The sequence below is a fragment of the Rhea pennata genome, chromosome 1 (genome assembly GCF_028389875.1).
Source record: "Rhea pennata isolate bPtePen1 chromosome 1, bPtePen1.pri, whole genome shotgun sequence".
NCBI classification, from domain to species: Eukaryota; Metazoa; Chordata; class Aves; order Rheiformes; family Rheidae; genus Rhea; species Rhea pennata.
The window spans coordinates 90,402,775-90,546,551 of NC_084663.1; the positions used below are offsets into that span (position 1 = coordinate 90,402,775).

Sequence of the window (143,777 nt, forward strand, 5' to 3'; positions counted from 1 at the left end):
TCTGCCCAACTCTCCTCCATTTTTCTGTTTTAGTTGTAAAGTGATGGTCTGGAAGGGGCTCTGATATGGTCTCATTGGCTCATCAGTATGGTTGGGCTAGTTTCTGATCTAGAATACATACATACGTTTTCCTCCCATCAGTCTCAATAGCCTCTCCAATTAATTTTCATTGCTACAAACCAGATTAGAAGTGGTGCATTCTGCTGACCACATATGCCTCACTTCCTGCTAGCATTAAATATATCAGCTTTGCTCATCTTTCTCCCTTTCCCTCAGCCATAGATAGCCGCAAAAATGACCAGTGATATCCCAGTTCCAGCAGCAGACTGGTCACAGTCCCTGTGTCTGTATCTCTGGATCATTCATCAGTGACAAACTCTGTGTAAAATACATACACCTTGTATTAGAAAATCTCCCAAAGACTTTTCCTATTCCAGATCAGCAGAAAAAAATCCAACATTGGGTTTTCCATCTTTCAAAATGTACAATTTTCAGAAAATAAATTGTTCTTAACCTCAGTCAAAGTGCTTCTTAGGCCTGAGGCCATGCTGTAATGGAAAGCTACCACTTACGTGCAATACGTGCAGGAAATCTTAGCTGATGGACCTGTGCAGTACTGCAGAGTAAGGTGAGAAACAGAGGTCTGGGGTAATTTGATGGGGGGGGGGGGGGAATTTCTTCTTAGACACAAATCTGAACATCAGTCTAAGCCTGGAAACATGCACATGAGTCTTATAGTTCCTGTACATTTTGACTCAAATAAATAACTTTATCTTGTTATTTGTAAAATTTAGGCTAGTGACCTGACAACAACTCTGGGTATTTTACAGACACTGTAAACATATATCCCCCAACATACTACTTAATACGTAATTCAATAAAGTGTTATAGAAACCTGGAAGCCTCCTCTTTCCCTTTTTCACTCTTGCAGGCAAACGGTATGAGCCTAGGACAATTGAGGAATGAGATTTTTTTTCCCATCAGTCCTTGATAAATCTATTTCAGAATTTCCTTGCATTTATCTGCCAGAGTCTTTGTGCCTATGTTGTATTTTTATCCCTGAATCCATCACAGAGAGGGATTTGTGAAACTCTGGTCCCTCCTCTCCAAACACCTAATAAGAAATTAATCCAAATTGAGCTAAGGAAGCTGGTACGGAGGAACAAGGAACAGGTCAGACAGAATATGAAAGATGAGATCATCAGTACTGGTATCACATTGCTACCTTTTGTGAAATCCTCTCCAGTGTTTTAACTGAACCTTGCATGGGGCATTCCCAGTGTGAAGTACTGGATCACATTGGCGAGAAGCGCAGGGGAGTACAGAGGCTCATGTTCAAAAAGATGCTTCCTTTCTGATTAAATGTTTAATTGCTACAGGGAGTAAAATACGCACATAGAATGACCACTTTCCCCACTGGCTAACACACCAGCAAAGAATAGTGGCATAAAATTCAGACTTAGCACACTGACAGCCAGTAGCACATACAATTTTACATAACTTTACCTCTGTTCCAATTTTCTCTTAACTCTCATTTGTTTTCTGATGTTTCAGGTTACTGCCCTTTTCATCTTCTCCCTTCTGCCATGCTTTGTGTGTTTCCTGCTGTTTCTTAAAAGACCTGAACACCTTTTCTTTCAGTCTCCTTCTGTCCTGTTTCAAGTCCCTTCTCAGTTTCACTGATTTAACTCCTTCCTTTATCATTTATGAAACATCCTCCCTACTCTTTTACTCCAGAGCTTTTACTGCACAGTGTGTAGGACATAAAAGATCTTACCCTGAACAGTCCTGTAAATTTACCTGAAGATACAACAGTTATTTAAATCACAGTTTCAAAGCCTTACCTAACAAAGCAAAGTTGTAACTTCCATCTCATGTAGACATATCCAAACAAGGCTGGGATTCAACTACTTCTATTTTAGATCAGTGATGTCTATATGAATGGGAAACTAACCTGCATGGCCTTAAAATCTACTCCTGCTCAGCAAATAGCAACACTAATAGAAACAGACCAAAATGCCCCACGTTCTGGTTCTGTTTGCTTTGAAATTCCAATTCTTCTATGATGTTGCAAGGAGATAAACTATGTCCAAGATGGTTTCATTGGTAACTTTTTAATAGCATAATAGCCTCCTTTTATAGATTTGTTTTCTGAGGGAAACTGCTTATGCTGTGCTAAAGAAACTGATGAGGTTATCAAGTTTTCTGTCTGATATCAATGCCTCTTTCCAGAGAGAAAAAGATGTCCATTCATCACCTCAACATAATAATATTACTCAACATGTCCTCCTGTATGTCCTCCTCCAGACTGGAGGTGTAGAACTCCACTGAAGTATCTACTACTAATTTAACAGATAATTATGCATTGGATGGCATTATTTCCACAACTAATGCTCTTTGGTCTTTTTCAAATATTTGAAAAATATCATTTTACACTTTGAAAACTTTGAGTCACTGAGACATTTGGAAAAATAGCTTGTACAACATTTAGCAATTTGCATGTGGCATGGTTCCCAGTGATGCATTGCTAATATTGTGGGCAGCTTGAATTCACTCTTTAGTTCTTGTCATATTCTACAAGTGGATTTGTGATCAACAGCTAAAGATCTCATCCAGGACAATCAATTTTTGAGGTAGGAGAAAATAGACAGTTTTATTTAATTAAAGGCCCAGGACTCAGAATGGGCCTGCTCGCAGTTCAGGCTCAGCTCCTTTGAGTTCACCATGAGGGCTGAGTGCACCATGCTTTTGGTAACAAGCATAACATTTAGCCAGAGGAAAGAAATTTGGAAAAATATTGCATTTGCTAAATATAGTGCTTGTGGGGGGGGGGACTTGCAGAGGGGCTTTCATAGAAGCATACTCATTGTTAGTGCTTGAATTTAACATAGTGTTGGGTAAGTGAATAAAGTGAAGAATGAATTCCTGCTGTTCTCTGTGGTTTTGTCTCCCTCTCCCACCCAGTGCCTTCACTGCAACAGCCCATTTCCTACATATTCTTTATATTTCTGTAATAAAATATCCTCATTTCTCCAAGTGCAACCAACAACTGTAGGTCTTCTGCACATCTCCCGATTCACTTCCAGCATCTTCCCACGTACATTTGGCCATCTCTCCTCTCCCTTTTTCTCCTCTCCTATCCTGCAAGACCACCATTATAGTAGTTTCAGGTCTTACCATTCCTATACCTATCTTCGTCCTGTAGAATGGGTAAGAATGTGATTTGCTGGGGGTGCTGGGAATTAGACACATGCTGATTAAATTCGTAGTATTTATGCAGACTGACAAGGTGGATAATGCAAACAGACTCTTGGCCAGGTCAATCAGAATAGCTAAAGTTCTCTGTCCCTCTCCCAGCAGAGAAGTGACTTCAGATCTCCTTGTACCCGGTTCTGATTCTCACAGTACTTAGAGAATCTTACTGTCTTTGAGAAAGATGTCATTTTGACAAATCTGATCATAATCAGCAAGTAGCATCTGAATTTGACAATTACACAGTATTAATCTAATTTAGTTAGAAAGCCAAACTAAAAGTATCAATGAGTGTAAATGACATCATTAGAGCACAGGTCACTCATATAGTTTTTTCTGAGTGCCACTTATCGTCATCTTAAGTGCACAGCCCTGGAAAACTAACTATGTATCTTTTAACATTTTGTGCTATTTACAAGCTGAGGGAATACAGGACCATACTTCATTCTCTTCAGATCTGACAGTTTTGATGCAGGTATTTATTTTTTTCTTGCAAAAATATTTGCACTATTTTGTTTTCTTTAATTTCTTACACTTTTAAACAGAAAAATTTCTCCTCTCTGATTCTTTTCACAGAAGTAATTTCTTACCTCAAAAGAAGGTGCATTTTGCTTTTTTCTTGTTCTTTTTTTTTATGTGCTTGGCAGCAGATTACTGTCGTGTGCTGCAAACCTCAGACCTTTCTGAGATTTGGATGAAATGTCGTCTTGCTCCTGCTGGGCATGTACAGTGTGTATGCAGGCTTGCCCTAAAGCTGAGGACTCAGCAAGGGAGCATGGGTGCCACCCCACAGCGTGGAGGGAAAAAGCAGCCAGCGGGCCTGCTCTGGCACGCTTAAACAGCCAGCCAACCAGCCTGCTGCACCAGTCTGGCTTTTCTTGTCACAGTCAGTGAAACAGCTTTGGGATTTTGAACAAATACTTTAAAGTGCTTGTTTCTTCTTTGGTTTATGATGAAAAGTTGTTGAAGGGAAAACAGTAAACGTTGCACTGTAGCAATACAAACTTTGGTTAACCCAAAGGGTGATTTAATTCATATTCAACATATCTAGCTTGCGATATACTGTAGGCAAAAGTACTTTTGATTTTGGAGCTTTTAATTCTTAAAAACATTAATAAATCTTATCAGTAACAGATGAAGAAATACTCTCAGCCATCTGCAAATATCCATGTAAGCATGCATGTAATAAATTGTAACTATTTGTTCATTGTTTAAAAGGAGGAATAAGCTGGTGGAGGGGGAGGAGGAGGTTTTACAACAACCAGGGTTGAGACATGGTGTCAGACAAATAAATTATGGTAAGCACAAAAGCTTATATGACCCCTTGTGGAACTGGTGTGGTGTCGGGGCCTTAGCTATCTTGCAGGAGTATAAAGAGCTGAAGTAAGCAACAAGTTGCTCAAAGGTCACCAAGAAGGAATTCCTTTGAAAGCAAAAGGATAAAGAAGAAAAGATAAGCAGGCGCCTGTAATCACTCACAGGACAGCATCCCGAAAGGGAGTCAACACAACAGATAAGCAAACACCTGTGATCACTCACAAGGAGACAAGCCAAAATGAAGAGACGGAGGAGGACTATGGCCTTCCTCTCCACGACCACCAGAGCACTACAGACGACCCCCCCCTAGCAACTCACACATGCGCAAAACGCACCAGATTACAACGCGTCCCGGAACTAGAAAAAGGGGATTGTACGTGAAGGAGGCGTGCGCCGTTGGCGGAGCTAAGACTCCCCGGCTGCCCAGTGCTGTTTTGCTTGTGGCTGCTTACTTGATTAAATAAATTACTGACATGATTTAACAAACTCTCCGTATGAATTAACCTTCAAGAGAGTAACTTATGACAATGCACACAAGGGTGTTTCAAGGGGTTTTGTTTGCGCTCTGTCAGGGTTTGGATGCAAAAAGCCCTTTTGTGATTCCACTTAGGATTAAGGAAGGAGAACATGTTTCTCTTTACCAACCAGTTAGGTTTTGGAAGCAGGTATCTTTAAATTCTGATTTCTGAAAGTCCTGCCAAGTCTTATGTAACTTCACTTTATAGAAGTCCTGAACAGGATACATTTTAAGAGAAAGCAAAACTCATCTCTCCACAAATACAAGCAAAACAAGTGCTGTGATGTAAAAATCCCCAAAACTCTCCTGCAACTTCAAAACCAGAAAATTCAGCGAACGGTCCTCACTCATGTTCCCGGAAATCACAGAAGCCAGCACAGTCTCTGGTATGCTGCCATAAATTACCCTGGGCATATTTAAACGCCAGCACACCTGACCTGTGCTGATTAAATTATACCTCCCGAGTTTGCTCTGCACCGCTAAAGCAAACAAGCAGGTAAGGCCTGCAGGCCCACTATTTGGGGGAGGGCGCAACGGCCGCCTCAGCTCACGGCGGGGCCCCTCTACCCGCCGGTGGGGGCGGGGTGGGGTGGTCTCTGTGGCGGGAGACGGCCGCTCTAGGCTCCCTCTCGATGGTTGGTGGGGGAGTCCGGTGGGAGTTGGTGGTGCGGCGGCAGGGAGGGCGGCTGCCAGGTAAGGCCCGGCCGCGGGCTGCGTACCCCGCCGGGCCCTCGCCCGCCCCCTCCTTCCTTTCGACAAGGAGGGACCGATGCCCCTAGGGGCTGCGGTGCCGATGCGCCGTCTCCATTTCCCCCTTACCCTCCCCCCGCCCCCCGCTCTCAACGGCAACAGGGTCGCTCGGGGAGCCGTTAGGAGCGGGCGCCCCGGCGCGCGCGGCCGTGGGGGGAGACGGGGGGGGAGGGGGCGCGCCATTGCTCCGCTGCAGCTGCGCCTGCGCGGGGCGGCTGCGCGGCCCGGCAGGGAGAGCGGGCGGCGCCGCGGCGGGCTGGCAGGGCGGCAGGCAGCTGGCCAGGGCTCCTGCCAGCCAGCTCCTGTTTGCCCGAAAGTTTGTCTCGTGTAAGTACGAATCTCGGTAAAGCCGAGGGACGATAGCAAGGTGCCGCTCAGCCGAGTGTGTCACGACGACACACGCGCCAGCAGCTGCAGTGGGTAGGACGGGGAGGCTGCAGCCGGAAGAACGGAAATGTGAAATGTGGATGAAACTGGTGTAAGTTGGTGATGGAAGGATGAAAAGGTCAGCCCAAGTCTTACAAGCTACCTGGCTTTCAAGGATCACTTCAGGTTTAAGTCGTTAGTAAAACCGTTAAGGACAATTGTTTAATTGTGCCTAGTATTTTTGAATGTTTAGTATGTTGAAAACACTTTGGCCTGCATCATGCAGCTGGTCGGTGTTCAGTTGTCCTCTGAATCCACTGTTCAGAAGTCCTCTGCAAGTAGCCCCTTTGAAGTTATCACTGACAATATCAAAGGAAAGATTTTGGGTTCTGATCCTGAAAATACTTTGGTATGGAACTTTGTTGTAGTGTAGCATTATACTACAGTGTTATCAGGTTGGTAAAACTGAGAATAATCACCTGTCAAAAAATTGTGGATAGGCTTAAGTGCTTACCGTATTGGGTTGAGACATTACAAGTCTGGAGGATGGACTTGGTCGATAGTGATTTCATTTTACTTGTTGCTTTTGAACAGTCTTGCAGTAAGGTCAGTTCAGTACTCTGCTAGGTTTTATTTTCCCCACTGACACAAGGGGAATCTGAAGCACAGGCAGGTCAAACAGTTCAACAGAACATTCTCATTACTGTTGCATAAACTCATTTCTCCAGGTAATATTTTGGAGGTTCTTGAGTAATGATCAGAGGGTTAAGAGAGCACAGGCAGAGGTTTGTGGGAGCTCGCATATAATGAAATGAATGTGTGATTGTAGGCCTTGAGGGAAAGCAGAAGTGGGGATACTAGCAGAAGCATTTGGGAGAGGTTGTTTTGTGAGCTGTAGCACAAGTGGCTTTTTTTGAATTATATCTGCGATAAGATTAGAAACCTAGACTTAAGACTTTCACAGCACCGTGATAGCGATACTCTATCAAAGAGAGTAATAACTTCTTTTATTATATATAATAGGTTTTTGTTTGTTAACACCTAATTGACTCAGATAGCAGTGAAGTTGCCTTTTATGGCTTTAACATTCTTTCTACCCCTTCACTGAAGAGCTAAGGAAGTTCCCATGAGATAGCTGAGTCATTCTAGAAGATCTCAGTTTTCAAGAAAGGGGGTTAGAGAAAAGTAAAATTTTGATGTCGTTGAGATGGCTAACAGTTAAAAACGAAAAAAAAGCTTTAGGATTTAAATTCTTTAAATTGAAAAAGTTTTATTTACTTTTCCTATCAGTAAGATTTGTAGCATTATGCTCTTTCTCTGAAGTATATGTTCTCTGCAACTTAATGATAATTCTGTAAGTCTTCTAACTACAAATATTCTGATCAGGTTTAGGACTGGAAAGCAGGACTTCTGAGTTTTGTTTTATTCTTTGACTCTTTAATTAGTGAGATAAATTTGATGAGTCTTTCTTTAACACAATGAAGTATCATTTTTTCACCCAAGCTACTGAAAAGTGATTATTTTTGATAAACTCCTTTAGTGAGTTTGATAAATGGTATCTGTATGGAAATGTTTGATTTATGTGGGTATTTTTTGTATTTTTTTTTTGTAACAGCTGTCTTTTATTTTCACAAGTTTCTAATTTGCTCCAAGAAATTTATTGCTTAGATTAGAATGTTTGGATCTTTCTTTTTCATATGAGTTGCTGTGTTATTCTCTTTTAAATAGTATGGCTTTTTTTTTTTTTTTTTTTTTTTTACTTTCAAATTGATTTCAATTAATTTATAATTTGGCAAGAAATATGCTTTAGCATTGTTGTAGGGCAGGTTTGTTTTTGGGAGTGTCTGTGTCTTTTTTATGTTCTTTTTTTTTGTTTTGTTTTTCTTTAGTGTAAAGTGGAGTCTGTGACATCTGGCATCCATACTGGCTGATTCCACTCCAGTAAGGAAGCAGCTGCCAGAAAAAGATAGAATATTGTCAATAACCTTACCTTTCCTATGTGTGAGATTCTTGTCTGAGCAGAAATCTGTTTTACCTTTTTCACAGTATTCCACAGAGCATAAGGGGGAAGGTGTTCTTAAACTATTTTGTAGTTTTAAAAGCTGCTTCCATGATGAGCATTTAGGGTGTTAGGGAGTGTGCCAGTTCAGTTTTCTGTTTGTCTTGTTCACTTTCTCTGACTGTGCTCAGTCTGACAGTGCTGTGTCTTTTACAGTGAGGTCAGTGGCTCAGCTGTAGTTGTCTAACAAGGGGAGCCATTCATAAATGTATTTCTTGGCCTGGAGAAGCTGGACTGCATTTTGTAGCATAAAATCAGAGTTCATTACATCTTAGGAGAGTGAAAACTCTACAGTGATATTGAAGCAGAGGACAACTGAGTGGTTGCTATTTGATAATGATGATGGGTCATTTGCAGCAAAGCCTCTGCAAGTGCTTATTAAAAAAAAAAAAAAAAAAAAAAAAAAAGCATAGGTTCTTTGTTAGGCAGTCTCCGAAATCTTAATGTGATGTTCTAGGCACTGAGTATTTGCCAAGAATTAGCCCTTTGTCTGTAAGTGAAACATGACTGTAGAAGAAAATGTCTCTTCTTGCTCAACAAATTGTCTGGGGGTGTTACAAGTAGCCGTATATCCACTCTCTAATATTTGAGGTACAGGGTAGAAAAGACTTTGTGTGAACTGTATGTGCTAGTAGCCAGAAAATTATATACATTCTGAGCAAATACACATGACTGATCATTAAGAAGCCATGCATCTCAAGCAACACGATGGATCTTTTAAAGCACTTTCTTAGGTTAGTATTTCACTGTCTTCTCTAGTTTTGAGCTAGCAGACAAGTTCTTTCAGGCTTTTATTTTGTCACTGTAAAATAAATAGATTATGCATTGCACTGGTCAGGTAAGGAGCAGAAAAGAAAGGGCAATTGTGGCTGGAAAGTCTGTGTGAGGTGACTGACTCTCCTTGTCCACACGCACCTTGCAAACTAGAAGAAAATACACATGCTATATTTGTAATAATATAGCTATCAGTAAAAGTGATTTATAAATCTGTTAGAGAATCCTCTTTGAAGTTTTACTGTGTTGGGTTGAATTCTACTGCTTCATCTGGAAGTCGTCTTAGTTTTATATGCCATAGAAATAACACCTTTCACAATGTGTTATGCAGTCACTCACTCTGAGGCAATTTCAGCTGTTATGACAGGAGCAAAAGTTGTTTTCATATCTTAGTGATCAGGGATTTTTACATTATTAATGGAAATTCTGGTAGTAGGATCAGAATATGGAGAGAAGAAAGTGGGCAAGTAGTAACTGCAGGTGGATTAGCATTGTCAAGAGCTAGTCTGTGCAGTTCTACAGACTATCTATTATTTGTGGTGCTCTTTGTGGTGAGAAGATATTTGAAAATAGGAATTTGTACTGGCTGTACCAAATTCAGGCCACCCTCTTGTTATTAGATGCTGGAATTTGGATTGAATTTTTTAAGTTCTGTGTTTTTTGTTTTTATTTGAACAATTAATTTCAGTTATACAATGTATTTGGACTGTAAAATGAATTTAATGGTCCTGGTTTGGCTCTTGCAACTGAGTGCCTAGGGTATTAAGCTGCTTATTCACTTGTGCATTTTTAACTTCTCTTGGAAAGCTGCTTGTTTGTGCAGCTTTATGTAGAACAGTCAGCAGAAGACTTTTGTAATGTGTCATCTTTTGCAGCATTTTTTATTTTAATTTATTTGGGGGGATGAGGGGGTTGGGGAATGTGAATCTTGTCCCTGTTTGTTTGCCAGATCTCTGCTCTCTGAATTTAAAGACCTGGTAAACATAACACATGGACATAGAGTCCACTTGTGCTGCAGCTGTTTTAATCTTTAGGGAGTGACATAACTGAATCCTAGGGGAAACTTCTGTAATAAATGAAGGTACATGAATATCAGAACTCAAGAACTATAAATTCTTAATGAGTCAAACATTTAGCATTAACTTCAGTAGTTAACTTTTAACATCAGTCTGCATTCAAACATCTTCAATAATGGGAAACTAAACTAGCAAATGTTTCTTGTTGCTTTGTGATCTGAATGCCATTCCAGAATAGAAATGTTTAAGTCTATGAAATGAAATATGGAGAAACCAGAAGATATTAAAATCAATGTTCCCTAATGTGCTTAAAGAAGAAGCTAGATATTCTAGGTAAAACAAAACAAAATGTCTAGGATCTCAGCTGTGTTTGGATACTAGGTTTACAATACTAGCATCCCCTTCAACTGACTGGGCTCTGGGTATAATATTAGGATGAACAGGATTGTAATGAATTACCATTTCCTATATTCTGTTTTATTTTTTGTTTTTTTCCCGTTTTTCTCACTGTGATCATTGTAGTGAGTTTGTTCCTATGCTGGCCAAATTCAGCTAAACTTGACACAGGAGTCAAAGTTCTGTACAGAAATTTCATTTTTTTTTTTTTTTTTTTTTTTTTTTTTTCCCGAAGCAGTTGGCCTCAGAGAGAAGAGCTCCTGAAGGAAAAGCTTACCTCTCTTTAGAAACCTGACAGCCCATGTGAAAGAGAGATCTTTAAAAGTCTTAGCTGTGGAGGAAACTTTAATTGCATCTTAAGTCTTTAGAAATCAAGGAAAATCAGTGAGACAAATTCAAAAGAATTTGTCCAGTGCATTCACTGTTGAGCAAGTTCTTCAGCTCTTAACTAAATAAACTAAAGCATGTTGGAACACAGGAACACCAATCCTCATTTAGGGTAACACTGGGCAGAGAAACAATGACATCCCTATTGAAGCCTCAGTATCTCACCTACCTCTCTGATTTTCTTCTTTGTCCTGCATGTTAGAGTTAAAGCTGTTTGGAGAGTCCTCTTTCAGTACTTTTTTGCTGTGGTTTTCCTCATGTGTAAAATGGCTTTTCTGTGTTTGGCTGCCAAGCCAATCCTCTCTTAAGCGAGCCATAAATACCTTCTTTTGCAGTGCTTACGTACATGGAGACAATAATTCATGTAAACTAAACCTCTTGGTTATTTTCTGGTATGTTAAGTCTTTCTATTTTTTAATTCATATGTTAGGGAGTTGGGGCTGTCATTACTTCAGTTGTTTTACACTCAGCATCAAACAGTTATCAAGTAATAAACAGCATCAAAAGAATATGCAGCCAGCACATCTGCTTATGTTCTAGACACAACTGAAATTTTTTTATTGGCAATGGATTTTATTCTAATCAGGCCCCATAGATGCACTTTGTTTTGTTTCTTTTTAACTCATGCATTCCCTCTGTACAATTGGTTTAAGGCAGTTTGTAGAATGTTCCTAGTTATTGTATTGTTTTATTAGAATCCTCCTAAAATAACTGTCCATATTAAACAGAAAACTGAGCTACTTTTATTTTTTTTCTCCTGTTCCTAGTTTTACCATGTCTTTGACATTATTCAGTAGGAAGAATAGTCAGAGGATCCTAGGTGGTTGTTAGAAATACTGCTTGCTTCCTGATCTGGCTTACTTCACATTTGTGTGTTAATGCCAGTGCAAAGGATATACAGTTTCGGAGTGGGAATGGGGAGAGAAGTGGTACAGTGAAAGTCAAGATGCAGCCTGATTTGAGTGTATGTGGCTGTGGGAACACTGGTTAAAACATACAGTAATTCTAAAGTTTTTTCTTCCCTGCATTACTGAGTGTCTGAAACAAGGAAGTTGTTACCTAAAACTTCTGTGCATTCCTAATAATGGATAAGATCTTTGTGGCATAGGGAAGACCTATTGGTAAAGCTTTGAAATATCTACCTTGAAATATATCTACATCTATAATTGAAATATTTACAGTGTACATTTCAAGTACATACTGCACAAAGAGTTCAAACAACTGTGAATTACCAGAGATTAACATGTGTTATCAGGCTGTACCTATCCTTTCTCTCCCCACCTACAATACAATCCGTTCTAGCATTCTGCTCTGTGTATACTTTGGTTTCATCCTCACTATATTATTTTGCCGTTATCACTGTGTTCACTGGAAGCGTGAGAAAATTCCACCCCTTAATCAGCATTGGTGTGCTCACAGATTCCCCTCATACAGGTGCCACTCTACCAAAAGAAACATTTGACTGTCAGCCTAATGTATGGCCACTAGGGAAGAGGCCACTAGGCTGGCAGGAAGCACCTCCTGGCAGCTGTGTCCCATGTGCATAACTGGGGCTCATCTAGCACCGCTAACATGGTGGCACTGCTGCCCTAGCAGCCTGCAAAGGCACTCGTGGGCCAGGTGGCAAAGAGATACCTCGGTTGCTTTTGCACTGCTGATTCTGCTGGGTGGATAAAAGAGAGTTATGGGGCAAAGTGGTGGAAAAAGCACCAGCAGGAGATAACCTCGCAATAAGAATACCATAATGAGTTACCGTCTGTGAAAATACTGGTGAAAAAAAAAAAAACAGATAGTCTAAAGACCCTTGTATCAAGTATATGCCTGTGTCGCTGATGACACTGTGCTTACCAGATGTGACCAGGTGATACGGAGAGAAGTGTAATGGGAGTGCCAAGACTTCTCCATGGGTATGGATGTGAGGAGGGGCAGCTTGATCTGTATAAGAATGATGTAAGTCTTAACATTAAAAATTCCCAAATAGAACAGGTACCAGAAGGGCTCAGATAGTAACTGAGGTGTGTTTGAGCCTTTGTTTCTGACCTTTCTGACCGTGGTTTGTTGTAATTTGCATTGCAGTGTTGCTTTTGGCACAGTGCTCCATCAAGATATGCCTGAGTGCAGCCTCCCTCCCTCCCGCCCCCGTGCTGGTTCTGTCATGCAGTCGTGCCCTAGGAGGGAGAGGGAGGGAGGCTGCCTGCCTTCCCTCTCTGGGACGTGGACAGAAGGGAGGAGCGTGGGGGACAGTGCTGGGGAGCTTCTCGAGGGCTAGAGAAAACCTGGAGGTAATGACGTTTTCAGTCATCCTGCTAGTTTTGAGCTGACTCTTTCCTGAAGCCCGCTGAAGGTAACAGAGGTCTCTCTATGGTGTGGGGTTTCAGGGCTGAAAAGTATCTGCTGCTTGCATAGGGCTCTCTGTACTTCTCAGTGACTACTGTACAGGAAGGAGGGATGTGGCAGCAGCAACAGTAAGTAATTTAATGTGCTTTATTTTGGCTTGAAATCCTGGGAAGTGAAAAGTGGGGCAAAAGGGTGTTTATCTGAGAATTGTTAATGTGTATTTATTTTTTTACTCCTGATGCATTCACCATTTCTCAGTGCAGTTAGTATTTCTTTAATAGGTGGAGATAATGGGATTATAAAGCTGTTATGTAAAACAGGTGCTAAAATGTATTAGCTTAATGCCCAACTGAAAAACTAATTTTAAAGACGACTTGAACTGTCTTGCTGATGGTATATATGGATAGAAAAGCTGATGGTATACATTGATCTTTCTACTCTGTCAACTGTAAAGAATTTAATTCTTTCTTGGAGGGTTTGAAGAAGGAGGTTGCTGTATTTATTTGTGACACACACAGAGCAAACCCCTTTTGGGCCCTTATAAAATACCAAGTAACAGTCTGCTCAATATTGATCTGATAAACGATGTCCCAAGGAACTCTTTCATGCTTCATTTCCTGTTTGGACTTACGAGGGTTTTTAAAGTTAAGTTGAAATGAATCCTTTTTGCAGCTGTGGAATTTGTGCATTTATCTGAAATGGTTGCAGAGGGTTCTGGAAAATCCTGCTTGATAGGGAACCTCTCTTCACTGGGGAGTGAAAGGCAGAATTGCAAGGTTTGTGAAAATTCAAAAAAGCTTCCACTAAATTAATCTTACGTGCATGAAGCTGAAGAATCTCCCTAGAGCTGCTTTACAGGTATTCCATACAGAGTGAATTGTTTTAAATATAAACACTTGAGAAATAAAATTCAAGCAGCAAGTGTTCTGCCTGATTGTTTATATTGACTTACCTTTTTCTACAAATCTACTTAGCTTTTTTTTCTACAAAAAAAGTGAATCTAGACTTTAAAGTAGTTGTCATAGTAACAATTTTATTTAAAAACATATCAATGAAAAATAAGTTTTGGAAAATGAGTTTATCAACCCCAATTGCATGTCAAAGTTTGTTCATAAGATTTTTTTTTTTTTTCCCCTTTCACTAGTATGTAGGTCATGGCTACCAATAATCTGTCCTTCTGCTGATCGTATTTGTCTACATAGAAACTCTGTCTGGATGAAAAAGAATGGCTATCAATTTAGAATTTTGGGTTATCTCTCAGCGTGGTTATGGCCATAGCTTCAGCCAGGCTGTGAGACAAATGCCCACTGCATATGGGCAGATTGACCCTGCAGCCCACATGCACAGGGAACCACTGCACATATGCTGCTGGTTTACTTCCTGCTAGTACAGCAAATTGACTCTGTACACATGTGTGTGTATTTCTGTTGGGAAAACCCTGAATAAAAATGGATGACTATAATACAATTGCTGTGCTTAGAAAAAAATCTCATCCATACAGGAGCTTCATTTGCAAATTTGGGCTGTCTGCAGAGAGGGGCAAGCTAGGGCTTTGTGTTCATGCCCGCAAGCCCAAGAATCGGAATTTGAAACCCCCTGTTCTCTGAAGGGGTCAGACAGCATTGCATTTCTGACTGATTCCTACAGGTAGCCTATTTTGAGCAGTGCTGAGGAGCCTTGAAAAGTGTAAGTAGGGTTTATCATGTGTTTCAAAAACTGTAGCAGGTTACAGAACTTGAGCTCACAGACAAGGTGCAGAGCACAAGGGCGGCTGTCAATACAAATAAGATGTTAGGTATTCAACACAGATCATGTGATATTTATATGCCTTAATGTGATCATGGATTTATTTAGAATAGTGTTTGCAGTGTCTGTTTAGATATGGATTTGTCTGTATGTGCATAGAGACGTTTCTCATTCTTTGCGAAGCCTTTGACTTTGAAATTCTGGCCCATTTCATTTTTGGATGACTACCTTCTAATTTTTCCGTGGATTTTGAAGTGAGTACTACAGTCTTTTTAACCTTGTAGCCAGAAGTGCTGTGTTTTTGATGTGCACAGCTAACCAGCTGCAGCTTTCTAAACTAGGCTTGGTCATGTGTCACTGAGAAGTAATCTCACAAGATGAATTGCACTTTAGGTCTGTGTGAAAGGTCCATGGGTATGACTGATCAAGCTAGAGAGAGCTTTGACAGCTACAAGAAGAGTTTTGTCACACCATTTACATTTTCACGCCTATATTTGAGGGAGAGATAGCTGGTTACCAGGTATAGAAGAAGCTAGAACTATATTTCTAGCATCTTGGAGATTATTGGTTAATCTTTATAGTAAGATTTGTTTAGTATTGTATTTTTGTTTGAATCATTTTTGCACATATTTTAATATTTTTCTGACCCGGTGATCTTTTCCTTCTCCAGTATATCAGCAATGATTTGCTTATCATCTGCCTGTACTTAATTGGTGAGAGTTTCCTTTCTGCTAAAAGGTATGAAGTGGAAAGCATTTGCATTTCACGTAAATTGTAGAGTGATCATTGGCCTTTAGAGTAGATTCTGCACGACTCTTCATGCAGAACATGTCTCTGGGTCTAATGCTTTCTTTTTACAAGGCCACAACTCTTACTCTTTTAGAGTCGGGGTTAGTTGTCTTAGCAATCCAGGATCACCACTCTTTTAAATAGGCTAGTGAAAAAAAAATCCACCTTTTCAAAATAAGTAAGCTTTTATTAACTAAGGTAAAGCATTAAGAGTCCTTAGCATGAAACAGTAAAGTAAGTACTCCAAAAAAGCTTTTATTAAGGCCTAACCTTGTGCTTGTCCTTTTATTTCCAGTTACGGTTATCTTATATTCACAGGTCCTGCATCTGGTGGAAGTTATAAGTGTCAGCTCTTCACTGCTTTTTTTCTGTTGCTGTCATTCATGAGGGCACAGCTTTTAATATTCATTAACATAGTCTTTCTGTGCACATGCCACCCCCTTGTCCCAGGAAAAAGACTAACTTTACATTATGAACTAATGATGTAAGTTGAGTGAATTAATTTGTGTATGTTTTTCCATTTAACACACCTGAAGGGCCTCCATGCTTTACATGTGTTGCAATACAAACTATATTCTCTATAGAAGACACCAGAATACCAAACTGCAAGCTTAACTGTATATAAAATGTTAATTATGCCATTCTGCATGTATTGTGATGAGTTGAAAATGACTAATTGTTTGTAATTAAGCATGCATATTTATGCCACTTTATAAAAAGTGCTCAAGTGTAAATATTTTGAGCAAGAATAATGCTCAGTTATTCTGACTGCCATAGAACCTAGAGACGTAGTTTAAGATATCGTACAAAATAACTCACATTGACAGTAGTAAAATCTGAATTTCAGTGGCACGTGCTGTGAACTCCCAGTAAAATCTGCTTGTAAATGACATTCACAAAACTGACAAAATCTGTAGACGTGATATGGTACTAAACTTAGTGCGAAGGGGGTACAAATCAGATTGGTGCAGTAAGCTCAGAGTTTGCTTTATTTCCATAAATTGGCATCTTTTTACCTTTATTACCTCTGCATGCTCTTCCTGAAATAAAAGTATTTTGTAAGTTTGTTTTTATGACTTATGTTCCTCATTGCTTCTTGATGTTTTGTTACATTTTTCTTAGGAGTAGTTTATTTTAAAATTTTTATTGTGAAAAGATAATTTCTCATGGAGAAGGATCTGTTTACCGTAGTCTATGCATGAATGGTAAGCAACTATTTTAGCTTCTTTTAGAAAAATACAGTCTACTTTTGATATAGTGGCAGGCTATGAATTTAATAAATTGAACAAAAAATTGATCAAAATCACTGTCTGAGGAGTGGACAACTGCACTTTTATTTGCATCCCCATTGTTTGGGTGGTAATATGTAGGGAGGCAATAGGATAAGGATCTTTGAGCAGTTAATTATTCACTTGCTGCAGTTGTGGATCCCAGTCGTAAGGGACAGAGCTGAACTTTGAACAAAGCTATGGTATTTATACCATACTTTATGGTATGATACTTTATGATATCTCTTCAGTCATGCAAGAATCTTTCCTGAGTATGTATGGCAGGGATCCTGGAAAGCCAGAAATAATCAGATGAAGCAAACCATATTAAAAATAACAGCTAACTAGGAAATGATGCTTGGGTGAAAGGGATGAACTGATGTGTAGCAGGCAGTATTCAAAAACAGATTTTATCCTGTTAACTTCAGTTTTGAGCTTAACTGTGAGCAGTTGTCTAACTCAAGTAATATCAGTGTGGTATTTCTGCTGTCACCTCTCAGGGCACCGTAACTGCAAATTGGTATTACTGTGGCATGTCTGCCAACGAGACTAAACAGAATGTCAGAAGTAAAATTTCATAGCTGAAATAAAGTATAATCATAAATAAAATAATATACTGAAATAACTCTCAGTCTTACTTTAGTCTTCCACTCCTTTCCTGTAAATTTTTTCCATTTAATCTAATTCTGTTCATTTTTCTTTTCCTTTTTCATGCCTCTTTGCCTTCGATATTTGATACATGATAGTTTTATCTGCATCCCATTTTCCTAGTTAGGGGTCTTTCCCCTCCCTCCCACAGAGACTGATTGAGTTGGGAGTCTAGAAGTATGGGGGGAGGCTAAACTGGATTTAATATATATATTTTTTTGTCTTGAGCCCACTTAAAATTCATTTTTCTTAACTGTAAAACAATGATTACTCTTTTCTATTTTCCTGTGCAAACTGGAATATTCATTTTTCTGGAAGGTGAATTTCACTCCCTCTCTGTGCTGTTTATCTCTTAACTGAAACTTTCCTCCTTCCTCTTTCATGTTGTTCTTTCACATTTTAGTTCCCACCCCTCCCCACTTCCCTGCAATCCTGGTAGCATGTTTTGGGCATTCTTTCAGTGCCTCACCAGTAGCCTACAATTTATATGAGGATCAGCAAAATAAAGTGTGTATCAGTTACTGACAGCAACTGCTGTAATATTTTTAAAAAGTTAAAAAAAAAAAAGAAAAAAGAAATCCCTGCACCAATATTTAGGGCGTATATGAAGACCCAGGATTTAATTTGTGTTGCCATGCATTTGACCAATATAATATAGATAAGAATGTGGAGTTTCTTGCACATCACAGGCTTTTTAGGGCAATAAAATCCATCACTTTATCTTGTCATGTGCATAGAGGGAAAAAATAGGTACATTTACAATGTAACAAAACAAACAAACAAACAAAAACAGAAAAAATCCCTATCCTTTGTAAAATAAGGTCTTCAGATTCAAGAGAGATGTGAGGAATACCTGTGCAAGGAATGTGGCCAATGATGGTTACCTACTCAGCAGGGGCAGAAGGGGATCAGGCAGCCTTCAGAGGACCCTAGGTAGGAAAGAAGAAGAACTTGTTTTTATGTGCTAAAATCTAAACTTTGGAGGGGTACAAAAACAGTTGGATATCATAGCATTGGTTCCAGCTTGCTGGCCACTCTGAAGTTGTAAAGTGCTGCTGCTGGCTTGGTTTGGAGTGTTTTCTATCCTTGTGGGCTCATTTGCTGAACAACAGGTACTTGCTGAATACTCTGTAGAGGCATGATTGTTTGTAGTAGCCCTTAGTATGGGAAGGGATGGAATTTTCAACCTTTGATTTTAAAATATGTAGAACCACCATGCCTCACAAAGCTGATGATGCTTTTCTAGAACAGATTTATTGGACCCCTCATCCTTCAGGAACAGTAGCAGGAGTATCCATCTCTGAGTCCAGTACTCTGACCAGGTTCTTATATATACCACACATGGAGAATGCAGTGTTTAATATTAAAGTTTACTTTGAAGGTATTTGATGTTATACAGGGTTTTTATTTAGCAGAGTGATGTAATATACTGAAATCTCAATATAAGTATATACACTTACACAGTTCAGTCACAATACCAATATGATTGCCATTATTGATCTCTACAGTATGCTCACCTTAACAGTGCTGGGCATCCCCAATCGCCAGGAAGAAATAATATGTGAGTTGAAAACAGCTCAAGCCCATTGCTCTCTTCAAAATTCCTTTGGTAGTTGTTCAGGTTTTATACTCTGTCTAAAGAAGGCATACACATTGTTTTGATAAACTCAGGAAGAGTTTACACCAGTTGATCCTCTCAACAGATAGAGCTGCTTATGTAAAACAAAGGTTGCCCTCTGGTCCCCTTTGTGTTGAGATAAAGTCAGCTCTGTGCAACAGTGGTGGTTAATGAGTCACATCCTACCTTATTCCTGAGCTTCATGGCCACCTCACCCTTTCCCATCTTCTCTGAGCCTTCTTCCGTTGAAGAGATTTATTGGTCAGTCACATGTCTCCCTTGGTGCCCTCTCCTTTTTCCTCAATTTATAGATTCTGTTCTGAATACCACAGAGGCTATGTTAAGACTGTTCACAAAAATCTAGAACCAGTAGGAAGATGACTAGGTCAAAAAAAGTTTTGTGGGTTTAAAAATTGGCTCATTTTTTAAAAAAATAAGGGGTGCAGATCCTTGATGCTCTTCATTGACTGCCAAGCTCTGGAATATCTACATGATGGTATTAATCACTGCTGATCTCTGAATCTGGTCAGATTGCAGGCCAGGTTTCCGCTCTTTTTTGTAATGTTCAGGATGGAGTTGTTTCTGGAGAGCCACAGAAACATAAGAGATTTGCAGTTGGACTTACAGTAATAGTTGTACCCCCTTAGGCACTCAGTCAGCATGTGTGACAGGTACCAGAAGGAAATCGGGCTTCCAGATGAACTGTTACAGACTAGCTTGTGTGCATACTACTCAAGGTTAGCATCATCTGGAGCAGATCATCATCATCACTGCAAAGTGCTTAGGGTGGGTTTAGTTTGGGACCTGTGTGGTGACCCTGAGCCATAATTGCTATTTGTTTGTGTGTGGATGTGCATGTTAATGTGAGATTGTATTGAAGCCTGCCACAGTGGTAGCATTATAGCAGGATGTTGAGGATTCCTGGGATGTGGTGAAAGAAATACAAGGTGTCTGGAGAAACAAGGCTTGTTGGGGTAGTTAGCAGTGAGAGCAGTGCTCTTCTAGGTGTATGCAAGACTCCTGCTAGCTAATTCCTTAGTAAGAATTCATTGAACAGCTCTGATGATACAGAGAGAGAATTAAGTTGATAGTTTACTTTCTGTTGTTGATGATTTTTGACTGTATAGGAGAAAAAAGTGAGGAAGGCATGTTTTTACCACAGTATCTAAGTGAACGTATGAAGGAGGTGTGCTGAGTAAACGTAAAGATTTTTACAAGTGAGGTCATGAGATTTGTTAATGTTTGGATCTGAGGGATGTATTTCTTCTCTGTTGGATAGCACAGAGGCTGTATACTTTATAGTGCAAAAAAGGGAAAAATGGTGAATGTTTGACCATGGAAAACAAGTAATCAGGCTTACCATATCCATGACATATATGTTACAGATTGCCTATCACAAAGTTGCTTACCAGGTGTTTATCACAAGATTTGAGATCCTTTTGTGGAAAGCACTCTGTACTATCAGCATACAGCTTAGCTTTGCTGATCATCTTGGGTTTTGCTGATGTATATGGCAGTCCTTAAATGCATAGATTTCCTAGTTCCGTAGGTGAGCAGGATATCGGCTGTTGTTCTATGGCTGCTGTTTTCTGTTCTGCTCTGCAAACAGAGCTAATGGGAACAGAGGAAAGACTAGTTCTGGCTGTTTTCAGACCATTTTCAGCCGTCTTTGGAGAGTAGTAGAGATCAATGCCTTACAGACTATTCTTAAAATTTTCCACACGGAAAATAAGGGGAGAGGGTATAAATGAGAGCACCAAGCTTTTGCATTGCTTAGTCTCAGTCCTGTGTGTGTGTGTGTGTGTGTGTTTTTCCCTGCAGGTGGCTATTTTCTTGTGTATTTTCTTTATCAAAGCTCTCTCTATTGCAATTTCATTTCTCTGCTATGTTCTATCAGGCAAGAGTGTTAGCACTGTAACTCTATAGAATAGCGGCAATGAAAGCTTGTACGAAAATGGAGCTTTTGAAAGAGCTCAGGAAACAGAATAAAGGATTGGATCCTTGCAGACCTATCATGGAAAACGGAACCCTTCCTTCAAAAAGCAAAGTGATTTACCTCTGCCCTGTTTATTCCTCATTACAGCAGCATGTGAGAGAAATACTGGGCACCAACCCACAAGGTGGTAGTGTCAGGCAGGAGGTATGGAATAGTTTCTGATGCCAATTAAACATTATGTAGTTTACACTGCAATGCACAGCAGCATAGGATTGATAGTACTCTCTCTCAGAAGAAAACAACCTAATTCTTCAGCGATAATAATTTCATGGATTCTTCATTTTGGTGAGGGGAACTGGCTTTACCCATCTGTGGCCTTGCAGTTGTTAATTTTGGTAGCAGTATAGAGGTAATTAAACTTGTGTAGTAATGGGCACCACACACAGATATAACAAGGGGCAACTGCTGCACATTCTGATCCGAAAAAGAATAGACTGAAAGTGAGGAGCAAAAAAGGAAAGTGATTTGCTTAAAATCATACAGCTGGTTTGTGACTGAGCTAGGATTAAAGGTTAGTCTCCCAAGCTTCTGACCAGTAGATACTTCTTGTTCCTTTTATATTGTGATGCTGCGATCCTTTGGCTTGTCATAAGTTCTTTTCTTAAAGTCAGTGCAGGTACAGCAGTAAAAGCTAACTTCCCCCCCCCCCTTCTTTTGTCCATGTTAAGTCATGTTTTCTGATATTTTGAGGACAAAAAGCACCAGAACTCCATGAACTGCAAAACCAGAGGAAGTGTGCAGCTGTCCCTACCTCCTGCTTTCCTTCTCTACTGTGATGTTCTTCTTTGGACCTTTGATTTCATCCCCACTGAGTGTGCAGTGAAGGGCCTACCTCAGGAAGAGAGCTGAGGAAGCAGTCTGCGGACCAGAGAACGCCATGGCTTTGAGCTCTTATGTCCTTCACTTCTTCTATAAGTTCAAAGTGTTGCTGCTTGTAACTTTGTGTTTGATGGTGCTGTGGGCCTCACTCAGTTACATTGTGGACTCTGGACAGGCTATTCCTAAAGCTAAGAGCCTGGTGGAAAAAATCAGAAAGGTAGCCAGCCTGGAGAAGGAAGAGGACAGTCAGAAGGAGAAGACCAAGTCAACTGTGAAAGTTCCCACAGTGCAGTCATCTCAGGGTTACTGCCCAGCTCTTTCTCCATACCTGCGTAAGTGATACTATTTTGTTCTTCTTTTAACAAATTGCATTTGCTTAGTACTGCTGACTTGTTTTTCTCCTAGCTGTTTTTCACTATGGCATTTTTGCTGTGAACTGAGTAACAACACTACCAATTGCAGTAAGTACCTCTGGATGTGACTTGTGGCGCTGAGTATCTTGACTTCTGTAGGAAGATTTGGCTGATGGCATTGGGTAGGCTTGGAAGATTGGGAACATAAGATATATTTGCTGTTAAATAAAGGGGACAAGGGAAGTGTACAGGGCATGGAACTGAGGCTGTGAAGTGTGGTGATATAGAGGGTGTCTTGGTAGGGCAGGGTGTAGCTCTTTGCTGTGAGAGAGCTTCAGAATATAGTTTTTAATGGCAGAAAGCTTGACCGCCTCTGCATTTTCAAGTTGAATGTGGTAGATACCCATTAGTCATTCTGCACTACTTATATTTATCTCCATTGTCGCCTTCTGTACGTCCTGGGCGAAACCTCCTATCCTACCACTTTTGGGATAAGATGAAATGGAAGGCATTCCTACTTGTAGGTTAAACTTGATACTCTATTGGATATCAGGAGGAGAAGGTACAAAGACAGTGGAAAGTCCATCAAAAAAGCTGCAAGAACCTAACACCTGTGTGTTAAACTTCGCTCTGGACTGCTGACTGGGTATTTAAAAGAATGCAGACAGTTCTCTTCACTGCTTACAGCCTTTTAATCTGGAGAGCTGGAGTACAATTTATTTCCTGAAACTGTGAACCTTACAATGACAGCATGAATGAAAATGGTCCTTATCCCTATTTGCCAGTTTCACAGATTTCTTTTTTCTTTTCTTTATAGTGTTCCTTTTTCCTTCGACACAAGAGACTTCCCTTTCATTATCAGATATACTTTCACCTCTCCAACAATTGAAGGTCTTTACAGCTACTGTGGGGGTAGCACTCCCAACTGGATCATTGTGTCATTGAACTTTTGAGGGTGATTTATGGTGACATTTCAAATAGGTGATTTTGTTTTCTAATTTTAGCTATTTTATTAGACCACTTGTACTGTCTTAGGCACCCTGTGCTAGCAGTACCAGGCATCTGTCTTGCAGTACCATGTCATCATCTTCATCTTCTTCATTAGCCCATTTAGGTACTCATTTGTGAAACTGGAATCTTCCCTCCTCCCTAATGTAGTCGAAAAGGTTGCTGTCTGGGTGCATCTTCCCTCCCACCCCTTTAGATATTTGTTTAAGGTAAAACCATGTACTCTCACAGTTGCTTGTGTTGTTCTCTTTCGTTCGTTTGTTGAATTTGGAGGCACTAGAATGGCAGATCAGTGCAAAAGAAGTTGAATGAAAATTTCATTTGGCTAGAGAGAGCCTTGGTATATTCTATATATTTCTAATCTTAAGCCTTAGATGCTTTTGTTCATGTTTTAAGCCATGGCGACTTCTCATGGCACCAGCCCTACATCTCTTTCCACTTGACTGTCCTCCTCTTTGTCTTGGCAGCCATCTCTGGCGAATCTTCCTGCAGTAGGGTGCAACTTCTCTTGATTTTTCTTATTACTGCTCTATATCAGTTTAAGTGACTAAACATTCAATATCCCCTCCTTCCACTGCCACTGCAATGCCATTCTAGCACTATTTTTCTCTTTGAAAGCCAGGGAAACGAAGTGTAGGCTTGAACCTGAGTTTCTTATGCTAGTATTAGAGTACCTCATGAGGGCACTGGACTAGCCACAACCAGAAACAAATCAGGAAAGCTTCCTGTGCTTCTCCTGCAGGAGGTGCCAGCAAACTCACCTTCAAAGCATCTCTCACGCTGGAAGAAGTAGAAAAGGAGAACCCTCAGGTAGCCAAGGGCCGGTATCATCCTACAGAGTGCTCAGCATTGCAGCATGTGGCCATCCTCATCCCACACCGCAATCGAGAGAGGCACCTACTCTACCTCCTGGAGCACCTCCACCCATTCCTACAGAGACAACAGCTGGACTATGGCATCTACGTTATTCACCAGGTGAGGCAACTGCAACTGTACAGAGACTTGTTTGGGTGGGGGGCTGACGTCATTGCTCTGCAGTCTGAAGAGAGGTAAGCTGCCGCCTCTGTTGTCAAACATCAATCCTCTGAGCCTGCTTTGATCATCTCCAGTTGTTGAGGGTCTTCTAATTGTTGTGAGGCTTCCAGCCATTGCTGGTAACACTAGGAGATATGAGCTGTTGCTAGGAAAACCTGGAAGTATTAAGAAATCCTGTCTTTAACTGTTGTCCATTTCTCAGTCTAACTTAGTAGGTCGCACACATGTGGTTACACTTATCTTGACGTAAACATGTTGCTGTCTGTAGGTACTTGAACTGCATGACAAGAGCTGAGGGAACGAACAATCATAGCATTTGGTTCTTGAAAGATTTAATGACTTTTTTTTTTTTTTCATATTCTCTTCAGCTGTGCTGATTCAGTGATTAAAATTTGAGCATTCAGGCCTTTGCCATGTCCTTTTCCGTCTCATTTGGTGCATATGTTCTGGTCATATGAACTAAGGCAGCATAGATTTTTCTCTTGTCATGTGTTGTCTTTTCTTTGATCTTTAACTGTATCACTTTTACTGCCATTTACTTATATGCTGTTTTGACACAAGACAAATTTTTCAGACAGCAGGACAGAAATGAAATAAGTTAGTGAAGTTTCTCTTCCTTTCTGTTTAACTAGCCTGGAGTCATTTAATCAGGAAGAAGCAGCACATTCTAGGAGAAGGCTTACATTTTTGCTCTATGCCGTGGCAGAACAATGAGAAAAGTCACAACAGGATTTACTTTTCAGTTGGAATATACTGTTTTTTCCTTGTTTATAGTCATAATGTGGACCGGAGAGTAGAAAAGTGGGGCTATTTTCTGGATTGGTGTGTAATATTATTGCACATATAGTGGCTGAACCCAGCTAGCAAGCAGTGGTTAACAATAAATCACTGGAAGTATAGACGTGCATGGATCTTTGTTTTGTTTTATTGAGATACATGAGGTAGAGAAAGGCTGTCATTATGTTAGCAAAATGTAATAAGGAATTCTGAAAGTTTTGTCTTATCTGAGCAGCAATGTGAAGTCTGCAGTTGTTCTGAACTTTTTACTTGGAAGATTGGGAACTTCTGCTTAGCATTTCACAGTGCACAGGCACACCTATACTCTGGAAAGTCATTCTAACTAAAACTCTCTGTTATGGCAAATCAGTTTTCAATCTCCATGTTTTAAGTGTCTTTGAGGAAAGAAACAGATAAAACCAACATTTAACTGCTAAAATATACTACACTATATATGTACTGTACTATATATACTATAAAATATATTCAAATGTAAAAGAGCTTCCTGTGGAGGACGATTAAGAAATGAACCTTTTATATTTTCCCTGTGAACCACATAAGGGCATAACTGCAGATTTCTTCTTTATGGTTTTCCTCTTAACATTTTGAAAACCATGTTTCTCTGCACAAACACGTGCACAAATGAGCGTAGTACTGAAAGATACGAGTTTGTAATCCTTAAAGGGTGAATTTCTTTCTCAACAAAGTTTGTCTTGTAGTCACTGTTCTTCCATAGAAGAAAAGGAGGAGGAATCTCCTTCTTTCTTTAAAAGATAAGTATAGATTTTACTTTTGTTCAGCATACAGTCCAACATTGAAATAGCCTTTGATGAAAGGCAGTAGTAATTGTCATTCAGCTATCTTTGTGCAGCCAGGAGGTGGTTGTTTCTAATTAGATTGGCAAAGGAGACAGAAAAAACAACAGATAGTAGATATTGCTGCCAAACTATGCTGAATTTGCTATTCAATATATGTGACGTTCTCCGTATGTTCTTTACTCATCATCTGAAAAGTTCCGTTGTTCACTCAATCTGTGATTTCATCATCAAGAGAAAGTATTTTGTCAGATTTTTTTGTGTTCTGTATATGAAAATTCTCAGGACCTTGACATCATGTAGTTTGAGTGAATTATGTCTAAGTTTTTCTTGGAAATGCACTCTTTCCCTGACTCAAAATGGAAGCAATTGATTCTCCCTCTCTTAATTTTTCAGAACAGGCCCTGGGCTTCATTTCTTTAGCTGCAGGTATGATGAACCATAAATTCTATATATCTTCTTTGTGCAGGAGCTTATGGCTCTTGGTAGTTGTGAGCAAATTGCTTCTTTGAAGCCAAGTTACTTACTAAAAATGATAAAACACGCTTTACGTATGCCTACTTTTCCTTAGAGCTAACCACTCTCTCAATCTGAGGAGGCCAGCTTCTTTTTATTCTTCCACAGAGTCTCTTTCTGTCATTTGCTAGAAGCTCTCTGGACTTCTTTCTATTGAAAATTGTTTTTCAATTCTTTTAAGTTCACCAGGCTGCTAGCTTTGACAAAAATGACCATCTTATCAGCCTACAGGCAGGATTCTGGAAGCATAAAGCTTGTCCCTTGGATTCTCACGTGTGAACTGGAGGCAACTTCTCAGCTTGTCTTCAGGAGCAGAAAGTGTTTTGCTGGCTGGTGTGGTTGTACAGTCCAGTAAAAAAATAAATAGCCAGATAAGTACTCATGTTGCTTCAGAATGAATTGTGTCATTGTAAGGTTACAAAACTGCCAGCTGCAGGTTTATATAGATAACAAACTGGTGGAAAATGGTATTTTTAAAAAGTGAACACACACTATAGTAAAAGCAAACAACTAAAATCAGTAAAAGTAAAGTGAAGCTCTGTGCTAGGAGGAATCCCTGTGCAGCATAGTAACTAGGGTGTAGGTAGGAATTAAATAAAATATGAAGAGGCTTACATTTTATTTCCAGCTCTGCCATCTACTGTGTGGCCTAAGGAAATACACTTGAACTCTTTTTATGCTTGTCCACTCTGTTTTGCAAATAGCAATGCTTAATCACCTGTGTCAAGTGCTCGGAAATTATAAACCAGTCACTGTGGGAGTACTGTTATTTTTTTAAGCTGCTATAAGCTGTACAATTGCAGTTGCATGAAGTGCTGGTTTCTAAGCTGTCTACTGATACCTCTTTTATTATGTAGCCTGATAGAAATTCCAGGACTGGAGCAATGATGGTAGTGGAATTGTGCCATGCAGCATGTGTACTTTTTGTAGCCAGACAGCCTTAGCCTTTTCTGACACTGACTGTGTTTATTCATGACAAGTAGACTGAAAGAAACACTTTAAATCATTGGATGCTCTGATGCTCTGTCTAATGTCATGGAGTAGCTCTTTGTATGGCTGTGTAAAGGCTGTGAAGCACAAGTGAAATTGTGAACTATGTGATTAGAACAAAAGCCTGGGAGCAAGGAGTTCTGGTTAAAAAGATTTGATTTATTTCTTTTTTTTTAGAGAGATTTTTTTCCCTTCTTTTCCACAGGCTGGCAGCACAAAGTTTAATCGAGCTAAGCTGTTGAACGTAGGATACCTAGAGGCCCTGAAAGAAGAGAACTGGGACTGTTTCATTTTCCATGATGTGGATCTGGTGCCAGAGAATGACTTCAATATTTACATGTGTGACAGACAACCAAAGCACCTTGTAGTTGGCAGGAACAATACTGGATACAGGTAGGAAATCAAGACTGTGGAGAGAATATCAACTGGAAAATGCCATGCTACTGATAATGTTCCTCTTCTTATGGAGCCATTTGTTAGTATTATTAGTACACTTCCATTTGACAATTTGACACCAGATTTCTGGTGGTATCATCATACCTCCTTGTAGCTCCTTCTGAACAAAGATCCTTACAGATTCCTTTGAAGTTAGCTCCTTGGTCATCTATGAGAGTGGTTATCATCACTATTCCTGTTTCTGGGGTAAAGTAAAGGAGGTTCCAAGTGGAAAGAAACACACAAGAGATTGAAATACAGAAATACACTTGCAGTCTTCTAGTCCTGTGATGTAACAGTATGCACTGTCTTAGGATTGTGCTAATAAAACTTGCCACTTAGCTTTTGCTGTTGAAGAGGTAACTTCTGGTATTGAGAGCTCAAGTGTAAGAATTCACCAAGGGGTAAGATTGCCATTTATCTGTTTGACTATGCAGTACTTAGCACAAGAATGCTTTACATGAGTCTCCTAAGTACTGCTCCTGTGATACAAATAATTTCAAGTGAAAAGGTCAGGTCTAGTCCACCTCAGAGAAAAGAGACTCCTGAGACTGGTGATTTTAATGACTAGAGTGGTTTGATTGAACCTGTTTCTTTCAAGATTCATCTTTTATATCATGTCACTCTAAATATTAATTAGAATCAGACTTTTCAAAAGCTGATCTCAAAGTACCTTGAGATCAAAATTCTGCTTCATTTCTGGGTTTTCTTTATCAAATATATGAAAGAGATTAGATGTACAAATTCTTATATAGAATAATATTTACCAGTTATTTAGTAAAAACTGTAATAACCAGAAATGAACTAGGCTTGTGACAGATTTTTGGAGTTGTGTGCATTGCAAAGAAAATGCTAAGGACTGCAGGATGGTCAACATACCAATGCAACAGAAACACTGCTTTGATTATTTGACAGATATGTAGAATCCAGATTAGTATTATGGAACAAAGCTTGAGGTTTTTTACTTAACTTCCTACTGCATGGGTTTTGATTAGCTAAGCAGGGAGGAAGATTTTTGCTTTTACTAGAGGGACATCTTTGAATTACCTTGGGTTTCTCCTCTCTGTAGAAAGGAGCTGATAGCTTTAGGTCTGCTTTAGCCTTTGGTTTAAAAAGACTTATACTGACAAAATGTTTTTGTTGTGAATACCCTGCACTAGGATACTAGTAGTATGACATCAATTCATGCTTTCTTATTTGTGTTGCTGTCTCTGTTCCCACATCTGTGAGGTGGGGATGATAATTGTCTGCTTCCAGGGAAATTCATTGGTATGTCTGAAGGAATTCAGATTCTAAGCCTGTTAAGTACCTAAACCTAGCTGACAGCACACATTGAAATCTCAGTTGGGTGACCTCAGCATTTTGCTTAGGCTGAGGTAGGCATGCTGGGATGCATCTCAGATGAATTTGAGAAAACGGAAACCATACCTGTTCTACATTAATACAAAACGTCCTGGGCATTAATGTGGGTCTCTTTAGGGGAGCTTTTTTGTTTGCTTTCTTAAAGGAAAATATCTATGGTGATACAGTGCACGTTAGTTTTAGCAGCTGCGTTTCTGTGGAGAGCAAGTACGTAATAGTAGTGCTGAGTTATAAAAACCACACTTTGGCTTTAGAGTCTGTGAAATAGAAAAAGGGTTACTTATTGAAACCTTGATGGTAAAGGTGGGAAAATTCTTTCTAGCTTAGCTAACCTATTTCCTTTAAACTTGTATAACATCTCTTTCTGATGACCATTTTTACTGTATGGTTTCTTTGGTCTGATTTTAAAAATCCCAAAGGAGCTGATGTGCTCTTATCCTCAGGGAAGAGGTTGTTGAACAGTGATTTGGAGGTGCCAGATACCACACTGATACCTGTTAGAAGGGCAACACAGCAGGGCACAAGCAATCCAGGAGATTTCTGAAGTGCACTGGTGACAACTTCCTGACACAGGTCATCAGAGCTGATGAAAGGAGGTGCTCTGCTGGACGTCATAAACATGAAAGGACTGGTGGGGGTAGGAAGGCTGGAAACAAGGAGGGAAGGAGGAAACAAAGCAAATATCAGGATCACAATGTTCGACATGTGGAGAGCAGGCTTTGGCCTGTTTAGGGATCTGCTGAGAAGAATCCCATGGGAAATGGTCCTGGAGAGAAGAGACGTCCAGAAGAGCTGATTGATTTTTCAAGAATTGCCTCCTCTAAGCTCAAGAGTAGTCCATCCCCATATGCAGAAAGTCAAGTAAAGATGGCAGGAGGCCTGCAGGACTGAACAAAGATGCTCCTCACAAAACTCAGACATAAAAAGAAAGCATGCAAGATTTGGAAGCAGCCGGGTGACTCAAGAGGACATAGAGACATTGTCTGAAAGAGGGTTGCAGGGGTTGGGTTAGGAAAGCCAAAGTCCATCTGGATTCAAATCTGGCAAGTGGTGACATGACAGGAAGCTAGAAGGGCTTGTACAGGTACATCAGCTGTGAAAGGAAGATGAGGGAAAATGTAGTTCCACTGTTGAAGAAGGCAGAGGATTTGATACCAAAGGATATGAAAAAGGATTGTGATACTGAATGGCTTCTTTGCCTTAGTCTTTATTGGTAAGATTTGCCTTAAGGAGTCCCAGGCCCCTGAACCAGTGGGAAAGCCTGGAACAACGAAGACTTTCCTTTGGTAAATGAGGATCAAGTCAGGAAACATTGGAGGGGAAAAAAAATATATATATATATGGATCAATAGGACCTGATGGGATCATCCATGAGTGCTGAGGGAGCTGGCTGCTGTCATTGCTGGGCCACTCTCAATTATCTCTGAAAGATCATGCTGTTTGGGGGAGGTTCCTGTGAAGAGCCACAGAGATGATTAAGGGACTGCAGCAGGTGATGTATGAGGAGAGTTTTAGAGAGCTCAAGAAGAGAAGGCTCAGGGGGCATCTTACCAGGTGCATAGCCACCTGATAGGAGGGAGTAAAGAAGGTGGTGCTTCTCAGTGGTATATAGTGAAAACCAAGCGGTAATGGGTACAAACTGAAATACAGGAAATTTCATTTAAACGTAAGGAAAGACTTTTTTTACTGCAAGGGTGATCAAACATTGGAAGAGGTTATCCAGAGAGGCTGTGGAGTCTCTATCCTTGGACATATTCAAAACCCAAATAGACATGGCCCTAAACAACCTGTTGTAGTTGACCCGGCCCTGAGTGGAGAGAGTGGACCAGATGAACTCCAGGGGTTGATTCTCTTGTGATTCTATGACAGGAATAAAAATCAGTCAACCTCAAGGAAAAAATAGGGGTGTGATGGCAAGGGATGAGTGAGTGTGACTGGTAGTTTTTTGTTTTTTGGTTTTTTGTTTTGTTTTTTAACCGATCCATGAAATAAAAAATAAGCATTTGCACTTTCACTTATCTGATACGTAAATTACTGTAATCTATACTTTCTAGCTCTGCCAGTTTGTCCATCTGTTTAGATTTACATACATCCACAAATAGAAATGTAATCTACAGCGTTTTACACACCATGTCTGAATTTGGCTGTGACAGTGTAGTAGAGACTGTGGTGTAATGGTTACCTTAAGAGCCAAGCAAGTAGAGGGTGTCATCAAAAGCAATTAGCAGGGCAGTATAAGAAGATAACTTAACGTGGTATGTCATTGTTTTTTTAATTATTATTTTTTTAAGTAGATGCAGTTTCTAGGACAAAGAAGGTAGAAGTTAGAAACTGAAGAAAACTTTTCCTGTTACACTATACTTTATCTTGGAATTTGTTGTGTAATATTGCTAGCTCTGCTGAGGACTGATTGCACATTTCCCCTTAGTTTTTCATCTTAAGTTTTTGAAATTTAGCTGTACGATCATTATAACAAAGGCACAAGCTCTTGTTGCTTCTTTTATACTATTGTATAGCTTTGTTGCTTTCCTACTCAGTTAGAGTCCTTGAGGTAAAGAGCCTTTTTGACTGGTAAGGGGAACCATGTGTAGAAGGAAAAAAGAACTATTCAAGTAAGAATGTGCCAGTCTCTCTGCGTCATTTACTTCTGGCTAGAAGTGACACTGTATTTTTTGCAAAAGAGGGAGGGAAGAGATTTTGGTCTTGTGCACCCTGAACTTTGCAAAAGTGAGATCTGGATCTAAAGCTCCAGGGTAATATTTTCACCATTAGTAGAGCAAGACTTCTAATTCCTCATTCTCTCTTCTTATGCACTTCTAGGTTACGTTACCAGGGATATTTTGGAGGTGTAACTGCTTTAACGAGAGAACAATTTTCCAAGGTGAATGGATTCTCTAACAACTACTGGGGTTGGGGTGGAGAAGATGATGACCTTCGAATCAGGTAAAAAGAAGACTGGAGGGAAATGGGTATGGGAGGGTGAGGAGTGTGATTTTTTTTAAAAAAACAACCAAACAAAGCAACTTGTGTGACTTCACACCTAGCCTCCAAAGATGATGAAACTCCTGTCTTCAACTCAAAATCTGTATTGCTATGGGGAATTGGAGCGTGAGATGCTATTCTGAGAACAGATTCCTCTTTGAAAAGATTAAGCATGCCTGAAAGCTGGTCCTCCTGTTGAGATTATGTTTTGGGGTAGAATGGGGTATTTTCTTTGTTGTTGGGGGCTGGGGAAGGGGAGGCAGGGGACAATCTCAAGAGTATTTGTATTCTTCATTTGGGAATAGATTATAACCAAAATAATAGGATTGAAGTGTGGAGTAGGTTTTTTCAAGAAACACAAATGAATTGAGGTCCAGTACTTTGCAAGAGACTGGCAGCTTTTGGTTTGGGGGAGGGGAGAGGAGTTTGCGTTTGTTGACTGTCATGATAATCTCTGAGCATGGCTTAGTTCTGTAAGTGTTAAGACAGTCAATAACATGCATTTTATGTAGATTGCATATATCTGCCTCATGCCCATTGCTGCTGTGATTAAAAATAGTTTTACAGACTCATCTGTTGAGGGAGGAGAAGCTTGTTAGTTTAGCGGGGCAAAGAAACCAATAGAAGATGTATGTTGATAATCAGTCAGCATACATGTTGATGATCAATAAAAGCTCTATGTTGAACTTCTGCCCAGTGTTTTAAAGAAGGCGTCTATAATCCTGCATTGCTGTTAGTACAGAAAGAACAGAGCCTGCAAGCTCTGCTGGCAGAGCCTGTCAATTTGTAACCTGGTGGATAAACTAGTGCTTACCCTTTTCAGTTGCTTAAATAGGCAAACAGACGTTTCAGGGACATTGAATGCATGCCTCTGGTGTTGTTAAATAACTACATTGGTGAAAGGAAGCATATTAAAGTTAGGAGTTTCCAAATGAAAGTTTTTCCCATGTCAGTCTAGAATGACCGATGTGTTTCAAGAAACGTAAAAGGTTTAGTGGTAATACGGATTTTGGTCCCATCACTTTTCTGTTTTAAACCCCTAACTACAGACACCAACTTCTGTGAGAACATCTTGAGAGTTGTTTTTTTTTTTAGTGGCAGGAGATGGTTTGGTCAAATTTTATTCCTCAGATTCCTGAGAAGTGTCACAGTTCATGAGCAAAGGTGGTGGTGGTGTTCTTTCAAACATTCATGAGATGCAGAATCAGCTGTGCAATAGATCAATAAGATTTACTGATGGTGTCTAGGGAGCTTGTAAGTGGTTGGAATCAAGTGATGCTGGCCTGTGCATGACACCTAAAAACTTAGCAGCCATTGTCTTGATGCACTGCCACGTGGCTGCAGCTGTACGATCCAGAGAATGTATACTGCAGCGGACTCCACCCTTATGCAGTTTGTGGACCCTGAGTAATGCTTTTGCAGTAGGTTGTTGTAGGGAGAGATCCTTGCAGCCTTCCTTTGTGAAGGCAGCAGATGGCAGCATCCCCTTCATTATCTTTAAGAACTCAGGGCTGGAGTGCTTCTGCATCCTGCTGTGTTGCCTCAGTGCTAAATGGGATGCTGTCTTCTGGGCCCTTCCCTAAAATGAGCAGCACAAAGAGAATTTCAGATGGTTTGTTGCCTCTATTTGATAAATTATTGCTATAGGCAGTCATTGAAAATCTCTTTCTCAAATTCTTGGTTTCCCTTTGCTCTTCCAGGCACATTTTTAACTAGCAGAGGCTCATGGTCATCCTTAATTCCATTGTCATGAAATTAACACTTTCAGCTGACAGCAAAATTGCTGTGTTCCATAGATGTGTTTGAGGCCAAAAGTTCAAAGGACATGCTTGATATTGGGCACTTAAATCTATGCATGGCATTTCTGGCAGTGTAATCAGAGATTTTTATTCATGTGAACAAAGATTAAAAATTGCACAGCTGTCTTCAGATCATTAGAAAAGAAATGGCCTCTGTTTTTTTGTTTGTTTGTTTTTTTGGTGGAGAGCTACCAAATGTTGGGGCATTACTGCAGGAGTTGAGACAAACTTGTTGCATAATGTGTGGAATCTTCCTGCAGACTTCCTAGGGTAATACAACAACAAGAACTGCACCAGACAATTTAAATGTATTCTGTTGTATAACATGTGCTCTACTTGATCTATGTGATGCCTACTATAATTACCTGCTTCTGTGCCAAAAAAACACGTACCTATCACTTTTCTGGACCTGCTCTCAAAAAACACAAATTTTTTGAGTTCCATTCCTGTGGCAAAATGGGGCATGGAAGGTAAGTTTCTTACAGTTCCTGATGTGCTTGATTCCACTGCTTCTACAAGACCCAGCGTCTCCAAATATCTTTTTTTGCCTTAACAAATGGTTTACATGTGGTGTCTTGCTCACTGCATTATTGCTTCTTTCAGAGTTGAGATGCAAAAGATGCGAGTGATGAGGCCGTCCCCTGACGTAGCCCGGTACACAATGATCTTCCACACTCGAGACCAGGGCAATGAAGAGAATGGAGAGAGGTGAGTCAGGGACAATGTTCCACCTTGCATCATCTTGGTAGGTGGCTAGGAGCTAGGAAACTGTTGGCCTAGTTTTTCACTGTAGGCAAAATAGGCATTCTGGGGTACCAGTATCTCTGGGGGACACTACTGTTCATAACTGGCAGCTGTGCTTTTATGCGTGATATCTGTCTGTAATTGTTTGGGTAAAGTTCTATAAAAAAACTTCCGAAGTTTTAGGCTCGTAGATACTATTTGAGCATGTGATTTCAAATAGTAAATGGTTTTAAATAAACTCCAAGCCCCACAAAACCCAAGGAGTATTTTCCCATGACTGACTGAGCATGCATGATCATGACAGAAAAAGCAGACCTTGATGTTCCTGGTAGACCCAGAATGGCTGTTGCTTCACCTACAATTTTACTAATAATGAGGAAGAGCTCAACACTCCTCTCCTATGCATTTTCATTTTATGCTGTTACGAAGATTTTCTTCTCTGCTCTGTACTCAGGATGAAGCTTTTACGCCAGGTGTCAAGAATGTGGAAAACAGATGGGCTGAATTCTTGTTCATATAAATTGCTCTCAGTGGAACATAATCCTTTATATATCAACATCACAGTGGATTTCAGTGTGCAGCCCAAAGTCTCGTAAGGATGTGCACCACAGTTTCTCGGAGATGGGGACAGACCTTCCGTTTGTGGCAGCTGAATCCCAGCATTCTGCTTGAACGAGTACTTCAGTAGCACAGAGGAGAGAGTTTTCTTCACAGCATCTAACTGATTGGTTTAGAATTTCCTTCTGTGAGGACTAGAGACGTGGACTGACCTTAGGGGACAGTTCCTGGTGTTCTTCTATGCACTTTCTGCTGGGACATACATAAAAGTTCCCTTGTTTGGGCTAGTCCAGTGGAAGGACTTGAACTATGCCTCCTGAAAGAACTATGCTCTCATAACTAAACTTATGTTTGTTGTACTGGAAAGGCAGCTTAGTACTGGCAACATTGTCATGACTTCAAAAGGAGCAGGCCAGTCTTTTTTTCATTCAAAGCACAAGAATATTTCAGCATCTACAGACTTGCTGAGAAAAGCTATTTTTCCAGCCTAAGGAAAAACTGCTTATGTGTGAGGGAAGGCAGCAGTGGTAACAGTTGAGGGGTTGTTAAAAACCTCTCAATAAAATAAAACCCATTTCATTCAAAAGGCATCTCTTGTCCTTCATAAGCTCAACTCACTCTGCAGTGAGAGTGCTCAGATGTCCTGCAGCAAAATGAAAGGCTCACTTAATTCTGCAGTAGTCTACAGGCTGTTATTCTGGAGAGATTCGTAAGGAAGTGCATTGGCTAGCTATGGGAGATGGAGAGAAACTGCTGTGGTTTTGTTTTGTTTTCTGCCTTTTTTTTTTTTTTTTTTTTTTTTTTTTGTGATGCTTTGTGCCTCACTGTTGGCACAGTGCATATTCATATAAGTGCCCAGGCCATTATTATTGGTGTTTCTTGTTTTAGATTGGTGGTGATCTGTGGAAAACTAACAGTTCTAGTGTGCAACAGGATTTCTGCTAAAAATTTTATGAGAGCAGTTATGAAAAATAGCTGTCTCAAGCTTGCAAAATAGTTGTGTCTGGTAGGCAGTGCTACTGACTGCCTTTATAGAGAGTAAGATTACAAAAAGGGCAAGGTCTCACAGTCAGGTAAGTACCTGCCAAGGTCACAGCTCATGTGACTTAGTTATTCTCTGGTATTTCATTAGACTCTTAAGAAGTATTCTAGAAAATCTCAAACCAAACAGCACTCTCAATTTATTTTACTCAAAATTCACAAAAATATTTACAGGAAATGCAACAGGTTTCAATACTGTAACAGAGTCAGTGAATTCTTTTTCAGAATACAGTATTTCAGAGGAGCTGTTGCCCCCACCAGGATAGAAGTGTCTGATGGCACAGCTTGCATCTCATTTACAATTTAAGGAAGCAGGATAGAGCTATCCTGCTATGGAACACAGGGTACTAGAAAACTTACATCACCTTGCTGTCAAGAAGATCTTAATTGTCAAGACCTGGGGTGCAACTGGCTCAGTAGGTATTGGTTTACAGAACTTTGAGAGAGTCTTTATACAGTAAGCCATGTCCTATTCATTAGCTATCGTTACCCTATGCCTGAAGTCTTTTCTTCTAAGTCTTGTATGCTCAGAAGAGATGTGAAGTGCAGGAGACAAAAGGACTAATCTCAGGTGGAGCATGTGCTGTACCACAGGAGGTAGAGACTCAATGCCCATGTGCTGCCACAGTAAGCTCAAACTCAAATTTTCTTTTCGTTCCCTTAAGAAAATGGGGGAACATAGCCGATGTCCACAGTGATGTTGGTATAAAGAGGGTGTTTCTTCCTAAAAAGGAGCTTGAACTCTAATGAGTTCATTCCATCATCCTTCCATGTTTTTCTGGTGTTATGCCGGGAAGCAGGCCTGAAGAAGGAAGAATACCTGCAGTTAGATGCAAAGAAAACCCCATATAGGAAATGTCTGCAGCTGATGCTTTAGAATAGAGGCAGGGAAAGAAATGGTGTTCCAGATGACAAGAGCTTAGTAGATCAAGGAAAGCTGCTAGCAGAAACCCCCCAGAATGTATTTCTCACATAACAGATTAGAGAAGGTATTTTATGATAAACTGGACTAACTTCATGCTGAATCTTATAAACAAGGAGCACAATTTGGACTAGAACACAGGAGATAACTGAGGTGGCAACTACACACTGCAAAAACAAGAACCTGGCAGCAGCTTTAGAGAGACCTGGGACTACAGGAAAGGGGTTTGCAGTACTGGCATACAGAGGCTGCTGTAGGTAGGTTTAGTATAGGACTGTTACAGAAATCTCAATGTTAATACTATGTGAGGGAAGCCTGATGTTTCAGTAAGAGAAGCTTCCAGCACACTTTAACCAGCGCAGCCCTCCAGCACCTTTATGTAAACTAGGTCATTGTTAAGGGTCTTTTGTCATGCACCTTACTCATTTCTTCAAGCTAGAATGCTGCTTTCCTCTATTTTAATGGGTCATAGTAAATCTGCAATGATTTTAATGTAGTACAGCCTTGGACAGAAGAGTGAATTTTTATTATATAGAAGTTGCATAATGATTTTTAGAAAAGGCATAACAAAAGGTTCTTCAAACTCAGTTCTCCCTATTTACAAGGTAGATTGAGGTGGCACTTTAAAAGTGGAATGCTGAAGTTTGACACTACTGGCAGCTGTCTATCAAAACAACACCTTCCTACTAAGTAAGATAAGGGAAACAGAAGTAATGCATCCACTCTTCAAAGGCAAAGACATGAGCAGTACAGTTCAGTTGAAACTGACTGGGGATCTGTACTAGCTTCTGATATAACTTGTGTGTGTGTTGGTGGGCCATCTTTTGCATTATTTTAGTGAAAGCGCTACCAGAAGGATGCAGTAATTTAAATCACTGCAAGGCAAAATAATGTTTTTAAAATGGACTATCCTCAAATCTAGCAGCAAAAACAGGGAGCTTCCTTCAGCAGCATTAAAACAGAAACATAGTGTGTGGCATTAGGCATGTATAAACCATTCTGCCTTGTTCGAGAAAGATGATGGTTACAGTAACAAGGCACACAGTGGCCCCCCCCCACCCCCAGACGTTACCTTCTCCAAGACTCTCTGATCTCTGTTTCTTTCTTGGAGTCCATTACTTTGTAGCGTCCAATATGAGGTGGTGTCCGGACTATTTTCATTCCTGCCAACTGAATCCTTTAAAACAAAAATGAAGTGTTTGCCTGTGCATAAAGATGCCATCTCTAGGCTTAGATACAGTAAGTTCAAGGGCACAGTTGACTTTCAGTATTAATACAATTTCAGCAAAATGCAGAGGCTGAAAGGAGCAAGTAAGTTTAACAATTTGGTGCCAAATTGTGTTCCCTAGGGGGTTCTAGCTGGGTTTGGGATGGGAAGTTTCTGGTTGCTATGGGTTTGGACAAGGAAGAAAGATGATTAGCAAAAAGGGAGTGAACAACAGTGTACAGGGCCATCCAAGTGCAACATCCATGCCTCTGACAAGTGAGCATTATTTTCACTTAATAAGGGCAGAGCATCTACTGCCTAGAGGTGGCTCTGTTCATTTCTTTTTTTTTCTTTCTTTCTTTCTTTTCTTTTCTTTTTTCTTTTCTCTTTTTTTTTTTTTTTGAATTCTTGTAGTTTCTATAAGGAAATCTAATCTCTTTAAAGAACCCAGTCCTGAGTCTCAGCTCTAGATGAAGTCTCCTCTTCTTTGACTAATGCCATTCCTACAGAGGATGTGATTAGAGGACTGACTTCATGAAAGAATAGCGATAACTAAAAGACACCAAAGCAACAAATTCAGGCTGGTCTGCTGCAGTACAATTTGCCAAGTACTAATTGAACAGAAGCTTCAGAATTCCAGCATAGAGCTGCTAAAAGCTGCATTTTCGGTGACGTTCAAGAAATCCATTGCTGATGGCATCTATATTAACTTACTAAGAAAAAAAACTGCCAGTAGTAGTGCTAGATCTAGCAAATCTCTGTTACCATAGGATGGTTCTTATGCAAAGAAGATTTCTGTGAATGTAAGTTTCAGTGAATGTTTGCTTGATTTAGTTCATCTGATATGTTTGTAACATTTGATGGCCTTCTGATGAGCTCAAGTACTGAAGCAAGCTGCACAGAAGTAGGATTGCTACAAAGCTGAAAGAAACAGGCTAAAGAATTTCAGATATCTGCTAGTCTAGAGATATCTAATGATTACAACAGTTCATTAAGAGTACATATAACATATTATTTCATCCAGGGTTTTAGACAAGACTTCTTATTTTCCAGGTGTAAGCATATTGCATATTCAATCAAAAAAGACAAGAAAAGGCAGGAATGAAGAACTATTTTTGCTGTTGCAGTTTTTATATTGGAAGATTAAAATAATAACCCAATATGAAACAGTTAATACAACATTCATTTACAGTTTCAAGAAGAACCCCAACAGACCTTTTTTCTGTAGTTGATGTTAACACATAAGTGATTCCAATTCAATTAGTGTTTTCTTCTAATAAAAGGTAGATGCTGGTGTTTAGTAGGACTAATATTTAGCTTTAACAACTAATATAATAGAATATTGCAGTCTGTGCCAATTACAAGTAGCAGCCAGCACTTTTTTGGGGGGGGGGGGTTAATTCTGGTTTAATAAGCAGCATTCCAACATGAAATCTTTACATAAGACAGGCTGCAATGTCAATTTCAGATTCCAATTTATTTTTGTTCATCTTTTGCGGGATGCATTTGAAACTTTCTAAAATCCATATCCCAGTAGGTGTATTATGGTGACCATTCAAAAACACCCAGCTCATTTCCTGAGTTTGGAAAGTTGAATTAATCATTAACAGTCACTACCCCTGACCTCTGTGCACCTACAAGCCACTATACTGCTAAGCGTAAGTTTTCACAAAACGGCACAAGATTCACCTCCCTTCAAGAAAGGGCAATTTGGGGATCTATATAACCTACTTGCCTTAAGTGATTTGTGTAAAGAAGTACACTCTTGCATATAGTTGGTATGACTCTTCACCACTGGTACTTGAAAGACTACACTAAAGGCCTAAGCTGTACTGAGCGAAAAGCTGAATAGACAGCATTGTAGTGTTTGATTTAAAGATCTATTTTCCTGGCATTCCATTCCACAGTAAATGCCAACTTGCTAAACAATTGTATACTCTTTTAGTTAGCTTTCTTTGAAAGGAAAAGGAGGAATTACGTGTTAGAAAAACCAACTTTCAATTCCCAAAGGAACACTGGTTTGTAAAAACTCCCACAGTCCTTGAACAGAACATTCTACTGAAACTCTGTAACTTGTCACACTGTGCAAGACCAAAAAAAAAGCGCCTTTATTGTCAGTTTATAAACTCCCCTTGAGCGTGCCTCAGTACATGATGATAAAGGTATCCTCTAGATGAAATGTTGCAACAAAGCTGGATAAAGAAGATACAGCCATGATTTTGTACTCAGAATTTGCATTATGGAGAATACCTGGAAGTAATCAAATTCACTTTTACAGCATAATGCTGCCATAGCAACAAAGGTACAAGAAAAGGTTTTTTTTGTTGTTGTTGTTTTTGCTGTCACTGACTCATAATAATGACTTCTCAGTCATCCACCACTGAAGATAAAATTTTTTATGTTCCTTAATTCCAACTAGTGACAAGACAGTATTTACAGCAATATGTATACACAATGTATCTTAAATGCCCAATTGTTCGGGAATTAAGAAATACTTACATTACTACCTTCTTGCTTTTCTCATTCATGAAGCTTGTATGTTCCTTCCCTTGAGGGCTCTTAATGTCAGTGAAGTTACTTATCAACTACTGGTGGTTATACCCCTTGGAAAAACCCCCAGAGCAACTGAGTGCACAAGGTTGTGCATTAACATTCTCTACCATCCAGAGTATGAAGAAAGTTTTGTCCTCCCAGTATACAATGATTAGATTCATAGTGCCTAAGCATTTTCAGACCTCAACCATTCCAAATGCCAATAGCATCTGAATTACAACACTACTGCAAGCATGTTAAGGAACCTAGTTTCTTAGTTCTTAGGGTAATGCTACATGATTCACTAGCTATCTTGGTTCTGTTTTAAGAGTAAATGTCCAGTGCATCAGTACCTTGTAGCAATGTCATCATTTTCACCATCATCGCCCCAGTATGTGTTTGGAAACCCATTCATCTTCATGTAATGCTCTGGAGTCAAAGCAGATACACCCCCAAAAAAGGACTTATATGGCAGACTAAAAGAGGAAAAAAAGAACAGAAAGCATCAAGACTGAGGGCTAATACGAATCCTTCACAAACTATCTAACAACATCATTCAAGTCATATGCATATTAATCTTTCACGTACTTTTTTTCGTAAAAGTAGGTGGATGTGAAGTAGCAAGTTAGGACAAATTTGATTAAAAAAAAAAAAAAAAAACTCAGAAGAAAGCTCTAAGCCCTGAATTAAGGGATTGCCATTCTAATGCCAAAACCCGAAACAGCAAATTCGGTGTAATTCCTACCCCTGCCCACTACCCAATAGTCCAAAATAAAGCTGGTTTTAAAATTAACATCTTTTAATTCCAAATACCTGTATCTTATAATGTATCTTTCATGTAGTCTAGTATTTCCCATCCTATATTAGTAAGCAGAAAAGTGCCAGAGTATTCCAAGCTGGCGGTAAAATCATCTGCCAACCTGAACTAACAATAGAATAAGAAACTTCAGGCAACTGTTCAGAATTGCAAGCTTAGGTTAAGAACATCCTTTTCTGGTGAAATCACTAGTTAAAAAAAATAATAATAAAAAGAAACTCTTAGAAGTTTTGTTTTTCTTTGTCCTTGTTCATGCTATCTGTATCCTGAAAGGGAACCAGTTAGAATACACACATCCCAAGCAGACTGAGGCACTTACTTGTATTGAAACTTATCCATGGCACTAGCCATATGTTTGGGATAGTATTCATCACAGACGTAGAGATTATAATCATTTTCAGGTATTAGGTTCACATCATGCAGGAGAAGGCAGTCCCAGTCTTCATCCTTCAGGGCTTCCCGGACACCAACATTAAGCAGCTTTGCTCGGTTAAATGTACCGTTTCCCACCTGGAAAAGAAAACCTGCATTTTGTAAAGACAATAATTCAATTCAAACTGGTGTTATTGCAAAAGTCTTATTCAACTGAGTGACACTGGAGTGAGTCAGTTCTGGCTGCAAATCCAATGTTGCAGACTGAAAATTTTACTCTCTTCACAATATTCTCATTAATTGTTATAAGCTGTGCTGCATCAGGGGTTGTATACCACAAGCGCACAAAAAAGGCCAATTTTTAAGAGACCAGTAAGTCAACTCTCAGGTCTAAATCTGCGAATCAACACTTTTGCCCTTACTGCTGATTATTAAAGCTGGGAAGTAAGGAAATGTCTTGATGATGAAAAAGCTGCTTCTCCTGCCCAGTCTGCTATCAATTTTATTTAATGAGCCCCAAACTTCTCCCTGTCTCCATCTGTAAGTAACAGTGATGTGATGCATAGGTTGGCCCACAACAAGCTCAAGTCAGATGTTTTTATTTGATACTGAGCATGAACTAAAGCTCTCTGACTTCCATTTTTGCATTTACTCTCAACAGTTTACTCAGCAGCTATACTGACAGGCTACACACAAAACACATTCCAACCCTCCCAACTGCTGAAAATACAAGCTAACATTTAAAGATAGCTTTATCCCTTTGGCAGAGAAAAAAACAAATCAACAGCGGAGTGATGATGATTTTAACAAGTGGTAAGATACTCCAACATTAGTAGCCATGGAGATGGGACAAGATGCGATTGACCTGCTCTCAACTCATGCATAAAACATTAGTTTCACAGTAGAAGATTTACATTTCATTCAGACCTAAGTCTGTAATTAGAAAGCTCAGTTACATCACCAGACACATCCAACTTAGATTTACCTGCTGTATCAAGTAGATGCTGTAACTGAGCTGCTGGCGCTGTAAAAAAGGATGAAGATAGTAAAGAAGATGCCGAAGGTACTGCTCCTGGTTCCTATATGCTACAAGGATGGCTGACTTGTAGCGGGCCAAGCAGTGAGGAGGTCTGTAGTGGCCACCAGACTGAACAAGAGGATTTTTTTGGATGATCATCCTCTCACTGGGGAGCACCCTGAAGGTGATGGTTAATGGACCAACTGCAAGAACAGAGACACAAAACAAACAAAAAACAAACAAAACCAACAGAAATAAGGTCAGTGATGTTTCTCAACCATCATTCAAGCCAGTCAGTTGTAGATATACGTTATCTGAAAACACCACTATCTCCCTAGCACAGAACCGTCAATAAAGCGATGCAGCCATGCCTACACATCGAATTCTGCTGCTGCTTTGAGCTCAGACACATCACCATGGCTCCAGGCAGCACTAGGCTGGCAGCTGCCTACCAGAGAGACATCAGGAAACCCATCACAGCTAGCAGATCTCATTGGGCTCTTGCATAACTTTCTTTTTCCTGGTACTGGCTCCCTGTTGTGTTGCTTAGATGGTACCCTTAAATAAAGGTGTTTGCTGTAAGAGTACAGCTGAAAAGAGATCAAGATGAACAGACATATCTCCTTTTGTTATCCTTATGGAAAAAGCCTCTAAGCTTCTATTTTTCAGGTGAGCTCCAAGGACAAAAATATCCAAAAGAATTTTCAGCAAGCTTGAGAAAAATAGTTTAAAGCTGGATGAATACAAATACTTTAGAAAGTATTAGCTTTTCTAACAGAAAATTAAAAAAAAATCAAGTTAAATTTGAAATCATGGTAGCCTGGTATTCACTATATTATTTGGTTATATACACAATTATTAAATTAAGCAGTACTTTTACTATCAAGATTTTAAGAGAAGCAAACTACCAAGCTGTGAAGGAAGAAGAAAGATGTTGCATACTTAGAGGAAGCGTAGGGTAGCAAGAGAAACTACAAGTAGTATTTCCTCTACTCAATACATTAGTTTAAAATATAATGGCTATGCACTACATTTAACAGTTTTATTTAATAAAAAAAGAATGCTAGATTTCTACATTTTAATCTGAATTCTGCTGTTCTTCAGAAGGAAAACAAATTATTTGACAGATCACAAGTAAAAAGAATCATCATCATAAAATGTTAATCACCATTTTAACAGAAGTCTCCCATTTTAACAATATGAATAAACACTCCAAGTTCTACAATTGCTTAAATGCATATATAGCCTATCCTTCATGGTAGTGAGAAGAGACTCCAAAATTAACATAAGAGTTGTATTTAATTGGAAACCATTAAATTGCAGTGATTTGCAACCACCGACAGTCAACCTCTATAAGAAAATAAAGCACAAATGCAGAACACTATTAAAATCTATTACTTAAATGAACTAGCAAGAAATCTTCACTTAAATCACAATTAAAAGCTGACAACTTAAAGCTATAGCTTGAAGTTGCTCCAACCATTCTCTGTCAGCTATGCTACCCAAAGACAAAGTATTTCCTATCAAAAACCTGTGGGGCAAGACTTTTATTTTTTAAGCCATAGCTGAGTTTTTCTTTTCCTTCTAAGCTCACAGTCAACGCTGTGGCCATTTTGTAGTGAGCTTTCAGTATCAAAAAATTCAGATCTTATTCCTCAAAATTTCACAAAGGTCTAGCTTCTCTGAATTGTACTTTTTTTTCTCATTAGAAAGGAACACCTGAGCTTACCTTGTGAGCAAATGACAAGGTGCTGCAATACCAAACTGTTACAGAGGGGGTTTGATTTCAACTCTTACCTTGAACAGGAATACGCAAGTACAGCCATGTATTTATGCCTGAAACAGCATAGCAGTAGTTCTTCAGAGATGCAGACTGTAGGCCCATCAATCCAGATGATATTTATTGCTAAGATATCATGTTATTATCTACTTCTATGAAGTCAGTTTCCTGTTCTGCCTTTAGAAGACCAAATTTCAGCTCAACATTGTTTTTAACTTGTCATTTATGTTGCTTTTTATATTTATGAACTCCCTCATTATCAGTTCTTTTCACGAAAGTGCCATTAACCATTGATTCAATAGCAACTGGAGCCTGCTGAAGAGATGTTACATTCAGATTAGATTACATCTATACGTCACTGTTCCAAGGAAAATATAAGAAAAGGAATTAAACTCTTATTCTCCCACAAAGGCATGATTTTATTTTCTCTAATACAATCTGGGCCCTTCATATTACAGAGTAGAATTTGCAGTGTTTATCTTTAAATTCCAAATATCAAATCTAAATGTGGACATATGGGTAAGAGTAAGATAATATGCAATAGCTTCACTCCTGTCTCCTTCTATACCCTCATGAACCATGTATCTGAGTAACATCTACATTCATCAAGTTTTTCAAAATGATATGTTCTCCTGAGCAGCCTGGCTCCACATCCCAAACAGCTCAGCTCAGAAATTCAAATCTTAATACATTCCACAGAAACACAGACAAAGAATTTAAAATCTGTGACTTACATCCCCTAAAACTCTGGCTGCCCCACATTCCTTGACTATAAGCTAAATTCTGTCTCTCTAACCTCCTTCCTGTCTACCTTCAACTAACAAACAACTAATGCACTGTAATCCAATTAAATCCCACACATGGACAGAGCAGTTGCAGGCAGGTCCAAACAGGCCAAAACAAAATAGCTAAAGCTCAGCTTTAGGAAAGGAAACAAAATCCATCTTAGACATGCTAGAGAGAACAGAATCCCAATTCAGACGAGATACAAAATCAATTCCTTGAAGTCTCTGAACAATTTTCTTCTCAGCCTGGTTCCTGAGCTCTTTCTGCACCTGTACCACGAAATGGAGAGCATGTAATATGAACAGGAAACTAGTGTGAAGAGTTAAATACTACAGTTCCCTGTCTACATTGTTAGCTGGTTCCAGTGACAGCACACTGCACTATCTGCTTGTTTTACCTTTTAGGCAACGTCTTTGAATATCAGGGGGATCTATTGCTTTTGATTAGACCTATTCCATCTTATGAAAGGAACTGCATGACTTCTAAACACCTTCTTCCTAAACATTTAATTCAGAGCAAGCAGTTACAATTACTGAATTCAACAAGGATAATCAAACTTCCACAAGCTAGCCAAGTGGAAACAGTAGCACAGATGAAAATCTCAAAGAGAAAATGCAGTAGCATACTGTATTACTGTAATCATATTTGTATAACCCTACCACCACTTGGATGAAAAAAACAAGAAGCAAAGAGCTTAAATTTAAAAACCATTTTCCGGTGATAGAATCTGACGTTCCCTCAACAGCAGCAAAAGGTAAATCTCAGCACCACAACAGCCCTTTTTACTTTTCTTCAAATATCAAGGAAAGTAGCTTTATTAGGACAGCATCCATTAAAAAGCACAGCAGGAACTACCCATTACCAGAACAGATGGACATGCTCATGAAAAGGTTATGACAGACTGGAGGAAAACGGGAGTAAATGCTTTAAGAAGAGCTTGGAAAAAGTTCTTCCATGGCATAAGCATACTTAAAACATCAGTTACAGACAGAACTTTGACCTATTAAAATTTGCAAAGGCCAAATCAACTCACAGAGCATATATAATGAAGAAAGGCATTTCTTAAAAAAAAAATCCCAATTCTTCTAGTGTCAAGCTTCTTCCTTGTAAGAGGAAAAGCTGAAAGAGACAACACAGTGCAAAGTGAGAAGCATAGATTTCAAATGTAAATGCCAGTGGGTAAAGTCTGAAAGGCTCAACTTCAGCATATGAATGCTCAAAAACAACGAAGAAGAAAGCAGGGAACTGGTATTTGTGTAGAAACCTTTAAATGAACTGAAATAAGTCATTCTCAGTAACAATGAAGACACTGATTATCTAGTACACTAAGGCTTAAAAAGGTAACACTAGTCAGCAAAGGTTCAGTTCCTCCCAGGTAAAGATGTTCAGCAATTATACTTTGAGTTAATTCTTATTTCATTATCCTAGAAGAACGAAAATGATTCAGGAGGCTGGAAAAAGATGAGCTGCAAGCTGATCCTACATTCAAAACAATCAGTGAAATGACATACTGTACACATAAGTAGAGAAACTGTCGCACTTCATAAAAGCCCTGATCCAGAAACAACTTAAGGCACTTGGCATTCTTCCAGGTACTTGAACACACTTAGAGTGGACACCTTGACTTATTACCAGCTCTGAATTGGAGACTGGAGTTCACAAGAATTGATTTGAAATTTCATTTAATGGAGTTTATGAAATTAACATTAAAAGGCACCATTCTTGCTGATGTAAGTTTCCAACAGAGATCAGACCCCTGAGAGAAGATGATAATCAATCAAGACATTTATAAACTATTTATATATATATTTATATGCACCTATCACATACAAAATGAAAGGCAAGCACCTGACAGTAGCACGTGCTTTTAGAGAAAATACTCAGCCTCTCTCTCCCCAAAAAGAAAACACCTTGAAGAAGTTGACTTATAATAACATTAGACAGAATAACTTATTTCTTATATTTAAATAAAAATACCAAGTAAAATTTATTTTGTACCAGAGTGTTTTTTCTTAAAGTGAATTCATATCGACACACCAAAAGATTATACAAGTGCTTCACAGCAACAACAGTTCACACATTCAATTCTAATTTCTCATACAGCAACATTTCCGTAACATTTTAGATCATATTTTTTTCCTTCAAATGAACTTTACTCTTTATTTCTGTTTATAACTAACAACACTACGTTCTCATTTTAGCTCTGGAGTACCACATGCATGCCACCCTCTATTCTCAATGCTCCCAAGGATGGAGGGAATAAGAGATCTTACAAAGTTTCCTTTACTCTATGAGCACTGATTATTTTAGTGTAGTTTTACTCTGCTTCTGCCTCCTCCACACATACTACTTATTGTTGCTTATCTGATGGTTTGCAGGGAAACTGCAAAGACACATACCTAGTTTTTTAGTTAGACCAAAACTTCCTCTTCTATCTCTTCCAGGATAGCATATTTTTGACAGTAGTGGATGCAAGCATATTTCCAATATGCTTTTAAATAAAACAAAGAAGGGTGGAATGCAAAATTGTAGCTTCACAAAGGAATTGATTCTCATTAGTGATGAACAGAGACTACACCAAGATGGTAACAATCAGTACCTGTGGTAATATTAGTATTTCAGTAACATATATTTAGTAGACCAGTTTCTAAGTGAAATGCTTAAGTATACACTGGAAAAGTTATCACACAATTTCATCATACATGCCGCACATAGTTCATTTAACTTCATCAAAAGAGGAAGAAAGAACACCCCACAAATGAATAATCATCAACAAGAATACTGCAGAGTCAAAGGGCTCATGTACCTGAGGCCAGGCAAGTCCTCTAGCCTAATTACATAACTTGACACAAGTACACAGCACCAGTTTTACACAACACTTTCTGTCAACCAAGAACCAAGATCAGGCATCACTCTTATAATGTTCCCCATGAAATGATTTGCTTTCCTAAAATACTAGTGCAATTACTAAATAGCACTTCAAGACTGGTTATATATAAAGATTTTAATATACAGAATTCTGTCCAATGCAGAAAAATAGAAAGGAGTTACTTACTACTACTTACCAAGAAGAAGTAGGAATAGCCAAAACAGCTATATGTGCATGATTACAGAATTTGTCCATTTTTAGCTATCTTGGTGAAACTGATTCAGTATTACCAGAGATACTAACTACACTCTAACAGACTTGCTTTACGGGTTTGTTTTGCATTTACTTAAAGCTTCTCAACCATTTTAGTAGTGCAGTAACCAAATTAATGCTCCATCTAGAACCGGCTCTAATGTGAAATCTGTGACCAAACTTACAGTTTTAAGCCTAAATGAGAAGGCCTAAGAAGCATTAACAACCATAGGCCAAAAAGGTCAGCAAGAAAAGTAAGATACCAAGCTTTTCAGGGTCTATTTTCAAGTCCCATTTTCATGGGAACTGTATTTAAAGCTAGCATCACCAATTTAATTGAGTTGCAGGCTCTACATAAGGCTGAAACAACCCAGGTGAGCCAAAGAGTACAGAGGTCAAAGGTATCCAGTTTCTAGACTTAAAATGATTCCCAAAGCACAATCATTGGCAGACATTTGATACACAAGCACAAGTAAAAACAACTGTATAATAATAATAAAAAAAATCCTAATTTAATATTAACATTGTGTTTTGTTTTCATTCTTGCTCCCCTACAATCTTTGCAAAAGCCTTAATATTGGAAGGTTTTGTATCAGCAAAATACTTTTCTGTTACATCCTATATATAATTTTGTCAGTGTAATTATACAACAGACCATAGAGCTTTTAAAATGGAAGAAATTTGAAAATACAGCTTACTTTTATGAAGTGTGCAATGTCATTATACCCCAAAACAGTATTTCAAACACTACTGGTTCATACATACCAAATATTGGTGACTGCACTGAGCAGTATGGCATAGTGTCTTCATTAGGAGCGTGAGTAAAAAAGCTGAGATTTGTGTACACATCATGAGTTTTTGAGTAATCCTGAATCTGATGTGAATCTAAAAACCCATGAAACACATTTGAAGGTCCACCTTGGTACAGTATCAGGATAAATATCGCTTGGAAGACAAGCAGGAAGAGCAGAAAACAAGGATTTTCAACACGGGACAAGGACATTGTTTTTAAACCATGCTCTGGAATAGAGACTCCTGAAGAGTTTTAGTTGCCTTTCACAAACTACCGTTTTACTTTCAGGGCTACATCAGTGCGTGTAGCAGATCTCATCCTTTTCAAGAATTAGCTTTCTCCAGCAGCAGCACATGCTTCCAGTATGAGCTCCTCAGGACGCTTTGAGCTCCCGCTTGGCGCGCTACAGCCAGGGCCTCCCTTCCCACCGCTGCATCTGCAGGACAGGCGAGAGAAGCGAGAGGACCGTTAACGGCCACCCAGCCCCGCAGGGCCCGCGCAGGCGGCGGGGCTTCCCACGCGCCGGGGAGGGGCAGGCGGGCAGCGCCGCGCGGCGGCCCCCAACCTGCGCGCGGGGGAGGGGAGGGGGAAGGGCGGGAAAAGGCGGAGGTGCGCGCGCGCGCTCGCTGCGGGAGGGGGCCCGCTCCCCCGACCGCCCCCGCAGGAGGAGCCCAACCCTCCCCGCTCCGTCCCCACCCGCGACGAGGCAGAGACAAAATCCCCTCACCGCCCGGCGGAGCTGGCCGACGGCGGCGGCGGCAGCCGGGCCGTTTCCGCCCGACCGTCACGCGGCTGCCACCGCAGCCACGCCCCGGCCTCGCGCCCGCGTTTCGCGTGAGGGGAAGCCGGCGCGCCGCCTCGCTGCCGCGCCCTCGCCGCCGGTCAGACTACAGCTCCCACCATGCAAGGCGGGGCGCGGTGGCGCGCTGGGGGTGGTGGGTCGGAGCGCGGCATGGTGGGAGCTGTAGTCCCCGGCCTTCCGCCGCCTCAGCGCCCTGCGTTGCCATGGCCCTCAGCGCTGGTGGTCTCTGCTCGTGCAGGCTTTCGCCGCGACCTTGTGCGAGCTTCTCTGCCCGCCTGAGTAACGGCCGGAGAGGAGCGGCCTCCGCTGTGGGGAGTAGCTGGAGGGAAGAGGGGCAAGGACCCCTGCGAAGCTGTAAAGCGGTTTAAACACGAATATAGTGTAACATGCAGTAATCCACAGTGTCGTTTTCTACATTTGCTGTATTAGACTATGACAAAAAAAAATTTTTTTTATTTTATTTTATTTACAAGATAATTTTGGCATGATTCATGTCAAGCTGCTTTTCGGTAGAAATTAAACTTACGTAAAAATGTTGAAAGCAAGCACTTCAAAATCATTTTCGTTAGTTAAAACTTCGTTGTGTTTAGTCTGATGATACAGAATACATTGTTTATATATTTCATTCTGATTTATTAAGGAAAAGGAGCAGTATATTTAAATGGACAAGTAACTGTTTATAGCCACTATTTTTTATAGTTTTAGAACAAATAAATGTCACATCTGTCACACCTAGTTTTCCATCATAGGCAAGGAGAGAGTGAAAGCTCTTCTACGCTTTCAACACATAGTCATTTTCTTGACTTGGAATTAATTATTGAACTGAACTAAATTAGATAAACTGAAATTAATATAATACCTATTTCGGAAGTGACTACAGCAGGATTTTACTCGGATAGACTTCATAGTGAGGAATTTCCTTTAGCAGCTTAACTGCCTATAAAATTTTGGCTTCTATGTCTATCTCTTTTTTTGGATGATTTCTTAATGGGGCTTATGTGGTTGTGCTATCTGTTGGCCTGTCTTCTCCAATAATAAATTTCAAGTGTGCTGTCCGCTTTCACTTAAATTTCACAGAGGAGAAAAAGTCTTACAGATTATAAATTCCTACCACAGTCCTTAAGAAAAGAGTAATAAGACCCCAATTTGTGCTTGCAAAATTGGGCAGATTCATTTAGCTTTGCTTCCTGTCCCTTTCCAAGCTGCAGCAGCCAGTCTGACAGCTGGTTCCTGCATGTGGACCCATCAGCTAGCAAATACGGCCCCAAACCAGGCAAAACACTGCTGCTGTTTGCTGAGCCAAACGCGATGTGTCATGGGGAAAACAGTACTCTTGCTCCATTACTGTGTCAAACCCACCTTACTTGTCTTCATTTTCAAGATTTTTCCTCGCCTTATCTGGCATTGCTTAATATCAAGAGATTTGCCTTTTCCCATGTCTGGCCAGCTCTGAAAATACTTAGCTATTCTCCTTCCAGTCCATCCTTTTCCACGATGTTTAGAGAAAACTGCTGTACTGACATAGCAGATTTATTGCGCTAGTCATTGTTAGCTTATTTCCTTGTAATCCTCATCTCTTGTTTTAGATTGTAAACTCTTCGTAGACAGAACCATTCCACTTGTTCACCGCACATAGCAATTGTTTGCATACTGTCTGGTCCATGACCAGGACTCTTAGATGTTCTTGCTGTACATATCATTAAATAAATATTTTGATGTCTAAGCAAGTAAAAAAGTAAATATCTGGTTTTACGTACCTGGGGCCTTTCCAACTCTCACCATGCTAGTCTTCCACTAGCATTCGCTTGTATTTGTTCTGTCTTTAGAAAAGAATCAAGACATGTTCCCTCCACAGCTTGAACCCATGTTGTTTGCCCCTTCCACGCATAGTCAATAGCTGGATTTATGACACCACTTCAGCGCCACTGTCGTTACACAGTTTGTACCAAAAAGTACTACCCTTTAACTTTCATTGAAAACTAAGAAAGCTGCAGGAAATAGCATGGTCTGCAGGGAATCTTTCAGAAGACTCCCAATATGTAAACATGGACTTCTCCTGCTTTCGAATTCCTACTCATCCTGCTAATGATTAATCCTTTGCTGGATTTGCAATAATACAAGGAGACACTCACTGCTCTATTGAAAGCTCCAGTTAATGCAATACCATGATCAAGAAAGAATTAATTTCTGTGTCAGTAGTGAACCAGAGGAATGAAGAGTTCAGTGGTATGGCCTGCAGTTGCTGGCAGTGACGGCTTTAGGACCTGGTACTGCCTGAATTTATGCTTTGGTTGCAGTCCATCCTTGGATCACAGTAGGAAATCATGATGTAGGAACAACCTGGGCAAAGCCTGTCTGCCTCCACCCATTTCTGAGGCAGGGAGAAACAAGGCACCCTGGAACTGACCTGCACCAGCAGCACAGCTAACTTAAACTGGCAACCACATTAATTGTTATAGCTGTCACCTTGTGCTTGTTTCCAGGCACGAGCAGATCAACAGGAAAGGTAACAGCCTCTTTATTTAAATCTCTGAGTATATATGCTCTTGAGATTGGAAAACTAACATAACTAGCTAGACTGTGTGCAAACAGCGTGTCTTTTTGAGGTGCCTGGAGAATTAAACCTCTGAGATTTCCTCCTTCAATATCCTTTCAAAACCAAATGCAAGAGTCATGACTTCTCTCCTTCCCTTTCAGCCATCGTCAGTGAAATGACTGGATCATAACCCACCATAAGCATTTTTCCCACTAGAAAGCAAGTATGGATTGCAGAGCTGAATGCAGAACAGCGCTTCATGGTGCCAGACAGACCCAAGCCACCAAGCCTTCTCAAGGTCACAGTATCCCTGTTCTAAACCGAGCTGTGGAAAGCTTTTTCTTTTCTTTTCTTTTCTTTTCTTTTCTTTTCTTTTCTTTTCTTTTCTTTTCTTTTCTTTTCTTTTCTTTTCTTTTCTTTTCTTTTCTTTTCTTTTCTTTTCTTTTCTTTTCTTTTCTTTTCTTTTTTCTTTTCTTTTCTTTTCTTTTCTTTTCTTTTCTTTTCTTTTCTTTTCTTTTCTTTTCTTTTCTTTTCTTTTCTTTTCTTTTCTTTTTTCTTTTCTTTTCTTTTCTTTTCTTTTCTTTTCTTTTCTTTTTTCTTTTCTTTTCTTTTCTTTTCTTTTCTTTTCTTTTCTTTTCTTTTCTTTTCTTTTCTTTTCTTTTCTTTTCTTTTCTTTTCTTTTCTTTTCTTTCTTTTTTTTTTTAATTCAAAATGAATTGCTTAAATGAAAAAATATATATGTTAACTGTCTCTGCTGAAGTGTGGAAAGAAGATGGCAAGCATTTTAGCAACCCCTGAGCACAGATATATTGAGGGCAGTAACAGAAAAAAACAATGTGAAACTGGATCCATAAGAAGCAGGCACAGGGCTATCTTCACAGTCAAAGGTCTGACTTTCTCATTTTCACATGTCTGAGAAATTAAACGAATGTGTACTAAAAAAAAAAAAAAATCTTCAACAGAGCTTGAAATTAAGTTTGTGCAAGAGCCTGTGGATGTCCCAGGGGAGGGTGCTTCCCCTCCCTCCAAGTGTAATTTCACCTCCAATCAGTCTTGAATTTGATGAGAAACAGAGAAGTACCTCACACCATTTAATAAGATTCATTCTTATTTGCCTTTCTCTTTCTTCTGTTTCTTCCTCCCACACCCTTCTCCTGGGACCTGCACCAGTTCCTTGGTGAAAATGCGGTAGAGTGGTTGGGAAGTTCAGCCTTAAAGGTGCATTGCGAACAGAGGGAAGGAACTATGCGCTGGTGTAACAGAGCAATACCCAATAGTGCGGTCAGGCAGTATCAGACAGTGTTACTTATCTGCTGCTCTCCCCATCCCAGGATTTCTATCACGGAAAGAGGAAGATAGTATTAATCTTTGCCAAAGGCACTGTAGAGGCTTTCAGCCACCATGGCCAAGCAGAACTGTCCCTGTTTTAGGGATGGAACTGTTTTTTCTAGCAGAGCAGAGACTTCAGGTACCTTGAGCCACTACATTTTTTTCTCAGCTTTTCTCAGAGCCTTGGTTGTACATCCCATGTTGCACCTTAAATGATAATTCTGCAAGTGTGATTGTTATGACATAAGCAGGCATGGATTTGGCCTGTTATCTGATACATTAAAATTTTAGCAATGCTTCTTCAAGAGTGTTAAAGTGCTTCCGTTTTTCTGAGGCATAGGTCCCTTATGGTTGTAGAAAACTCAAAGTTACAGATAACTGATGGCACGTACCTTGGCCAAATGACAGAGCAATAACAGCATTATGACAATAATGCTCATAATGACAACATTAGAAACAGGACCTGGGTCTATTAGCTTCTCCCAAGCTCGTGAATTAGCCCACAGTAGGTCTCATTAAGTAGGCCTGCCCCTTCTCCTCCTGTCTGGAGAGAATAGTGAAAATCAAGAGACCAGAGCTGCTTCTCTGTCTGATCCCATTGACATCTAGGGCTCTGGTGAGGGTTTATACACTTTCTTCAGTGTGTTGTGGCTTACTAGGGACTGGCAGGAGCAGGATCTGGTAATAGTGTGCGACTCATTAGAAAGACAAGATCTTACAATGCCTTAGCCTACTCCTTCTTACCCTGTTGGTGCTGCTCCTGGATGTTTCCCTCTCTCACCAGGAGATGCAATTGCACAGGGCCACAAGCTATTGCCCTGGCTGCCACTCACTGCTACCTGTCCTGAGGAACTGATCCTGCAGGAGGAAGGCAGTTAAAAAATGTCTCTTGAGGGGTTTCAGGGCCTCTAGGACCACTTGGGGAGCCTCTTCACGTAGCACACTGGCCAAACAGATACATGACCATGGATCAACTTTTGCTGAGACCCTAGAGAGGTGATATGTCTCTGTGTTCCTATGGGGGATCCCTTATATCTTACCATCATGCTGCCAGGAGCTTGTCCTGCATCTTTCCAGATGGAAGGACAGGGTGCAGGAGTTGCCTGACCCAACAAAGCTGAACCTGCAGAATAGACCTAAATAAGTCCACCCAGCAAAAATTATGTAGTCTTTGCTCACTATTAGCAGCCTTGTTTAGGTATGACTGCCATACAGATTGTCATTGCATTAAGAACCTTGTGATGGAGAACTGCCCTGTGTTTTGACCACCACTCATTTCTGAATTTTGAACAGCACTTTTACAGAGCAGTCTTGGTAGGAATTGTCACTACATCACTTGAATGACAAGTTGTGGCTAGAGATACCATGAAACTGTGTAGTTTAGACAAAATACTCATGCTGCTTTCTGTCTCTTTCCTTCACCTCTGTAATGCAGGCAACCTCTTCCAATCCCAGGAAACTGAAATGTTTCTGCTTACATTTCCCATGTAGCATTTAGGTCAGATGAAGACTGAAGAGAATACCCTTGAAAGGAATGATAACATTCTTCATTACCGAGTCCATGGTTTTCCTGGAAAAGAAATAAGCACTTACACTGCAAGACAGACAATGGTGCCATATTGTACTATTTACATCATATTTAATAATGCTCTAGTACCATTCAATATAAATAAATAACCATTAAAAATTGCTTCCTTGATATTCTCTTTCCCTTGTCAATAGTATTTTCTGCAACAGGAAATGTTAGTAGTATTCATTGGTTGATGAATAGGATGAATCTGAGAGTATATGAATATCAGACACTAATATGCTAGTAAAAATAGTTGTTTTGATGCCTTCTCTTGTTTTCAGCATCTTAGAGTTGATCTGCAGATTCCCTTCCTACTGTACCCCTGTATTTGCTTACCCTGAAACCTGTGACACTCACTGCTGCTCCATTCTTGGGCTCTCTCACCAAGCTCTACTAGCAAATAGCCATCGTAACTTGTGATACTTCTTACTCATCTGTGCTTAGCTGATGCATCTGGACTGACAGCAGTCCTTGCTGTCCTTAGTCTGCTCTACAAAGAAGGAGTATTTATGGTAAACAGGTCCAAATGTCTGCTATTCTGGAATAGTGGTTGTGTACATTCATACTGCCCATACAAGGATTTGGGTCTGCACAATTTAGAGTGAATCAAATTTATTGATTCACAGAATTTCCTCTCCTGCAGGGCTCCAGGGTCAGGCTGGGTCAAGAATAGAACTGGTGTGAAGGCTCCAGTCCTGAGAGCAAGCTCAGACCTGCACTGAGCTGACAGTGTAGCACAGTTCATGGGAATCCAAGTTCTCAGTGGCAAAAATAGGAATAACAATTTCACTTTCTTATAGGAATGCAGAGCAAAGAAATCCCTAAAAAATGTGTGTTGGAAGGTATCCTTTACAATGGCAATAGACCTTTGCTACAAACTTGCTCAAGCAATGCCGAAACTCTATGTAGGACCTGCATGAAAAAGCCAAAAGCAGGATTAAAGGCCAAAGAATCAGTCACCATATGCCCTGCTTTTCATACGGGCAGTAACCTTACCCATCACGGAGGGGAAAATGGAAGATCCTAAATAACTCCTCTATTCCCTCTTTTTTGCTCATTCATTAAAATCACCAAGAAGGTCACTTGTTTTAATGCGGGATGGGATCAGTGAGCCTGCCAGTCAGTTGGCAGGGAGAGGTGGACAAAGCCCCACCTATTACCTTATGTAGAGGTCGGGACATAAAGCTCTGACAAATAAAGAAAAAGTGTTTTACAGAAGCCAGGCTCCCCTCCTGCTGTCCAGTTCCAACATGCCAGGCCCTTGTGAAAATAGAAAGGACTATTTTCTAGAGTCTAGAGAAGACACAATTTTCATGGTACACTTAGTATTCCTTCATGTTGAGCTGATGGGCAAGGTAGCTTTTTCTCCTGGGTGTGCTTATCTCTGGCCTGAGCCCCATTACACTCAAATTAAGGGCAGCTTCCATTTCTCTGTTTGCAGCCTAGTCTTTGATTTCGCATGAATTCTCTGAGAAGTTGTGCCTTACTCCCTTTCCTCCTCCTTGTACTCTAACCCCCATCCCACAGCAGGATGTGCTGCTACTAGTTCCACGCGAGGGAACATGGACTGACTCTCTCTCTCTCTCTGTCTCAGGTATCCTTTGAAAAGCTCTCTTCTTGGAAACTTCCCAGCATCCTGTAGGGATTGTCTGCTGAGTGAGGCAGTCTTTTGCATATTTTCACCTTACTATGACTGCTTGGGAGGCAGAAACTTGGTGCCATCCACATCTCTTGCATAAAGGAATGGTAGTTTCCCTCACTGCACCTCCTTGCTGTGTTTATGATTATTTTGCCAGTTTAAGATGCCATTGTAAAGAAACCCCAGGGAACGTGAAACATGACATTCAGCTGTGAATGCAAAGCTCTACTATTCTTCTGTGAGAATTTGGGGTGAGGGGGGAAATATTCTTTCTTCATGAATATGTTAGATGAGCTAAGCTAAAATGCAAAACAAAACAAGGAAAAGGCAGAAAAGAACTTTAGTATAAATAAATCAACAAATAAATAAGTCTCCTGCCAACTCAGGTTTTCTTGGGTGAGGAATGGTTCAATTACTTATAACTTTCCCCCAGCTATGAAAAAATTCTCAATGTGTTTTGAAAGCCTAAAGCCTTGTTTCTCACAGCTTGAGTGAAGATGGTTTTCAAGATGTGCTTAGAGGGGTTTCTAGGTCATTCAAGGTATCTTCCTGGAAATAGGAGTGACACTTGCCCCTCTTCTATGTGGTACAAACAATTGTGCTTTTAATCCAGTTTATCCTCCAGTCCTTATTTGTTACATCCTCCTTTGTGGGCTGCCTTTACCCTCACTGTCCCCCTGTTTTATTAAGGGAAAAAGAACTTGCTCTGGATAACCATGACTCTTCTGTCTGATCACAGGGGCAAATATGCCTTTCAAAGTTCACCTGAAACTCATTTGTCACATTTGTTACTTCAGTTGTCATTTATGGTGCTCAAGAAGAGTTTTTTGATGACGTCTCTCCACATTCCTTGATGTTCTCACAGGAGATGAGCACAGGCTCAGCGTTCCTCTTCTCTGAGCACTTCTCACCCACCTGCACTCCAAAGAGGTGTCTCTGTGTGTGGAAATTGAGTAAACAACACTATATATCTGATCTGAGGCTACTGAAGTGCCTGATGGCGCCGCAATGGGGTTCAAGGCTAGAAACAAAACTTCCAAGTCCACCCATCTTTTTTGCTGCTTTCTGGCCTCTCCAGTGGCACACGCAGGCATGGCCATGAGGTACAGTACTTGCCAGGTCTCCCTGAGGGGGAGAGGAACTTCATCTGAAGGGCTGTGGGTCTGGGGATCTGGTACGGCATTTTCCAAAACAACTGTAATTTAGGGCAGTTCCATTCTCAGCTGAAGCAACAAGCTGAGGTGTAGGCAATGGATCCCTCCTCGGTACCTACATAACTTTTTGAGCTCCCAAATTGAGAATGAGGTGTTTCAGCACAGTTGAAAAAAAACTGAAGGCTGAGCCATACAGGTGTCTGAGTGCATCCTTCAGAGGAAGAGTCTCTCTTATGCTAGTCGTGTTTTTAAGCTGCTTTGAGAGCATGCCATTCTCAGGCTGACTGACAGATATGCTTCTGTGACAACTTCAGCCTCTGAATCATTGTAGCTCGCCACAGCTGTACAACTACAGTTTCACAAGCTGCCAAGAGAGATCTTCAGAGATCCCATAGCCACCCTGGATTTCAGCCTTTACGTTGACACAGCAGAGAATGAAGATCACGTCTAATAAATTTCCCGTTTAATGAATGAACACAGGGCCCATAGGGGAAGGGAAGCACTCTTCTTCCAGATGGGAAATGAGAGCCAGTACATGAAGTCAAAAGTAAAGATCTGTAGGATTACAGGGCACTACATCAGCTCTGTCCCTGTTTGTTACCACCTTTTGGGCATGGCAGCTGATAGATGTGGCCATATTTAGGGATGTTTGTCATCCTCCAATGGTGGAGCAGACTGCTGGGGAGAACGGGCAGCGTGCACAGCTGTTGTGGTTGCTGACGAACTTGTGGAACCAACGGTGCCCTGTGCCTCTGTCAAAACAAACACAAGATGGAGTGAGGAAGGGAGGAAGGTCTCAATATCTTATCCACTGCATCATGGCAAGAGAAGAATTTTCAAGAGAGCTGTACTTGACTAAAACCAGGCATCAGTAACTAGGTTCCTCAGCTATGCTACCACTTCAGGTTAGGGGTATGGCTGAAGTACTGATTGTTCTATCTATACCACAGAGTTCAGAGGTGGAATGTTTTTCTTAATGAATTAGTAAAAGGTTTTGGAGGTTCTTTTTTCAGTAAAATTGTTATTTACCCACTCTGATAGTTTTTCAAGAAAAAGCAAGATGATCAGGTCTGAGGATCCGTGTTTAGCCTGTCTGGAAGCTCTGGAAAGTGGGGGAGTTTCTTTCCCTGTCTCCAGATGTCACAAGGCAGAAGGAGCTGTACTAAACTGAGTGAGTGCTCTCTCAAAGGCCTGTTATAGTGATAACGATAGAACAGGTAGTTCTTAACACCATTTTTGAGTGATAGATTTCAGGATTTAACAAAGGAAAAATACTAAGGGAAACTAATTCCCCTCTCAGAAACCAATGATTTTGTTTCTATAGTGGGTCCCAATACATAGTCTGCAGGGACATATGCTGTGATGGCTTTTGCTTGATCTGTGGCCCTTATTGTAATACAGACAATCCTAAGGATTTCCCACATACCCAACATTCCCCTTTATACCCTGCTTGTCCCCACAGCATTTTTCAGAAAACAGGCTTATGGTTACTTTCTACAATATCTCCACAGTGGAAGTGCTAGTTTAGCTGAAGACGAGCTCAGAGACCTCCTTTTTTTTCCCTCCTACTCCTCCACTTTGCACAAAGCGACAGGAGAAACAGCTGAGGATCTCACTCACTGTCCTAAATCTCAACACATTTCAGATCCTTCCTAATGTTTCTTGGGGCAGAAAAAACAGTAGAATTTCTAATGCATAAAGGTAAAACACTTTCATTGATTTTTGAGCTTTTTTTTTGGTCTCTTATGAAAAGCAAAATAGTGGCGTATGTCTTACTGTTTCCTCTTTTCTGATCTTCTATGATTTGGAGTGTATAGTTCTTCTCTCATAGATTCACAAACACTGCAACAGTTCAGCTAAACACAGCTAAGAGCAGTGGGAATGCAGGTGAGGAAAAGAGTGAACTCTAACTGAGAGGATATAACTGCTATTTATGTGGTACCCATTAAAGCCTGATCTTTGCAGATTACATGATCAGCACATCCCTTTACACTGCACCTGTGGCAATCCAGAGAGTATGCACACATGTCCAGAAGCCATGAAAGTGGTTGAACTAAGGGGTTAACAAAGCGCCAAACCTTGCACTGAGCAATGTCTTTCTGGCTCATGCCCCCAGGTGTTAAAAGCGAAAAAGGCCTCTGGGAGGTCTGAGACTTACCTGGCCTAATCTGACCCAAAATGAGGACAAGTTCTTGGGAGGAAAGACAGAAATATTCTCACAATTGGAGCTATAGAACAGAACATCCCCAGGGGAGGAATTTTACCTGTTTTTCCTCTAGCTTATCTAGATCATGTCTGCAAGATTCTGAAGCTCAGCAGTCTTGATATTAGGGAACCTCTAGAGTACAGTCATTAGCAGGGATGTCAGTTTAAAACTTTAAGGGAGAACATGGTGATTTTGCTTGATTGCCCAAAGCTTCTCTCAGCTGAATCCACTAGGCTTCTCAGGGCAGCACATTTACACTCAAGGCATTGCTTTGGAGTTGTTTCCTCGGGAGGGTGCTGCCTACCCAGTTGGCAGGCTAGGGCAGGTGCCCTACATAGAAGATGATGATACAGAAGGGACTGTGGGTCAAATTCTGACCTTTAGGAAGCCATCCCCTTGAGAATTCACTGTTGGTGAATGACATTTCTCATGGAGGATGGCCAGTGTTTGGGCAGGAGGGAGTGAGGGGGAGGACAAAAGAGCAGACACATAGTACATTTATAAAACCATTACATCCGTGCTCTCAATCTGTAATGGAGTATTTATCTCCTCCTCTGATAAGAAGACAAGCAGGCCTAATATGTCTATTTCTTTTTTTTCAGTCTGCTCATCATGTCTGATGTGGTACTTCCCTATCAGTTAACTGGATCCTGAGCAGAGCTGAGCTTGGGAAGTCATAGCTTTACTTTATTGCAGGCCTAGCATGAATGGGTATATAAAATGAGCACGTTTCTGCTAGTGGATGTCAAACAAGCACAGGCTAAGAGAGGTGCTGTTGCCAAGCATAGGTGTCTGGCATCATTTTAGTTTCCCTAGGATATCTGAGATATTCGTGGAAGGCTGGCAGATACGATATAGGGTTTAAGCCCAATAGGAGGGCCAAGTAGGATACACCAGAGTCCCTACTCCCATCCCTGCAATGTGCAGGAGCTGGAGTTGCTTTTCATTCTTTGCAGAGCTGTCATTCAGAGGTGACAAGATGATGCGGAAATGCTGTACACAACTACAAGTAATACACATGCTGGATCAGTGCAGAATTTCATGACTGTGTAAAAAATCTGTCATTCTTGTTCCACTGGTATATCTGAGCTGAAGCATATGTTGAGGACTGAACTGAAAGCAGCCCTGAAATATCTTCTTTTAAAACAGGAGGGATAAATCATTCAGCATCCTGTACCTTGCCACAGAGTGCAGGATGCTGAATGCGCCCTTTCAGGAAGACCTGGATCCTCCCAGATTAATGCCTTTATTCTGCGATTTGTGGGCTAGGATTCTGACAAGGACAAACATTGAGATCAGAGGACATGGCAGATGATATAAAGAGGAGGTCATAGCCATCAGATCGTGCTGGATTTGGATAGTTGGGATAAGAGATACTCATCTGGCTTGATCTGCCATGGTGTCAGAGTGGTGTTGCCAAGCCCACAACAATGCAGAGAGCCCAGCTACAGCCTACCATATAGCTGGTACACATTAGAGCTCTTGTCTCTACAGCTCGTCTGGAACCTACTCTTCATCATTCTTAATTTCTAAGAATGTATCACTGAGCTCTGATACATTCCTGCCCTCACCTGTGGTGGTAGCTGTAAACCCTCCACCCCGCTGAACTTTTCTCTGTGGACCATACAGGCACTCTTAGTGCCTTCACTATTTCTCCTCAACAGCAGACGTACTCCTTCCTCTGATAATGTCAGTACTGGAGCCCCTCAGATTGCATGAGAGTTTGTGTAGGTTACTTTTTGCTGTTTTGCTGTTTTGCTGTTTTGAGATGGTATAAGTGTCCCATCAACCTTTACATGCTGCCCCATACCATGGTTGTTCATGTAAGAGGTTCATGCAGCGCCTGTTACAGGAGAAAAGCTGAAGGTAGAGAAATATATCACAGCAGAGGTGGCAGGGCTGCAAAGTTGCAAGGGAAGAAGCTCATCTGCAGGAATGTGGTGTCTTTCCATACACTGTAGAGCAACTGCCACACTCAAGAGACTTTGGACATGGTAGGAATCTCTTATAGGGGAGCAAGAACTTTGACTTGTCATTATTACTGAGTGAAACCATGAGATTTTTTCTGCCATTTTTTTCTCATCTATATGCAGGCAAAACTTCTGTGTGAACTGCAAGAAGGCTTGAATCAATAAGATTATTGATTCAGTTGATTCAGTTATTGAGACAGTAAGGGAGTAAAGGTGAGAATTCGTTTCTTGTGGAAAGGGTGATGATAAGGGAATTGGTGGGACTTTCTTATATATGCAGTCCTAGAGGAACTAATAACACATATAAGGAAAACAGTGTAGATTATTTGCCTTGCTAGAAGTAATAAATACAAGGATACTCACACTCTGGAGTTGGTTCTCTGCTTACACCTCTACTCTGGGGTCTGTAAATCCACGTTTGCCTTCATTAACCAAAGTAGGCCTCTCAGTTCTTGTGTGCCAGACCAGCACCTACAGGGAACCACAGAGAGAGTTGAGGGGCTCTGGATGCCACAGAAATGCTGAGGGCACCAGGTAGGATCCTGAGCAACTTGGGGCTCAGAACTGTTTGAGGCGTGCAACCCTCCCTCTCAAAGTCTCCGTCCTGGGGGGAGACTTTGTAAGTGCCAAGGAGGAAAGATCGTTCTGGACAAGAACTCCAGACTCCATCCTCTGCTAATCCTCTTGGATTTTGGGGAAGAAAGCAAGGTGTGAATTATGCAGCTGAGGCTCTTTATTAACACAATTACAGTGCATAGCACTAAATGTTCCTTGGCACTCATTGAGCTTCTCATCTGCAAAGCATTTGACAGGCTCTGTCTATCTCCCTCAGCAAGATTCTGAGCTGATCTGCTCTAGCGCAGTAGCAGCCACAGAAGAAGGTGAATGGGGCATAGCAGGAGGCTGCAGGAGAGGCCAGAACCGAGCAAGAGGAAGATATCTTCAAGGTCTCTTATCCTGCTCACCTTTGTGCAGTTGGCTGCTTTTGGCTCCAACCCATCCATAGTCACCAGATCCTTCAGCAAACTGGTTTCCTGGTAGCCTCCTTTAACTCCCTCCAGCTTGAAACTGGCTTGAGGCTTCTCCAAGATTAGCTTGATGCTGATGGCAAATCCAGCCATGTCAATAGCGAAGGGTCGATTCGGGTCAAAGACGGTTTTCCAGCCTACCACCTTCCCTGCTGGGCTTACTTTTGGGGATTCATATCGCAGACCTCCAACGAAAGCCACTGGCCAGACTGAAACCCTTCTTGTATAGCGCATCTGTAGGCCAGAAGGAAACAGTGCTGCGAGAATTCAGGCCCATGATGTTTATCCCAGCCCATTAGTATACCATTCCCTGTATTATTTGGCACCTGTCCTCCCCTATTGACCTCCTGCACAATCATGCAGCTCTAGGCAGCACAAATTCTTCTTCAACTATGCTACTGCTTGAAAAACTACAGCCTGCAATGCCATGAACTCTGTTTCAACACATTTTTCAGCTCTAAACACTAAAATTTGCTGCATTTTATTAGCCATGTTCAGTTCCCTAGAAAAGGGAAAACCTTGGTTTCTGATCTCATCTGAACTTTTATAATTTTTTGAAGTAGAAACGTACCAAAAAACTTCTACTGGGTCTCTAACTCCCTGTTACCAACTCTATTCACACTATCGTCACCCCTTTTCAAGTAATCTCCCTCCTTTACCGATATATCTCTGTCCTTAATTACAGCAGATTCCCCCCCCCCTCACCCTGCTTTGTTCTGCCATCCATGGCTACTTCCTAAGAGGGTGTGTTTATTGAAATTACCTGAAAAGACTTGGAAGGAAATTGGAAAGAATGAGCTTAATAGAGATCTAAAAACAGATCTAGAAAATTGTGAAACCTGGAAATGTATTCTGATGCATAACATGGGATTTAGATTGGTGTGTTATAGTTTGGCTTAAACTGGTGACAAGTGAGTGTTACTGAAAAATCATCTTTGTGAGTCTGAAATAGATTGACGTCTCACAAAAGCCACGTCTCCAGCAGAAATCTGGGCAAGCTTTTCTGATCCCAGGAACACAGCTGTGTTGTGATGGTTGGAACTCAGAATACAGAAGGACAGGAAAGGGAGAAAAGTGAATTAGACACTCAGTAAACTTTTCTAACACTGTTACAACAGTGAAGATCTATGTTTTGGCAGAAGTTTGTCTTTTGTGCCTAATTAAACCAAATCACTTCTCTTGAACTTCTGCCCCTCTGGGGCATTTATTCTATGATCCCTATGAAAACAAACCTGACAAGAGAAAGCTGTAGATAGTGCAATGCTGAGCGAGTGCCTATGCACATCTGCAGCCTACACCCTGGCTGATGCACTCTTTGCTCCTTCAGCCCTTTAAAGAATGGCTACTAGATGTGCATAACCATTGGCTTACATATGCGCTATTCCCAGCTCCCATGGAGTGCAGAGAGGGAAGGGCTCCAGGCAGCATACCAGAACCCTCAGTCTCCCAGCTGATGTGAAAAGTTCATTTGGTAGTCTTGTCTCAGAGATCTCTGTAAGTGCAGGCAGGACTTTGCCTTGAGAGGTCCAGTTGTATAGGTTTGGCTATACTGCTATACTGTGTTTTCTGTATCATGTAATTTAATCGTTCCTACCTCTTCAAAGAGCTCCAGGCTGTAGGTATTATCATCATCAGCAAAATACACTACCCCTTCTGGTGGTGCAGTATTGCTGAAGCTGTTCCTCAGCCAGTGCAGCCCCAGGTTCCTCTGTAATGTTCCTCTTGGGGTATGGGATGGGATCCAGGACAAGCCCAGCTTCAGACTCTTGGGAGTCTCCACATTGAGGTGTGTGAAGTTAAGCCCTGCCTTCTCCAGCAGGTTGGATACCAGGTTGGTCCTCCGAGGCGAGTCCTCCACCACCACCCAGTGTAGGTTCTGTACGTGTAGGAAGGTGTTTGCCAATCGGGTCAGCTCAGCTTTTTGCACTGGCCGAGTGTAGGTAGGAGTGATAACGAAGATGGTTGGCAAGGTGTCTGACCATGGAGGAGGCCTGGAGTACACATAATTCTGGATGACTTTAGGCGTTGCCACCATGCTTTGCTGCTGCCGCATGCATGATGAGAGGCCTTCCTCTCTCAGTGCTGAGGTTCCGTTGACAAGAGTTTTAGAGGTCACATTCTCATCTGTCTCTTCTAGGACAAAAGGAGGGAAAGAAGGAAGGAAGAAGAAGAAAGATGTTAGAAAATTAATCACTGCAGGGCTACCTCCTCTCCGGGGATGCTGGAAACCTGCCTGTCTGGAGTCTGCCTGAGGCAGAGGTTTCCTGGCAACCCCTCTTCTCAGAGTGCTCCCTCTCACAGGCATCATGACAGCAATGCTCAGCACAGCACCTGCTCTCCCTGAAGACAGCCTAAGGAACATTTTTAACATACTCTTAAGAACAGCTTGGCTGCCAGCTGTAATCAGACACTTAGGGGGCCTTCGAGCAAATTTATCTTGGTTTAACTCATCCCATGAGGGAGAGTCTCCTACTGAGGACTGTCACCAGCAATTGTCACAGCCATGGGCATGCTGACAGCAGAGATCTTACACTTACTTCTCAGGAGGCTGAGGTAGCGGGTGGTTGGGTACTGATGCCACAAAGTTAGGAGAAGAGCCCATGGCAAGGCGATCAGGAGCGTGGTAAGAAGATTACGTCTCCTCAGCATGCTGCAGAGAGCTTCCAATGCCCAGGCATCTCTCTACCTTTCAAGGCAGAGAATAGAGAAAGGCCTCTGAAATACCAGTCACCATAAACACTAGGACAGTAAGATCAGCGACCAAACTGAAGGACTGAATTTGGCTTGCTTAGAGAGAGGCATAATAAATGCTGACCGTTATTATAAAGCAAAGCATTTGTTGAAGTATAAGTTTACAAGGAGCCCCATTAGGTTGAAGGCCTGACAATTCCGAAGCTATTGAATATAAGCTTTTATTTATTTATGTTGCTATAAAGAACCTCCTGCTGCCCAGAGATGAACCAGCTGTCCTTGACTTTAGGTTGTTCACATTGCTGAAGCTGAGGTCTAAGGGGACTATTACTTGTGCCCATTCCAGATGAGCGTTCATTCCTAAGCCTAGTGGTAAGCATTTAATATACTTAATTGGTAGAATTATTTAAAATTGTGTGCAAAATTTACATTTATGAATATGCCAATGGGCAAAACAAAGAGAAAATGTTGGGGGTCCTAAAAATGCCTAGCTTCCCTTTCACTCTTGCATTTTTAGTTCATTCTTATGCAGATGCATTGATGCAGTCAATAACCACACCATTGCCTATTAAGTTTTCCACAAAGCCATTGCCTCAGTCATTCCACAGTGCTCGTGGTGCTTTCTGAAAGTTTAATTTTTCCTGATCTTTTTCTACTGCTGGCTTGCAGTTTTTGGCTACTACAGCATTTATTTTATATCACAGACTTCATAATACTTTAATTTCCTTCATAGTATTTCTGTAAGGTACATGACCAGAAGATCTGAGGAATCACAACAGTTAACATTTGGTTTCAACCCCTGCACTCCTCATAAGGTGAGAGGAACTAAAGGAAAATAAAATTAAAGGACAAAAGTATTAGGAATAATCAACAACAAGGGGGGCCTTGTTTACAGACACTCCAAGCTACAGCAGTCCTGTGCTTGTTTTTTTCCCAGTTGTTGAGCACCTTCGGCTAGTCAATATGATTAATAAACAATTCATCTGGAAATCAGATCCTTGGCTTCTCAAGGTAGGCTTGCCTTCAACAAAGTATCCAACATTAATGATCAGTTTGGAAAATACAGACTGAAGTCCTTGGATGTCTGTTACAGACCACTTGTTCTGGGATGTAACTCAATGCTATGTAAAGTCATGATGTGGTGAGATGCCCGTCATGGCTCTCCTGTTTGGGAGACCCCTTGTAGCCTACGTGCAGTAAGTCATATGAGCATTAGATCTCAGAGGTAAATGAGTTATTAAGAAACCAGTGGATACCTCTAGTCCTGGAAACAGGGAGGAACAGAGACACCTAAAGACTGAAGAAAGGAGAGTGAGAGAGACATAAAGGAACAGAGAGAAGAGCACAAGCATGATAGGGCAAGGGGGAGTGACAATGGAGAGGAGGTAAGGCTTTAAAGAAGTAAAAGATCTGGAGATCCACCATGCATAGTGCATGTATGGCTCTGACACGCTGTCAAGAATATTTTCCTCCAATTTCCAGTGTCTCTTTGGTCCCTCTCTGGGTACTAAAGCTCCCAATTTTGTTATCACAAGCATTCTGTTATCACACCCCCAGCAACAAAAGCAATGCTTCAAAAAGAGGGATCCACTTTTGCTGCTGCAGAACAGCAGCCTAAGGAAACACTGAGCAGTGCAAAACGAAGTGACTTGTTGCCATCTGAAGACTTTTTGCTATCATTCCAAGCAGGTTGCCTGATGCTTGATTGAGTCATGCATTTGCTAGATTTTATTCCCCTCCCCTCCTGGTAACATGTGTGGTCTATTTCATCTTAGATTCCTTTCTGATGTCAAATATTTCTCCCAGTGGTTTTCCTTCCTACTACAGGAATGCTCCTGGAGGCTAAAGGGAGGAAAAACTTCCATTAACCTCTTACAGAGAGGTTTCCCTTGGGAAACTGCAGTTGCAGTCCCTGGGAACTGAAGAGCTACTGTATGATACAGCCCCTTCAGGTTCACTTGCTCCCCTAGGTTGAAGGCAATTTGAGGGGAGAGGGTTATGACACCACATTGACACAAAAGGAGGAAAGAGGTTCAAATTGGTTGGCTCTAAATTCCTGCTCTGCCTTTGATTTCCTAGGTGTGCTGCAGGCTGGTCATCTAAAAACAAGGTCTTCAAAAGGACACTGGCACACTGAATGCAAAGGAAGCTCCATGTGCAGGACTGGGGCCCAGCAGCACCTCATCTGTCCAAAGGGGAAAGATCACTCTGCTTCAGCCTTAGAGAATCTGATTTGCAGTGGCAGTAGCTACCTGGTACTCATGGAAGATATCAGGGGCATAACGCTAAATTCATCATCTGGGATCTTCTTGGGACCAGTCTTCATTGTTTTCAATGACATTTTACCCTGGTTTCCTAATAAAACAAGGATTATGTGATTGAAGGGCTCATCAGTGCCCTACCATCAGTAACTATTTGACTTATTTCAGCCAGATTTGACAGAGAGCTAGCATGTCCCAGCAAGTCTTCTGGCAGGTAAATAGATGCAAGAAGTCACACTCACATGCCCTAGTAAGGGAATTACTGCATCATGAGCTCATTCCTTTTCAGACACCAACTGCATGATGCTGGAGCAATTCCTCTAGGCAACTTATCTTCACTGGTCCCTAGACTAACTGTTCACAGTGATAATCCTTAATGCTCCTTAACCCCTCACTCAGGAAACAACTTAAGTGTTTTTTCCTCTACCTTCAAGCTATGGAAAGCCAATCAAGTAGTGGTCCAAAGGACCTGCTTGGTTGGGGCTGTACAGAAGTGTTTTCATGATGCCAGCTGCAGTCTTCTGTAGCAAACATGCTGGCTCTTTATAACTTTTTTGCTTTTTGATAGCTGAGTTCAGGGCAGGCACAACAGGCTCCTTCGTGCTCAATCTACATTCAAGCAGGATGCAGGGCACGGTGGTGTTTTCCACACAGAGGCTGCTTTCCCCTGGAAAAAAAAAATAAAATCTCCTTCCCTTATTCGAACAGCAACACAGAGCAAGGCTTCCTGCCACTCTGAGCCATAAGAACAGGAACAGCCACCAAAGAAATCCAAATCCAAAGGGGAAAGGAGGGTTTTGTGCTGCCTTGTAACAGCAGCAGACACCCAGGTTCACTCAGGCCCTGGCTCAGGGTCATCACTGCTCTTTGCCTGCTCTGGGATGCCTGGAATAACAAATGGCCCTGTGCTAGCATCTCCTCTGGTAGCCAGTGTTTTTTTTTTCTTGTTAATAAAAGGCTTTAATTATACAGGCATAGTTTCTATGCAGCAGGCCTGCCACTGCTGCAAACTCTGGTCGATTCTGGAGGGAAGGTAAGGAGGAGGCGGCAGTAGAAGCTGTGTTACCAAGAGAGCAAAGAGGAGAGCAGATCAGAGTTAGAAGAGTTTTAACAAATTCTCTTTCTAGTTCTTTCTTCTATTCCTCACAGCCAGCCCTGTTCATGCTTCCTGAACACTGCAAAAAAGCAGAGATGCTGTCTGTTTGTGCAGCTCCCCAGTGCTCTTTGCTCATTTATTTCTACATGCACCTTCTTTCTACTGCTTCTTGATAACATGCAATGCTGAAGAAGTTAAACCCTGCATAAAACACCAAGTCACTTGTGAACCTCACAAGGAGTCTGACTTTAATCCTGTTTTTAGAAAATCTGTCTTGAGATATTTTACTTCTTTAAAGCCTTACCTCCTCTCCATTGTCACTCCCCCTTGCCCTATCATGCTTGTGCTCTTCTCTCTGTTCCTTTATGTCTCTCTCACTCTCCTTTCTTCAGTCTTTAGGTGTCTCTGTTCCTCCCTGTTTCCAGGACTAGAGGTATCCACTGGTTTCTTAATAACACTAACCTTTATCTTGCCTCCTTCTCTGCACAAAGGCTCTTTGCATTTTCTTAATGGTCACTGCACATGGAATATTTCCCACAAAGCAGTCCATTAAAGCATCAGCCCTTCGTCTTGAAAACACTACATCAATACCTAGTCATGTGTCAGTGCCTCTGGGTAGGCTGCTGATGTCCCCATTGGGGATAATGGAGGTTTACTGCACATATTTTTACCTACCTCTTATAATTAAAAACAAAGACCCCTAAGTGGCTCAGATTAATTGCATGCCTGGCAGGCAGGCATTACTGCATGTATTCTTGGCACAGCCAGCTATCTTCTCTCTGCCTCTAAACATATTCAGAGTAGAACTCACTAAATGAGATTTGTAGATCACAAGAAAATTTTGTGATCATCTAGACCAATCTCCAGCAATCATCCCGTAATTCCCAGGTTTAAACTGTAGAGGGCAGGGACTATCTCTTAATCTGCTTGTACAGTCCTGTACTGATCCGAACAGGGGCCTTTGGATGCAATTGCAATACAAATATTATTGATTATACTCTTGTACTGTCTCTTTCCCTCCCTTGCTGTTTTTCCTTTCCTGCCTATTCCCTTTTTCTCCTCCCTCTTCTTTTTTTTTCCCTAGTCTCTCCTGCAGCTCTCGCTTGTGTTACGCACCCGTAACAACGTTATCTAGATGTTTGATGGATGCTTTCAATATGCTGCCTGTAGCCTTCTTGAGCTGCTTTTCAATTACACATCCCTCTTCTTAATTTCATCCATCAATCTTCTGTTCTCCATTAAAAAACAAACACACACACACTCCTCTCTCTCTCTCTCTCTCTCTCGCACCCCCCCCCCCACACACACACACAGAGACACAGCACAAAGCTGGGCATGTTGAGGACAAAAGGTTTCTTGTGCTATGTGGAGTTCACCCGGCTTTGTCAGACTTCTTAATTCCCAGGACACAACAGCGTCCGGTCTCTGTTAAGTGCTGTGCTGATACAGAGGGCAGTAATCTGAAAGGAGCTGGGAGAAGAGAATGAGAGAAGCATGCAGGGAAGAGCCTAGGACCAAGCTTTATGCCCCAGACTGATGCTGAAGAGAAGTGAGATGTAGTTGTAGCTCAGAGCATCCCGTATGACAGACACCTCTGCTGCTGACTGATTACCAACACATGAGAGAATTTGCTATAAACAGGGCAGTTCAGATGTTGGCAGAGTGCTAAGGATTCCCAGGTTGGGAAATAACCTAGGCAGCCTTATTGTTCAGATAAAACTTCAAGATATTTAAGTTTATGACTTTCTCCCTGAGCTGCAGAGTGATTTTAAAGGACACATCTGTGGGTGAAAGGCAGAGAAAAATGAAAGCTACAGAGAGGCCTGGCTCACCGGAGTTTATGAGGCTGGTGTGAGTTCAGGAGTCTATGATTTTGGCATAGCCCTGTTAAAAAGGTGCTCAATTTACTTCCTTTTTGGTAATTGAAAAATTATTAGAATTACCCAGAGTTAGGTAGATTTCAAAACACTCCACCCACCAGATTCTGCATGAGAGTGACACCTTTTAAAAGGCTGGCTCTGCAAGGAAAGCAATTTTGCAGCCTGTAGTTCAGGGCAGCCGGTCTGTCTGCCTTTGGCTCACAGGCCCTGAGTGCTGGAGCAGCCTCAGCCCCAGGACAATATATGTGTCCTCTGAGACACAGACTCTAAAAACTGTTGTTTTCGTGGAGGGACAATGATGTTCAGAGTTCACACTGCTCCCCAGGAACATCCCACCACCCAGTGTACAGACTTGTCTAGGCAAGCACCCAAAGCAAACTGATCTCAGCTGATGGAGCCAAAAGTTCCAGAAAACACCCCATGATCTTGATTTGTTCAGTGTTTGCAAGCCTATTGTTCTGTGTGTATCTTGCAAGGAAAGAGGAGGTGGAGAGAGGAGGAGAGGATGGTGGGGAGGAGGAGAGGGACAGAATGGAAGCAGAGCTGCTGGCAGGTGTGGTGACTTAATTTCAGGCACTGGAATTGTCATCAGGATTTTGGGTTTGTTTTGCCTGCATTTTGCTGCATCTCCCTGCCAGCCCCTGGCCACCTTGAGGAAGTCCATGCAGATTTCATGAGTTCCCTAACTCCCGGTATGGGAGATGCAATGCTGAAGGCAGAGCAGGGAGCTTTCAATTATTGATGAGAGCGACCTCTCTTTAAACAAGGAATGCATAATTCATGTCCGCGCCTGTATTTGTGGTGATCAGCAACTGCTCCATCTTTGCTTGCTGAAATCTACAGAAAGATGCCGTCCCCTCATCTCCATTCCCTTGGGCCCATCCTACAGAGCCTTTTGCCAAAGCTTCAGTGCTGCATAAAATTGAGGCCAGCCAAGATGCTGTAGTGCTTCCCCACGCTGGGCAGTCTCCTGCCTATTACAGTTGTGCACAATTAAGTGGGAGGACGGACTGAAGGAAAGACAGAAGTGGGCAGACTGCGTTTTTGCTAGGGGATTAGCAGGGGTAATTACTGTGCAAACAGAGTCACAACAGGACATTTCTCGGCGGTGGGACTCCTCTGACCCTGAGACAGGTCTGCATACATGGGGCCGACTTAGAACAGAAAGGACAGATTAAATCTAAAAGACAGTACCAGAGGGGTCACCTACAGTACCATTTCTTGTGCAGAGTGAGAAACAGCAAAATGGTATTCTAGCCAGTCAGCAGTTGGCTGCTGGAATTGGGTGACTGAAAAAAAAAAAAAAAAAAAAAAGTGTACATATATATATATAATATATATATATATAAAAAATATATATATATTTATTCTGGGAAGGGACATTTTAATGATGCATCAGGGAATGGAATGATTCTTTTCTAAACACATGACTGGGACCTCTCTTCCCAGTAGCATAGGTACTGCAGACCACTGCAGTTCTAAGGCAGAAGGGTGTTTTTGTGCTCAGATAGCCAAGGACTGAATCCTTCCTCCAGCAGACCTTGTGAGTGACTCTGGGCAAGCAGCTCCTGTCATCTGAGTGAGGTGAATAATGATATTTCACTACCTCTCATGGGGACAGAGTGTGAGGCAGAAATAACTGAAGTCCACTGAGACCCCTGGAGAGATGAAAACCAGAGAACTACAAATAATAAAACAATATGGGGAAGGATGGTCAGGTCCTTCCCTAAGGCAGGAATACAGGAACTAGCAGCAGCTGTGGGGACACAGTGTTTGGGCCCAGCTACACTCTGCCATTCAACGCGAGGGCTCCTGGGAGGAAAACTTCCCCAGGAAGTGAGTCATTTTAGTGAAACAGTCTTCCTTCCCAAGCCCCCACATCTTTCTCAGATGGAACGAAAGGCTCCATTCTGTCCTTGCCAGCACCAGTCCCTTCACCATATGGGACTGCAGTTACTTCAGCTCAGAAACCAGGTTTGTCCTTCATTTTGCACTCTCCTCCCACTCCTCCACCCCCAGCACGTCCCTGGGCCAAGCATCTTCCTCCAACCTCGGGCCTGTCAGCTCTGCAAACAGCTCGGTGTGGTGCCTTTCCTCGGAGAGTAAAGCAGCTTCCTTACCCCAGTCAGGCAGCTCCTTGCTAAACAGCACGAAGTGGGGGGGGGCTACGCTTTACACACGGTTCTCTTCCCAAGTGAAAAGGAAAAAAAGAAAAAGCAAAAAAAGAAGTGTTGAGGTAGCTAATTAAATCTGCTGGCTAAGTCCTATGCGAACCAATACTTTTGAGGCTCAACCTGCTCTCCCCAGGTGGAATGAGGGTATCCAGCATTGTCTGGGCTATTAGCAGGAATGGAGGTAACCCAGCTCAGATAAAGCCTAGACCTTGAACTAGATTGCAAAGACCAGCCATGTAGGGAATCTTCCAGAGCCTGAAAAAGGAGGTCTAAGATGATACATGCTGTTTTTAATCATCCTAGACCCGTATGTCCTTACTGATCGACCTGTACGACCTGTCACCGCTTCCCCACTGCCCTGAGCTTTGGCAGTGCCAAGCGATGAATCAGAGTGACACAGCCTTCAACCCACTTCTGATTTTCCTGCATCTCTGCTGCTTGTTCCTGACCAGACCGGTAATCCAGGGGTGCCAAAAATACCCAGAGGAAGATTGGCAGTTCAGGTCCAAATGGAAGCAGGAGGTACCAGATGTCTCCTGAGAAAGCCAGCTCTCTCCTAAGAGACCTGGAATTAGCTTATCTTAAAAGGAGCTCAGGGGCTTATTTAAACCATGACTTTTCTCCCCTGCTGCCAAGCACTGACGGAACTGAAGTCCTTTTTAGGCACTGATGACTATTACAGAATAATCAGCCCAAATGTATCAGCATGAATCAGCCCAGTATCTGCATTATCAAAAAAAAAATTATCTTTTCCTGAGGAGGTGAAAAAAGTCTAAGGAAGCAAAAACAATCTTGAATTGTTCCAAAGTATCTGTAAATCTCTTCCAGAGCTTACCCTACTGAGTTAACAGTTGAAGCCTGTTCAGCAGGAGTAGGAGTTGTCATTTTACAGGTGTCTTATAAAAGCAGAAAGGAAAAACCCATAGTATTTGCTTCCAGAGCATTATCAAAGATAGAGAGGAATTACTTTTTCAGAGAAAAAGGCATTAGGCGTTATTTGAAGGATAATTACATGTCACAGGTGCTTGTTTAGGGAAAAAAATATCGCGTTGGTCACAAGCTCCTTTGTGGGGCGCAAAGGCCAGTGCTGTTCCTCTGGTAGCAGCCAGGCTGCAGAAATGGGCTTTGATCTTAGCTGTGTGTCAATATGACTTCAAATGCAGACTTCCAGAGGAACGTACTATCCCTAATGCACACTCTTGATTGATTAGACTGCTTGTTTTCCTTCTACTTTCAAAGGCAATGTTGAAACACTCTTCCTTGTTGGACTTCACTCTTACTCCTACAGAGGGCAAAAGAGATGGAAGGAGAAGCTGCTTTGGCCAAAATCATACTGTAAATGTGTAGAACAGCTGTTATGCCATTTGAAACCTAAGCATAGCTAGAGATGTCAGCCATCTTTCTGAAATCTGCTGAAATACTGATATTTTAGTGGTTCCTGTGTGTGCCAGCACCCCAAAAAATCAGAATCCAGAGTCCTTAGTGCATGAAAACAGTTGGGGGCAGAAGATGTCTGGAACATCACACAAGATATGGGCAACAACCACCCAGAGCTTTTATTTGGGAATGCTACTGAATTACATGATCAATAAGCACAATGCAAACAGCAAGTTTGGGCAGAATATTTTTGTAGGTGGCTGGCACATAGATTAACCCAGAATGGAAACTAATTAGCACTGATGAGTTGCCACCAAATCAAGCAGACATTAAGTTAGACATGGAATGAGGAGAGTAATGCTTTGGCTTACTTGATGGACATTTTATAGCTCTCTGGTCCACGTGAAATATGTGAACTCTGTAACTAGCTGTGATGGTCCTAAATGCTAATTCTGATCTTTTCCTCAAAATAAATCATCAGCAGTCATTAGATTTACCACTTATTTGTGGCATCCAAGTGTTGTGCAGACACCTTTAAAAACAAATGTGTAACAGAAAAATAAAATGGTGCTTAATGAATTTTCTTTTGTAATAGATATATGTATATATGTTATGTTCCATTGCTTGATTTGTACCTTAAATGTCAGAGCTGATCTGTAAGACTGGGTTTGATTAAAAAAAAAAAAAAAAAAAAAAAAAAAAAAAAAAGCTAGAACAAAAAATAGAAAAATACAAAAAACTACAGCAGTGCTTGTCCTCTGTCCTCTGCATGTGAGATGGAGAGGGAAGAAGGGAGTGAAGGAAAGAAGCGGCAGGAAGGTGATAGCCAATGTCCTGTTGGGTAGAAAGGGAAAGTCCTAGCAGGGAAGCTGTTGACTCTGGACCATAATCAGGCCACAAAGTATAGATAGTCAAAGTAGGTGCCAAGGATGTTATAGCACCTGAGATCAAGAGACCTATGTGCAATTCATACTTCCCACTCTCTGGGGATGCCAGGAGAGCAGATAGCTCAGTTGTGGAAATAGCTTAACTAGGCACCAAAAACAGCTGGCCAGAAAATAGCTGTACATAACAATACAGAGAAGTTTTTCTTTCTAGAAAAAGTATTGGAAAGCATTTAAGGAGTGAATGCATTTTGGGGAACAGATAGAGCTGAGGAGTACTCAAGGCCAAATAGCCCCTCTGACAACAATCCTACCAGAAAGAAGAGAGGTATGTTTTGGATTCTGTTTTTCCATGTCTTACACCTTTAAAATGAAAGAGGCTTATTGAGGCAAAGCTATGAGGCTATTGAAGACATAAGGGCCTGCAGCATGAGAAACAAACTTTGCTCTCTTTCTTAGAGCCTATAGGGCTTGCTCGCTATCTCTGCTGTGTTCCTTAACTGCAAATGAAAGTAACTTAGGCCAAAAGTGGTGTCTATAAGCCTTCCTTGGGAGGTCAGCCTATGCTGTATTATACTTAGGAGCTTATACGTGACCTTGTGTGCTTTAGGATGCTCAAAATCTGGAGTCAGTAAGGAGTTTATGCTACCCTGCAAGATGGTTGTTTGTCTGTCTAGCCCTTGATCCTGGAGCGTGGTCTTTGCCCAGACACCAGCAAGGAACTACTGGGAGATGCTTCTCTTACATCTCTGCTCTCACAGCTGCTGTTCTTCCTACCTTATTTCCACATGCAGGGGATGACAGTTGACCTTGGACAGAACATCTGAGGAATATATACTTTCAGTTGGCAAGGAGAGCTGAACTAGGTTTTTTTGGTACCCTTGGTTGTACTTACAATTTTTAATTCTCTTCTCCCACAGGACTCTTAGCCAGACCTATATTGACCCACAAAAGTGTCTTCAGCACAGAGGTCAGCAATGATGGCTAAATCTTAGCAAAATGCTTAGCAAAATCCTCTGCCTTCCCTTGTAATGGACTTCCTGCATACCCAAGTAATAAGAGATTTGTGGTGTTTTTCTTAATGCTTCAAGATTCATGATCAAACATGAAAGTTAGAAACATCTTTTTTACTGTAAAGAAAGCTTATATTATCGTTTAATAATATGCTTCTGAGAGCTGTAGGTTATAGGAAAAAGGCAAGTAGAATCAGAGTTGCTAACCTGAACTGGAAATGCACCGGAATTCCTAGAAGAGCTATGAAATGTTGGTATCCCAAGGGGCAGGGGAGACATACGAGTAAAGGCAGAGGATGAGGCTAAGATGGAGAGGACCCTTGATGAAATTGTTAACAAAAGTTGGGAGGAGTGGCTGATACACCTGAGGGCTGTGCTGCCATTCAGAGAGACCTGGACAGGCTGGAGAGCTGGGCAGAGAGGAACCCCATGAGGTTCAACAAGGGCAAATGCAGAGTCCTGCACCTAGGGAAAAATAACCCTAGGCACCAGTACAAGCTGGGGGCTGACTTTCTGGAGAGCAGCTCTACAGAGAAGGACCTGGGAGTGCTGGTGGATGACAGGTTGACCATGAGCCAGCAATGTGCCCTTGTGGCCAGGAAGGCCAATGATCTCCTGAGGTGCATTAGGAAGGGTGTTGCCAGAAGGTCAAGGGAGGTGATCCTGCCCCTCTACTCAGCCCTGGTGAGGCCTCATCTCACCAATACAGTACCATGCATTGGTACTGCATCCAATTCTGGGCTCCCCAGTACAAGAGGGACATGGAGCTACTGGAGAGAGTCCAGTGTAGGGCTATGAAGATGATCAGAGGGCTGGAGCATTTGCCCTATGAGGAACTGCTGTGAGAGCTGGGCCTGTTTAGCCTTGGGAAGAGAAGACTGAGGGGGGATCTTATCAATGTGTATAAGTAAGTACCTGAAGGGAGGGTGCCAGGGGGACGAGGACAAACTCTTTTCATTTGTCCCATGTGACAGGACAAGAGGCAATGGGCAGAAATTGAACCACAGGAAGCTCCGCCTGAACGTGAGTGGGAATTTCTTCCCTGGGAGAGTGACGGAGCACTAAAACAGGTTGCCCAGAGAGGCTGTGGAGTCTCCTTCTCTAGAGCTATTCAAGGCCCACCTGGATGCAACCCTGTTTAACATGCTCTAGGTGACCCTGCCTGAGCAGGAAGGTTGGACTAGATGATCTCCAGAGGTCCCTTCCAACCTTACTGATTCTATGATACTATGATTCTATGAAATTGAGGCTACTGAAGGCTGTTGGGAGTAGGGATGAGGAAGAGGTTCCAAAAAAAAAAAAAAAAAAAAAAAAAAGTGAGAGAGTGAGGGGAGAAATGCTGACCATGCTGAGATATGTTACTTGATAGCATTTGCCAAATCACAAATAATTCCTCCTGTACCAAAGATCAGAGAACCCTCACCAGCTGGTGGCAGTAGTTAACACCCCCACTCCCTTCCAGTTGCTCCACATTGATGGGGAGCTGGAGGGCATGCCTGAAGGAAAGAAACTTACTGTGGACTTTGGAGCATTAGAATTTGCCAATTTGGCTCTGAGTCTGCCCTGCCTAGCCCTGTGATTCGGCTCAGATGGGCTCATGTTTGAGTTCAACAGATGCTGCCTGTGGGCTTTGTAGAGGTGCACAGGGATAATCAGGATCTGGTTTCTGTTTGCTTGCTAATTTGAGCCCCTGCTGTGAGATTTGGATGTTTCTGAGGATTTTATATTAGCTTTAATGATTAAAAAATTATTTCAATGCTTAGTGAAGAAGATGCATGATCTATCATTGAAGCAGCTTAGAAACAGGGCTCATTAGGACATATATTAGTGGAGAAAGATACCCTTGCCCCCATGTCCTCATGGAATGACTATCCACTCATCTAAACATGATAAAGGTTTTTGCTGGCCTCCTCTGAGGCCAGAGGATAAAGCATTCAACTGTGAAACAAGATTTCTTGGTTCTTTTTCTGGCTTCAGCTATGTGTATGTATGTGAGCCTGGGCAAATCATTTCACCTGCTTTAGTGCCACAGTTCCCCCACAGGTAAGATAAGCACAATAATGTATAAGCTATTTGGGGAAATGACTTGCAAGTGCCCAAGCTCATTACAGAAAGAAGTGTTGCAATTAATAAAGACTACCTTAGCACTTTGACAGTAGCTTACACTATCTTTATGTATGTATCTTTATATATCTATCTATCTTGTCTTCTGTATATGTTATGTATCTTATCTACATGTCTTATTATATCTTTATCTATATACCTTCATATACTATCTTCATAATACACTACACACTATGTACACCCTATGGTACAGGTTTCACTGCAGAAGCCCAAAGTACAGTTAACCAATTATTGGAGAGAACAAAGATTTTTTCCTAGCCCCTCATCAACTGATAGAAGCCATGTAGAGAGGATAAAAATTTGTTATCTGGATCAAAACATCTGTTTTTAGTAAAGCCTAGCAAGCTTTTTCTGGTTACACTCTGAGGAGAGAAAGGGCCTGCCAGTTCTGGGACTGCAGGTGACACGATCTTATTTCACTCACAAGAACACTGATAAATACCATGTTTGAGAGGAGATTGATAATACTGTGTTTTATCTCCGGAGTCATTTATTAACCCTCTCAGACATCAATATTCTTCTTATTAGGAGAGAGAAACTGAGGCAGGGAGAAAAAAGTAGTTATAAAAAGACCTTTTTTAGTTTAAAGCATAGAGCTGAGGCATTATTTGCTCCTGGACCTACACTCAGGTGTACACTCAGGACATTGTTCTCGAATGCACAAACCATGGGCAGACCTTAGTGTGCGGTGAGGGCAAGGGAAGCACAGGTAAAAAGAAGGTGAGGGAATTAAAATGAGGAGAGGGAACAGGAGAAGAGATGAGGTTAGCAGTGATGGTAGAGTGTGAGAAAAACAGAGGAAGAATGAACAGGGGAGATGCAGCAGGGGACGGAGTGGGATAGCAAGCAAGAGGTACAGTCAGAGCAGGGAGTATCTGAAGTCTCTCTGAAGAGCTTGCCTATTTTGCCTCTGTTTTTTTTTTTTTTTTTTTTTTTTTTTTTTTTTTTTTTTTTTTTTTTTTTCTGTGATCCTGCCTTAAAATTGCAGGAATGTGGCAACACAGCATCGACGCTCTGATTTATTAATTCCATCCCATCCCACCAGCCGATAAAACAAAAGCATCTGTGTTTGCTCAAGAGGAGCACATGAAGGGCCTCATTCATGTCAGAGGTGGAGAGGGAAGCTGGCAGATATAGGAAAGTCATTGGCACCTCCTTCCTTTTCACCTTTGTGTGGATTTGGGGTGGGGGAAGGGCTGTGGGAGGGAAGGATCCACAGAGGTGGAAGGCAGGAATCCAGGGCATGATGTATCTGGAGGGAAAAAGCTCCAGATCACTGTGGCAGGCAGTATGGGCTCCTCAGTGAGAGAAAGAGAAGGGAAGGGGGAGAGCCAACAAATGCATTAGGCTTGGCCACCTCCAGTGAGGAAACCATCTGAACACTGCATTGTGGACATGATGGCTGGATCTTTTGTTTTCTCTTGGGCTGGCCTAGCACTGTGTTAGGAGGTGACACTTTGTATAAGTTTGCCTTGAGAAACAGCGCTTCTATTACTATAGTCACAGCCAAGGCATTCAGGAAGCCAGGAAGTCCCTCTACCAGGGAGGCCAGCGCTGCTGCCAAACCCATAGCTATGGACACAACCAGGTAATAATTGATTACATCTGCCAGCCACAGGAGAAATATTATTTTAAAGTTGTTTTTTTAAAACGTGTTTTCAGAACATGAAGAGGATGCAGGGTGAGATGAATATAATACATACTACTTTACAGACTGCTGCATCAAGGGGAAGACTAACTGGTGGAGGAAAGCAGGCAGCCTCTACTCCCTCCCATTCCAGGATCCGACCATGCCATTCTAGAAATAGGTACCAGGAGATTTCTGCTAGACAAAGAAGACATTGGTAATAGCACATATCTACTTTACCTCTAACTTTAGGAGTAGTGGCTTCAGGAGCCAGGCTGCCCTGTAGTGCTGCCCTGGGAACATCATTGCAGAGCGAGCAGGGTCTGCCAAGCCATTGCTGCCTGCCTGCCTGCCTGGCCCTTGGCTTTTCCTTCATGTTCTCCCACACAAGGACTGCCTAGGAGCAATCCTGCTTTGCTAGCAAAACATGGTTCTCATGTGCCCTGTACTCCCCCATACAAACCCACTGTGAACTTACAGAATGAGACAGCATTGCTGCTCTAAAATCTTCTAACCAGAATTGAGTACGTCTGACTGTTAACCCTGTTCAGCTCTAAGTAATACCAGTGCTTCACTTGGCTAGTGGCAGGCTGTACTGGGAATAAATGCCCTTGTCCTCGGATGCCAAGGGGTAATATCTGAAGAATGGGACAACACAATTTTCTTTTGTAATGCAGCATTATTCATAAACCAGCACCACACAAAGTTGCCGGGTTGCTGGCAGTCTATTAAAATCAACAACACAGGCAGGGGAAGGAGCAGTATAAGTACCACTGGACCAGCTCAAATCTCGTCAGAACTTATCCTGAACCCTCTCTAGCTGACAAAAAAACCAAACCTATGTGAGCTAAGTGTCAGCATAGAGGCTGAAAAACATAAATTTTTCACTTCTGCATAGAAATGAATATCGGAATTGCCCCAGTGATTTTCACTCAAGCATGTCTGTCTCCTTTTGTCCTCTGCCTCTTACACCAATCAATATTATACATTTTAGAAGGTACAAGAAATCCTATGATAGACAATTGTGAAAGACTGAAGCCTGAGGATTTCGATCTATTTCAGATTGGTTATCCTATCCAATGATGAATGATCTATGATCCATCGAAATGTCTCCTCCTTTCCTGAATCCAGTACTCAGCCTTGGCAGAGTCTTGTAGCACTGAGTTCTGTATGTCACTATGCATTGCAAGGGAAAGAACTTTTTTATCACCAAATTGCTACCTTTTGCATTTTTCCTGAATGCAACCCAGTTCATCTAATACGAAAAGAGACGCAGAAAAGCATTCATTCTCCACTCTACAATGTTCATTGCTTTTTTCATACTGTTTTTTTCGTGGTGTTCATTGTTTTTCTTCATACTGATGTCACTGCTCATTTATCTCCCAGAACTAACTAGCCCCATCTTAACAAATCTCTCTGTGCGTAAGGCATTTGTGGGATTACCTGCACAGAAGAGGGACAAACAGCAAGCAAAACACAAAGTACCCTTTGGTGAAGCTGTGAAAACCAACTCTGTGTCTCAGCCCTGGGAAACTGGGTCTTTTGCGGAAACTTTGCTCACATTTCATAAATTTGAAGAATTTGCAGAGTGCAATTAGGGAGGAGGATCCTAGGCAGCCACCTGCACTGTGCAGTGGAGGAAGCCAGTCAGGTAGGTGATTGAACACTTGTGAATATTGGCAAAGTAGATAAATTCTGGCTCTTAAGACCTGCAGGAACATTAATGTCACTTGAGAACGAACAAGATAAGACTTCTCAACCAGTCCCTGAGTCCCTGAGCCTGCACAGCTTAAAACAACACAAAAGGGTAAAGGATCAATCTTTTTATAAAAATGTTGGTCACGAGTTTGGGTGCAATTTGGAATGAAATTCTGACTCAGAGGAATCAGTGGAGTCTGACTAGTTTCCCTCTCAAAGAGTGGGGTTTATGCAGTTATGCCTAAAGAGGAGAAGACCTTAGCTCTAGGCCTCATCCGTACTCTGTATTTATTAGTCTCTTACGGCATCAGTAGGTTTTAATTGTAGTCCTGTTAGGCTGATCTACTTCCCAGCTTCGCAGGCGCTTCTCAGAGGTGCAGGCCTCGTCTGGGAGATGGACAATCTGGGGCTGTCTCGGCTCTAATGCTATCAGTTGCAGTGTCTCCCTGTGTAAAGTAGGGGTAGTCATACTGACAATCAGCTCTGTATGCAGGCAGGGAGTGCTCTTCATCACGTATGCATGGTACTTTGAGATCTTTGGTTGGGAAGCTGTACGGATGAGCATAATACTTATTAGACAGAAAGGCCAGGAGCAAAAAGAGCAGAGTGATTTTTACACTTCTCCAGGGCCCTCTAGGTGTGTTGGACCCTGACTTCAAGTCTGGCTTATTACCACCATTTTAGGCTTTTTCTTGTATTAGGAATAATTAAATACAAGGAGAAAGGGAACAGATATCATCTTCCCTGTGTACATCCTGCAGAATAATTGCAAAGCTTTCCCAGAGCAATTTTGCATGCTCAGTAAAGGGCATATTTGGAGCCTATCAAATATCTCATCCCTCATAGGCATACATAGGCTCACAGTGTATGTCAGGAGCTCTCTGTATTCCTGCCAAACATTGTCTTGCTAGAACAGGGAAGACAACTAAGGATGCTAAAGAGGAGGAAAAAGAAGAGGCCTTAGAAAAAGCTCTAGGAAGTAGATAACCTTGTGAGATGGCTCCTCAGGGCTGGGAGGCAGTGTTGGTGGGAAGCTGTAAGTGTTGGTGCCTGCAGCATTGGCATCCTGAGGGAGAAGGGCAGCAGGGGTTGGAGCCATTAAGTGGAGGCAGAGCAGGCATGGAGAAACAGGGGTGTGCAGGGCAGTTCTGTTGGCAGGTGATTACTGCAGTGGAGAGGGAAGGAAAACAATCTGGGGCTCTGGCTGCAAGGAACCCACTCCAAGCACCCACCAGCAAGCTGCATCTTAGGTATGTCTTGTCTCTGAAACCCTAAGAATGTACGTGGCCTGCCACTGAAGCAGAGGGAAGTTCCCTTCCAGAAAGCACTTCTACCAATGGAGGATGTCTCACAGGCAAGAAAGGATACTGCTTATCAAGAAGACATAGCCCTGAGCTGTCCAGTGCCAACCTGGACACTCTACAGGGAAGAAATCATTAAACAGCACTGAAGTCACAAAGACATACCTGAACTACAGAAGGAATGTGAATTTAAAGGTGATAGGGCTATATGTTGTGGAAGTATATTCTCTCTTACATACATTTAGTTGTTCTATAGCTTTGTACAGATCACTAGGCAACAGTCTTCCTAAATAACAGTGAAACAAAACCCATAGGTGCAAGATATTTGCTCATTAAAAAATCTCTCCATAAGAGCAAGTGTCCTCAGCCCAACTGCTTTAATTTCTGTCCCATGTTTGTCAAGTGTTTTGCAAGTCAGGCAGAGGCCCTTCACTGTAAAGGTTGCTGAATCTCAGCTGTGCAGTGTCAGCTGGTTGAATTGGTATGGAACTGCAAGGTTGACTAAATGGCTTATCAATTATTGTAATTATTCATACTATATTGAAAATGTCAAAGAGGCCAAGAGCTTTAATTTGATATCATCTGTTTTCTGAAATACCCAACACTATGTTGGCTGCTCTGTGCATCTATCTCTGACATTAACTGTCCTGCAAAGCCTTAGTTCAGTGCAGACTGAAGTGTCCTGAAAGTGGTACTAAAGTAGCTCTCAAGAGGGAGGGATGGAATCATGGCCACCGAGCTCCTGGCCTTGTGCTGGGACACAGTGTGTTTTTGGCAACTAGCACTTACATATAGAGCGTATCTCATATATGCCCTTAAAAGCTTCTGGGAAATCATGGAGCAGACACCAACCAAAAGCTATCCTGGCCCTGAGATCCTGCTTTAAGGCACAGAGAGAAGGGGATTGGTGCTACGCACCAATATAGATGTGACACATGTTGTCATCCCCAGCTTTGCCAGTGACCCCCTCATGTACTACAACCTTTTCTGCTACCTGAAACAGGTCTCTCCATAGCTCCTGACCAAGGTACCTCACTTCTGAGTAATATTGGCATCCTTTTTGCTAGGATCCCGTAGTTTCATCTCTCTGCACCCATCTCTCATCTTGTCATGCAGTCCGTGCTCCTAGTCTTGTCTGAGGCTTTCCCTCAGAGAGGGACTGCTCTTTGGTGGTCCAGGGATGCAAGGCATGAACCTCATAAGCCATTTTTCCCCATTTTCACCAAGTAGAAGTGGATGACCAGACTTACATGGGAAGCCACTGTTCCCTGCTATACTCTCCGCATATGTTCTTTTTCACAGGGATGCCTCCTTCCTGTCCAGAAAAGGAGCTGAAAGTACCTGCAGATGCTGCATTGTTCATGCTCCCCCACTCACTTGCTGTGCAGTGCAAGCCTCAGGTTAATGGATGGATATTTATTGTGAGTCTTTGTTGCTGTGCTACAGCGATGGTTGGTGCTGGCCTTGCTCCCCAGAAGATCTGAACACTCCTTCTCCCAAGCACTCACAGAAATTAGCCCTTGGTAGGTCTTCCTGCAGGGTTACCGCTTCTTCCCAGACTTGCAGCACGTCCTGGTTTCCTTCCTCTCCCTTTCTTATGCACTAGCACCTAAACCTGCTTCTCCCCTCCTCTGACCCCAAGCTGGATGGAGCGAGTGACAGGAAGGCAAAACAAGTACTTTGCAACCCACCTAAGAACATCCATCCCAAACTTGGTCACCCTAGAGAACCAGCAAGTGCATCCCCGATGGACACATTTGTGCCAGGCAAGGGTGAAGAGGGGTAGAGTCCTTCTCCAGCCCTCCACTTCCTCCTGCTCCTTCCTAGTTTGCATCATGCCTCTGCTCATCCTGCCCTCTCCCCAAAGTCTTCTTGCCTCCTCATGGTGATGCCAGCCTTTTTTGGCCACCAGCCAACACAATCAAATTGTGTCTCCTCTCCCTGTGCTTAGATCCTCTTCTCTGAGGGGCCAAACACCTCCTGCTCTTGCCGAGGAGGAGGAGGGCTGCCTAGCTAAGGGGGGTAGAGAGCTGTACACTTGGGATATGTGTTCATTGTGGCTGCGTGTGCCCGTGCATAAGCCCCGTTGCCTCTCTACACTTTTGATTGCCCTATATCTGGCACAAAGAGTCACAATAAAACCTATTACTGGAGAGCAATGTGCCTGAGATCCCACGTTTGGGTAACCTGGTTAGAGATCCTATCATTTTTTCTTGGGTGCTATAGCAATGGGTGGACAGAAATCAAGACAGGTGGTATCACCCTAAAGCTGGAAAATTCCAATCTGGATGCTGAATATTCCACATTTTGAAGGTGCTCAGGTGTCAGGGTGAGGAGGTAGGGGGATTGCATGGGTTAGTTCACGGCGAGGGCAGAGGCTGCTCGTGAGATTTAGACCCAGATTTGGATTCTGAGCCCAGGTAAAGTTTGGGGACCCGGCTTTTGGTCCAGCTCTTTTCTGACAGGGCACGGTAAAAATAACAGTTCGTCATTAAACGAAGCGCTGGGCACTCGAGGGACTGCAAGGTCATCCGCGCTTCCCCGGTGCTCTCCCACCCCGACCCGAGCCCAACGGCGGAGCGGGGAGCTCCCGCTTACCTGGCGAGCAGCGCTGGCTTCGCGGGTCGCGGGGCAGGTCCTGGAGGAAGGAGGGCAGCTCGGCACCCGGCCGGGGGCTGCAGCCGGGGAACACCCTCCGCCGCAGGGCAGCGACGTGCCCAGCCCGGCTGCAGCCTTGCCGGGCTCTGCCCACGCGCGCCCGGCGGCAGCGGCTCGCCGGAGGCTCAGCCCCGCCGCGGAGCGGTCCCCGCTTCCCGGTGCCGGGAGCCAGCAGGTTTCGGGAGCCTCCTTACAGCCGGCGCTGGCGATGCAGCTCCGCTTCAGCCTGCGCGAAAGGAGCCTTTTTAAGGCCACCCCGCCGGGGGAAGCGCCGAGGGCTGCCCGCAGCCAGCTGGCGCTCGCAGAGCATCCCGCTGCGCCACCTTAAGAGGGGAGCGAGGGAAGAGGAGCGAGCACGAGAGGGAGAAGAAACGGAGAGAAGAGGAGCCCGGGAGGGAGGGAGGGAGGGGACGGCACGGCACGGCGCGGCCGGGACGGCGCGGCCGGGGCTGCGCGCCCGGCGCCTTGCGCGGAGCATCCGCGGGCAGCGCCGCCCCGGCGGGCGGCAGCGCCGGGCCGGGCCGGGCCAGCCCCCGCTCCGCGCTCCCTCCCGGCCCGGCCGCCCCCCGGCTGCAGCGGGGCTGCCCCCCGCCTCACCGAGTGCCCCCGCGGCTTTGTGCAGGCGGGGACCTGCCTCAAAATCTGAATACTGCTAACACTAAGCAGACGCACCTGACAGGACCCAGAGGCACAGCTCTTCTGGGAGTGGTACCCTCACCGCTTGATGGATCACATCACTGCTGCGTGTCTCAGTTTCTCTTCAGGCTCTGTGCTTTGCAAGCAGTGTTAGTGCAACCCACTTTCACCACAGCTGCCGTTGGATGATCTCAAATGTAGGCCACGCGAGCAGCCACAGTGGAAAGTTTGTCCAGCAGCCTCCAGCTAGGAGCCACCTATGCTGGAGAAGGCTGCTTGCCCCCTGTGGTTGTCCTTTGCCAGCCTCTCTCTGGAGCTGTGTCCCCTGGCAGAGCTGTCACCATGATGCTATCAGGAGGGAGGTGTGAAGCAGCTCCTCAGCCTCTAACCTGAGGCTGAATGTGCAGAGGGCAGACGGAGAAGTGAGAGCTATAGCATCTTGGTCAGTGCTCAATCAGCTTCCAGGCTGATGGCTGTTACTGGCATGCCCTAGGAGTTTCTCTTGAAGAGGGTGCCACAGCCTTCAGCAAACTCAGAGACACAGGAGGTAGCACAAGCCCAGTCTCAGCCAGGACTGCTGATCAGGTTTGGCTTCAGCAGCAGCATTTTCCTCCTTAGGTAATAGGCTTCTGCTGTGGGATGTGCTAAGCAGGGCAAAAGGCCTTGAGATCCTTGGCTGGGAAGCACTCTAGGAGAAGAACAAGAGAGTAGTGTCCTTGGGTTAGTCGACAAATCTCAGCTGTATTAGTGGAGCACACATTGTTGGAAAAACCTTGGAAAGAAAGACATCAGGTGGCATTTTAGAGTTGAAATGACATTTATAAAGCAGAACACAGAGGGGAATCAGATGCGGGCATTGTGCCGGGTGTGTGAGCGCCAGCACAGTCACTCACCTGTCTCTCTCCTTACCAAAGGGACACCTTGAGATGGGTGTGTTTTTCCACAAGGAGGCCTTGCTGCCATATTCACCACTGCCCTGCTCACTTTGCTTGCCTCTCCCTCAGTGAGGGTGGGCAGGAATTGTTTCTCTCCTTAACCATGTGTGTTGAGGACTGAAGCAATCCTGCCCTGGCATCACAGGTTTTCTTCACTAGGAGCAGGCAAACCAGAAATGCAGCCATTCTCAGTGTTAGAGGCAAAAATCACCAGGTTGTACACTAGGTGTAGAAGAGTCCTGTGCACTTGGGGCTCAAAGCCAGTGTGTGGGGTCAGGAAATGGCCAAATGCTTCCCCACAGATGGCTTAGTAGGAGTCTGAATTAACCCTGCAGTACTGGCAGAAGCATTATCCCACTGCAAGAACTGGCCAGCTGAGGTGCTCCAGCTCTGCAACACCTTGATTTAAGCCAAACCTGCACCAAAGAAATTGACTGCCTCCCCCTGTAATGCATTGAGTCTCTCAGTATCCCCATGAGATAGGACAGGGATGTTATCCTCATTCCATGGGTAGGGACTTGCAGAGGGTATAAGTGACTGCTGACTGGCCACAGACATCTTGTGTGACCAGTGACTTGGGTCCAAGTTTTGGGTGAATACTTTAACCTGAGGGCTTTCTAAGAGAGGCTAGTTAAGGACTTTCACTCCAGAGAATCTCTCCCTAGAGCAAAGGCAGGAGAAAGAGATTAGATCCAAGAGTGCTGGCAACTCTGTCTGGAGGCCCAAGCCTCTCAGGGGTTACTTAGTCATGTTCCATGCTCTCCCTTTTTATGTCTACGACCTTTGACATGACTGTTTCACTGCTGTACATGGAGCTACAGTTTAGGCAATGCATTCTGTGGCTGGAATGGAGGAGCTCAGGGGTAGTACTGCGGGAAGATGCTCCCCCACCTGCCTGGTCGGAGCTGGCTCCTAGCAAAAGCAGGATACTTCTGAATTCACACTCTAGTCTAGAGAAGAGAAGTCTGTGCAAAGCATATCTTTTGGCTAGAACAGCCAGAATAGATTTACTGGAAGGGACAAGGGGGTGCCCTGAGTGCTATAATGTTCCTTGGTCCTCCAGAAAGTGTTGCCGGAGGCAGTCAGTGTTCCCAGCCACATGGAAGGGGAGCTGCTATACTGGTAAGTTCCTTCCTCCTCCCACCACCATCACAGCTGTGTCTTGCCCAGAAAAAAATCCAGCAATCTGCACTCTAGTGCTCTGGGTGGCAGCTCTCCCTCTGATGTACTGTGCAATCTTAAGCTATCTGCCTCTCTCCCTGCCCCCATTTCCTATACTGGAAGTAAAACATCATGTGAAAAAACTGCACAAAATCTCCATCTTGAAGGGCACTGTGAAGTTGAACTCATTCCCAAACACTGAGTGCATTTAGATCCTTCAAGATGCAGTGCTGGTGAAGCACTGTAAATTGTGATCTGTACACAATTTTTTCCTGCAACTTTGTTTTCTTTCTTTTTTTCACTGGCATGACCTATAGGGCTTGGTGCTCTGTCAGCCTTGAGGCAAATGCCTGGACCACATCCCTGAATCTTGCAGTGGTAAGTTGTAAGAGATGAAATGGTACAGAAAACTTTCCCAGACTTGTGCTGCAAAGGAGTAAGTTGTGCCTCTGTGCTCTGAGCCTCCCAAGATCTTACTCCACCTGGGCTGAGAACCGGCAGCTGCTTTGCGCTCCCCTGGCTTGCCAGGCCTGCTGCTGCTGCTGCACACTCTGTAGCACAGTGCACATCTGAGCCACCTCCTAGGACTGGAGGACTGAGTTGTTCATCCACCCTACCCTCACTTTTGTACAGGTATTTGGCTATGATAAAGCAGGGGCCCTGACAATAACCTCAGCTGCAGGCAATGCAGTGATTTTGTGCTGTATATACCTCTCTGTTAGCAGCTGTGCTGAGGACTAATCTCCTTATTGCACTCAGCCTGGTGGAGGAGCAAGCGTGGCGGTTACTGGTTCCCAGCTGACATGGTATATGTCACAAAAAATGCAAAAAGGGAGGAGGAGCTGCCAGCAGGCCAAGAGGAGGGCAGAGAGAGGATGAGGAGGCAGTAGCAGGGAAACCTACTGAAAAGGCGCATTAAGATTCCTGCCCACAGCTGAAATGGCTCCATGTCCTTAAAGTATTGTGAAGCAATGGCATCACACAACCCTTACAAATATGAATCTCAGGGCACTTTATGAACTAAAGTGAGTGAAACCTTTGTGAGCCAATGAAGTCCAATCCACTTTCTGCTGAGAGTAAGGTCAGGCCTGGAGAAGATAAATAATTTCCTCAAAGTCATCCTTTAAATTAGTGCCTGAGGAATGAGATGAGACCCCAATAGTCTTGCCTGGCAAGCCCCTGATCAGGCTACAGCACAATCCTATTTTCACAGAGCCCATTGGGCTATTTTCTGTTTAACCATGTTTCTGTCCCCAGGACAGAAAACTCGTACACAGAAAACTTCTCCCATCCTTCTGAACATGATGAACAAGTGACAGCAGGAGGTGTGGAGGGCAGTTGGGCATGTATCTCCCAAGGTCCAAGGATGTGGCAGTGCCGCTTTCCTCATTGTAAATCTGCCTCAGAAGACGTGTGACAGAACAAGCAGTCCTTGATCTAAAACCTGCCATCTTTTGAAGAGCCTGTGCTTCAGCAAAGCAGCCAGCAATTGCTGCCTGAAGAAAGCTGAAAAGCTGCTCTGCAAGCTCTGCAGTTTCATTTCTTTCCCCTTGAAGCACCAGAACTGTACAGTAATCAAGCTATTTCTGCTACAAGCTGGAGAGGAAAGAAAGAGAGATTGTTAGTTTTATTGCTATTTTTAAATACCTTGCAAGCTCTTGAATAGGGTGATGATGGGGGCTGTGTAAGGACCCAGACAGAGACAGATTGATGTGTGGTAAATGCATCTGTTATTCCTCAGTTGGAAGGTGGCTCATTTGGTAGCACAGCTCCAAAGGTGCAGCAAGGGGCTGCTGCGAGGACCTAGCTTTCAACGGCCGCCAGAACCGGTGCTCTGTATTCCCAGGGCTCGCTGCCTCATTTGTAGCCGCTCTTGAGACACTGTTACTATGGAAGAGCTTGGAGCTTGTGAAAAGCCTGTGAATCAACTGACAGTTATTCAGCACAAGCATGTTTAAAGGCTGCTGCATGCATGCCAGAGCCTTCATGCACATTCTGTATAGGGCCCTGGGTTAAGCAGTCGCTTGCATTTCCGTGTGCCTTGCACCTTAGAGATAGGGTCTGTCTCTGAAAGACTAGAGAGTCTGAGCGACCACCTTTCCCCAGGTCCTAGAAGAGTAAATCACTCCTGCCCACCAACAAAAGAAACAAAACACAAACGAAAGTCTCAAGCTTCAGTGTCACCTCAGAAGCAGGGAATATACCCATGTGACTTGCAGGGGAACAAGATGGGGACAGGGAGAGCATTTTACTGATGGAATAGTTTCCCTCTGGAAAAGTTTTGCAGAGAGAAAATATGTATTGACCTTTCAATCGATTTGTGAGCCATCCTCTATACTGAGCAGAGTTACATCCTGACTGTCGATTTCTGTAGGATAGATTACAAAAAAAGAAAGTCACTCTATATTAAAATGTCAACTTTAAAAATAATTTTCATACCATTCTGTCATTCTCATCTCTGTTAAATTTGATAAGGCTCTTCCATAAAGGTAAGTAACTGCCCTTAAAAAGTTACCTCTTAAATGCTATCTGTTGAAAGCGTAGGCTTTCCTCCGTGCCATTACACTGAATTTGATGCAGGAGTAGCTTTTGAAACTGCTGTGATACAGAAACTGATCTTGTCGAGGAGAGAGAGTCAGGGCAAACTCGGTCACTTGACAAACACTGACCAGGGCAGATCTCTGTGTGCAGTCATTTATAACAGCAAAAATTAATCTCAAGTCCAGAAGGATGCGAAGGGCTCTGCTTTCCACACACTGTTTTACTGACAGAGATGTCAAGTCCTCCTTTTTTTCCAAAAGCCGATCATGACACATCCTTTGTCTGTTCCCTTTGGGAGGCAGAGGGAGGGTGGGGGTGGAGAACAGAGGGTAGCTGTCACCCAGCTACTTGGCTATATGAGAAAGTGGCTTCTGTTTCCGAGCTTCTCTTTGCTTCACGTCTTTCATCAACAGGGAATTAAACAAGACTTTCTTTTGTACAACAGGGATGAATGGTCCGCATAAGGGTCAAATAGCACTGCTTGCAAAGGCTGAAACCTGCCTCACACAGTATTGGCTTGTCCTGGAAACACAATCGCTATCAGTTATATGTGCCCCAAAGGCAGGCTCCCTTCCTCGCGCTGGACGCATGGGGGCAGAGTCCATACATCCAGGAGGGGAATGACGCAAATGCCAGACCAGTGCTGCCCTGTGCAACTTCTATGTAACAACTAGCAACTGAGCAGGTTTTTTCTTTGCTTGGTCCCTCCACTCCCTGGGTGTGTGCTTGGATGTGAATCTGAACACATCTGCAGTTTGGTGGCATCACAGTGGAAATGCTTTAGAAAGGACCAAGGCTTGGAGATCAGCTTGGAAAATTCCCTAGGTGTTCCCTAGATAGGTTCTGATCTGGGCAACAGCTCTAGTTCTGGGTTTTGGTCATTAAATGAGAGGCAGCCATGAGTCTGAATGGATTTACCTAGTCAGCTTCATTCCTGCTCCAACACAAGCATATGAAGAAATCTCACAAATGCAATAGAAGCTTTTGATCACCCTCTGCTAGAACAGAATCCACCTCCTGCTGTGTTTTATGGAAACACAGAAAGATGCATGCTGTTCTTTGCTGGTATGCACTTAGATTTTTATTCATCCAGTCTTGCTGTTTGGGGGAGTCCCTCTACCTATGCCAGCTGATGCCAGCCTGGCCAGGTTGGGTGGCTGAGTTTGGGCAGAGCCTTCCCTCAAGGGAGGTCAGCATCTGTTAATGAGAGAGCACAATCTGCCACCATAGACAAGTACATGGTGTGCAGCTTGCTTTGCAACAGGGTTTGTCTAAGCTTATGACCTCTACCTCCACATGAACAGGCTTCACCAGTGCCTGATTACAACTGTGCTGAGTTGCACTGTAAAATAGAGCTGGATGCCAAAACATGCCATTACTATGTCAATCTAGCAGTGAAGAAGTGTATGTCCATGGGCAGAAGCAGGGCTGGAAGAGGACAGCTAGATGAAAGCATCACCACATTCTATAGAAGTATTAGGGAGTCTTGTTGATTGCTATGTCATGACGTATTAGCAAACAGATGGGGCCCTGTGCTAGGCAGTTTGTTAAAGGGATTTCAATCTTTCAGCTATCACTGTTGAATGCTTGTAATGCATGGCCAGGTGAGTCATTGTTGCAACAGTAAGATCTCTCTCCAGCCTGCAAAAGAGCCTTACAAAGTGGAGCCGGGACAATGTGGATGTGACAACACCATGCAAGGGCTCAGAAAGTTTGCAGGCTCCTAGAAGATGGATTGCAGTTCTTCTGCCTGGATGCCTGAAAGCTCAAGAGGCAGTCCCAACCCAACCTGAAATGGGTGGAAAAACCCTCTGCACAAAGGAATGGGATGAAGTCATGAGCACGAATATGGAATTCCCTTCCTCTTCATCCTTCTCCAGCTGCTGACCTCATCTTAGGTCTGAAGAAGCTACTCTGCGTAGGTGACTCAAACTGCAGTTCAGTTTTTGGGCTTGTTTGGCTCTCAGTGTCTCGCCCACACAGATCCTGCCAATAATCATTACTGTGGTGTCTTCAGAGCTACTTCCAGTAAGAAATATTGGGAGAAAAATGTTTGGTGGATTTAACATGATATGCTGATACCACATAAACACCCCTCGTATTCCCTCTTTATTCCAGTCTGATCCACGGTGAAAGACCTCCTTGTTATTTCTGCGCTTCCTCTCACTGAATCTGCCAAGAATTAGGACAAAGACATCATGAATGTACAAACGCTGCATATATGCATGCATATGTGTGTATCCATACACACGTGTGCACACCAGTATCACACATCAGCACAGCTCAGCTAGTAAGGATGATGTTAAGCCCTCGAACAACTCAGTATATATCCTTCACCTGTCTTTGCAGAAATGCTTAAGTCAGGCTTGACTAATCCTGTTAAGAGAATGTCTATACATGACATTGACCTAAGAAGAGCTAATACTCTCAATAAGAAAAAAAAATACACATTTACTTTTGTATTCTTTAAGACTTGAACATACTGGGAAGTTGACTAGTACGGCAATAGAATAACACATTACTTTAGCTATGTTATTTTAACTCTCTATGAGTTAATGCATAATCTATTTGGGAATGCATAATCTATTTGGGAATAAGAGTAATTACTCCAAAAGAAAAGAACAATTTTACTGTAGAGCAGCATTTCCCTGCGGGTGAATTATACTAAGAACAGAGAATGAACTAGTTTTTCCTGCCTTACTAAACTTTGGGACACAAAAAAAAATGTTTTCTGATCTGCAACAGAATGAAAATCAGATTCTTTTGACATTTTTCAGGGAAAATTCATCAGAGAGATCAGGAAGAGCTCCTTGATAACCTGCTGATCAGTTACCACTATGCGTGATGGATCCACAGTATGAGGTCCCTTGTCAACCTGATTCCTGGGAGTATATTCAACCTAGCACTCCTGCTTAGAGACAGATGTCCTAACTAAAAACAGTTCACTATGACAATGTGTATTCTGACTCTCTCTCTCTTTTTTTTGTAGTTGAAATGTTTTTCTCCCTGAGAAAAGTTTGATAAAGTCATTTGGTATTTTCCAACGAAACACTGGTTTGTTAAAAAATTCATAACCAGCCTTAGTAGTATTAGCATAGATTTAATGGTATAATTATCTGACTATAGTTATGCTGGTCAGTTCCCTCAGGTACAAAAGCTCTGATTTCTTTTTGCATGAGCTCAAATAATAATGCAAGTCAAGTAATCCTCTCCCCCAACACGAGCATCTCATCTCTTCCCTGAAACTACCCTTGTTAACTGTACTTAGTGACACCTATGGAATCCTGCTGGTGTCCCTTAAGGCCCCCTTTGCCCCCTTCCCTCCCCCCAACTCTCCCAGCCCAGGGCTCTCTACACACATGTACTAACATCCATTGCCATGTGGGATCTTCCTGAGGTTTCCAGTAATACCTCTTATTTCTAATATGCAAAACTCCCCAGGTTTTCCAGGGCCTTACATCACTTGCTCTCTATCTGCAGTATTGCTAGCACCCAGGACTACTTTCAGGCTGGTGACCTTGAAGCAGAAAGCTCTGTGTCTCTTCACCAGCCTGCCTGCCTGTCAGCTTGCCTTTGCCTTCCCACTGCATCCTCCCCCTCCACAGGCACACTTCAAGCTTGTTGCAGCATCTGCTGCCCTCTCGTTTGGAGTCTCACAGTGAACACTGCTGCCCTCAGCTAACTGTCAGTATTTATCATGACATCCCATTAGCACGATCCAGCCTAATGACTGTGAAAGATGCATCATTTCCATTTTCTAAGCCGCAGGGTGGGGCTGGGGAGGGTGGCAAAGAGGACAGATCTTTGTGTTGACAGAGCAAAGCACACACATCATTACCAAGTGCTCTTCTCTCTAATGGGGAATTCTTGTGGCAGCTCTGTGCTCAATCAGGGCACTGCAAGGTGTGAGCTGGCCTTAGGAGACGGAGGAATCTCCTGCCTTTTACCATCACAAGAGGCAGGGCAACTTTTCAATTACCCAGGCAGTGAGTACCCAAAGCTGCCACTTCTCTTTGAAGCAAGTGCTAGGAACCAAATCCACAGCTCAGTATTCAGTGTGGAAGAGCCATGAGTTGGATGTAAAAAGTTAGTAGGCAGCCCCTTGGGAAAGGGGTGTATGTGGACAGTAGAGGGGGCAAGTTGAGAGAATCATGCTGCAACCTGTCCCTACTATATGGGCACATACATCGATCACCCCAAATATGCAGGTCCCTGCTTTTAGGCTTGTATGGCCCCACTTTGACTTTTCCTTCCCAAGTGGCCCTCACTCAAGGAGAATTCACTCCTCCCAGACATCCTGGATCCTTCCCCTGCTCCTTTCTAAAGCCTTGTTTATTCAAATCCTCTGTGACCCTTTCATCTGAATGCATGGGACTTCACTGCAAAGAAACTGAGAGGCTTGATTAATGTTTTTGCCTGAAAGGAGGGAGCTAGTCCCTGGGAGATGCTTGTAGCTCCTGCTGTGCTTTGTCATTGTAAGTAGAGATGAGAAAGTCAGTTCTCTTATAGTAACACCAAAAAAAGAAGGCTTCAAGATGTGAGGTTTGGATTCAAGCCAAACCTCCATCTCTTGCAGCAATCCTAGGCAGACATTTTGGTTCAGGTGAAGGTAAAAGAGGACATGGCAGGCAGCAACTCAGGGCAATCAAATGTGGTGGCACTGTTCTCTTCTTTGGCCCTGACATAATTTTCTCTTTGCCCCTCACATGCCCTGGCTCCAAAAACTCACACCTAGTGTTGGCATGGATCACCCTATGTCACTCAGCACAACAGCCATCATCACAAGTGAAAAGGGATAGAGAGAGCAAACAGCTTTCTCATCTAAACAAGCTCCTTGCACTCAAAACCCTAAAGTATTTCAGGTGAGAGGGCTTCCACTTCTGCCTACAGAAAGCTTTTCCATGACCTGGTACAACTCTGGCCAGGTAACTTTCCTAACACCGAACTGGAAATATCCTTTCTTGTTCTTAGTTATGCCTGCTTGTCTCCCTGCCTCCTTAGCAGCCTTGCCCTTTAGCTATTGATGAATAGCTGTGTTTGCTTTTGATCATTTATTATCCCATGGATATAGATTTAACTTTTGTAATGCTTGCTGTAAATTTGACCTTCTGGTCCTCTAACTGTCTCATCATTTTTCTCTGATCTCCAGTTCCAGAAATTGCCAGAAGTGCCTACAAGTAAACAGGTTATGTAAACTATTGCCAGAGGCAGATTGTTCCTCATCTTTGTTAGGTGCCCAAAGCAACAATGACCGTTTCCAGCACCCTCCTATATTAAAATCTTCTATTTAATTAGTGCTTCTCCTCTCTAGCACCTATACTGCTGCCAGAAACATATCATGTATCTTCTATTTGGTGAGTATATGCTAACTGTATCTGGACTTTTTTTTTTTTAATGAATCCCATCTGGACACTTCTTGATAATGCTTCTAGTCTCTCACTTTGTTCCTTTTCTTTCTTTTTCTTCTTTTTTTTTTTTTTTGGTCTTAATTTATTTTATCCCTAAGGATCCAAGAAATGCTTCTAAACTCTTCCTTTGATATCTGTCCTTCTCTCTACTGCTTGAATGTCCTCATTCTGCATTTTACTTCATTGAGGAGTTCCTTGCTTAGCCAAGTAGGCCTTATACTGAAACACCCAGTCCTTCTGTACAGCAGGAAGGGTTGTTCCTAAGTTCTCAGTAATTTTCCTTTAAAAATCAATTGGTTCTCCTGGGTACCTTGACCCCTCATGGCAGCTTCTCAGATGATTCTGCTTAGGAAGTTCCTAAACAAGTTTGCTCTCCAAGAGTCCAGAATCTTAACTCTACTCTTTACCTTTGCAGCCATGACTATGGCTCCGGTCATGAGCAATGTCCCACCAAGTCTCTGTGATCCTGTATCCTCTGTGATGCTTCTTTCCTTCCATGCTGCAGTCTGAAAGGTAGAGAGGAAGCTGGATACAAGTTCACTCTGTCCCTCCATGAAATTTCTCTTTTGGCAAGAAACTTCTTGCAGTATGTGTTAGTTTCTGGATATGTTTGCTTACTTTAGGATTATCAGTACTGCTGTACACAGCTTCTTCCCTTGATGCAGTCCAAAAAACTCTATTGTCGCCAGATTATATTGTCTTGTGTTACGGAGCAGAAGAAGGAAGTGTTTTCTAAGATACTACTGTGAAAGACCCTAAAATAAATAAAGAAATAGAGATATTGAGATGTTTAGACCCACAATAGGGACAAAAAAAAAAAAAAAAAAAAAAAAAAATAGGCCTTGGCAATAGCACATTTTGCAGCTATAACCTGTTTTTCATAGCTGCCCTGTAAGATTGGTACTAAACATTATATGTTTTGACAGGGTGGTCTTTGCTAAAAGCAAAATGATGTGTGATGTGAGTGAGATATTCATGGTGTGTTGGAGACTGTCTTGTCTTGCTTGTCTGGCTGAGCTCTGTGTGAAACTGATACACTGTGATTATCTGTGATGATATGACCTGATGGCCAGAGGGAGCTCCATTACAGAGCACTACAGCAAAAAGAACTCTGCAGGACTTGGTTAAACATTTCTGAGTAGGCTGAGAAACTCAGATGGAGTAGAGGACTATTCCCAGCTTTTTCTCCTCCAAGAAAAGCTATTTGAATGTCCTTTGGTCAACACTGGATGGATAAATTAATAGAGAGGATGAGTCAGGTCCTAAGAGGAAACCTAAGCTGATGAGTGAAACCCAGGCAATTTTGTTCTATGTTTTGTTTGTTCAAGTGGGAAGTTGCACAGCCCTCAGCTGGATCTTCTCCACTTGAAGTGTTTATGGCTGACAGCCACTGAGGCCTCCTGGACTTCAATCCAAAGCTAAACCCCAAACACTTCCAACTCAGTTTAGAGATAAGACAGAGAAGCTAGCAGGGAAAAATCTCAGACAAAAGCAGGCAAGGCAGACTGGTTGATAAAACTACTGAGGCTGGAAATGAGGGAAAGCTTTGTTGTTACTACCTGCAACAGAAGATAAACTACTGGCAAAATGGCAAGACTTGTTTGTGCAGAGCGAGGAAGTGGGATGCAGTGATTATGGCATGGAGAAGTCAGGGGAGAATCTTTGACATTAGTTTACTAGGACTCTGGCCTGAATGAAACCCCAGAAAGCTCTGAGCTGTACTTCAGAAGTTGGGAAAAAACTCAGAATAATATTCGTTTTTTTCTCTACTCTGAAGGGACAAAGGCTTGAGAAGAAGCACGGAGGATGTGGCCTGAAGAGCCAGCTAATGGGAAGAGATCACAGTCTTAGCAAGTTTGTACCTAGGCAGAAGTAGACCAAGGCAGGACAACACTCCATTGGTATCAAAAAGACATGCTTCTCCCCACAAACAATCCTCCCAACCTAGGGTTAAGAAGAGAAACAGACACAGGTCTCTGTGTCAGGATCAAGCAGAATCACAGGCTTCTCTGTCTACGGGTAGCATTCAGTTCTTCCCAAGAGTTAAATCCTGTCTTAAAGCACCACAATTATGCTATGCTTCACCTGGATGATTTGCTAGATCTGCAAAGCAGAGCAAGATGCTTTACCATAACAGACCTTGCCAGTGGGTATGGCAGATTGCCCTGGAGGAGGGACCCAAATGCAAACCTGCTCTGCCACCTCTAAAAGGCTACACTGCTCTCTGGACTCTGGCAGGCACAAGCAACCTTCCAATGTCTCATGAATTTATTTCTACAGCCCTTGTATATCCCCGTGAGGATATGGCAGGCAGATAACATGATCCTTTACAGAACTGACTGAAGCAATGTTCGGCCCCCCCCAAATTAGTTCGAGAGATTTTTGAAGTAGTTAAAGCTGGGCTGACTGTCAGCCGCCTTCTCTGCCTTCCCAGCAAAGTAGACACCAGCTAGATAAGGGATCTAACACACAAGGTATCTAGTGGGTTCTGGGAAAATTAAAAACAAGTAGTTTCTAAAGTTAGACTTGTAGGGGAAGTGTCAAATTCCAAGCTCCAAAAAGCAAGACAATTTTAGGGGTAGAAAGTTATCATCAGAGATCTATTTCTAACTTTTTGCAGACTGCCATATCCCTCTGACCAATTTGCTGAAAAAAAGACAAAAGAAAAGAAATAAATTAGATGGAAGAATGTCAATGCACCTTTTATGCAATAAAACAAGCCCTGAGCCCAGAGCCAATTTTGATAAGCTCTGATTTTAAGAGACCATTTATAGCACAAATGTATATGACCAAAATAGGACTGGGAGCAGTGCTAAGCCCAGAGAAGGACATGAAGCACACTGTATTTTATATCAGGAAGAAAATGTGCCCTTGGGAGCCAGGGTGCAGTACTGTAGAGACACTGTCCAGCAGTAACACAGTTCTGCAGTGCCTTCAGGTTTATACTTGTTGTAATGGTAGGCCAGCATCCTCCAGCTTGGTTAAAAACACAGAAAGACAAGGATGCACAGCTAACAAGATGCTACTCAGTTTCACAGCTCTGAGCTGAAAAAAACAGAAGAGAAGCCGAAGCAAAAAAAGGTTAATTATGGAGAGGATGTATTCCCTGTGTAAGAGGAGCAACTGTGCATATGAACTGCACAAATTAAGGGAGACCGTCCTGTCTGTGGTGTCAGTGTTTTTTTTTGCTTCCCCCAAACTGTAATGGTTCTGTTGAGAAATCGGTAGTTTAACTGTGTTGACAGATAGCCTGAAAAAGGAAGCAAATTGCCCACTGGTTACTGTGCAGCCAGGTGGGGAAAGCTAGAACCAGTAGCGAATTAGAGAGAGAAGGATCTGCTAGTTCTAGGATGAGAAAATCCTTGTGTTACTTTCATGAGTAAAACAACTGCAGAGTTTCCAGTTCATGCTTGAAATAAAGCTGATCGCTATTCCTCAGAAGAAAAGCTCTTCTGCTTTTATTAAGCCACATCTAACACTAGACTGCCAGATGCTCCTCTCTCCCCCATTTGCTCAGCATCAGCATTTTTTTCTTTTTTTTCCTCAGGGTAGTAAGTTTAGGCTCTCTGTCTGCACCTAGATATGTCACTACCACCAGCCCTAATGAACACACAGGAAAACAAGCTCAGCAAAGGGATGTGATTTCCATACACAGGTCATGTAGACTTAAAGAAAAAGAATGTATGACTTCCCAGGTGCATGCCCAGACCTCTGGCTATACCTCCTTACCAAACTAACCCTCTGGGCTCTGGGTGGGATTTCTCTGCCCAGTCAAAGCACAGGGCTCTGCATTAACAGAGTGGGGCCACAGAGTGTTACTGACAGGACTTCACCCCAGCGATGCTGACAGTAAAGCTCTAGATTTTCCCCTTCCCTGTGCTGATCTCCCCCTAAATGACTAAGGAAAGGAATTGCTATGGACAAAATGTCTAATACCAAGCTGGCAGCCTTGATGCAAATGGCCAAAGCAGCCAGGTCTAGATGACATTAATCCTTTCAATGAAAGATTGCAGCAATGAATCTGCTTAAGTGATGGCAGAGTCTGATGTATGAAGACGGTTTAAAACAACTAAATTTGTGTACTGTAGCTTGCTCAAACGATTCTCACCTGCCAAGTGACACCCACACATTTCATTGTGCCTGTCAGTCTGCCCAAGCCCCAGAAGGAAAAAGAGTATATTTTTTTCTTGCTACTCCTCTTACTGTCCCTTTGGGGTGTTTGTGGGACAGTCCTTCTACCACTGCTCCATTAGCTGAGGTGGTTCTTGTGCTAAGGAATTACATTTTCATGGATGGAGTCCAGGCAGGTAGGGTGCTTTTGGAAAGAGCCAAGGTGAAATTTTAGTAGACATGCACTGAGGAGCTGTTGTACAAGAGCTTCTGAGAGAGTAGAATAGATGGGAAATTTAGCTTGAAGAAATACTACAGAAAGATCAGTTTCTTAGAGTCCTGACCTTCTGAGACCAGACTCCAGGTCCTGAGCAGTATTGTTAGAGTACTCATTTTCTTCCCAAGCCATATGATTCCAGTCTAACTGCAAGACCTGAAACACTAATCATAGAATCATAGAATCATAGAGGTTGGAAGGGATCTCTGGAGATCATCTAGTCCAACCTCCCTGCTCAGCAGGGTCACCTAGAGCATGTTAGGGTTGCATCCAGGCAGGCCTTGAATAGCTCCAGAGAAGGAGACTCCACAACCTCTCTGGGCAACCTGTTTTAGTGCTCCGTCACTCTCCCAGGGAAGAAATTCCCACTCACGTTCAGGTGGAACTTCCTGTGGTTCAATTTCTGCCCATTGCCTCTTGTCCTGTCACATGGCATAACTGAAAAGAGTTTGTCCCTGTCCCCCTGACACCCTCCCTTCAGGTGCTTATACACATTGATAAGATCCCCCCTCCGTCTTCTCTTCCCGAGACTAAACAGGCCCAGCTCTCGCAGCCTTTCCTCATAGGGCAGATGCTCCAGCCCTCTGATCATCTTAGTAGCCCTACACTGGACTTTCTCCAGTAGCTCCATGTCTCTCTTGTACTGGGGAGCCCAGAACTGGACACAGTACTCGAGATGAGGCCTCACCAGGGCTGAGTAGAGGGGCAGGATCACCTCCCTCGACCTTCTGGCAACACTCCTCCTAATGCACCCCAGGAGACCATTGGCCTTCCTGGCCACAAGGGCACATTGCTGGCTCATGGTCAACCTGTCATCCACCAGCACTCCCAGGTCCTTCTCTGCAGAGCTGCTCTCCAGAAGGTCAGCCCCCAGCTTGTACTGGTGCCTAGGGTTATTTTTCCCTAGGTGCAGGACTCTGCATTTGCCCTTGTTGAACCTCACGAGGTTCCTCTCTGCCCAGCTCTCCAGCCTGTCCAGGTCTCTCTGATTGGCAGCACAGCCCTCAGGTGTGTCAGCCACTCCTCCCAGGTTGGTATCATCAGCAAACTTGCTGAGGAGGCACTCCATCCCCTCATCCAGGTCATTGATGAAAAAGTTGAACAGGATGGGACCCAGCACTGAGCCCTGGGGGATGCCACTAGCCACAGGCGTCCAACCAGACTCCACTGATGATGGACCCTCTGAGCTCTGCATTTCAGCCAGTTCTTAATCTATCTCACTGTCCACTCGTCTAACCCACACTTGCTGAGCTTATCTAGGAGGATGTTATGGGAGACAGTGTCAAAAACCTTGCTGAAGTCAAGGTACACAACATCCACTGCTCTCCACTCATCTACCCAGCCAGCCATTCCATCACAGAAGGCTATCAGATTGGTTAAGCAGGATTTCCTCTTGGTGAATCCATGCTGGCTACTCCTGATCACCTCCTTTTCCTCCATATATCTGGAGATGACATCTAGAATGAGCTGTTCCATCACCTTTCCAGGGATGGAGGTGAGGCTGACCGGCCTGTAGTTGCCTGGGTCCTCCTTCTTGCCCTTCTTGAAGACTGAAGTGACATTGGCTTTCTTCCAGCCCTCAGGCACCTCTCCAGTTCTCCAGGGCCTTTCAAAGATGATGGAGAGCGGCCTGGCAACAACATCTGCCAGCTCCCTCAGTACCTGTGGGTGCATCCCATCAGGGCCCATGGATTTGTGGATGTCTAGCCTGCCCAGAAGGTCTCTAATCCTATCCTCCTCAACCAAAGGAAAGTCTTCCTTTCTCCAGACTCTCTCCCTCATGTCCAGGCTCTGGGATTCCTGGGGGCTGCCCTTCGCAGTGAAGACTGAAGCAAAGAAGGCATTCAGTAATCCTGCCTTCTCTGTATCCCTTGTCACCAGGGCCCCCGCCCCATTCAGTAGTGGGCCCACATTTTCCCTAGTCCTCCCCTTGCTGCTGATGTATTTGAAGCCCTTCCTATTGTCCTTAACATCCCTTGCCAGACTCAGTTCCAGCTGGGCCTTAGCCTTCCTCGCCGCATCTCTACATACTCTGACTGCATTCCTATACTTCTCCCAAGTAGCCTGTCCCCTCTTCCACATTCTGTGAACTTTCTTCTTCTGTCTGAGTTTGGCCAAGAGCTCCTTGCTCACCCATGCAGGTCTCCTGCCCCCTTTGCTGCAATTCTTACTCATGGGATGCACCGCTCTTGAGCTTGGAGGAAGTGCTGTTTGAATATTAGCCAGCTCTCCTGGACCCCCCTTCCTTCTAGGGCCTTAACCCATGAGATTCCTCCAAGTAGGTCCCTGAAGAGCCCAAGGTCTGCTCTCCTGAAGTCCAGGGTTGCAAACCTGCTTGTTGCCTTACTTCTTTCCTGCAGGATCCTGAACTCCACCATCTCATGGTCACTGCAGCCAAGGCTGCCCCCAACCTTCACATCTCCAGCCAGTCCCTCTTTGTTGGTTAGGACAAGATCCAGCAGGACACCCTTCCTCATAGACTCCTCCAACATTTGTGACAAGAAGTTATCATCAATACATTGCAGGAGCCTCTTGGACTGCTTGTGCCTTGCTGTGTAGTCCTTGCAGCAGATGTCAGGATGGTTGAAGTCTCCCACGAGAACCAGGGCCCATGATTGTGAGGCTACTTCCAGCTGTCTATAGAACCAGCTGTCTATAGAAGGCCTCATCAACTTTCTCTTCCTGGTCAGGTGGCCTGTAGTAGACACCCACAACAGTGTCCCCCATGCTAGCCTGCCCTTTGATCTTTACCCATAAGCTCTCAACCGCCTCCTCATTTTCCACCCCTAGGCAGAGTTCGATGCATTCCAGTTGCTCTCTCACATGAAGAGCAACTCCACCACCTCACCTCCCTGGCCTGTCTTTCCTGAAAAGCACAGAGCCATCCATGGCAGCATTCCAGTCATGTGAGCTATCCCACCATGTCTCTGTGATTGCAATGAGATCAAGGCCCTGTGATTGCACACAGATCTCCAGCTCCTCCTGTTTGTTCCCCACGCTGCGTGCATTTGTATACATGCATTTCAAAGAGATAGTCATGCCTGCAGGTTTCCCAGGAAGGGCATACGGGGGTCACCCATAGCCATGTCCCAAATGCACATCCCCAGCTGCATGCACCTGTTGGAGGCCCCCCAACCCAACTTGTGTTTTGTTGTCTACCCTGTCTGTATGACATCCCCTTCCCCCCTCCTATCCAGTTGAAAGCCCTCTTTACTAGGGCTGGCTAACCTTTTTGCAAAGGCAAATGTGGCCTGCTTGGTGAGGTGAATCCCATCTCTCCCCACCAGCTGGTCTTCAAACCATGTTCCATGGTCATAGAATCCAAAACCCTGTTGCCAACACCAGCGGTGTAGGTAGTTGTTGATTTGGAAAATCTTCCTACTCCTCCTCCCATGCCTCCCTCTAATTGGCAGGACCAATGAGAAGACCACCTGGGCTCCCAGACCCTTGACCACCGTGCCCAAGGCCTTGAAGTCTTCTTTGACTGTTTCTAGTTTGTTCTCTGTATTGTTAACACCCACGTGAAACAGCAGCAAAGGGTAGGAGTCTGACGAGCAAACAAGCCTTGATAGCCTTTCAGATACATCTCATATCCTTGCCGCCAGCAGGCAGCAAATCTCTCTAGAGGAGCGATCAGGTCAGCAAATAGGCACCTCACCCCTTCAGCATGGAATCACCCACTACAACCACTCTTCGCCTCTTGTGAGTGGTCATGCAAGGCACAGCCTGTCAAAATGCAAATCATGCCTGTCACTTGAAAGGACAATCTTCCCCAAACTTGCCTGGCTCCTGGGGAAGAAAAGGCAGTGAGGGCTTCCGTAAGAGACAGATCCTGCTCCTGCTCCATTTCTTACTCCCCCCTCTCACCATTATCTTCTCTCAAGAATGAGAGGACAGATTTTTTGAGGTAGGAAAGGAGAGAGCTAGGGGGAGAAGAGAGACTAGTAGAGGATGCATCTGCATTCTTCCTGCTCCTCCAAATATAGAAAAAATGCAAAGGGAATAAAATATGTCCAGAGCAATCCCCATTTTTAGGCTTAGGAAAGGCAGAATATTGCTATTAGGAAAGGAGGATATTGCTACTGCCACCTCAAGATGCAGGGTTTTAGGAAAGGAATGAAGAGCTTGGCCAGGAGCTGCAGGAGCAGATCTGGAAGAATGAAGCTACTATGGACATGAAGGTTTCCAAAGCAATGGCTGAAAACCATGCAAAACATGCACACACATGTTTTAGAGGCAACCTGAGAGGGAGTGCAAACACTGTTTGAATGAAACTTTGAGAGGAAAGTTGGGAACTCTTCATTTTCATCAGGGGCCAAAATCACTCTGTCTTTCTGCATTTTGAGAGAGTGAATGACATTGTTTTTTTTTTTAATTCTCCCACCATATACATGTGTGTGCAGGCAGGGGCTGAAGTCCCTCTATGTATGTTTGTGTGTGAGTGAGTGAAAGAGAGAGTCAGAGAGAGAGGCTAAAAATCACACGGTCATCTTTTTTGCTTGATCTAAGGTATGTAGGGAGGGATCTGACTCAGCACTTCGTGTTAAGCACTTCATAGAAAAGAGAAATATCTCAAGAAAAAGTTGGAGAAAGGCACAATTGCATGAAATTTTAATCTAAGCAATTCAGGGGCTTCATAAATACTGTTCCCATGGTTCCCTGATTCACAACAAGTAATGTTTCATCTAAAACCAAGGCAATGCAGAGAGCTCTGGCTCTAAGACAAGAGGAGATGGTCCAGCAGCCTGGCTTAGCACTATATCATTTAAACAGAACTCTGCGTACAATCCCTCCCCAGAGGTTTCATGCATCTGATTTAGCATCCTAAATAAGATATCAAATATTAATACAAAATATTACCTATGCCTCAGGGACTCACAAGCCATTCTTGCCATATATTCAAGGCTTTCATTAAACAGCTTGGGGCTGCAGCTCTATTATTTTTCAAGGAACAGGTCATTTTTTCTATGTCAGAACATTTTTGTTGTAGAGCTATGAGACAAGGAATATGAGAGAAAACAGTATGGAACAAGAGAGATGATGGAGGAGGAAGAGAAAGACATACAGTGAACACAAATTGGAAGGTAGGAACTGGGGAGAAAAGGATCAGAGAAAAGAAAGAAAGTATATGAGAGAGGTGAAGAGAGGCAGAAGTCTGTGATATGCAGCTAATCTGACTGGATGACTTAAACGGTGTCAGACTGTTTCTGAATACACATGGAAGAATTATCTAGGATTGCAGTGCTGTTTTGTCCTGGGAATTAAAGACCTTTTATGACTCTGTGGTTGCCTTTGCTGTTCCTGCCCAGCACAAATTCTGTCTCTGCTACACACAACAACATAACACAACATGACTGAGTAAAAGCAAAAGGTATTAGAGAGTTTAACATTTTCTACTTTGCTGCACCACAGATGATCTTCTGCTTCCATTGTGCTGATTTTTTAGGGGTTGCTAGTCAAACCTCAGAAGGAGAGAAACACAGATGAAGCAGAAGCACAGTTTAAACTAATCCAAGTGCTCTATCAGCTTCCACAGCAGATGATCAATAAAAGAGGACAACACATTTGCAGGGGGCAGGAATGGACCCACTTTTTACATTTCGGAGATAAGATTGTTACAGCATGGCTCATTTGACCAGGTGAATGCAAATGTAATTCCTGAGTCCTGCAGAGTTTCAAGCTAAAAGGAATCACAGTTTGATCAAGCAGCCTGACCTTTTGTGCACTGCAGGTCTTTCACATTTTTATTCAGTTGCTACTGTAATGACAGAAAGAACTCATGTTTGATGAAAGCATCTTGTCAGACAAGTATTTACTCTTGATTTGAAGACAGCAGGGGATGGGACATCCATATCTCATCCCGGTGGCTATTTCCTGGTTAACTGCCCTCTCTGTTAAAATTCATGCTTTGTCTCCAATACAAATTTATCCAGCTTCAGCTTCCAGTCAGTTATTTCTACTCTGTTTTTTCCTGCTAGATTAGAGAGCCCTTTAGTTGGCATTTTCTCCCTGTGAAGGTACTTGTACACTGCAATCAAGTCACTTCTCAGTCTTCTTTTTGATAAGATAAACAGAATAAGCTCTGAGGCTCCCATTATAAAGGCACTTTCTACAGCTCTTTAGTATTTTCTGCAGCCATTTCTGTTTCCTTTTCAATTTTTCAGTATCCTTTAAAGCCACAACTGAACATGTTATTCTAGGCTTAGGTCTCACTAGTACTGTTATACAAACCTAAAATAACCTTTCTGTATCAGAGAAGTTAAAAAAAAAAAAAAAAGTCTTTTCTTGCACATTCAAGGCTCCAATTATCCTCTTTTTTTAGCACACTATAATGCAAGATGATAATCTCTTGTCAGCTACTTCAGCTATATCCTGTTCAGAGTTAATATGCACTGAGGCACTTTTGGTAGGAATGGCTTGCAATCCTTCTTCTTAGCTTTGCACTGGACCATGTTAAAATGTATTTTGTCTGCAAGCACCCACTTAGTGTTCAATGCAAGGCAAGGCCTATGACTGCATTTTTTTCCCTGATATTTACTACTCAGTCAAATTTTATATCTCTATAAACTTTACTGGCTGTGATTTCATATTTACTTCCAGATCATTAGGCATCAGACCTAGCTCTGATTGTGGAGCTATGAGAGACATAATCCTAATTTGAGGAATAGTCCTTAGTGTCAACTCTTTCAGCTGTTTTTTCTTAATCCATTTATGATGTGCTTTATAAATATTGTAAAATCATCACAGGGCTATTTTTTAATCAGAATATCATGCACTACTAAGTGAACAAAAATCTATGTGGCTATCTTCATCAGCTAAACTTGCAAATCCAAGAAAATCACGTTATCTTTCAGTAAAAATGTGTTGATTGGCATTAATTATATTTCTGCCCATTACTTTGTCAGCAGCTATCTGACCTACCATTACTTAGAACAAGCTGCGTGCATCCCGTGCTACATCAACACAACATTAGTGTTCTCCCACACTTCTGAGATTTTCCCTCCATGCCAAGGTTTGTTTACTGCTGGTTACTGTCTCCAAACTATAGATAACAAACACAGTGAATGCTTTAGGACTCTTAGCTACAAGTCATCCAGACCTGGAAACTTTAAAATTAGTCTACCTTTTTCCAATACATAAAAAAAAAAGCGTCCTCCATTAGTCGTGGACCCATAAACTGATGGAATTTATTTTGTTCCTAATGTAATTAAGCTTCTCCTTACAGTCCTTAGCTCTGCCATTCACTTTTTTCAACTTGTCTTTAGTTTCCTTTATGGATTTTCTGTATTCATAACTTCACATTTATATTGACTGCTCCCTATTTCTTGATAAAGTATAACTCATTTGTCATACATGACTTTTCGGTTTCTGATTGCTGCTTTGACTTTGCAGCTGAATAAGGATGCTATCTCAGCCAAAGTATGCCTTTTGTTGATTGAAAAAACATACTTATTTTTCTAAAAAATTCTTCTGTTAAACCTGCCAATTTTCATTCATCTTTCATGCCTAATTTTTTCCCATCAGTTTCACTTGTCTGTTTCTTCTGCTTTTGAGAAATTAGCTCCTTTGCCACTGCCCTCTGTTTGCCCACATTTAATGCAATCATGTCACAATTATTATCATCTGTAATTTTAGAAACCTTTAAACTCTACCAGCTCCAGCACGTCTTCATAATTAAAGTTCCTTAGAACAGAGCTTTCCTTTTTTTTTTTTTTTTTTTCTTTCCCTAGTAGATACAAAAACAGCATAGGTGCTCAAAGAATAGCTCATCTAATTTTCCTATTTAGTAATCTATAACATCTCTGTACCAGCCTGCCTCCTGGGTTTTATTAGGTAACACAGTAATCCATATGCATTCAACATCCTTTGGTTCAGGATTACCAAAAACTCTAAATCAGGCAATGGTGTCTTTAATGCTGACTGCCACCTCTACTTCTTTTATCTACTAACTTCTTCCTAAACTGATTAAAATCAAGGATTTTAATATTCTAGTCATGAAAATTATCCCACTAGGTTTCAGCAATGCCAATTATATCGATGAGAATTTCAAATTTCTTTTGCTTGTTACAGAGTCTCTTTGCACTGGAACATAAGCAGACAAAACATTTCTTCCCTCATATGCTGCAGGTTTTTTTGTGATGATCTGAGTTTAATGTCTTTTTTTTTTTTTTTTTTTTTTTTTTTTAGTTCCTGCACTGTGTGGCTAGACTCTCAGGGTATGGAGTATGTGATCCTGTATCAGGGTTGCATAAACGGCATTCTTGTATTCTGATAGTTCTGCAGGGCAGCTTTGGAGATGGCTTACTCTTTTGCCTACAAGAACTGCAGAACTGCACTGGTACTTGGCAAGTCTTCAGTAAGCTCATGATGTAAAGCATGGCAAAAATGTCTTTGCTTCTCATACTTACTGTTGCAGGGAGATTTATGGTGAGCTAATGTGAAAAGATAGTTCTTGTACTTTGAAGATGGAGAGATAGAGTCCACAACACCATTGAACCTGTGCAACTGCTTTGGAGAGCAGAGAGTTTCTTAGCTAGTGGCTGTAATGCAAGTCAAAATCCTTTCCTCCATGCTTCAACTAAAAGTCTTGTCTGAACAGCTCTCCTTCTAGTCAAACATCTCGGGGTCCATTGAGGTTGAGCAACTTATATAGGCCATGTCATATTCATAGTTATTCAGCAACAGAAGGGGAATCAATGACATCTCGCCATTTTCCTAAGGGTTTATAGAGGTAATGTATTAAGTTGTGCACTTCTGAGGCAGATGAACAACTGCTCATCGTGACACGATGTCTCCTCTGTAACCTCCTTGGGAGCAAGGAGAGAGTTAGGAGGGAGAAAAGTCTTTGCAGCAGAGGACGTCAAACACTAAATAATAAATTTGAGAAAGGAGATCTAGCAATGCTGATAGTCCTTCACATACAGATAGACTGAGAATATGTATGGAGGATGTTTCAAAACTTGAAGCTAGATCAAAACTGCAGTAAAATCCCTTGAAAAGATTATTATCTTTTTAAAGAGCCAGTCCCACACATCTTGAAGTCTGACTCCTCAGCTTTGAATTTTTGGGATCACCAGTAAAGACAAGAGTGACTCACCTGACAGATTCCCAACCCCATAGCAAGCTTGTTGGATACTCACAGACCAAGTTGGGAGAAGAGAGCCTGGGTTCCAATGTTTGTCCATCCTAGAGCAAACCAGTCCTCTACCCTGCCAGTGTCCTCATATTCTCTGTAAGGGAAAGACTAATTGGTCATACTCTCAACCACAGGTCTCTGACACTCTTATCACTTAGTGCAACAGGAGCCATAGCTCTTAATTGCTTGTATGCCTCAGTTAGCTCTTGCACTTCATATATAAACAAAAAGTCCAAGAGGGAGTTTATCTGGGAAATGCAGTGCGTAAAATGATCATTAGACTAAAATCTGACCCGAATGTATGTTCACAACAGAGTTTTACTACAAAAACACGTGGGATATTGTTGTGCGGTTTGCTACAAGCCACGATTTCCACTACGTGGGTTACTGTAGATACCTTATTCTTTACTTCAGATTGCAACCACCTTCTCTGCCTGTGATTTATCTCTTCTCCTGTCAGATTGAAGCATCAAGTCACTGAATTCCAGCCCTTTCAGGGCTGAGGAAAAGCTCAGGTGCCTGCCCCAATGCAAATCATTCAATCATTCAAGAGATGCTTGGTCACCTCTCAGCTGAATCAAGCATTTAAAAGAGAACACATCAAAGGAAGGGACACATCATCTGTTTCCTCAGTCTTTCAATACTGCTGCCTGCTTGGTGAAATAGAAAAGGAGCTCACCTGCATCTGAACAGCATTAATCATGGCTGGATTGTCAGCAGCACCAGAGGCAAAAGATTTAACAGTAGTGGGGTTGAAGAGAAACACGTGTCACTAATCCGTGGGGCTTCCCTGATGGTGGCAGGGAGTTCTGGAGTGAAACCTCAGGTCCAGAACCCCCAGGCTGATGGGGAGATACTGTCCGGTGGCTGCTCCCTTTCCTTGCCCTCAAAGTCACATGTCCCTGAAGTCCCAGTGAAGACTGCAGACAAAAAAGCATTGCATTGCAACATGCCTTACTGTTGCTTAAAGAGTGATCTTGTAGGGAGCCACCTCAGGACACAGGCATCACAATTCGCACTGACTAAGCTCTGAGCAAAGCATTGATTTGCACCTGGAGCCTTCCTGTGCAAATGTGCTCCAAGCCTTCAGGACTGAAGTGTCAGGATCTATTCTGCTGGACATTATGACAAATTGGCATTCTAAACTAGGCCTTACAAATTCCACCATTTCCTTCTGCACGTAGCCATACTTTGCTCCATCAGTAGGGTACCTCTTTATTTCAGCCAATTAGCTGAGGAAATAAGTTATTCATTGTGAATAAAAGCAATAGTAGATAACCCTTAGGAATACTAAGATGAGTAACTGTCTTATGGGTCAGATGTTTAGCCTACAGCAGGGAAACCCAGTAGTATGACCAAAAGTTTAGCTTGTGATGGGGGCAGAATGCTACAGGGTTTCATATCACACAGGCTTTGCTAATTAGACAGCTAGAAAATTTTGCAGATGAATGTGCAATTATTTAGGAACATAAGAATGCAAGAGCTCTCCTAGGTGGCTGAATCTAACCCTTGCTGATAAACAACTGTATTACAAAGCTTTTCATAGGCTGATCAAGTTCCAAGCAGCTATATAGCTTGACCTGTCCCTCCCTCGCTCCTCGTAAGACCAAACATTGTGAAAGACTCTGAAGCATCTAAACAAAGATAGGCAAAACCTGCAGTGTTGGCAAAGAAAGTTCAGCTGTTGAGCAGTATCTGACACATTTGAAAGAATCCTCTCAGTGAGCCTTAGATGTTACAGGTCCTAAATTAGTCACCTCTAATGATCAGGTCAATAAAAACTTGTGCTTCTGTGCAGTGTTAGTTAAAAACAAGCAAGAAAAGGAAGGAAAAGGCACAGCATTTCTGTATATGTTGGTAGAAATAGCTGTTAAAGCTTACGTTCCATGTTTTTGATTACAGAATTTTTGTTCTGTGATGGCTTGGGCTGGCTGAGAGTGGTTAGAACTGTCCTGCAGGACTGCTAGTCTGAATGCTGAACCATTACTTCATGCCTTTAAGCTTGTCTATAAAGCACATAGTGTTGAATAATGCTTCATTAAACAATTGCAAAAATGATCCAGGCTACGATTTTTTTTTTTTTTTCAGGAAGTAGTCCCAAGAAATGCTAACTCTACTTTTCTTTTCTATTTGCCAATTAGTATTCTCATAACCTGACTGCTTTTATTTGTCTATTTAATTTAAAGAGTTTAGTCCTTCTCATCTTTCTTCAGTCAGAGCCTTCCAAGCAGATAAGCATTCATGTCACCCATCTTGAACTTCTTCCATTTCTCCTGAGGGCTGGTGACCAGGACTGAACATAATATTCCAAGTGAAAGCACACTATTGATTTATTGAATAGCTTTATATTTTCAGTAATCTCTTTCACACACGCTTTCTGGCTTCTGATGCTAGAACAGTAAATGGATAAAAAATATCCCTCAAGTGCACTAAAATGGAAAACCTAAATGACAATGTCCTCCTTCCCCCTGAAAAGTAACACATCCAACACCCTCCCTCTTGCAGAAAACGTATTGGCTTTTCAGAGAGCTGAACTACTGACTTTCCTTGTGACTTTCAAGAATGTTGATATTTATTTTGTTGCTGCACACTTTCAAAGTACCTGGGTTTTACTTATAGAAGTGGGATTCAGTTAGTTGAAAATATCTCAAAACAATATAAGAAACTCATATGTTAAAGGATGGGATGCTAAAGGACTTTTCTTTGCCGGTTACCATTTCTGTAGGTGGATTTTACCATTAAGCATCTTTAACCGTTTTAGCAAAGGATTCATTTTTCATACAAAATGTCATGCATAATATAATATCTTATAAATATTGAGGCATATATACCAAAACTGAGTTCCTGAAGTCAGGCCCAGAATCCATGCCTAGGCACTCAGATTAGGCATTAAAAGCTTTTTTCTCTTTAGGGAGTTTGTTTTGAAAATTGTTTTCAAGTATGAATCACTCTTACACATATACCAGCCCTTGGATGAAATGCAGTAGGAGACTAGAGGTTTATTATACCCCAAAGAATCATTTAAAGGGAGAGAAAAAAGAATAGTGCATCTTGCTGAAGTTAAAAAATAAGAATTTTTAGGAAATCAAGGGTCACTGATCCCTTCTGGTCACCTCTGGCACTCTTCTCTGCCAGCTCCTGGATTGCTAAAAGGTGCAGTTGGACTTTAAGACTATAGGGAGCTGGTTCCTTGTTTCCCTAAAGCAGAAACACAGATACCCTCACAGACAGCTTTGGACTGAATCTTGGCAGCTTTCCTGCTGACTCTGAGATTTTTCTGCTCTTGTAAGGACTTGAGGATGAAGCTTTTGACATAGAGGAGTTTAGACTATCTGCCTTGGCATATGCCAGTGTAGATAACAGTATATGGCTATGTGCTGAAGCTGTCTGCTAGAGCCAATTGACAAGAAATAAATGAAACTATTGCCATTATCAGCAGGTGTTTTCTAGACAATTGGGATCATCTTCACCAACTAGAAAACTAATTTTACAGAGCCCCTAATGAGAAAAGGTACCTACCTTTATGTCTATTGTCCTCTCCAGTGTCCAAAACTATACAGTTTCTTAGTGCAGATCACTACATGGATGCACTAATTGATTCAGAACTTAGTCCTGCTGAAAATAGGCAACTGGATGAATAATTGCAGTCATAACAAATTCACTTTTTTTGGCTACTGAAAGCCACCTGAAGTAATTGGTATGGGGGAAAAACAAATTGAGTGCAGAATAACAACCATAGCTTCCATTATAGCCATTACTACAGAAATGAGTACATTGGAGTTTGCAGAACTTAACCTCGCACTTGCAATGTCAAATATGTTAGACAGGTTTCCTGTGTGCAAAAATCTTCCCGAGATGCTCACAAAAAATATTCAGCTCTTACAATAGACTTGCAAGTGTGAAATAGGAATTGTTAACACTGAGGGTACCTTTTGGGATAAAAGCTGTTGTGTCTCTGAATTTTAGGCTGTTCACAGTGTTTATTTGGTATTAGCCTACCTACCAGCAAGTAGCACAGGTGATTAACAGACATGGGCCTATAACAGCAGAGTCTTTGGAGGCTAGCATTCCATGCAAGTACCTGTGTATTAAACAGTACCTTAGAATTTGCTAGACATGATGAATTTTAAAATCCCAGAGAGATGCTCAGTCTGCTACTCAATCTCGAGCATATAATTAACAGTGAATGCATGCAAATCCTGCAGTGAGACATCAAGGAAGTGGTAGTAAGTCAGCAGAACAGTTATCTGACAGAGGCAGCTCCTCTCTGAACAGCTCTTTTAGCATCACATTCACCCACTACAAACAGATACTGTTGTGGCAGGAAGAAGGGTCCTGAGAACTTACTATAAAGTTCTTGATCTGCAAAGAGCTTAGAAATGGATGCTATGAGGATGAAATAAGGGTGAGGATAAATAAAGGTGAATGCTTTACACATCTCAAACTAGTTTAAAATAGTTTTTTTCCCCCATTATTATTACATATGATTAATAGGGACTCTCTTAAGCATGAATGCAAGGCTAATCTGATCCTTTTCTCTATTGGAAGTTTTGGAAGCAGAGAACCCTATCAGATTCATTTTACAGGGAAGGAGTATACTGAAAATTTTCAATAGTGAGACACAGAAACAAAGATTAGCAGTTAGGAAGTGGTGACAACTGACTTTCATGCTAAACTTCATCTTTTTTTAGCAGTGGAATTCAGGCTCCTTAGGGCTGCAAAATGGTACTGATGTTCAAATAATGCAGATATTTTGGGCTTCCTCCTAGACTAGAATTCCTATGTATACTACCTCCTTTCCTGTTACAAGAGCTGGCACTCCTATCCTGGGGCAGAAGGGAAACATAGCACCACAGCCCATTATGAGCGACGGAGGATGATCTACTTCCTTCTGTCCCCAGACCAGTTCTTAGAAGGAAGTTCTGGTTTAAGTTTTCCACAAAACTTGTAAATAAAGCTCTGAACTGGTCCTTCTCCATCATATGGGGGACTTCTGATTCTGGAGGACTCTAGCAGTTTCTAATGACCTCTGTCAGCTATTCCTGATAAAAGGGTTCTTTGATATTTTGTCTTCACTTGACTCCTGATTAGGAAGTGTGAAGCATCCATTCATCTGGTGCTAGGGAGAGACATATAACTGCTAGGCCGGGAGTGCAGCTGGCAGAGCACAGCCAACAAAAACAGCTGACAGACACCACTGTTTGTTCAGCAGTTTGCACAGAAGAGAGATGGGTACTCTCCTGAAAGCCGTATGAGTGCTCAGCTTGGGTGGTAGAACACCTGTCCCTGGCGCATCAGAGACCTTGACTCAAGCAAAGCTCCAGGGGGAGAGATGCATTTCTCCAGGTCTTGGGCAGCAGGAAGAGTCTGATGTCTCTCACTGATGCTGGGAAAGACAGAGATAGTATCTTTGCCTGCAAGATGTGTGCACTGATTGAAGAGCTGTGTTACCAAGTAAAGAAGCTGTGGTATGAGGTGAGAAGGCTGCATGGTATCAAGGTAGATGGAGAAAGATTGACAGGTTTTTCTGAAACCCTTCAGACAGAAGAGCCTAAACCCCCAACCACACAGTTGGAGGAGCAGCCAGAGTCTGTGCTCAGTGGACGAGCAAATGGAAACTCATGATGGGGAAGGCTGGTTGCTTCTGAATTCTGGCAACAGGAGGATGGCTCCTTTCCACCCTGCAGATCTGCAACTGCAGAATAGCTTCAGTGCCCTGATAGCAGATGAGGCTGGAAGCTCTGTCTGGGGAAGCATCAGAGCAGGCCAAGCCTGAAGCATACTGCAGCTCCAAGAGGTATCTGCAAGTGATAGTAGTGGAAGTCTCCCTCCTGTAGGAAATGGAAAGGCCTAACTACTGACCTGACTTGCTATATAGGAATATTTGCTGCTCACCAGGACATTGAAGAGAGACTCCTGAAGCTTGTCCAGCACTTAAACCTTCTGATGTTTATCCACATGGGCACCAGTGCCACTGCCAAGGGGGCCTTGAGCATATCAAGAACAACTACATAGCTCTGGGAGTGAAAGACCATGGGGGCTCAAATGGTATTTTCCTTTGATCATGCCAGTGAAAAGAAAAGGCGTGAAGGGTAAAGGACAAATCCTGAGAGACAAAAACTTATTGTGCAATTGGTGTCAACCACAAGGATTTGGTTTATGACCACAGGACCCTTTCGGAGGCCTGAAGACTATTAGGGAAAAATGGGATCCACCTGACAAAGCAGGGAAAGAACATCCTTTCCAAGAAGTTGGACAACCTGGAGAGGAGAGCTTTAAAATACAAATGATATGGGAAGTGGCAACCCATATTGAGGGCAGACCTCAGTAACAACAAAACAGGGCAAAAGGGGCCCCACCTCATGCCTATGTACACAGATGGATGTAGCCTAGGAAAGAGCAGGAGGAATCACAGCTCTGTATGTGGTTACAGAACTGCAGCATCATTGGAGTGAGATATCGTTGGGACGGCTTGCACAGCCGGAGTGCTGTTGTGGACGGATACAACCTCTTTAGGAAAGACACACTGGTAAGATAAGGGGGGGGAAAGTGTTGCCCTCTGTGTGAAGGAACAAATTGGTGCATGGAGTTCTTCTATGACAGACTGATTGAGAGCTTGTGGGACTGTGCTGCTGACCGCCTGATCAGCGTTGAAGAAGTGGATGAAGCAGTCTTTAAAAAACTTCAGGAAGTCTATGGATCACAGGCCCTGATTCTCATGAGAGACTAATCTCCTTGATATCTGCTGGAAGGGCAATTGCTGGATGCAAGCAAGGTTCCTGGTGAAGGGTGCGGAAATAACTTTTTGATGAAGGCACTGGGTAGGCCTATCAGGAGTGATGCAGAGCTTGATCTGCTGTTCATGAACAAGGAAGAAGTAGTGGAGGGCATGATAACCAATAGCTCCCTTGAGTGTAGTGACCACAGTATAGTGGAGTTCAAGATCCTGAAGGGAATGAGAAAGGGGAGTAGCAGATTCTGGTCTTCAGATCAGTAGATTTTAGCTTATTCAGGAAACTGCTGGGAGGCAGCTCTGAATGACAAAGGAGCTCAGGAAAGCTAGCATGTCTTTAATGACAGCATCCTCCAAGTGCAAGAATGGTTTATCCTGGTACTCAAAAAGAGCAGATGCATCAGAAAGGTTGCCTAAACAGGGAACTCATGAAAGAACTCCAACACAAAAAGATAGCATACAGAAGGTGAAAGTAGGGACAGTTTACAAAGGAGAAATTTAGAGACAGTATCTGGCATGTAGGAATTGTGTCAGGAAAGCCAAAGCTCAGCTATAGTTGAGACTTGCAGTGGACATCAAGGGCAGCAAGAAGAGCTTCTATGACTACATTGGAAGAAAAATTTAAAATGTGTGCCCTGTTACTGAATGAGATGTATGATTTAGTGACAGCAGGCACAGATGAGATTTAGTTACTCAGCATTTTCCTTGCCTCAGTCCTCACTTACAGGATTTCCTGGCTTTTGTGATTCATAAAAAAGTTCAAAAAGAAGAACTACCAGCTGTAAATGAGCATTAGGTCAGTGATTATGTGCAAGAAAAAGACATACAAGCCTGTGGGACCAGATGGGCCACATCTAAATGTGCTGAGAGAACTCACTGATATCCTTGCTATGCTGCTCTTTATCATCTTTGAAAGGTCATGGAGACTAGAGATCCTCAACAACTGGAGGAAAGCAAATGTTGCACTCATCTTCAAAGGAGACCAAAAAGTCAACCCAGAGAACTACGGGCTGGTCAACCTCAACTGATCCCCTGGGAGTAAGTCCTTTTTGAACACATTTCTGAGCACATAAAGGGGAAACAGGTGACTGGGAACAATCAGTACCAACAGTAAATCTTGATGAACCCAAAATACTCTCTATGATAAAATTACTGGATTTCTCAATGAGGGGAAAGCACTTTAGCAAGGCTTTCGACACTGTCACCTACAACATTCTTTCATCCAAGTTAGGACGCTATGGTTTGGATGGGTGGATAAACAGATCTATAAAAAAAAATGATTGAATAATCTGGTTCAGATCTGGTAGTGGTTAATGAGTCATACTCTACCAGGATGCCTGTTGCAAGCAGAGTGGGGTAGCACAGGGGCCTGTCTTGGGACTGCCCAGGTTAATATCTTTACCCATGACCTGGAGGAGGGAGAGCGCTTGCTTTTAAAATTTGCAGATGACAAAACTGTGTAGGGGGATCAGTCCATACACTTAAGAGCAAGAGTGCCATCCAGAGGGACCTGGTCAGGCTGGAGGAATGGGCCAACAGTAACCTTATGAAATTCAAAGACAAATGCACCATCCGACACACGAGAAGACCGACCCCCTTGCAGCAATACAGTTTGGGGATCGGCTCTGCAGAAAAGGACTGGGGATAGACAGCAAGCTGAACATGAGCCAACAGTGAGCTCTGACAGCAAAGAAATCTAACAGTATCTTGGACTGTATTAACAGGAGCTTAGTCAATAAACTGAGGAAAGGTGTTATCCTCTTCTATTCAGCACTCATTAGACTACATGGAATTCATTTTTTTTGGCCTCCAATACAAGACAAAAACTGTAGTGAGTTCAGCAGAGGGTCACCAGGATGGTCAGGGAGCTGAAGCACTTGCCCTGTTAGGAAATGCTGAACTGGCCTTGTTCAGCCTGGAGGACAGAGGGCTTTTGAGGGGGACTAACAGCAGCCTTCCCATGCATACAAGGATATCATCAAAATGGAACCAGAATCTTCAGAGTGATGCATGGTGGGAGGACAAGAATCAATGTAGGTATATATTGAAACAAGAGAGGTTCAGACTGTATATAAGGAAAAGCTTTTTCAACAAGAAGATATTCAGCAGTGAACTAGGTTGGCCAGAAAGATTGTGCAGTCTCCATCCTTGGAGGTTTTCAAGACTGGCCTGAATAAAGCCCTGAGCACCCTTCTCTGACCTCCTAGTTGACCTTGCTTTGAGCAGGAAGCTGTACCAGTTAACCTCCTGAGGTCCCTTTCAACCTGAATTAAATTACCTTGTGATCTTTTTTGGAATAAGAATCATACTACAATCATAAGAGCCTACAATTTAACAATAATTACCTGGCAGATTCTGTGATATCAGTGCTCTGATCCCAGAACATCTTCAAGGTCTCAGCACACTTTCTTAGCTGACTGCAATCTTGCTGTTAGTTTTACTTTTCACAATGTATATTTTGAAGGGGTTCAGCAGCCAATGACGCTAAAAATCTGGAGAAAGAATAATAACCACAGGGAGTCCTGTGCTGTGAAATTAACAGGCAGAGATCAAACTAAAACCGATGAACAGCAATGACAAACTCTCACTTGGCTCAAACTCATCCATCTTTTGTTAGGACTAGCAAAACATGGTGGCTGCTTTCAACACATGACCTTTTTCCAAACTTTCCCCCCAACTTTGTTTCACTTAGGAATGACTAATAAATCATAATTTGTTTCATGTGTATCATCTTTGTTTAATCATATCAAGCAATTTCATTCTATTTCAGTTCTAATAGAAAATGTTTGTTTGCTTTAATACCCCTTCCTCAGCCTAAACAAACAGAAAAATTGGAGACAAATCAAATGCTTTTTTTCAATATGAAGAATTAAAATCTCTAAGGGAACACACATGTCTCACAAGCATCCATTTCCTTGAAAATTCATTTTTTTTCTCCAGAAAAGAAGCCTTTGATGAACATATTAGCAGCTTACTCTAACCAGAATAATAAATGCAACCCTCTAGAAATAAAAAGAACCAAATAACCTCTTGAAATGGATAGCTGCCTGTGCTGGCTTTCTATGGACTGATGAACTAGGTACAGCATGCTCCCACAAAGCTTCTGCAAGACTCACTTTCCCACTGCCAACTTAGGGCTACTGTGCAATAGAAATCCCCATATGATGGCAGAAAGCCCTCTGTGAATAGCTTCCATGCATCCCAGGGCTATATAAAGTCTGAAATCAGGTTAATTGTCTATGATAATGCTCTTCATTCTTATTATCAAATTTTGTTGTTGCTGAAATATATCAGCCTGACAACTGCAGAGATTGATATCCCCCCAGCTTCCACAGAATAGAGAACTCTTAATGTACGACAGGATCCAATGCCTTTTCATTCCCTCTACTGAGGCTGAAGATAGAAGGGGACAACTGTGGTGATAGTGTTGCAGCATGGACAGTTCATCAACAGCAGCAGGACAGGATCATCCAAAACAAACAGCTGTTATTGGAGAGTAGTCACTCTTGGTTACTTCCAAGTGCAACAGACTTGCAATAGTCATTATTCTGAAGTCAGAACTTTCACATGTTTTTCTATATAAATAGGGTTCTGCATCTTTTCAGTTCTGTGAACTCCTGGTGCAGCACTAAGATAAATCCTTTGAGTATGCTGTTCAAGGCATAAAACAGCCAGGGGGATAACACCAGGGAGGAGCAAGAGCAGGGCTGCTCCATGAGGGAGGACAAGCTAGGAGCCCAGGATGACTGCAACAGAGGCAGTATCCTCACCAGCCAAGAGACAGTCCCACAGCACCTTGGAAGAGTAGTAACAGCATCCACCAGCAGCCCCAGGCAAGGCAATGAATTAGGTCTTGGGTTCATTCAGACAGTATCAGCAAAGCCAGAACTGGAGACATGACTATTTACACTGCAAATTCAGAGTCTCTGCAAAGAACAGCTCAGCAAGACAGAACAGCAAGAGACAAAGCTGTAACATAGCCCAGACCAGACCTTAAATGAAGCTCCTAGGCCAAGGGGCAGAAGGTGTGTGGGTAGAAGGCTCAGGTGAGGCTGGTCAGGGCAGTTAAGGCTTATTAGTGCATGGCCCGGGGGAGGGAGCTGACAGATAAAAGGCTACAAATAAGAGGAACACTATTCAAGAGCAAATGTGAGCATTGACTCTTAGGGAGCTGGCTTATACTGCATTGAGAACAATTGCCTTAGGGCTAGGCACAAATTGATTATTCTGATTTTTTTTAAAGGACTGAAAAGTTTTTCTTTTTACACTGGGCAACAAGCAGTAGTAGTACATGCACACATGCATACATACCACTCAGCAGAACATCTGTGAATTCAGAAGAGCAACCAGGTTATTAAGGGGAAAATCTTTGGCAGAGGTCAGGGAGAGCTTAGCTCATGTGTACTAACTAGTAGGTGAAAGCAACCGTGGCTACCAGTTGTCCTGCTTCAAGGTTTAAGTGGATCATCAGCTGTGGTCAGGCAGGATTTTCCTTCCAAAGGATTTGTGAAAACATGAGATGTATCATGAGCAATTTTAACATACAGAATACATCTGTCCAATCCTGCTTAAAGATAGAGTACTATGATAGATGACGAACAGAGCTGTTCTAGCATGAAAACTGCTATTCTTCTTTCTTTTTTTTTCTCTCTTTTTTTTTTTTTTTTTGATATTCCAAGCTCTGTGCCCCAAGGAGAATAGGACTGCTGGAACCCTGTCCCATCAGAGTGTGTTAGGGACATAGATATGAAGATAAGGGGGTAATGGGGACTATAACAACCAGGAAGATTTTTATTTCTATCTGGAAATAGTATAGGGCTTGTTACCTTATGTGGGCTAGCCCCTAGAAAAATGTGGCATATCGCTGTCTTGTAGCACTCCCTGTACACACTTCATATGTTATTTGCACATGAGAAGGACACCTAGACAGCAGATGCTACAGAAAAGGGAATTGGTGAATATTTATGCAGATTCTGCACAGCTGCTCAGCTCTACTCCTCCCCCACTCTCTTTTGTTTCTTATTCATGAGCACTAGTGTGAATGAGGTTCTGCTTGGCGTGTAATGTTTGGGACACAGCTGTAGCAGCAGTATTTTGTGCATGAGGAAGGAGAAATCTTGTCATTAAAAGAATTCTGACATGCAATTCAAGAGAAGAAAAGCATATCACATCACCAAGGGAACTACTTGCATGCCTTGAACCGGAGAAGGGACCATGTGGCAGACACCTCCCACAGGCTAAAGTTTATTTGCACGAACCATTCATGAAATAATTACCAAGAGCAACAAAAAGCAAAGTCTGTTTGCTAATGATTCATGAGCTGCATAAAGGGCTGAATTAGTCAGATAATTTATTTGTAAAAATAATCTAGCCAGCTGTAATTAAAAGGCTGGATACAATGGTCTAGAGAAAGAGGGAATCATTCCTAACAGCACATGACCTTCCAGAGAATATCATTACTGTGACCAGAAGTATTCCTAAGAGCCTGTGGATTTATCTGGGTGCAAGAAGATCTGGTGGAGGCCAACGAAGCAGGATGCTTTCTTTTGGTGTTGAGATCTCTTCCTTTTTTTGGTTTGGCCTGTTTGAGCAGTTGGTGCTATTCCCAGTGGCTCTTGGGTGTAGATCAAAGTGTTGCTGAAATCACTTTCAAGTTAAGCAGAGAGCATTTGGAATTAGATCAGTAGCTAGTTTCATTTTTAAAAGAGTTACAGAGTTTTTCTGTTGAGAAAACGATTTTTAAAAGAGTTACAGAGTTTTTCTGTTGAGAAAACAAAAAAAATTTTTTTGAAAAATAGTAGAATTTTACTTCTTTGCTAGAAGAATCTCCATACAGTTCAAGCCTTCTCTCCCAACTCCAGCTTTCTGGCTACAGAGGCTGACACAGGGATGCCCCTTGTGTGAAACACCATCCCCTGGGAACAGTGCATCCAACTTGGGAATCCATTGTGAATATCTACAGGCCTGTGTGTGGATATATCCCAGCATCGTTCAGTTAGTTCGCCAAGGAGTTGAGCTCAAATGATCCCTTGTCTGCTAACTGGCCTGACCTTGACACCGGCAGTGGAGGCTAAGAATTTTGCATTGTCCTTGGCCTTGCTTCAAGGCCCTTTTTTCTCAGCTAAATGAAGAGCGTGGAGAACAAAGAACTTTGCTAAGGACAGGGGGAAGGGAAGAGGGTCAGAAACAGGTAGGAAGCTTTTGGTGGGGTCACAATACTGTGGAGATGAGGAGAAACCTAGCTGTTGCTTTGTATTGCCAAATCCTTGTCACAGCACTCGTCCCTCAAGCTAGCATTTGCCACGTAACATTCCCTAAGCATTCACCTCCTGCCATGCATACACACTAATAGCCATGATTAACATGGACAGTCCCTTTTGGATTTTATCTGCCTCCTCTGGGCCACTGCAGAGTTTCTCTCTTACAGGTTTCAGCCTGGCAAGCTGTGTGACTAGAGACAGGACCCTCCTCTGTCAGAAGTAAAATCCATTGGAAGGAAGACAAGCACTGGCTGACCTGAACATCAGCAGTTGTGTCAAGCTCACCTCTGCTGGTCTGTAGCTTAATCACCCCTATTTCTCTTGGCCTACTCTGAATCACTTGGAACAAGATTCAGAGAGGCCCTTTCCTGAAGCTAAGTGTTAAAGGGACCAGTACAGCTCTCCGTTGCATGACAAAGCAACAAGAGATGATAATATACTAGCTGTGCATCCAGTTTTCTAACAAAGGGCTCTCATAAGTGTTCTGCCTCTAAACTATGATGTGTTCTCTTTCTCAGCAGGACAGGCGACAAAACTCTCTTTCATACTCATGGGATGCTGCAGCATAAGCAGCCCCTTCCTGACCCACACACTGCTGAAGGGAGCTCCGCTCTGTCCTTGCTGCCCCCTTCCTACTGCTGCTAGGGAGGGCCAAGGTCCATCTGTTGTGAAAACTGCATGCGAGGGTTAAAAGGACTTTAGGTGGAGAGGCCTATTTTTGATCAACTATGCAAACTGGTGTAATCCTGTCAAGGACATCAGAGATGGAGATTCTAAGGTGTATTTGGGAGTCCCATGGGATCTTTCATCTCTCTCAGGGGGAAAGTCAGTAGAGAAACAAGTACTTCAAATACTGAGAAGCAACTGTTTGTTGCACTCTACATAACAAACCTGTAGAGAAGGATTTGAGAAAAGGATAGGTGGGAAGGGTTTCCACTGGATCATAAAATGAGCATGAATCAACAATGTCACACTGTTATGAGAATGTGTAAGACTATACTAAGAGGTATGAACAGGAATCTAGCCTCAAAGACTTCGAAAGTAATCCTTCTGCACTGGTACTGGTAAGGAACTTAGCTGAATAAGTGGCATCACACTTCAAAACCTTTGTGGACCAATTGGGCAGTGTCCATAAAAAGGATGCCAAGAAAGATCACCATGAGAAAAGATAAGAAGAACTGGGTTAACTTAATCTAGAGAAGAAGAGATTGGCTGAGGAGAAGGATATGAACGGCCCTAAGACATGAAAGACCGCTGCAAAATGAATGTGAATAATCTCTTCATATTTACTCTGGAAAGGACAAGGAGTAAAGGCTTTATACGGCAGCAAGAGGAATTCAAGCTAGACATTCAAGTTTTGCAGGTAAGGAAAGAGATACACTGAAATAGATGTCTGGGGATGGTGTGCTTCTATCATGATAAATTTTAAAAATAAATATACTAAATACCTATCAGGAATGACTTATACATACATAGTTTTCTTTTTGGGCAGGAGATTGATAAAACGAATAAAATGAATGCCTGAGGTCTCTTCTAACGCTTCCCCTCTCCCTCTTTTAAAATATTCTACAATCAATATGATAAAGCCTCACACCAGCCACGCAGGAGATGGGAGTTTGGCATCAGAATAAGGGGAGAGGAAATGGACATTCATTCCAAAGAATACTATGTTTTGAGAATCAGAGAGTATCCAAATCAGAAAAACAGATCAGAAAGGATCCACCTAATGCTTTGATAAGCCAAGCAGAATGCTGTCCACACATCACTGGGAGGAAAGGCTTTTAAAATCTGCTCTATATTGACACAGTAGACTGTGTAAAAATAAATAAATAAATACATTCATTGTGCCTCACTCCCAGCTGCACTGAATTGGCTTCTGAACAGGATTTGTTTGTCACTCTCCACCCCAGTAATGGCTGCCTTCCAGTGGTGCCGCAAGTATGAGAGAAAGGTGTGCAGAATACTTTAGGATGAAGGTTTGTCCCTACAGAGCCATATGGCCACAAGCAGATAACACTGTGAGCAGCATACATTAACAATTTCCAAATCTGTGGCAGCTGGAGCGTGGGATCATTTAAAACATGACTGATTTACTTCCTGCAGCCTTGAAAAGGAGGGATCGGTTGGAACCCAAATGCACAACATACTTCCCTGGACTTATCAAATGAAGCCACATGCCTCTCATTATAAACACACACTCACACAGAAGCTGTCTCCTGAGGAGAGTGCTAGGGAGGCACACAGGACAGATGCTCGACAGAGCATTGGCAGACCACCAGGTATCCTAGTTGCTGGGGTGGTTCCAGAATCTGAACATAATGGTATAAGAGGAAATAATATCTATAATAATTCTGATGAAAACAAAGTATCTGGCTACTAGTTTATTTTAGCAGCAGCGATACAGCAATAAAAGCTGTCAGAGGCAATGACTATTTTTTCTGCAAAACTTAGCTGGAGACTTGCAATGAGCTGCACTCCCCTAAAAATAGTGTACAAGTTAACACAGTGTACCTTAACCTGTGGGATAGTGATCCGTCTTTGCACTTGCCAGATGCTGCTGCATTATTGACAACAACATTACATTTCTATAGCACTGTGTAGTGTTAAAAGAGTTTTATAAATAGGTTAAAAAAATCAATTTTGTTGATTATTGACTAACATCCACCATTTTTGTCTGAGATGATGCCAAGATTTTTTTTTTTTAACATACAAGAAAGGAGAGGCTGTGCTTGCCAGCAAAAAAGAGAAATGCTTCCAACCTGAAAACATGGAATAATTTCTGGATGTTAAGCAATAGAGTTAAATGCTTAAAGCCTCCAAAAACTTTGGGCACCAGGATGGAATTCATCTCCCTCAGCTTTATTGAATGCAGACACTTGCAGCTAGGCAGACCCCCCAGCAAGCATACTGGGTGCTTCCTCCCTGTGCTAAGAAGCAGTATAATAAAGGCACCCACCAGAGGGCATGAAGATCGCTCTCTTCCCTTAGTGCTTCAGTGTGGGTTCTGCCTGTGGACTGCACTGTCGCAGAGAACAGGTTTCTGAGGTCATGATTATTAAGGAAACTGTTGTCCAGAAATGGCCAGGCAGGCTTCACCTGGCTATTTGGATCATATTTAAATTGTGATGATGGCAGGGCTCTTGCTGGGGTGGCAGAGGGGACATTGGAAGCATGACGGGTGGTGATCATCAACTGCTGCAAACACTGCTGTCCTGGTTCTGGCCTTTGTACTGTCCTGGTGGACTTGGTGAGCCTAAGGCAGTAAAATGAAGCCAGCAAGGCAATAAGCTGAAGGGGCATTAGCGATGAATAGGGATAATATCCAGAAGTAGATTGCACGAGATTACGCTCGTTCTTGCAAAAGGCATAGCTTCCTAAGGCTGTTGGTCTGTAGCAAATTAGCTACTGTTTGGCTGTGCTTTTTCAGATGTTAGAAGTCAGCTGGGGAATGAGAGTGCAGAGAGCTGATACTGTGCAGGAAACACAATGTTCCCCAAGGCTGAGAGACTTGCAGTGTAAAACAGTGGGACCAGGATCCTCTTTCCGAACAGCAGAAGCCAACACTCACCTAATTCAGGATTTTACCTTCCCAGTTTGAGAGATGACTTTAGGAACTGGCTGTTACAGGAGCTATGAGGGGAGGAGAAGGGGGAAGGGAGAACTTTTCTAGGCAGAGAGGAAAATCCTTCCTCTTCCTCCTATTTTAGAGGCCAAGATCAGGAAAGCTCTTCCCTTGCAGGCAGCAGGGTCCAGCCCCACCAGATCTTTATCAGCTTCCCTAAAATCTTCTGTGTCATTTAGTTTTAACAGTAACATGCAGTGACAGCACAATGAAACAGAAGTTTAAGAGAACAATATTGTACAAATTAAGAACAGCATTGGTTATTTATTATCAAGATAATACTAACAAGACAAGAACATCTTGTTGTTTATGCTGCAAAACAACAGATAAAACCATTAGCTTGTAAAGAACCAACCTTTACAACCTTCTCCTACTTAGGCCTTTTTGAGTTCAAGCTGAGTTGCCACTCAGTAATATATTTAAGTGTTACTAAAAAAGATATTTATGGAAACTTGCTACAAGTGCTTGTAGTAAGTTTCCACAGATATTTAAACTCTCTAAATAACACAAATGTTTTAGGATTTTTTTTGCATTTGTGCTCCTGAGCGGTAGTTGTCAGTGGGTATTTCACTGTCTGCCCCCAGGCTCAGAGACAGGCATGTGGCAATGCAGGCGGATTGTGGAAAGGGACATGTAAGAGAAATTTAAAAGGTCTTTTACAAGGTAATGGCCATTTTTTGTGTTTTCCGCTCCCCCCTCCCAGCTAAATGTTCTTGTCTTGTCAGTAATATCTCGATTATGAATAACCTTTTGCTGCTCTTGTCTGATACTGTTCTTTTAAACCTCTACCATGTTATATGCGCATAAATAATTATACAACAAAATTATCTTTTAGGATCCCTGCTTGCTAGAAAGCACTAGAGCTGCCACACGCCAAGACACTGCTCCTTTTGCCCTGGATCTTCTGTTATGGCTGTTTTTTCTCCTCCTTCTCTATCTGCAGTGCCTAGTTTTTAGATGAAATGATACTATGTTGTTTGCTTTGTGCCACAAATGTTTGCAAGCATCCTCCTGGCACATAGACAGACATAGTTCCTGCTCTGAAGAGCTTTTGAGTAAAGATAGGTTAAAAAAAGGAAACAAAATAAAAAGAAACAAACCTAATGATTGAGGGAGGAGATGGAAATGCAAGGTTTTTTAGGGAAGTGCTTGTGCAGGGTCACAGATTTTCTCTGCTCCACACTGGGAGGGATCTGTATCTTTCCTCAGAATTAAAGGACTCATTAACGAAGCCATACCAGCTCATTTGAATGCCTGTGAGGAAGCAAGCAGCTGTGAATTGCACATCAGAGCCATGAAACAGTCTGAAGCCTTGACTGATATATTCTTTTACACTTGCTCAGACTTTGTGTCTGTTTATGGTGTGTGAATGGGCCACAGTAAACAGCAAGAACAGAGTCAACAGGAGATTTCCCCAACCACAATGTAGTGCTCACTGATGCTTCCTGCTCCTTTCCACCTCTTGTACCTGGAGACCTCTGCAACCTGGAGACTCCTTGGAAGAGAAGCTCTGGCTCCCACACACCTGCCAGAAGAGAGTGAATCACTTTTTGCCTGAGTGGGTAAACAGAAAGATTTCCAAGCAAGCAGACTGATAGTAGGGCACAGCTTTTGGCATTTTCATTTGAACATCCTCATATATATCTGTTGGACGCTTAGAAGTCTTGGGCTTATTTCTGCCAGGAAAAGGCTGACAAGACAATTTTCAGGTGACTGACTGAGTTAGATCCTGAGGCAAGATAAAACTTCACACTTTAACACACTTAAGAGACTGAGAATTGCTCCTCAAGGAGAAAACACCATTTTATGGCACCACAGAATGAACTTCAAATGTGGTTTGCGCTGTAGCACATGGGGTTCACATTGTGATACAGAAACTGGGCACTGCCCCACCACTGCACGTGGAAAATAAGTTTACCTCCCAGAGGGCAAAGGAGGAATTGAGTCTTTCTACTCTCCGACATGTGGAGGACAGGGTATCTGATTTCATGAGCTCTAACCCATAATTGCTATTCTGATTTAGACGTTATTTATATTTTCTTTCTCTAAAAATAAATAGAAAGAAAATAACTACTCTAAATGCTCCAAAACTCTTAATGCAATTTCTAATTAACATTTATTCTTTTCTTTTGGCAGCTGTACAGAATGGCCCAAATTTGTCCCTGGTAAAATGCTACCAAGCCCTGTACATTATCTAATCTAATGTTTCCAGGGAGATGAAGCAACTGCCTGACCACTATCTACACAGGTAGATTTCAGCTGCAAGAAGCAAATCTTGCAAGATTAGAGGATCTGCTCACCATTGCTTTCCTACTTGAGCTTCTTTGAGTTAGAAATGAGGCCAAACTTTTCAAAAGCACATGATTACCTTATAAGATTTTGCATATACATTGGGCTAGAATTATGTTTCTAAAAGTATAGTGATAGTTTCCCATTCTGATTGTAGGAAATGTGGAGAAGTATGAAAATAAGGCAGATTTCTGTCTCTTTTTAACACTCTGGAAATGTTAGGTTGGGCTGCTGCTTGCTGCTTATGTCACCTGAATCATTTTGCTTTTCTCTATGTTTTCTTTTAATAAAGACAGCTCTGTCTATGCATTCATTATTCAGCTTCTAGCAGCAGATCAGCTCCACAAGACTCTTCTGGGTGCAATTGTAAATGGCATCAATCAAACCTGAAGCTGAAATATCCATAATTTCTTTAAACCTGGCCTCCTAGCAGACTTCCAAATTAGGTATCAGTTAGGTACCTGGACATCTTCTGTTGCTTTACTTGGGTTTAGACCCTTCTGCTATTGCTTCATTAGCATGCTAAAAGCATACATAATGATACAAGACATCATAAGCAATGAGGTCAAAATACAAATCTTAAAAAATGTTACTTTTCTGGATGAAACATGATCTAGGCCTACCTGCTTTACCTCTCAGCTGTTTTCATTTCTTAATCAAATGTCAGTGCAACATAGAAAACCCTTAAGACCGAGATGTATGGATATACATAGAGCATACAAGTGTGTCCATTGCTGATGGACTGATCTTCTCTCGTCTTGTCTTATCCATGAATATGAATGACTCTTGAATTTCTAGTGAGCTCTGGGATTATACCACATATTACCACTAGATGTCAAACTCTGTCCCATATCCCAGAAATGCCTCCAGTCTCATGCGAGGGAGCCCCTACACTCTCCTTCCTGCTACAGCCATCTCAGCAACAGTGTCAGGGTGGATTTTAATTTTTCCTCAGAGGAAAATTAATGACACGTTTAAAGGGCTTTAGCTACTGCAGACACAGGGATTTCTAAAGGGGTAGTTTGCCCAGAGGGCCAGCCTCTGGGGTTACTAACAGCTACTGACCATGACTTTGTTCAAAAATTAAATCTACCTGCATATGCCATTAATGAGAAAAGCAATTAATATAGCTGCCTTCATCTCTGGGGAAAAAAAGTTAACATAGCAGCAACTGACACTGTTTTTTTCTTCATTCCCTCTTGGCCAGTTTGAGTTGCTTTGAAAACAAGATCAATAAAAGAAAAAGCTGAGGAGCCTTTAACTTAGGACTGCACCTTTAGCAACACTCATATGCTAAGCACAGAAGTCCTAATCAGCATTTGGATTAGTGATTCCCCTGCATGCAACACATCCCACAGAGCAGCTGATTCATCAGGGTGACTTAGTTTGGAAGTGGTGTGGATCCCCCCTTTTACATGAGCTGTAAATATTGTAGCCCCTAAATAAGTGAGTTTGTTAGAATTAGAATTGTTTCCTTCTTCAGGAACGGTCTGAGGCACTGTTACTCTGGCAAGGTTTGAATTCATTACCTTACGTGTATTCAGTTTCTCAGATATTGCTTCTTTACAGGACCTGGGTGATAACTCTGTTCCTTCCCAGATCGGGAGGGAACCTTCTCAGCAGGTGAAGCGATTCCCATCTAATTAAATACCTCTTCCATGAAAACTATTACGTAAAGGATGAAAACTTGCCTTTGTTGTATAGTGGAAAATTCATGGTTTGTTAAGTGTAGACTAAATGGACACCACTTTGGGCTCTTTTTGCCTCACCAGCAACCTTCCTGTTTCTCCCAAAAATAAACACAACAAGGCTTTTCTTCTCTAGTACTTTTGGTCTCTCTTGGCTTTGTCACAGGTTGTGTCACAGGATGTCCCACAACACCACAAAAATCATAGTATCACAGCATGACACTGGTTGAGATCAGCTCAGGTCTCTCTTGCATGGGGATGTGGTCAGGTCCCCTCCTGTCTCATTTCCTCATCTCTTTTTTGTGGGTCAGTGGCAACCAGGTCCAGCAGGTGCAGAGCTGGAATGGAGCATGTGCTCCCTCCACAGCCTTGGCTCAAGGGGAACTAGCAGTCTTCATCACCTTGTTTTCACCTTCTTGTTTAGCAGCTCTGCCTTACACTGCTGAAAAGACCACAGCAAAACTTCTAAACTTTGTACAATTATATAAAAAAAGAATGATGCCACAGGGCCCCAGCCTGACACCACTGAGATCACCTCATCCAGGCCACTCACTGGTCATCACAAGAGAACAAATCATTCATTTATATTAAAAAAAATATATCTTTAACAGTACCTAGTGTGAATAACTGCCTGAGGCTTCCTTCAGTTCCTTCTCTGTGTACAGCCATAATGCTTTCCCTGTTATTCTCCACATAGGCTGCATGTGCAAATAACATCTAGTCACAGCTCACATCCCTTATTGCTTTGGTACCTTCTCAGTACATCTTGTGGTCCTTTTCAGTGACTAGGAGGTCTGTAAGGGGCCCCAAGGTACAGCTGCGTAAAAGAGAGGGGACTATCAAACATGGCATTGGTGGCAGTCTGCCTCCTGGCCAGGGAACCGAGGCTTTGGCTGTATGGACAGTCTGTAACGGAAAAGAAAGGCTGTCTTGGCCTGAAGGCATTCAGTCAAACCTGTGATAGCACCTGAAAGCCCACAGCAGTCCCTGCTCTGTGGGTCTGCTTTTGTATACAGAGAGTAACAGGTCTGAGAGAAGGGTCTCCTTAATCAAACAGGCTGCAGAATAAACAGCAGAAATGCTGCTGCTGCTCCTGGTTATTTATCCCTATAGCTATCTTGTCAGCCAGAAAGTTTCATCTTGACATGAGGACGGCCTCCTTAGCAAGTGTGATTTATCAAAACTGGGGAAGAAAGGGCCTTGTGCCAACAAAACCAGGCCTAAACTGTGCTTCCAGACCTCCAACATGTTTAAAAATATCTCCGTGTGCCTGTACATCCCACTTTTCCTGGCTTCCGTTCTAGCCTCCTCCTCGATGTGAGGAAAGTGTCTGTTGCTAGCCAGGGCTTGGGCTGTGGCTGAGATGTTTTCGTTGTAAAAGGGTGGAGCCTCCTTGTTTTATTTTTTTCTCCCAAAGTATTCTGGCTCTTAGTCACCGACTGTTCAAAGAAAATGTCACTATTCTGCTCCTCTCTCCCACTCTCTTTCCGTCACTGGAAAGGTAAAGAAGTTCAGGGAGGATGTGAGCCTGTGGCAAACCTGCATTTCCCACCAACCCTCTCATTACGGCAAGGTGGGGCCAGAACACAACTCTAGGAAGACAGCCAAGTCAAGCACATCCCTGCAGGGGCCCTCCATGTTCCACCAACTTTGGGACACCCGTTCATGGGATCTCCTTTACCATGGCAACCCGCACCCACCCGGTGTTTAAAGCGACAATGATTTTGTTTCTTTCCTGTGCCACACTCTGTTCTGTTTGCCTGCGGAGTTGCCTCCTGCAGCCAAACAACAAACTTCAAGGGGCCGGGAACAGGACGTCGAAAACCGCCATGGTGTTCCAGGATAGCAATGAAACGAAGTGGCTGTTGGCAGCTTGACAATGTTATTTCTTGGTCACCATTTTCCTCTGTATTCTGTTGTCCTATACTGTGTTCTGAATATAACACAAAAGTTACTCTCCTTCATTGACATACAGGTCTGAATCTAAGTGATCCTCCCTTCAGTGTCCTCTTCTTATGTGCACTCTGCTTAAGTGAAAGATATAGGTGTAAAAGACAATAGCAACTTGAAGTAACAGTGATGGTATTTTTGCACTCAAACATGTGACTATGCTCTTGATTTCTCTCAAGCCATGCAGGCTCACTCAGCACAGCTAGCCAACATGCCTGAAACCACAACTAGCAAATATCCCCCTCAAAGTTCATAATCAATCCATGGAGGAGAGCAAGAAGCTGCAGCAAACTTGCTAGGTAATGTACATTAACAAAGAGCCTAAGGAAATTACAGTCTGCTCTGGGATACTTCACAAATGGAAAAAAAAAAGAGGTTAAATTTGCTGAATAAACAATTCATTGCAAAATTATTCACTGAGCTCTGGGAACCATATAAAAGGAGAGAGGGGATGGAGAATATGTTAAAGTAATATGTGGTATGATATTGGCATGGGAGGATCAAACTACCTAGGAGTGATGACAAAAAGCTTCTTACTTACTAGCTTTTTACTGACATTTTTCTGACTTCGAATGAGGTAGGACTTTAGAAGAAAAATAGATGCAGCTTTTATATACAATCCATAGATGCCAGTGCCTCAGAGCTGAGCTATCACTTCTTATTTTCACATTCTGCTCCCAGTGTGCGAGTATTTACGACGACGTTTCCTTTTCTCCCATTTTCTGTTTTCAGCAATTTCTGTTGTTGTTCCTCAGCCTATACACAGGCTTCGGGAACTCAAGGACTGCATGAAAAGTTGAAGCACCAGACGCATTGTACCAGGACAAGGTGGAGAGAGGACTAATAGTGGTGGCAGAGACTCAAGGTCTTCTGGAAATGCAGTGCCTAACTATGCCTGATGCAAGAGCTGCACTCAGGTGCGGTGGCACTTCAAAGCTTAGGCAGCAAGTTCAAAAAAACTTTATAACCCTCAGATATTGAATCTCCATAGTTTCTCATGCCTACAACAAGCTGTAGAGTATTAGACTATAGTGAACAGAACAGGCATTGTATTGTTCTTCATTTTTGTTTGAGGCTGCTGGGCAGACAGCAGGTATTGGGGTCTCCCTGCTATTCATTTCTGCGCTGGCCATAAAGAGCCAGAGCTTGTCCCAAGGTACAAGCTGGAACCAGCAAACACATGAGGGACTCTGTTATTGCAGAGCTTAACTTGAAAAAGAGAAGATCATCCACCTCAAAATTGCTTTTTGGTAGTCCAGTCAGTTTTAAAGGGGGACAACCATAAACTGGACAAAGTGGACAAACTCAAAAAAGCATCTGTGGAGTTTCAACAAGACTGGCATGCAATAATGTCTGTCCTAGATGGAGTGATATAAAAAAAATCAGGTAGCAAGGAAAAATGATCAAAGCAATCCATCTTAATTATGTTTCATATTTATAGTTATTTCCGAAACCCTATAAAGATTGACACAAAACAAAATAACAAAACAAAAAAGGTTGCTTCCTGTTAGTTGGTAATTAAGGCTTGCTGTTTTAAAACTAATACAGTCTTTCCACTAACTTTGCTGATTTTTTGCTAGCCTGGAGTTTTTTTACTTTTTGGTTTGTGTCAAGTTATTTTTGGATGAGAATTGGAATTCAATTAAAATGCAGAAAGCCATCATTTTCATTTTCCTTTTTATTAGATAATGAAGCTACACTAACTGTGCAGGATATACAAGACAAATTGATCAGAACTGATTAAATAAGGAAAGAACATATTATCACTAGGTAGTGAATAGAATCATTTCTTTTTGCTCAATATTTCCCACAAGGTTTTAGAGCTAGTAAATCTCAGCCTCTCAAATATCATTTATACTGAAATCAAAAAAACTTGTAGTGTTCATTACTTTTCCAATTTGCTGTTTTTTAGTGTTGAACAGAATAACATTAGTTATTGAATTAAACAACACTGAATAAACTTAAGAAAATATCCTCTAGTATCTCCAGAAAAATGTATAGATTATAGGGAAAGGAGCTATTAGACTTCAGCAAATTCTTTTCCTTGACTTTGCACTGGTGCCTTGCTTCAGTTCAGTGGTTGAGATTAGGCGTTTAACAAAATGTGTCATATTAATTTTTCGAACAGCTTCACTTTCTGAGAGGAAGATCCATTTCATTTAAAGGCTAAAAATACAATTAAAACAAAATTGAAATGCTATGATTCCTCCCCATCGGTTCTCCCATCACTCCTAGTTCATTTTACATCTAAACAAATGTTTCTACAAAGGGCTCATCACTGAGATGTGGAGCCCTAACACACACACCCAGCACGCGATACAAGTTTTTGCAAAAGGTGCATCCAAAAATGTGTGTGCGCTTCAGCAGGCATTTCCTTGCTATCTCAAAGCTTTGCAGAATGTTATTAATCCACCTTCTTCCCCTGATTCTCCCTGCCCGTAAGATTTCTGTCTCCCGTTCAGCTGGAGTTCAGCACTTCCTCCAAACCGGCCTTGCTGCCCCAAAGAGGTCACAAAAGGAGGCAGGACGTAAAATTTCCTTGGTGATTCGAGCAGGCACCGCTGGCTTTCTTATAGGTAAGGGGCTGCAGTGCTATCTTGGGGAGGATCAGAGGAGGGAAGTGGCTGCAGGCCAGCCCCTCTCACATCGCCTAAGCAACTGTTAAAATAGCTGAGCAGTCTTTTCATAATGGCATCATGATTTGCCAAAATGAGAATATAATTTCCTATTGACTGTTAAGGCTCTATAAATGATCTTTAGTCAGTAAGCACAGTGGATCTGTGTTCTGCAATAAGCAGCAAGCACGAAATAAAGCCCTTTATTACTGCAACATGAACCAAGAGGATCCCAGATTTCTCAGCCAGCCTCTGTGTATACCAAATCAGGAGCTGTTAAAGAGATATCCTTTTTAGTTTTCAGTTTGTCCTCCAGAATTTTCTGAGCTTTTTTTCTTCAAAATTTCCTGGTGCACTAACAAAGGCTGTAGCTTATTTGGTACTGGTTTTAACTGAAAGCTGAGAGTCTTGCAAGAAATCACCTGATTCACGGAGCTGGAACTTTAAGGTAATTGCTATGTAAGACAAGAGTATACAACACCCAAAACTTCACACATACAGAACAGCCTTCTGCAATATGTGAAAGTGCAACAGCACAAGGCCCTGATTCCTATGCCCTATAAAGCCTGTGTGCTATAGGTCAGCCTGAAATGCAGCCTTCTCTTGCCTCATCAGTTCCCACTTTCATGTGATTTGTGTGTTGCAGTCCATGAATTGCTCTCTATACTCTCTACTCATGTATGCAATTTCTGTCCCAGACTGCTGTCCTATAATGCCTATCAACTAATGCTTTGTGCCCATAGTAGTCGAAACATTAATTATCTAATTATCCCTAATAGCATGTTTCTTCTGAGCCGTTCTTAAAAATTGGTTCCATTTTCAAGATGCAAATATTTGATATCATTACAAAAATAAAAAGATGCTACTTAACTATAATTTAAACCATTGGATTCTGCTAAGCATCTCTTAAATTTGCCAGAGAACAGTATATATAATGTGATCAGCAGAGCTACAGGATGACATTCTGGCACTGGTGGCAGGCTCCCTCCCTCCATATTCTTCCATTTACAGTAGATTTACACCCCTCTTCTCAGGCAGGAACAGCAGACATCTGTGTAGTTTGGGCAGATGCCTTTTCAGCTGATCATTCTCTTGCTCTAAGCTTTGCTATAGTTTTGGTACGAGCACCTTCCTTCCGCTACTGGAAGTGTTGATTCTTGTTGGTGATTATTTTTTGCAAGCTCTGACCTCTCCGGTGCTTATGGGCCTAAAGGAAAGCCCAAAACACATCCAGCTGAAGGATGTTCCTGGAATCTCCCTGAGGGAGACACATGCCTTTTTCTGGCTAGAGAAGGGGTTGAATCAGGTGGGCAAAACAGCATCAAAGTTGGAAGCTAAAGATAACAGAACAATATATGTTTTGGACACCAATCTATAATTTCCAGTCACTCATCATTCAGGCTGCTGAGGATCAGGCGGACACCTCTGTGCTAAAGAAATCTCTGCTCATTCTCTCTTCTCCCTGCTTGGCCTTTTTTTTTTTCCTTTTTTTTTTTTAATTCCCCTTTGTATTTTCCTCTGGCTCCATTTGTTAAAAACAAACAAAATGAGTCTTAACGTGGTTCTTGCTCTGATCATCAATAAGGGTGAGGCTGCTTTTCTTTCTCCTACAGTGGAGGTTGTAGAAAGTGGTAGCTGAACACCACAAGGGCACACAGAAGACACACAGGGTGAGTGAGAAGGACAGCTGACTGCACCTGTAACCCTATATGTACATGAGCAGCTCTACTACAACCAAAGCAGATAGCAAAGGCTTTCTAGGAACAACCTGCTGCTAAAACACGCACTGGCAGGGATACAGAATTAGGAGTGAGGGAGAATAGAGAGCAGATCTCACATTGTTCCTTGCCGCCCTGTTTTGTTGCCTCTCTGTGTTCTCCCCATGTCTTCTGACACCTCTTCAAAGATAGTCCCTTGGGCTGGGCCACACCACATAGCACTTAGCATGGAGGTTGAAGCAAGAGGGACAATTGCTTCCCATTTCCCAGTACAGTATGTTACAAAGGGCCATTGCAAAGCTTGGCGGCCTGACAGTTTCATTAGCAGAGCACTGGCCCCTTTCCAAGCAATTCTTTCAGGTCTCATTGTTTGGTAGGAAACAAACAAGGAGAACAGCACTGGGTGGGCACACCAGAAGAGGGTCTAAAAATAGCAGGGCAGCACTAGGGAGCCAGGCTCCTTAGCCAAAGCTTACTCTAAAGATAACAAACCCCCTGTGCTAGTCTTCAGGAAAGGCATCAGTCATGTTATAACCACCTCAGTTACACAGGAGAGGGCTCCCCAGATGTCCTGATAATGTCCTGTTACACGGATGCAAAACTAACTATAAAAGTTGAAAGCAGTCTGTTAAGCTGTGTAAGTAATTGCAAAGCACAGAGACAATATTATTGGTTAAAGGCTGAAGTCTTTTGAGCACTTTCTGCTATAATTCATACCCAGTATAATTTCAGCATGAGTCAGGAAATAATATGAACCACAGATTTAGACAACGAGGTGCCAGAGCTAAGGCAAGCCAAGCCCTTTTGGCCTGTGATGGAGAAAAGATAACTTTGTGTCACCTTTGCCTGGAGGTGTTGAGACTCAGTGGGATTCAAACTAAATAATGTCGCTGACAGTACTGCAGGCTAGTGACATTTGCAAAAGCTGAGGTAGGGCAGGGGAGGGAGAAGTGTGGCAAAGAAGTCTGTAAAACCCATGCAACCTGGCATACTTCCACAGAAAATGCCTCCTGCAAGAATGGCCAGGGCCCAGGCAGGGAAAAGTTAAAGGAGAAATGTAGCTTTCTCTGAGGGACCATGTGAATAACTTCAATATCATTCATTCTGAGAGAGGGGGACTCCTAAACTTCAGGCAGAAGGAGGAATATTCCCACACAGCTAATTTCTCAGTCCAGTACTGTCAGCATTTGACAACACAGTGAGAAGAGCAAGCTGTTTTTTTACTTTACCTAGGCAGATACCTTACCAAAAAGAGGGACATGGTGCAAGACAGGAAGAGAAAGCATAAAAGGGAGAGAGGATATGGTCAGCCTTGCAGAGAAGACAATAGAAGAGCATCTGTGCAGAGCCACCAAAGCTTTCCCTATTGGGACTTAGCCCAGCAAGCAGGAATAAGAAACAACAAATGAGCCAGAGCTTGCCTCTTGCAGGGACACCTGGCCTTCCTGACCACAGCTGCTAGCACTCCACCCATCACAGCTGACAGCCCTCTTGCAGAGGTGTTGCAAGGGGGAGAGTTGGCTTTTGCAGACTTTATTTTCTCTCTCCTCTCTTCCTCCCATCAAATGCAATTTGTATTTGCCTTGCTAAAGGCTGAGAGAAGAGGTGAAGAAGCAGCCTGTCCTCACAGGAGAGCTATCATCACAGATGAACAGCCTTCATAGAAACTCTTACTTAAAGTGCTAGCTCTTCAGAGACAATAGATGGAATTTTAGTTGAAAGTTTGCACTGAAACTAGATGAAATCCTCTCGCAGAAAAGAAGTTTCTCACAAGCAATCAGCAGAAGATCCTTGAGCAAAAGAAGTTAAGTTTTTAATGATTTCTAAAACTAGAACCTAACAGGCTAGCTTTTATCCCTAAAATAGTGAGCACCTCTAGAGCTATCTGTGTTTTTTTTCCAGCAAACAGGATCATTACAAAACAGCCCTTTTCTTCTCCAGAAAGTAATCAAAACAGTTTATTGCTTGAGTGAACAACTAGATAAACTCATTTCTCCCCCGTTTCTAGCTTAGTTCCTATAATACAGATTCTTTCTCAGTCCTTAACCTAGCATCACAATTACAGTGCTGTAAGTGGAATGGACTGCTGTTTTTATGCAGTCAGGTTGACCCACAATTTCCTTCTCCCAGGGCAATGATTGGCAGAATTGCTAATAAGGGAAGGACATTCTATGGTATGAATACAGGCAGTGAAATGGAGAGAAATGATATTCTCTCCTTTGAGTACCTATAAACTTGGGCTAATCAGAAATTATGCATTTGGGGTCCTTTGTACCAGATCAGGAATGCTGTTGGCTAGTAGAATTGAAATCAGAAGACAGGGTTATGACCAAATAGTTTGTCTTTTAGTAGCACATGCCTCTAGCTCACCAGATTTCTCATTTCTGCTAGAATAGCACATATAAAGCCCTACTAAACTAGTGGGGTGAAAATGTGGAGGAACAGATAGTGAAAGTCTTCTGCTCTCAGGCTGTGATAGTGTTACTGCTGGAGGTAGTGACAAAAGGGTGTTAGAAGTGGTGGATCCACTCAGGCCTTTTCCCCCTCTATTATATCTTCTTAGGTCTAAAAGCACTGGCTGTGCTTGAGAATCCTGATTAGTACCTGTGTTCACAGGCTAGTAAGACATGAGAACAAATGGACTTACAGTAAGGCATTTCTCAAGGTCTTAGGTGCTATTGATTTGATTTTTTTCCTTTGCTTGTGGACTTATGACACCATTTTAAGCAAGCCATTTATTTACTACAGGCCTCTTTAGTTAGCTGGTTGGAAAAAAAAAAAAAAAAAAAAAAAAAAAAAAGGCAAAAACATTTCCAGTTCAGTGGGAGTGTTTTTTGTTATTATTTGTAGTAAGATAACTTGCTGAGGGATCACTTCTTTCCTAGGCTGCCTTCATGCTGCCTTGTTTGTACTCAGCACAGGGCTGTTAGCTGCCTCTTCCTTGTTACCAGAGAAGCTACTGGCAGGATTCTCTCAACAGGGCCTGTGTGAGTCTGGAATGGCTCCATGGTGTGAGATTAGTGGCCTTCCTGCCTCACCAAAAGAGTCATCTTGTTGGCAAGATGCTTGGAGAAGGTTCAGGGCATGCCTCTGAAGTGAGAGAAGCCTTTGCTAGCTGTGTGGCTGGTAGGGTAGAATTTTTGTCTGAATGCTTCTTTTATAGTACTGTTGTATAATCTTGTGCTATCAATTAAGTTTTTTCACTGGGAAATGTGTGCATTTTCTTTATATTGTTTGTGTAAAGAACTATTGGAGTCCTCAGTCAAGGATTAGTGCTCCTCTTTGCTAGATGCTGTACAAACACAGAATTAAGCAAGCATCACTGCTCAGAAGAGTGTATGTGCAGAGTAAGGGAAGGAAGATAGGTTCCTCACCTGTTTTCTTTCTGTGTACAAAATACCTGTGCAATGACTGTGCACAGTGGGAGAAAGTAGTCTGACTAAAAACAGTTGCATGTTTTGTAGTTGTGGTGTGGGACGTTGTTGATCAGTTGTTGATAACTGATTATCTTGCTATGCTAGATTACTTCAGCCTGCAGTCCTAACGCACTCCTAGACCCCCTGCAGCAGAGAGGACTACTCAGGCAGGTGGAAATGGGCAGCAGTGCATGTTTACTCCTACTGTGCCAATGACTACATCTGGTTCTGCAGCTACAGGTTCTTGCCCAAGCAGCAAAGTAGGAGGCCAAGTATCTTCTTGGTACTTAATCTTAGTGAGTAGGATGTTCTACTTGTTCTCTTCTGGCTGCTGTTCATGACATCACTGTGATGACATCACAGTACCATGCAAACTGGTAAATAGAGCCTTCTGGGTGTGTGTCTGTCACTTCTCTCCGTTAAACCTTCACAAGCAGGTAGCCAGCAGGTCAGATGTCTGGTAGCATGTGAGCAAGGGATCTGGGGTCTGCATCTGCTGGAGTCTGTAGCACCTACCTAAAAGGTTTTACTTGTTTCTGTGATGGGAGAGCAGTCTCATGGGGCAGATGGACATACAGAAGAGGGTGTGTTGCGAAGTGCGGAAAGAGGATGGTGGAAAGGGAGGTGAGAGAGCTAGGGGAGAGGGAGGAGATGGGGCAGGACAGGACTTGTGACTGGGAATAGGGTGAAATTAGGAACTAAGAATGGTGGATGTCCCAGGACAAGGGAAGGTGAAGGATAGCCTGGTAATTTGTTGTCTAACATGTACCCAAAGAAACAAAAGCCTCGGCGCCAGCCTTTAGACTTCACAATACATGCTGACTTTGGCCTATGGAGATGGGAGTAGACAGGAAATTGGGCTGGAGAGAGCCAGGAGAGGAAAGAGAGTATGTGGAGGGGTAGGGAGGGAGGCTGAACTGGCGTGTCAGGGTCTAACAATGCACTGTCTGTGTCAGGAAAACAGTCTTACTCGGTAGGGTTATTTTTAGGGGTCCATTTTTTTTTTCATTTTTTCCCCCTCCCTCCTGCTTCTTCCACTCCCCCTGCCTCCACCCACTCTTTTGTGCTGAGTGGCGCCTGGCAGATTGGTGGCGATTTTAAAGCTGTGGATAGGAAAGAGCTCAATACAATGAAGGAAATGCAGCAGGGAGGGGAGGGATGAGTACCTAGAAATAGCCTGTGTGATGCCTCCGCTGCGGCCCCTGGCTCTTAGAGGGGGGAAGAGATAAGTAGGCCTAATAGCTGAAGCTGGTCTCCAAGCTCTTTGACTGCTCCTAGGCCCACAGACACCCCATCTGTGAGAATGGAGAGAACTGTAAACTCAGATTAACTATCCTGTGCTCATTTATGTACAAAAGCTGGCCTGCCATACGCTCTCTCAAGCCAAAGTATGAGGCATCCCAGATCAACTGGCTGAGAAGATGCCCCACCTTCCTGCATGAATGTGTGGCCTTTGTGACTGACTTCAAACCCTGACCTATTTTGATAGGTTCAGAGGAAAGGATTTAAAGTAAATGTTGTGTGCCTTGACTTCCTGACTGGGGCTGAGGTGCTGTGGATCAGCTGGGCTTTACACTGCTGGTATCACAGCAGAGACTAGGAAGTAATCTCTGCAGAAAGCTTGGTCCTACAAGAGCTCTTGCTTGGCTTGGTCTTGCTTTTATTCTGCAGACTCACTTTTTCTTTTTCTTCCTTTTTTTTTTTTTGAGGGATGAAAATTACCCCTTCTTTTCCAGCTGTTTCAGCTTTGAACTCTGTTTTGCTTTCCATACTTCTGGGCCAAGCTTTTTTCCTTTTCTACTTTGCGTGTTCTCATCCGTGAAAGCTTTTCCAGGAGTGACACTGGTTTACTTCTTAACCCTGTGGCTCACCTTAACTATTGCAGGGTCTTTCCCTGCCTCTAACCTCAAATCTAGGCTGCTTTTTCTTCTTTTTTTTTCTTTCTTCTGTAGAGAAGCACATCATCCCCTTCCTTCAGAAAAATCCCCTGGCTCAGCACTGATTTCAGACTGTGATACAAAACCCTTTGTTTGCAAAGCCTCCCTTGTTTGCTTTCAGCTTACCTTGCCTGACCTCCTCCTTCTCCTCCTGGCTCAGGCTCCCCGGCCATTCCGGCTGTCCTTTTGCTGAACTGAGCTGTGCCATGGTGAAAGACATCCCCCTTGCTCAGCTCTACCTGGCCAGAGCTTTTCTGGAGCTGTTGGTGCCTTTGCTTCCTGGCAGATGTCATGAAAAAAAGGTCTTTTTCACCCAGCGTGCTGCACCACTTGGTTTCTCTAGCTCCCACTTACCTTGGCCATGATGTCCAGCTGTCTGGGTACGGGAAGCTTTGTGGAAAGTGGGGGGCAGGCAGGTGTGGATTTACCCCGTGACATGGGCGCACTCACAAGACGGGGCAAACCCAAGTGCTCTGAAGCAGTAGATTGAGGCCAGGCCCAGGCCAGCC

At 42.5% G+C, this 143,777-nt stretch overlaps 3 protein-coding genes across 13 annotated transcripts; 1 reads left to right on the plus strand and 2 right to left on the minus strand.

The window, feature by feature from the left end:
- The first annotated feature begins 5,738 nt into the window (after nt 1–5,738).
- Nucleotides 5,739–40,914, plus strand: B4GALT4 (beta-1,4-galactosyltransferase 4). Of its 10 annotated transcripts, none has more exons than XM_062595336.1 (8): nt 6,170–6,341; nt 15,588–15,655; nt 21,905–22,387; nt 24,159–24,391; nt 27,755–27,942; nt 32,167–32,289; nt 34,731–34,835; nt 35,326–40,914. In XM_062595336.1, the coding sequence occupies exons 3-8, from the start codon at nt 22,114–22,116 to the stop codon at nt 35,465–35,467; spliced, it is 1,065 nt and encodes a 354-aa protein (XP_062451320.1). In that variant the 5' UTR covers nt 6,170–6,341; nt 15,588–15,655; nt 21,905–22,113; the 3' UTR covers nt 35,468–40,914. The 10 variants fall into 10 exon arrangements, with proteins under 10 accessions (XP_062451358.1, XP_062451371.1, XP_062451320.1 ...); XM_062595351.1 differs by having other exon boundaries at nt 21,927–22,387; XM_062595359.1 differs by lacking the exon at nt 6,170–6,341 and adding an exon at nt 13,015–13,299 and having other exon boundaries at nt 21,927–22,387.
- LOC134151107 (beta-1,4-galactosyltransferase 3-like) lies at nt 36,588–50,629 on the minus strand. Of its 2 annotated transcripts, none has more exons than XM_062595400.1 (7): nt 50,546–50,629; nt 49,791–50,254; nt 43,306–43,344; nt 42,268–42,472; nt 41,485–41,607; nt 38,465–38,569; nt 36,588–37,272 (listed from the first exon to the last, which is right to left on the minus strand). In XM_062595400.1, exons 2-7 carry the CDS (start codon nt 50,026–50,028, stop codon nt 37,131–37,133), a joined length of 852 nt encoding a protein of 283 aa, XP_062451384.1. In that variant the 5' UTR covers nt 50,029–50,254; nt 50,546–50,629; the 3' UTR covers nt 36,588–37,130. The 2 variants fall into 2 exon arrangements, with proteins under 2 accessions (XP_062451384.1, XP_062451382.1); XM_062595398.1 differs by having other exon boundaries at nt 42,268–42,458; nt 43,306–43,541.
- A 5,508-nt stretch (nt 50,630–56,137) lies between these two features.
- On the minus strand, nt 56,138–86,858 carry LOC134138329 (galactosylgalactosylxylosylprotein 3-beta-glucuronosyltransferase 1-like). Its single transcript, XM_062571829.1, has 6 exons — nt 86,777–86,858; nt 66,590–66,738; nt 65,647–66,185; nt 63,990–64,286; nt 63,388–63,495; nt 56,138–59,600 (listed from the first exon to the last, which is right to left on the minus strand). Exons 2-5 carry the CDS (start codon nt 66,699–66,701, stop codon nt 63,409–63,411), a joined length of 1,035 nt encoding a protein of 344 aa, XP_062427813.1. The 5' UTR covers nt 66,702–66,738; nt 86,777–86,858; the 3' UTR covers nt 56,138–59,600; nt 63,388–63,408.
- Between the last annotated feature and the right edge of the window lie 56,919 nt (nt 86,859–143,777).

Coding starts and splice junctions, on each gene's coding strand:
- B4GALT4 (XM_062595374.1), top strand. CDS start 22,114: ATGGCTTTGAGCTCTTATGTCCTTCACTTCTTCTATAAGTTCAAAGTG. Junction 27,943..32,166: donor AGGAACAATACTGGATACAG/GTAGGAAATCAA, acceptor ATGCACTTCTAG/GTTACGTTACCAGGGATATT. Junction 34,836..35,325: donor AATGAAGAGAATGGAGAGAG/GTGAGTCAGGGA, acceptor CTCTGTACTCAG/GATGAAGCTTTTACGCCAGG.
- LOC134138329 (XM_062571829.1), bottom strand. CDS start 66,701: ATGCTGAGGAGACGTAATCTTCTTACCACGCTCCTGATCGCCTTGCCA. Junction 66,186..66,589: donor CTACCTCAGCCTCCTGAGAA/GTAAGTGTAAGA, acceptor CTTTTGTCCTAG/AAGAGACAGATGAGAATGTG. Junction 63,496..63,989: donor AAGCAGCCAACTGCACAAAG/GTGAGCAGGATA, acceptor GGTTCCCTGTAG/GTGCTGGTCTGGCACACAAG.
- LOC134151107 (XM_062595398.1), bottom strand. CDS start 50,028: ATGTCCTTGTCCCGTGTTGAAAATCCTTGTTTTCTGCTCTTCCTGCTT. Junction 43,542..49,790: donor AGTGCAGTCACCAATATTTG/GTATGTATGAAC, acceptor CTGTTCTTGCAG/TTGGTCCATTAACCATCACC. Junction 41,608..42,267: donor ATGGATAAGTTTCAATACAA/GTAAGTGCCTCA, acceptor TTCCTCTTTTAG/TCTGCCATATAAGTCCTTTT.